Below are 112,533 nucleotides of genomic sequence, written 5' to 3' on the forward strand. Positions count from 1 at the left end.
GTCAGAGCTCTCAGCTATGACCTGTCCGTCTTGGGTGGCCCTGCACGGCATAGCTCATAGCTTCACTGAGCTACGCAAGCCCCCTTGCCACGGAAAGGTAGCGATCCTTGAAGGGGGCCATTTCACTAGGATGTCCTTTTTTTACTCCTGCTCCTCAGTTTCTTGAGGGTTAGGGGCTGGGGAACAGGGTAGGCATTTGCCCATTGTTGGAGGGCAAATTCTGAGCCCACTTCTGTGAAGATGTTTGTGTGCTGGCAAACAGAAAAAGGGGACAGGGTAGATGAGGATGTAGTTGGTTATGCTTAGTGGGAAGAAGCTGAGCCTCCAGAGAGCTGCCAGTGATGCAGGGGCTCTACCTGCTCCTAGATGCAGCATAACTCCAGGACTCAAGTAAAACAAATGGTTCAGAGTTGCTAGCTCACATGAAGTTGCCTGATATTGAATTAGATCATTAAGGTCAGTACCATTTACTCAGAGTAGCAGCAGCTCTCCAGGATTTCTGGTGGAAGTATTTCCCATCATCTATTGCCTGTTCCTTTCAACTGGAGTTGGCAAGGCTTGAACTTGGGACCTTTCCTATACAAAGCAGAGTTTCTACCACTGAGCCATGGCCTCTCCCCAAACCATTCCTATTGCCTTTTCCCATTCTGCTGGTGCAGCAGGGCTGCCAGATCCACAGAACTTTAGCTCAGTCCTGGGTCAGAGAACCAGTTGCAGAAAGTGAGCAAAATAGTTTGGCATGCCACTGTTAGTCACTTGTACTAGGGTTGCGTGCTTCTGAATCAGAGGCCATTTTTGCCAGAGGTCTGAAGAGCAGACTCTAGTCTCTCTCTCTCTCTCTCTCTCTCTCACACACACACACACACACACACACACACACACACACAAACACACACAGAGACATACTTATGCAGAGGACAAAGATGATAGAAACTGGGAACAGAAGGCCATAAAATGCAAAGGGTAGCAATCAGTTGTGAAATTTCAATACAAAGCCCTAGCGTCTACAAGCCAATCTGAGAATGGAACATCAACAACAACAGATGAAAAAGAGAATGTTGATCCATTGTAGTGCAACAAAAATGCATAGTTCCAATTTGCTGGAGAAACAACATAAGAATTTAATGACTCTAAATGCCACTGAACTAGTGGCATTTAGAGTTTAGTTCAGTGGTCCCCAACCTTTTTATCACCGGGGACCACTCAACGATTGACAATTTTACTGAGGTCCGGTGGGGGGGGGGTAGTTTACTCCTCTACTCTCAACCACTGCCCTAACGCTCTCTGATCGCTATGGTAATGTTTAAACATCCCTTCAAAATAAGTTACAGACACGCCACAACAATGAACATAAGGAACATTTTATTTTCATAGAAATTTTAATTCATGACAATGACAAATCAATGGGAACCCTGAGCTTGTTTCTCTGCAATGAGATAGTCCCATCTGGGAGTGATGGGAGACAATGACACCCGAAGTGTGTTGTAAAGGCCCGGGAGGGGGGTGAAGTAATGGGCCGGGGGGGGGAGGCGTCCTTTGCGGCTCACCTCCAATTAGTCAAAGGACCACATGTGGTCCGCGGCCCACAGGTTGGGGATTGCTAGTTTAGTTGACTTGTATCTTATCAGGTGCTGTGGTACATTCTCTAGTATTTGGGGTTTAGTGAATAATTTTCTCTTGCAGTTTGGTCTGCCTCTTGTTTCTCCTTTTGCTATGTATTAGCGTGTGCTAGTGCTTCTGCACTGAAAGCATCTCTGTTGTATTAGTGGCCTGCAGTCAGGCCTTATCTTTTTGCAAAATCCTGTTGCACTATATTAGCCGAAGGCCAATGCCAAAGTGTGGATTGGATCATTTCCTGAACTTGGCCAACACAATTAAGTATAGAATAACATTAAATTATGTATAGAATAGAACATACCTAAATTCTAGTTTAGTGCTGTATCATTCAAGCACATTTGAAGTCTTAATATTGATGACTCTGAGGTCTCCTGCAGACCCAAACATTCTCGTCTTCAGCTCTGAATGCTGACATTTTTCATTGCAGATTTGTTTCAATTTTTCGCTGGCCTAAAAAATGATATACTGGTGCTATAAAAACAACAAAAAGCTATTCTTGCCAAGTGATGGCATGTATCTCACTAGAGGATGAGCAGGTGAATGAGCCCTTGATTGTATGATTGATATTGATAGCTTCTATTCATAGGCCTTGTTTATTAGATCTATTCCAGCAAGGGTAGTCAACCTGCGGTCCTCCAGATGTCCATTGAATACAATTCCCATGAGCTCCTGCCAGCATTTGCTGACAGGGGCTCATAGGAATTGTAGTCCATGGACATCTGGAGGACTGCAGGTTGACTACCCCTGTATTACAGGGCCTAGTACCTTGGTCTCCATTGGATAGCCTGTTACTGCTGGTGGGTTGTCTGTAAGTAGAGACTCTCCACTCAGTGTTGGTAGAGTTTCAATATGCAAAGAGGTGCAAAGCACCATGCTGCTGAGAATAAAATAGTTTTATTATGAAGAGAAACAAGTTTGCGTAGAAAGGAGAGAGAGATTGCCTAACAATTGTCTACAGTCATTCTGTCTGCTCAACTGCAGTTCTAGAGGCAAGTTTGGAAGAAGTATGCGCAAAGGAGCAGGAAGTTCCTAAATAAGCCAGTCATGACATAGGAAGATACTATTTGAAAAAGAGCAGAACATTCTTATTCTAACTATGCCAAATAAACATCTCCTCTGGTTCTTCCTGATGGATGGCCACCCTTACTCTCCCCCAGAAGCATTGGCCAGCTGCCTGGAAGCAGTGATGAGATGGCTCAAGCAGAGCTGTCTGAAGCTCAATCCTTCAAAGATGGAGGTCCTGGATAAGAAGGGCACTTGTGAGAAAGCTCGCCCCCCCCCACCACCACCCTGGGCGTGATCCTGGATGCTTCCCTCACAAGTTGTCCTGTTACCCTGTTATTATCAGTCAGTAATATTAATATTATAGTTATTTATATGTATGGTTTCTTGTATAGTTCTCAGTTCCTTGTAAACCGCCCTGAGCCTTCGGGGAAGGCGATATATATTTTATTTATTTATTATTTATTTGTATTTATTGTATTTATATACCGCCCTCCCCGAAGGCTCAGGGCGGTTTACATGAAACAACAAAATGGTACAGGTGACATCATTCTGGTAACAGTAAGGTGGTAATAACAATAACATTAACATAATAAAAATAACAACATTGAAGGAAGGTGAAACTGCAAAGAGCCTTAGCTCAACACATACTGAGGGGTTGTGTGGATTTGTTAACAGTCATCATAGGAGGGGAGGGCTTGGGGGCCAATTGGAAGCGATGGATAGGTCAACCTCAACCAAATGACTGGTGGAGGAGCTCCCTTTTGCAGGCCCTGTGGAACTGCTTTAGTTCTCTCAGTCTGTTCATATAAATGTGAACGAACGAACAAACGAACGAATGAATAAATGAATGAATAAATAAATAATAAAATGATATTCTTCATATCCTTTGGAATCAACCGAGTTTCCATCATGGCTTTGCCTTTTAAAAACCCCATGGATGACACTGATCAAGATCTTCTGCATCGTTTGTCGTTTGATTTTAAACATGGAACATGGGATAAATGATGAGGCTTTCCCTAGGCTAAGGTGGACACCTCCTTGCCAATTTCTACTTGTGCTTAGCTGCTAAAGGTAGTGGTATCCAATTTACCTGTGCCCTTTCCAAAAGCCAGAAATTCTATTGGCAATTTTTTTCTGTACAGCAGTGTTGTGATGGCAAAATCTTCAGTTTTTAAACCCTTGTCTTCTCAAATGCTTCTTAAAGACAAGACTTCTTCTGCTTATGGAAAATTCCTCCATTAAGAGGATACTTTTGGTTTCAAAGTTGTACTGCAAGAAAACCTAAAATAGCACTCCAGCAATGGTTACATAATAGGAACCAGGAAGACTTACCTCCATCCACTATGCAGAATTAACTGGTTAGGTTTAAAAGCCAGATCTAGCTGCGTCGTCTTCATGCTCAAAACAACAGCTGCCTCTAGTGTTCAATATTTATAACTACAATTTGAAAAATCTCTCTTGCAAAACAGACTGAAAATAAAAAAACGTTTGCTGATGTTTGTGATATAGGAATCACCAAGTATGTTCAAATTTCCGTGCACATCGTATCGATGGTTCCTCTATATGTTTGTGAAACAGCCCTGTGGTAGGACCATGTCCTGGGCGTCTGCAAGGGAATACGGGCCCACCCACCTCCCTCACAGTGTGCCTATTATGGGGAGAGGAAGGGAAATCAATTTTAAACTGCTCAGAGACACCTGAGGCCTGCTGGGTGACTGTGGGCCATTCCCAGGTCTAACAAAGATCTGAGCCTGGCAGCCTCAGCCTCACTTTCCTGGCAGGATGACTGTTATGGGGAGAGGAAGGGAAGGTGATTTTAAACTGCTTAGAGACACCTGAGGCCTGCTGGGTGACTGGGGGCTCTGTAGGTTCAGTTCTCTCAAAGCTCTCAGCCCAGTTCCCTGACAGGGTGACTTATGGGGAGAGATGTAGAGATTGGGTTATGTAAGTGTTGGCAAACCACGCTACGTAGGTGTTGGCAAACCACACCCCCATGATCTACCTCTGCCTCTAGCCCTCCCTAGACTATACCTGTGCACCAAACTTCTTCCAATCACCTCACAGTTTTCCTAGAGTTGCCATATATGGCACGGCAGCTAGAAATTCCAATCCCGTTAGAACGCAAGGGCTTGCAAGTGTTTTTCTTTGTTTGCACTGGCTGACGAGGAGATATAAAATAAAGAAGTGCCTTCTGATCTTCAGGCTTCTTTCACCAGACTCCTGCCTTGTGTCGTTCATCATACCGCCTCCCGAGAAGTGGTGACCCCAACGTGATTCGTTGACCTATTGCTTCCTACGACCAGAGGAAAAAAGGTCATAGTGCACATTCAGCCAAGGCTCCCTAATACGTAAGTATGGGAGATTCACTGTCGACCGAACAGATAAAGCATGCTTATAAATTACAACAGGTGGTAGAGCAATGTGCAAGGGAGGTAGTCTCAGTGAAAGACCTCAAAGAATTATTGAAGGAGATTGATTGTCAATGCCCATGGTATCCCGTAAAGGGAACCATTAAGTTAGAGGATTGGGAAAAAATACGAAAAGAGCTGAGAGCTGAACTTCAAGCTCCAATGTCAGGGCTCTTAGTATCATGGATGGGGGCCGTGATAACTTATTGTTGAAAGAGACAGCACCCCCACCCTATCCAGCCATCCTCCCAGTGGTCGCAGGTTCGGCCGCTCCCCATGCTCCGCGCCCCTTAAGGGACGGGGGCAGATCGCAGGTTGCTACCGCGATCCAAGAGGCTCGTAAAGTGGGTACACTTGACTTTTCAGAGGAATGGGAAGGAGAGCCGCCAGTGTTTTTCCCGATTACAAGGGGGAAACTGCAGGCAGATGGAAACATTCCTATACAGTGGCTCCACTGCCGTACTCAGTGTTATGGGAACTGAATAAGGCAGCTAAAGAGTACGGGCTGCAATCTACATATTTTCAAGGAATGATAGAGGGGATAGCCAATGGCTACAGTATGTTACCTAGAGACTGGAAAGACATGATGAGAATGATATTAAGTCTGGCAGTAGTGGCTCTTTGTATAAAAAGGGCTTTGAAAAGAATGCCAAAAACAGGCACGCCATTAAAATCTTTTGCTGCCACGAAACAGGGAAACTCTGAATCTTACACTGAATTTATAGATCATTTAAAAGGTGCAATCTATAGGCAATTGGACAATCCAGAAGTACAGGTAGAACTGTGGTTAAAATTGGGCTTTGAAAATGTTAACACAGAATGTCAGCAAAGTTTTAGTAAACCTCCATTTGGATGAAAGCAATCCATTTTATTTTGCACCTGAATTTTTTAAATGACTCTTTAATATAGGTATATCTATTTTTGCATTTTAATTTTTAAATTTGGCTGCAATTGATGGAGCTTCCAGCTGCAGCAGCAGGAGTGTTGTTTAACAATTTGGAATCAGACTTTCTCTTTCTGGTTCCTATGCTAGGAACTCAGTTAGAAATCTAAACAGCCTAGTGAGTTATGTTTTGTTTTCTGACCTATCACCCATTAATCTATATAACTAAAAGGATTTTTATAGCACAGGAATGATCCTTTGTTTCCAGCCCAGGAATAGTTTTTTTCTCTAACCCCCACCTCAAGGAGGAGAGGGGGGAGATTTTGTTTTAAAACTTTTTAGTTAGCAGTTTAGCACAGAACCTCTTTGGGAAATGTGTCCATAGTTTTTTTTTCTGTTACATTATCAGTCTTTTAAATGTGTAATTTGCAGTTAGAATATTTTCTTTTTGTCAAATTTTTTTGGTTTGTCTGAGGGAGAACCTGCAATTTTTGTTTTTGACTCAACTCAGCCTGATTTATATCAGCCAGCCCCCACTCCTTCACAGGTCATTATTTTGTTTTATCACTGGAATGCATAGAGACCAGAACAAAGTAAGTATAACGTTTTTTCTAGCTCTCCTGGCTTTTTTTCTCTTGGAGCTTCTGCTCCCCCTCAACAGGAAACTGGGACTGCCAATCTTGGAGTCCCCCTCCTTTTTTTCTTTGAATTTGTTTTGTCAAATGTTTGAGCACTATGAAAGCTCTAAGCCTCCAGGTTTTCTTCCAAATGAGTGTTTGTTCTATCTTGTTTCTAACGTTTTTAGTTGTCATTTTCTTTGAAGAGTGTTATTACTGATGTCCCAGTAGACGGCCTAACTGTGTTTACCAATGGATCTCCCTCACGAGGAGTCTTAACCTGGCAACAAACAGATGGTACATGGAACAGTAAGTTTACAGGTCCGCAAAAATCAGCTCAGCGGTCGGAGTTGGCAGCAGCTGTCTTGGCCCTGGACCTTTTTGAGTCTCACCCATTTAATTTGATTTCTGATAGTTTGTATGTCTGTAATCTTTTATCTGTAATTGAATATTCATATTTGTCTCCAGAATGTGATGAACAACTATTAAGTTTGTTTTTAGCTGTACAAAAATCACTGCAACAGCGAACAGCTCCATTGTATGTAGCTCATGTGAGGAGCCATCAGCCTTTTCCTGGTTTTCTTACTGAAGGAAATGCTTGAGCTGATTCTTTTGTTTCATTTGTTGTTCAGTCTCCAATTGAGAGCCATGCTTTTCATCACCAAAATGCGAAAGCTCTGGCCAAAGAATTTCACCTGCCATTGGCAGATGCTCAAGTGATTGTCAGACAATGTCCACAATGTGCTCATCAAGCCTCCTACCCTGCCACTGGGGTAAATCCCCGTGGTTTTGGAGCCAATCTAATCTGGCAAATGGATGTTACTCACTTTTCACCCTTTTCTCCCTGAAAATATCTTCATGTCACAATTGACACCTATTCTGGATACATTTTTGCCACATTACAGAAAGGGGAAAAAGAAAAACATGTTCGAGCACACCTGTTAAGGTCTTTTTCTGTTATGGGAGTCCCCACCACTTTGAAAACAGACAATGGTCCCGCTTATTGTTCCACAGCATTTGCTCAATTTTGTAGTCAATGGAACATTCGACATGTTTTTGGAATACCTTATAATTCCACTGGACAAGCCATTGTTGAACGTGCAAATGGCACCTTAAATCGAAGGCTTGAAAAATTAAAACAGAAAGGGGGAGTACGTATCTCCCTCTTGGATAAGGAGTCCCTGCTCTCATCTGCTTTATTTATTATTAATCATCTCAATCTTATCTCTTTTAATTCTCAATTTTTAACCAGGTTTCAGTGTCACTTTCAGGTAGTGGCCTTCCTCGGCCGCAAGTCCATTACCGTCGTTTACCTGATCCACAGTGGTATGGGCCAGTCCCGTTGATCACCTGGGGCCGGGGCTACGCTGCTGTTACTCCTCCCTCTGGTGCATTGTGGGTTCCTGCTCGTTGTGTTCGTCCAGTGCTTGATGGCGTGGCACCAGGGCCTCAACAACCCAATCCCAAACTTCAACATTCACCTTCACGAGACCGAGTCAATGGCTCAGTGCAAGAGGGGAAGGAATAAATCTAATCCTCCAGTGACATGGGGGGCACTGAAAGGGCTGTCCAATCAAGCTCAGCAACAGTTGCAGGCTCAAGGCCTACCTGAAACTCCAGAGAATTTTTTAGCTGCTGTAATAACTGCTTTACACTTTAACTATGCCCTTCATTCCAACACCTTTCAATTCCCCAGAGTTAATTTTAGCTGAATTGCAGAATGTAGATAAATCTAAGTTGTTTGCTGGAAATTTTTTACAAGTGCCTAGGTTTCAACTATTTCATTATCACAGATCACTTTCTGGATTGTGCTTTTGCTGCTATGCAAAGAACTCTGCTTTTCACCATTGGACCCCTAAGAATCTAACAGATCAGCAATGGGGAAATAGAGCAAAGAACTATATTGCTTGTTTAGATCATTTTTATTTGTGGGGTTTGTATAATAATACCTTTCAACCCAATGTGTCTTTAATGAATAGTACCTATGATCAGCTGTATCACTATTTTCCCATGTTTGGTCCTAATAGCTCAGCGCTCAATGAAGGAAGTATTTGTGCAAATTGGCTTATTAAGGACCCTAACTTATGGTTTCTTTTTGGTGGTGGATGGGTAACCAATTATCATCCAGCCAAGTATCAGTGTGCACCCATAGGCATGAATCATGGGCCTGAGTGACTAGGAAGGCAGTTAGACAAAGAGAGTCTGTTTTAAGATTTATAAAATAGTGGCTGTTTCAGTGTGACTGCAACTATCAGTGGAGGCTCTACCAATTGCAGCCAAATTTAAAATTTGAAAGTTTAAAAGTAAACATGGAAGCACACATGTTGAACAATTATTTTTCTGTGTAAATCAGCTCAGTGGCCCTGGAACTATTTGTGGAAGTTGAGAAAATAAGCTGATTATATCATTGAATCAGAAATCTGTTAACTTTGCTTGCAACATTAAATGGGAGGAGAGAAGCTAAGAGAAAATTGAAAAAGAATGTTGTCCTTGCAACAAATTCTTCCCTGTTAAAATTATTGTTGTCAACTTGGATTTTGGAACTCTGTACATGTTCAGAGGGAGGGTTTCCTTCCTGACTCTGAGATGGGGGAACTGAGAATATTTCCTTTTCTTTAAAGACAAGAGGTGAAGCTGGGTTACTGGATCTGCTGTATTTTCTTTTCAATTTATTATCTGTGCGGCTTTGGAAATCCAGTACATTTTGCAAATGTGTTTTTACTTTAAAAAGTTTACCCTGGAATTCCTTGTTTTTCTCATTAAGTTCCTTAATTTCTAAATCTTGTTTCTGGGTAAGAGTTTTAAATTTCTCTATTTCCTTCTGCCAGTCCTTAGGCGATTGAGAAGAAATTTCTATGGGGCTATGTATTAATGTATACATTCCACCTAATAGTAGTAAGAGCCAAGGAGACGATCTCTGGGACTCCCTGGCTGATACCATAGAATCCTTGCTCCTTCACTATCCAAACTCCTATATTATAATGGGTGGTGATTTCAATGCAAGAATAGGCTCTGGGGCAGTTGATGTAGGAGGTAATAAGAGTACTCAAATAGCCACCCATGCCTATCTCTCGGATCGTTCCTCAAAGGACAGGATTGTCAACAAATTTGGCCTCAAACTTTTAAAACTGCTCTCTTTGGCCAATCTACACATTTTGCATGGTACCAGCTTGGATATATCAGGAGGTGCTTATACTTACCTATGGGGCTAGTTTTCTGTAGCTCACATCTAAGTATGTCTCTGTTCCTTTTCTCTCTAATGGCCTTTACAAAAGCACACATGAGTACCTATGTGGGTTGGTCATGATACTGGGACATGTCTGCTCCAGCATTTCTAAGTTCCCGCCACAGAAAAATCCGGTCACTAATTTTATTCTGCCGCTGAGGGACAGAATCTCTATTAGGTTTTGGATTGTTCTGGGGGAAGTTATTGGAAGAAAAACCACTCTGTGGCTTATCCCTGTTTTGTACAGGGGAAGGTGGCTGTGGGAACTCTGCCTGGTTGAGGGAGTGTCTCCCATATGCTAGGACCAGCTTGTCCAGAGGCTGCTTATGGAACTGGGCCATGTCTTTGAGCTTGGCCCACAGGTATCTCCGTAAGGAGTTCTCTGGGGTCCAAGGCTGAGTCGGGGCAGATGGCACTGCTGGCTGAGGGTTCATGGGAGGGGGCAGCGGGGCAGCAGTTAGAACGCTTTGGGAAGGTTCTGTTCCCTTAACGAAGGGATCCTTCTCATTGCGGAAACTGTTGCTCCTGCCATTGCTTCTAAGACCCTTTCCTGTGTGAGCCTGTGGTGGGTCCACGTTCCAGTTCCCTCTAGGGTGGGAATGGGGGCCATTGTTGGCATACATGACTGCTTGTACTGGCTCCTGACTACTCTGTCTCTTCCTCCCCGATGGGAGAGGAACTGGACCTATCACTCTCGCTATGTCCGCGATTTGTCGGAGCTTCTGATCAAGCTCGCCCCAGTTCAAAGTGGCTGCATTGGTCGGGCCCATCATAATCCATCTCGGATTATTGATGCCACCCAGGACAACCTCCTTGAACTCGGGAGTGTTGTACTGGGGGACGCCGTTGCCGTCCACCCGGACAAAACCAGATAGCAGACCAAAGAACTGCTTGTGGCAGCAATATACATCTGCGCCCTCGTCCGCTTTCTGCTTGTCCATGTAAAACAAGACAGTGAGTGGCTGAGGTGGCCAGAGCCGCGAAGCGCGGCTGCTGGGGGCTCCCTGCCCGGCGGCTTGACGCGGCGAGAGGCGCAAAGCGCCTCTCGCCGCGTCAAGCTGCCCCTCAAGCCGCCGCCTCCGCCTCCGCCTCCGCTCAAGCCGCCGCCGCCGCCCTCAAGACGCCGCCTCCGCAGCCCTCAAGACGCCGCCTCTGCCGCCGCTTAAGCCGCCGCCTCCGCCCTCAAGCCGCCGCCTCCGCCCTCAAGCCGCCGCCTCCGCCCTCAAGCCGCCGCCTCCACCGCCGCTCAAGCCGCCACCTCCGCCATCAAGCCGCCGCCTCCGACGCGTCAGGCCGCTGCCCAGGGAGCCCCCGGCAGCTGCGCAAAGTGCGGCTGCCAAGGGCTCCCTGCCCGGCCGCGTCTATGCAGGAAATGGCTGCCAGCCAGAAGATGCCGCAACGGGTAAGCCATCTTTTACTCTCCCACTGCCTCCTAGCGCCCATTGTATTTAGGATACAATGGGCTTTTTTACTAGTAATTATTATAAAAAGCTTTTCTTACTTGATTCTTACCTAATGCTTACTTATTTCTTCTAGTTCTCCACCTAAATCTCTCTAAATACTTCCTTCTTGCCTTCTTCTTGCACTTTGGGTGGTTGGGAGCCTTTAAGCCATCAGAGGCTTTAGGTGAGGCAGCGGCTTTTTACAAGCCATTTGGGACCTCCCACCCACCCTGACTGTGCCTGGATGGCTGTACCGTTTTAAGAAGAAGGCATGGCAACCAGAACGGAGGAGAAATTTCTTTCTGAAGAGGATGTCGCAGTACATGTGCTGGAAGGAAATGAGGGACAACTGCGACCGTTTAGCTCCCGGGGCCGGCGGGCGCACCTGGGAAGGCCGTCCCATGTCTGGTCGGATCGGGAAGCCGGACTGCGCTTCAAAGAGCACTAGAAGATCAGCTGCGGCAGAGCGCACCCTCCCAACGTGGCTGGAAATGGCGACGGCCATTTTCCCACTGAAAAAGAAGCACCTCAGCAGGCTTCCCAGGCAGCCAGAACGACCCCTACTGGCTGTGGTGCAGCGGCGCAGGACACAGTAAGGCCCGATGGGCAAAACTTTTTTACTAAATGCCTTGCTAGGGGCCATTAACCAATCCATTTCCAGTCAACTCCGTCCCATATGGAGGGCTCTGGGAAATAGGAGTAAGGGGTATTCAGATTCTTCTCCCTCTCCCCCTCATTCCAGGGGTTATGACTCGGAAAATCTCACCCCAGGCGCTCATGGCCCACTAAGGCAGCAAGGAAGAGGAGCTATCCCCAAGACATGGTCTCACAGCACTCCTCTGATTCAGATTCTAAGGCTAATCCTAGACAGAACACGGACTTTCTTACTGTTGAAGAATGGGAGGTTGATTTTGAACTCCCAGAACCTTCAAAATGTTTCTTTAAGTTGGATTATTATTGGTCCCTGTTAGATAAGACATTAGCTGCCCTTGATTTAAAGCCAAACCCTCTGAAGGTCCCAGAGGAAGGGCCTAGCAGACCAAAAAGACCATTGGGGAATTCAGAGTTTTTTCCACCAGAGGATTAGTCTCTCAGAATATTTCCCTTTCCTAATTATTTTTTGGGAGAAAAAAATTGGGTCAAGCCTATGGCAAATAAACAATTTCCATCTTATGATAAAAAGTTGTATGCACTTCCTGACTATGCTGAATGTTTTTTGCAGGTTCCAGTTGTGGTTGCAGCAGTAGTGGCCTTACAAGCACCTGGTCTGCTCTCAGAAGATGGGGAAGGCTCCGTAAAGGATCCCATGGACAAGAAAGCAGATTTTGCTCTACGCAAGGCCCATGAGACTGCAACAATGGTGCTGAGAGCATCTTCAGTGTCTTCAATTGTGATGAGAGCCACGATAGTGTGGGCTAGGAAGATGGTCCAACTTTTGGGGGAGAAAGATAAGCGCCTTCTTGAGGGAGCCAACAGAATGCTGCAGTGAGTGTCACTTGCCGCTAATGCTACTCTGGACGCAGCAATTTTTAATGCCTGCACCATAGCTTCTACCTCTGCAGCGTGCAGGGTACTTTGGCTTAGGGCCTGACAAGCAGATGTCAGGCCTGAGGCGATTGTCACTGCCTATCAATTTCATGGGGTGAAATTATTTGGAGAATCTCTAGACAGGGTCTTAGCTGACTCAAAGGAGAAGAATGTTCACAGATCTTATTCGAACTATTCCTTTTGGGGCAGTGGATCCTTTCCTAGAAACAGACAGGATAGAAGGCAAGCCTGGTCTCAATCACGTCAACCCTACAGGAGGGCTTTGGCCAGAAGGGTTACAAAGGCCAGCACTTTGATAAGACAGACAGAGATCCTAAACATGCCATGGACTGACTATGCCGACATTCCGGTGGGGGGCAGACTACAATGTTTCGCACAGGTGTGGTCCACTCATGTCCAGGACAACTGGGCCAAGGAAGTAACTTCAAAGGGCTATTCAATAGAGTTCATACGTCCCCCACCAGAACTCTTCCTTCGCTCACCGCTGAGCAGTTGTCCAGAAAAAAGTTTAAGGTCACTAAAAGCCATTTCTCACCTGTTGCAAATAAGGGCAATAGAAAAGGTCCCAAATCACGAGCGAGGAAAAAGCCTCTACTCTATTTTCTTCACGGTTCCAAAAAAGAGCAACAGTTGGAGGGCAATATTAGACTTGAAGCGACTCAATTGAGCGGTGAAAACAAGAAAATTCCGAATGGAGACCCTTCTCTCGATCAAGGAAGCCATCCAACAGGGAGAGTTACTCACTTCGTTAGATCTACAAGAGGTTTATCTCCATGTGCCTATAAATCATTCGCACAAGCAATTTCTCAGGTTTTCTATAGAAGACCAATATTATCAGTTCCTGGCATTACCTTTCGGTCTGTCATCCGCTCCCCGAGTATTCTCAAAGGTCCTCATAAATCCCATAGTCCTCCTGAGGAACCTCAAGGTGCATGTGCTCCCATACCTGGGCGACCTGTTGATAAGATCTCCATCACAGGAGGTGGCAATCACCAATACCAACTTGGTGGTAGAAACCCTCCAGAAGTTTGGGTCTATAGTCAATTTCCAGAAGAGCTCTCTATCACCTTCACAGAGGATGGAGCATTTAGGTGTGCTGATAGACACGCAGGCAGGAGCACTCTTCACTACAGAAAAGAGAATTCAGAAGATACAGGACCTAGCAACACAGGTCATCAACAAAAACTGTTCCCTACTCATGACTTTAGTGAGACTGATGGGCCTATTCATCTCTTGCCTGGACACGGTCCAATGGGCCAGGCTTCATTCAAGGGAGCTACAAGTCTTCTTGTGTCCCCATCACATGAGCATCGTGCACAAGAAGCACATCCTGCTACAGTTGCCCTCTCGGGCTTGGGACAGTCTGCACTGGTGGACCAAAACAGACAAACTTTCCAAAGGAAAGAAGTTTATTCTTCTGAAGGAAGAGGAAATCTTCACGGATGCAAGCCTAACCTCATCGGGTGCCACATCCAGGACCGACCTAATTCAAGGGCGTTGGTCACCCCACGAGAGCCGTCTCCCCATAAATGTTTTGGAGATGAGGGCAGTGTTCTTAACTCTCTTGAAGTTGAAGTTTTCTCTGCTGAACAAGGCTGTATTAATAAGGATGGACAACATAGCCACGCATGCATATATAAACCACCAGGGGGGCTCTCGGTCCTTCCAGATGCACAAAGAGGCACTGAAAGTTCTTCGCTTTGCGGAATGTCATCTGGTATCTCTTCGCTTTGCGGAATGTCATCTGGTATCTCTACGGGTGGAGCACATTCAGGGAGTAGAGAACTGTCAGATTTGCTAAGCAGGTCTACTCTCTGAGACAGAATGGTCACTCAAGAGGTCAGTGTTCCTGAGCATCACGGAAAGATTTGGATTCCCAGTAGTGGATCTTTTTGCATCTCACCTGAACCATAAGGTACCATGATTCTTCTCCCGATATCTACATCATCAAGCGGAGGCAATGGAGGCCTTGGCCGGAGGGGCTTCTACGCGCATTCCCACCTGTCCCAATAATTCTACGGCTTCTACGAAAGATAAGGGCACTCAATGCTGATTTGATACTGGTGGCCCCAGTGTGGCCAAGATTACTGTGGTTTTCCACAATTCTGCAGATGGCGATCACCGATCCCTTTCACCTACCTTCGGTGCCAGATCTATTGCAGCAGGGTCTGATCTGGCATCCGGATCCTGGATAGTACCACTTAGCTGCTTGGAGGCTAAAAGGCAGCACTATGTGAAGAAGGGATATGACACAAAGGTGACCGATACCATGTTGGCAGCGAGGAAGGCATCCATGAACCACATCTATGAGTATACATGGAGGGTCTTCAGGGGCTGGTGCAGAAGGAAGAAAGTTCCCTTATACTCACCAACCATAGGTAATATTTTGGCCTTCCTACAAGATGCAGCTAACCAGGGTCTCAAGGCAGCTACGCTGAGGAGACAGGTGGCAGCAATAGCTACCATCGTCCCAACAATTACAGGGAAGAAGTTATCACATCATCCCCACGTAATCCAGTTTCTGAAGGGAGCCTCAGTACTTGGCCTCCGATACATCATAGATTCCCTACATGAAAACTCTATCTGGTTCTCGAGGGATTCGACTGAAGATGGCACCGTAACAGCTGGGCTTCTGTCCGGCTCTTAAGCCATGCTGTGGGTCAGGAGCAACCGCACCTGGCAGACCTGAGCAGATACGCAAATCTCGCTCGCCGGTCGCCCCAGGAACCGGGAACGGCATCCTGAGGGTCCTACAGATCCGTGGAGAGGGAGGGAGACTAAGCTCTCCGGATCGCCGCAGCATGTGCTCAAGGTCATGATGGCGCCCTTGTCGTAAATAACTTTCTAATCCTGAAACGACCAGCTGACCCTACATTCTTCCCAGATCATCTTTTACCAGACTGACAGGAGCCGAAGTCTACAACAGTAAAGACTGTAAGTTTTCTGGCTTTTCCTTTTCTTTCCCCACAAGCTCTTCCCCCCCCTCCTCAACCAATTTACAAGTGAATTCTTTCGTCGAGTGAGAGGCTCCCAGCTAATTATACCCACTAACCAAACAAAGAGAGAGCTTAAGAAAAGAGAGACTTTAAAGTTTTGTTGGAGAGAGTTCAGTGGGGGAAGCAGACTTGATACGGAGATCGACAAACTGATAATTTTGGATCGCTCGTGCTCCCGCGAGACCTCACGAGACTTTCTGTTTATAGTTTGTGACTGCCTAGAACTATGGAAAAATTAACTAAGGCACAGCTTTTCCATTTGTTATGCGAAGGGAACTCAAAGATACTGAAAGCAGTCAATAAGGTGGAAAAGGAAATCCGAAAGACTAGGAAAGAGCTTTTAGACAGAATCGACGGTCTGGAAAAAATAGCTGATGAAAACACAACTCAGCCAACAATACTTCAAACGAGAATTCAATGTCTGGAAGTTAATCAACAGGAGGGGGAGAGAGCAAGGGACATAAAAATCCAAAGCACCTTGGAAGAACTTGGGAAAACAGATTTAAGGAAGGAAAGCACCGAAAACCTGGAAGTCTATTTAGAGCAGGAAGTGATTTGGATCAACAAAATAAAAAGAGTCTATTCAAAGGCGACAGCACGCAGGAAGCTATCAGGAGATATCTCTGTGCGACCAGAGGAAGAGATCCAGATTGATAAAGTATACAGAGCCTACTTAAAGGCGACTGCAAGCAAGAATCAAGCAAGAGACTTCTTTGGCCCTGACAGAAGGACAACTAGAAATACTCTACTATGGAAAAAAACACAATTTCATTTTCTGCGACCACCTGAAGGATGTGATGAACAGTGGAGCATTCTCCTGGTTTCCTGTGGGGAAGACAGCAGCAGTAATTTTTAGGACAGGACCAATATATGAAGGGAACTGACTTTATATCATCTAAGACAATAATAGAATATATTCTTATAATAGATTATACTCTCATATGTATCAACAATTACTCTGCTAAGAAAGATGGTAATAACTTCTAGATCAGGATCAATATGTGATGGGAACTGAATATGTATGCCAATATGTATGCTAAAAGAGGATGGCAAACTATACTTCATATGTATTAACAAGACAGCAGCAGTAACTCTTAAGTCAGGGCCAATTTATGAAGGGGACTGACCTTATATCACTTAAGATAATAATAGAATATATTCTTATAACAGATCATACTCTCATATGTATTAACAATCATTTTGCTAAGAAAGATGGTAAAAACTTCTAGATTAGGATTAATATGTGATGGGAACTGAATATGTATGTTAAAAGAGGATGGCAAACCATATCAGCTGGTCGCTTTTTTCTCTTTACTTTTCTGTAAATGCTTCATATAATAATAAATAATAAAATTATATTAAAAAAAAACCTCTACCTGGTTCTCAATACGTTGATTAAACATCCCTTTGAACCAATAGCTGAAATAAGCTTGACGTTTCTTAGGATTAAGGTTTTATTCTTGGTTGCAGTTACTTTGGCCAGAAGAGTTGGAGAGTTGGGGGCTCTCTCATCCAATCCAAAACTGTACACGTTCCTTAGGGATAAGGTCACATTTCGACTGGACCCATGCCCAAGATCAACTCTAGCTTTCATATGCTTCGGGAGATTCACTTACCATCCTTTTTTTTTCCTCACCCAAAGCATCCTTATAATAGATTATAAGCAACGGATTTGGCATACTTTGGACATACAGAGGGTTCTGAAGGCATTTCTGATTAGGACAGCCGAGTTTAGAAAGACAAAACTGATCTTCATATCAATCACAAGTAGGGTTGTGCACTGAGGCCCCGATTCGGCAATTTACCTGCTGAAATCATTTTTTCCCTCACGCTTTTGGGAGCCCATAGAAGAAGAGGAAGAAGAAGAGTTGGTTCTTATATGCCGCTTTTCCCTACCCGAAGGAGGCTCAAAGCGGCTTACAGTCGCCTTCACATTCCTCTCCCCACAACAGACACCCTGTGGGGTGGGTGAGGCTGAGAGAGCCCTGATATCACTGCTCGGTCAGAACAATTTTATCAGTGCCGTGGCGAGCCCAAGGTCACCCAGCTGGATGCATGTGGGGGAGCGCAGAATCGAACCCGGCTCGCCAGATTAGAAGTCCGCACTCCTAACCACTACACCAAACTGGCTCATAGGGAGGGACCCGTTGGTCCAATCTTCATGAAACTTGCAGGGGAGCTCTGGGGGGTCTTCCCTCCGTCCCCTGCAAGTTTCAGGAAGATCGCACCAGGGGGTCCCATCCTATGGGCTCCCAAGGAACATTCCCCATAGAAGTCTATGGAGAAACATGTTCAGCCTAAAGAACCTGACACTCCATTGTAACCAATGGAGCGGATAGGGGCACCCTCTTTGGGAGCCCCTAGCATTGGACCCCTTGGTCTAATCTTCTTGAAACTTTCTGGGGACTCAGGGAAGACCCTCCCTGAGATGCCCAAGAAGTTTCAGGGGTGCAACTTGCACCCCCTCCCTCCCAGCCCCCGGGGAAGGCAGGGGAAGGCTTTCCAATGCAAGTCAATGGAGACATTGACTTGCATTGGCTCCAAACAGAGCAGGCCAGGAAGGGACTCTCTCTCCCAGGTGCAGGGGAACCTGTGGCTGGCAGCAGTGAGCAGCCTCCAGGTGAGAACTGCAGAACCAATAAGGTCCACTGAGTTCTCACCTGGGTTCCCCTGCAGAGGAGAGGGGGGCCCTGCACTGGCCTGTGGGGGGGATATCCCTACACCACTAGGAACACTAGTGGCTCAGGGATGTCAACCTCCAGGGGAGACCTGGAGATCCCCCCAGAAACCCCCAGTGAAGCTGTAAAGCTTCACGGCGCCTACGCACTAACCCAGGAGAGCCTCAGAAAGCAAATGGAGGAGCTCAGAGGCGAATCTGGATGCTCCATCCATGCTGTGGACTCATCACTGGCTCTCCCATCCAGCCTCCCCCCTCTAACAAATACAAAGCAAGAGGAAGACTTGCTTTTTACAACCCAAAGGTGTATCAAAGCAGCTTCCAGTCACCTTTCCTTTCCTATGCTTGGGCCACCGCCCTCAAACACCACAAATCCAACTGCTCTACTCAGGCCACATCCTGAGAGAGCCCTGACAGAGCTGTTCTGGGAGAACAGCCCTGGCAGCAGCAAAAAGACAAATCGGCACGCGCACAACAACAAACTCCTCCTGGGCACCCACTGAGAAATGCTCAGTTACTTCTTGGGTTTACCTTGAGCTCTAAGGCTCACTTTGGGACTGGAAAAAGTTTTCCAAATGGGTGGCATGACTGAGGGACCCAGATTTAATCTCTGGCCCACTGGTGATTGCAGAATTTCTGTGTGTGGGGTGGGGGGGGGGCAATTTAGATTGGCCAGGGCACTGGTCCTGTCTGAATTTTTACCTTGGGCGAGCGTTTTTCATCCCCGCCACCCAGAACAGACTCGGAGAGGATGCAGTCACAGCAATTCTGTGCTCACCTCATTCCTCCTCCAAGAATAGTTCTGGATGGCCAAGAGCTGGCAAGTTGACCTTGAGGAAGACCAATTGCTGGACTCTTTCAGGTGCCAGGCGGGAGCGATACTCGCAGACGGTGCTGCTAGCATGAGAAAATGCCCGCTTGCTCTGGACGCTCGTTGGCGGGCACGAAAGGTAGACACGGGCCAGGCGGGAGAGGGCCAGCCAGACCACCTCCATCCTGGCCCAGTATCTCAAGGGACAGGCGTTCTCGGACTCCTGGGGCTCACCGAGGTATGCCCTCACCATCCCAGACACACTGTCCTCCCTCGGGCACCCGCTGCCCTCAAGAGAAGGAGTGGGCTGGAGAAACCCCAGCAAGAAGTTGCCCTGCTCAGCCTTCTCGCTGGGGTGGCCCGCAGTGGCTGATGTGCCAGCAGAGGCTGGGGGGGGGAGGAGCAGCGGACGTGCTGGCTCCTTCCTCCCCTGCCTGGCCTGACACCTCAGCCTCCTTGAACTTCCACCAGGCAAGCCTCTGAATGAGCAGCTCGCGCCATTCAGGAAGGCTCCTCTCCCTCTCTGCTAAGCTGCCCTTGATGCGCGGATCACACATGGCGGCGAGCCTGTATGTCACAGACTTGCAGAGGGGTTCAAAGCGGCTCTCACGCCCTCTCAGAAGCCTCCTCGAAAGCGCGCGCATGGCTGGAACAGCGTCTGCACGTCCTCGAGCCGGGTCCAGGAAGGGGGCCAGCACCACACGGGCCTTGTGGACCATGGGCACAACCAGACCCAAACTCGCCGTGTCAGACGAGAGCATCTCCGTGAAAGTCTTGAAGGGCCCAAGCACTTCCACGGTCTGAGAAATGATCTCCCATTCTCGGTGGGTGAGCCACTCCCCAGGCATAAACATCCTTGTCTCCTGGACAAGGGCGTCTAAGGCTCTCCTCTGCTCCACCAAGCGCTCAAGCATGGCGCGGGTGTAGTTCCAGCGCATGCTGACGTCTCTGATAAGGCAGTGCTGCGGCACGCCCATCAGGACCTGCTTTCTCGCCAGCCTCGAGACGTCGTACGAGCTGTGAGAGAAATGCGCCACGATCTTCCGGCACTTCTCGATAAGATGCCTGAAGTCAATGGCTTCGGCGGATGAACAGGTTCCCTTGGAGCCGATCCCAAGGGCATCCTTAACCACGAGGTGGAGAAGGTGGGCCGCACAGGAGATGTGCTTCAGGCCCATGCCCTTGACCGCCTTGGTCATGTTGAGGGCACCATCTGTCACCAAGAAGCCCTTGATGACCCCCGTCCCACTGCCTACCCACCCATCTACCATTCTACGAATGGTGCCCTCGATGTTGTCTGCCGTGTGCCGCACATCGAAGGGCTCGATGTGCAGTAAGGCATGGTGATAGCCTGCCCGGCAGCCCTCACCCTGCCTAACAGGCTCAACCCCACCCAGCACCTCCCGTACGTCCCACCAATGCGCAGTCAGCGAAATGTACGCATCCTGCGCATGACATGATGTCCATGTGTCTGATGTGAAGTGTACGGTCCCTGAAGCTCGGGACATCTCTACCTCCACACGGCACCTGGCTGCCCTATAAAGAGAGGGCAACACTGTCCTTCTAATCGTGGTACGATTAGGAGGCGTGTACCAGGTGGATATGCGACGGCATAGTCGGTGGAAGTACATGTCGTCGGCCAGACGAAAGGGGTACCCACCCACGGCCATGAGCGCAGCTAAGTCACGGTTCGTGGCCCTACACCCTGCCTCAAATCCCCCTTTTGGCATGCCACTGCCAGCCCGGGCAAGCATTTCCACCATGGTCGCTTGCCTCCCTCTAACTCCACCCGCCCCCTGAGAAGAACTCTTAGGGAGAGCTCTTGAGGTGGAGGTCCCAGGTAGATTCTCCAGCCCCGTGCTGGTAGGTTGTGCCTGCGCACGCACCCCACTGCCAGCCTGTCTCTCCCCCTGAAGCAGGACAGCCTGGTGGTGCCTCTTCAGCTGGTTCATGAGGCCACTAGTCGTGTAGTGGCGCTCCTGCCTTCCACGACTAACCCTCTGCCTATAGAGCTGGCACTCTGCTAGGTGGGTTCCCTCCACTGTCTGGAAGTAATTCCAGACTTTGGAGCCTTTGGACGACGCAGGCTGGCTTGCAGCCTCCGAAGTCCTCTGAGCTGCCTCCTGTGAGGAGCTTGGGCCGGACACACCGTGTCCTGAGGTGGGGACAGAAGGAGGTGAGAGAGGGGGAAGGGGTCGAGATGGCGGGGCAGGGGTGCCACCTCCATCTCTCCCTCTTGCACCACCTCTACCATCTGCTCCTGTCCCCCCCCCATTGAAGCCTGCTGGATCCTGGAGGAGAAAGGGGAGTAGACTGGCGGGCCAGTCCCTCATCCATCTCCTCCAGGGCTCTCTGCACCCCCGAGGTGATGCCTGGGGACATGAAGGACAAGCCACTCATGTCCCCAAGGCTCACCCCGAGGGAGAGATCAGGCAACTCCTCCTGATGCCCCCATGCCTCGCTAGCAAAAGGAGCGGCACGAGGGGCTGCCTGATCAGCAGGCCCCGCAGAAGTGCCAGCAAAGACCCCTGCGTGACGCACCTTAAAAGGGGGCGCCCCGGTAGCTGCCGCAATAAAGAGACCCTTGCGGACACTCTTTATTGCACCACTCCGGCCAGAGGTCGGAGTGGTGGAAGGACGACCGAAGACACGCCTCTTCTCAGGTGGGGGGAAGGATGCTTCCTTCCCCCTCTCACTCCCCTCCACCCCTCTAGTTTTCTGTAGGGCCTTTCCCCCAGGGCCCCTAGCCTGACCTTCCTTCTTCCCACTCATGTTCCCTTGGACAAACTTTTCCTACTAACTGTCTGTAATCTAAGACACAGGGAAATTTGAGGCCCTACCACTAACTGCCCTAACACCTGTTTCTAAGGAAACCTTTAAACTTATAAAACCCTTCCACCAGCTACCTGTTTAGTTTTTTTAGACCCTAAGCTGACCTAACTTCTATGGAGTTTTCCTGTTCATTCTCTCTCTCTCTCTCTCTCTCTCTCTCTCTCTCTCTCTTTTGTTAAACTAAAGGAACCTGTCTGGTCCTAGCTAAGTTTAACTGGCCCTACCTAACCTACAGCAGGGAAAAATTAGAAGAAAAAAACCTTTTTAGACTTTTAAAGTGTTTTAAACTACCTGAGTGTTACTAGTTAGAAGGAAGGCTGGAGCAGATTTGTGCACCAAGCCCCCACCTGATCTGCTAAGAAGAACCCCTAAACCTGTTGGCCTCTAAATCAATTCCTGTCTCTACCAGGAAAGCTGGCCTTCAATAAGGCACAGCCCCTGCTGGTTTAAATTTTTTTTAACTATTAAGAAAATACTATTTTAACCTAAAACCCAAATCACTGTTCTCTTATAAAAATCCTATTTGGCTACTTAGGAAAAAAATTATTCTAAAAAATTATTTGCACTTTATAATTTCTCCTTACACTATGGATTTTACTGCCTAATTAAAGGGTCACTAATTGGACACCCCAAGAAGCATGCAGCAATTCCCCCTAGGAAGGAAACAAACAATCTCCAAAACACCAACCAGCTGCCAGCCACCCAGGGCACTCTCCCAAAGGTGGCAACCAAGCAAAAGTGGCCTTGCAAGGCCCAAACTGCCAAATCAAACCAAGCCTAGCCTAGGCCAACCAAACAGCTTCTGCAAACAACCAGCAGCCACCCAGGGCACTCCCCCAAGGGTGGCTACCAAGAAAAACTTGCCCCGCAGGGCCCTAACCAAACAAGCTAACTCTACCAAAGAAACAGCTCCCAACAAACAAGCAGCAGCCATCCAGGGCACTCCCTCAAAGGTGGCTGGCAAAAACTGGCCCTGCAAGGCCCTAAGCTAAACCAACCTAAGAACAAACACAACCCCCCCTAAACTAAAACTAGCCCCCCACCAAAAAACACCTACACACCTATCAAACAACCAGCTGCCACCCAGGGCACGAAGCCCAAAGGTGGCAACTGAGGAAAACTGTGGAAAAAAACCCAAAACAACCAACCCCCCCCAAAAAAAACAACCAGAAACAATGCAACTTTACAATAAAAGCCCCAACCCCCACCCCAAAATACTTTCACAAAAAACAAAACAGCAAACAGTTAACACAATAAAAACAGCAAATACAATTCCCCAATCCCCCCCAGGCCCCCACCCACAGAAACCCAAAGGCAAAAATCTTTTGAAAAGAGGAGAGAGAGACAGGGAGAAGAGGGAGGGGGAAAAAAGAGAAAAATAGAAAAGGAGAAGAAAAAAAAACCTAAAACAAACTATTGCTGTCTTCTCCAGCGCAGACTCCACACAGGCCAGGTCCAGAGGTCCACCAGTCAGGAGGCAGGCACGCAGGCAGGCTGCTCTTCCAACCAGGAGCTTAGGAGCAGCCCAGCCAGCCAGCCAGCCAGCCAGAGCTCAAAGTGAGCTCCAGCAAGCAGCCCCTTGCTTTAAGTAGCCTCCTCCTAGGCAGGCTACAAAGCAAGGGGATTTAAAAAATAAAAACCTTTCTGTGAGTGGCCAGAATGCCTGAGCTGAAAAGCTACAGGCATTCTGGTTGGCCACTCACTCCCCCCCTCTCCCCCGCCGCCATTTTAGGCGGCAAGAAATAAAGTTTAAAAAAAAAAAAGACAGCCAGAGAAGCTTCAGGCAACGGCTGCCTGAAGCCTCCGACTCAGCCGAATCGATTCGGCCCGAATCGATTCGGCAGCCCGAATCGCCGAATCTCGGCGATTCGGACCGCTAGGGGGAGCCAGAGGGCCGATTCGGACCATTTCTGGCTCGGAAACGCCCGAATCGGCCCCGATTCGGGCGATTCGGGTGTTTCCGAACCCGAATCGCCCATCCCTAATCACAAGCAAGGGTAATAGGATGTTCAAATCCTCAATCAGCAAGTCTCTGAATGACTGCATTGTGGAAGCTTACAAGGCCTCGAGAGTCCAAGTCCCGGAAGGAATAGTGGCGCACTTGGTGCGCTGTGCGGCAACTACGGCAGCATCTCTTAATCATGTGCCAGTGGAAGAAATCTGCAAGGCTGCCACTTGGTCTTCGGTTTCCACTTTTACAAGGCACTACAAGATAGACCGTTTTGTTCCACTAATGCTGTCTTTGGGTAAGTGGTTCTACAGGAGGTCATCTCATCGTGAGCAACTTCCCACCCTGGGGACACTGCTTGGGGAGGTCCCAAGATGTCTTCCGCCTCTGGGGGAGAATGACCTGTGGTCTTACCTGTGAGGGGTCATTCTCCCCAGAGGTATAGGAAGACATCTTTAACCCCCCCTAGAAGTTGCAAATTGTTATTCTTTCTATTACTGTTGGCCTGTTAGCACCTTTTACTGTTTTCTGTTCCCTTTCCTATTTTTCACTCGAGATTAGGGTGATGATCTGAGGGGTGAATACTGTGATCTAGCGGTGGAAGTCACGAACTGGAGCAGAGAGGTATGGCCACTCAGGAAGAAGGAGGGGGGGAGTGAGCCTGCCTCCCTGAACTGGAGAATGGAACAACCCCAAGATGTCTTCCTATACCTCTGGGGAGAATAACCCCTCACAGGTAAGGCCACTGGTTGTTCTCTCAGCGCCACTTCCCTCACAGGGTGTCTGTTATGAGTAGAGGGAGGGAAGGCAATTTTAAACTGCTTAGAGATAACTGAGGCCTGTTGGGTGCTTGAAAGCTCTGGAAAGCTCATCTGTAACCACTATGCCACAATTCACAATGGTCAGTCCTGTCCCACACTCAACTAACATTCCAAACCACAGGATACCTATCTCTTCACACCCATGCCCTCATTTTGTCACCATGCCAACATAACCCCTCCCTCCAACACACATATTCAACCTCATTCCCTTACAGACTGGACAACCCTCCCCTTACTCTTCCCAATGCCAAACTCTCAGTCTTAATCATTTTTCCTTTTTATCTCCCTTTCTCTTTGCTATTTTCCCCCTCTCCCCCTGCTAGCGTCCATTGTATCTGCTACAATGGGCATTAATTCTAGTTTCATTATAGATAATGAAATGACCTATCATGACAATTACAAAAGAAATTAAATATGGTAGGAGCACAAGCAATTATCACTACAAAGGAGAAGTGCACTGTTCTCCAGGTGTGATTTGACCAATGCAGCATACAACGGGAGTATGAGACCGTGTGATTTCGATGTGATGTCTTTGTTGACTGCCAGGATCTAATTGTCTATGTCTTTCCTGGTTTAATGTTGTATCTTAAAATAGAAGATTTTTGCACATTTTGTAATAGTATGTTGAATATTAGTGATGTTTGAATCGGTTACCCAATATTATCCAAATATGTTTTTAATGTTGCTTCTAGTAACCTGTTCTGCATGAATTATCAATAGAAAATATCTATAATGTACATCCTAGTCCAAGTGGTATCCCCGAACAATATTCTTAAGCGCAGTTCATTCCTTTGAATCTCATGTTTGCTGAAACACTAGACAGCTTTTTCTTTTTTTTAAATAACAACCCATCCCTTATGGATTAATTGACACTTAAGAACTTCTTTACCATATGGAGTGTGCAGGCAGATGGGTGGGCATGTGTGTAACCTTTATCAGAGCCTGGTAATTTAAATGTCTTTAAAATCAATTTATCATATATCATGAACTCTCCTCATATCTACATAAACCAATTCAATCTAAAGTGCTTTAAGGTCAGTTTTAAAGGGCTTCCACACAGCTACTAGGATGCAAACTGGTGTATGTTGATAGTCTGCTTGCTTTACATGTGATTCAGGCATCCGCCCCAAAAAATCAAATTCAGGGGCTCCACAGATTGATACTCCTTCAGGAGTGAGGGGCTACAACTGCCAGAATTTGTTTGCCTCTCTTGTCATGCATAGAGTGGGATTTGGATTATCCCATTATGTTTAAAAGCAGAATGAAAAGATTAACAATGCAGTTATATTTAGCAAGCTGTGCTTGATTCTGTATGCAAAACCACAAAGAAACTTCAGAAATGGGGGATTTTCGGGAGGGAGGGGCATGGAAGGTCTTGGTAAACCCTGGTTATGCAAGCAGCAGATATTGTGCTTCTGAACTTATTTTTAACACTAGTGCTTATGAAGTTCTAAATGGTGAGCACCACCTTACAAGAGATGTCCCTTTCTGCATGAAGGCTAAGATGATGCCTGCTGCAACAAATATGCACATCCTCTAAAACCACAGCATATGTTTTTAAAGTTTTTCTTTGGCTAATGGAGTATTTCCACAAAGGGACAGGAACTCACAGAAACCTTTCACAGCAGCCAGAAATCCCCTGATTTTTCAAGGTGTGTGTGTTAGGTTCTTGCAGGAAAGGGGAAGAAAGTTGCATTCTGTGAGTGCATGTCCCCCCACTTGTGGCTATACTTCCAGGGATCTAAGCCCTAGTTCTCATATGCAGATATGGTGGAGGTGGAAAGTGCCTTCAGGTCACAACCACGTCACAGGAACCCTGTAGGTAGGATTTTCAAACCAAGAGGCGTTCAGAGGTGATAGGCCATGGACCGGCTCTGTGTTGTAACTCAGGACTTCTGTGGTGGTGTCCCATCCAAACACTAACAAGATCTGCTGAGATATGTATGTATGTATGTATGTATGTATATATATATATACAATTAAATATAATAAATAAATGATGCCATTATACATGGCACTCAGAGAAAATTCCTTAGACAGCAGGAAGCAGTAGTTGCTTGAGCTTCTGTGATCTGACAACTTAGAAAATCTCATTCAATACTATGACCACTATTTAATCCAACTCTAACAATCTTTTAAGGAATTAAAAGATGTTCACCAGCGACTCTACCTCCGCAGAACAGGGGAAGGTCTTTTTCAGCTCTCTCGCCCCCAGTGCTGTGGTGTATACTGTCCCCAACTCAAGCCAGGCCGTCGGACCAGTCAAGCAGGAAGGGCTGCAACCCAGCCTCGTGTTTTCCCAGATCATGTCCCTCGGTCAAAACGGCCAACTGCACGAGAGCTTGCCTTCGGACAGCCTGCCCAGCGGGGGCCTCCCACCTGAAACCACTTCATTGGTCAACGTAACGCTGTCGCCCAATTTTTCCCTCGCGCCACCCGCTCTCTTAAACGCCGAAGAGCTCGGCTCCGGCGTGTCGGACAGCCTGCCCCTGCCGTCCCCTGTGACATGCGGGGCGACCGTCATCTCTGTCAGCAAGCGCCAACTACGCCACCCTTCAGAATTGCCCCCTCATGGCCAGTCACGACCTGATGTCCATTTCCACGATGCAGCCGTCCCTAGAAGAGGTCGGCACCACCACCGGCAACCATCCCGAAAACAGCTTGGTACAAATCCACCCCAGCTTTGTCAGAGAGCAGTGGCTCCTCCTCCAGTCGATGCCCCACCTCAAGGACAACTTCTTGGCTGAGGCTGACAGCAAATCGGCCAGTGCCTTAATGATGCTGGATTCAAAAACCAAGTACGTGATGAGCAGCATGGTGGACGCCATCTGCGAGGAGCTGGAAACGGACAAGAAGGGGCTCGCCAAACTCCAGACGGTACAGCTGGATGAAGATATGCAAAATTTGTAAATGTGTGTGGTTTGGGGTGTTTTTGGGTTTTGTCCCCCTCCCTCCCTTCCTTCCTCGTTTTCATTTCAGTAGACCTCTTCCTCGCGAGGCCCTAGAAACAGTGTGATTCCTCATCTAGTCAAAAATATGTATATGGGACAACCTGGGAAAGAAAGCACATTTTAAAGTATCCATGTCTTTTTGTGTGTGTCATTAACACAGCAATAGCTATGATTTGGCCTACTCGCAGCCCCTGTAATACATTCCAGAGATGTTCTAGAGATCTGACTACTTTTCAGATACCTATTTGTTCTAATAGCTATAGAGACTGCTGAGGGTTAATTGGATTAAAAATTGACCTTTTGTTTCTTATGGAGTATATATTAGATTTTGTTTTTTCACATATTGATTGGCTTGGCAAAGCAAGTAAAATGACATTTATTGTTGGGATATAATAGCCAAGACAGTCCCTGAAGCTCAATAGTTCAACAGTCACTTGTCTCTGAACTTGGCATGAATTATTAGATTCAGAGTACCTTTATTGGCATAAAACATGAATTATTAGTGATGGCCATGGTACTTCAGAGATTAAAATGACACAATAAAGATCTTACAAGATGGACACACTCTCTAATAACCTAGCAAACCCTGCCTGCATGATGGGTTTCTTGGCCATGAATAAAGCAAGCTCTTCATAAGCGTGTCATTGAACAACTCATATTCATGCTATTTTCTGATAGGAAATGTCAGATCAGAACAACAAGCTTTTTAAATGGACTTTATTCTGGGAGAAAACACACAGCTTATTTTTATATGAAAGTACAAAATACTATGCTGTTACAGAGAATATTGACATTGCAGATTCCAGAATACAAATTGTGTCATTTTAGACAATACTTCAGTTAAAGTAACTTTTGATATGATCTGTAAAAACCAAAGACTAGGGAAATACATCTTATGATTTTCAACAGACATTAATTGAAACCAAGAAAACTGTGCAGGTAAATTGCTTCTCCACTGGGCAACAGCCATTTCTATAGACTGACTCGTTTCTGCTCTCATTTACAATGAATATTTTAATCCTCTGAATAATGACATCAGTTAACGGCATCACACAAATTCAAACACCATCAATATTCTCTCTCTCTCTCTCTCTCTCTCTCTCTTATATATTATAATTTTGTAGTTTGTTAGGAACTCCATATGCCACAACATTTATATCATGCATCTGGTTCTAATAATTTTTAGTTTAAAAAGCTACCAGATATATGCATTAGTCCTGCCTTTGCAACACTGACCAAAGACAGGGTTGGGTCCTATATCTTTTTATGTTGTCGATGAATGTTATTTTCAAAAGAACTGTAGCCTCCCCATGTTCTTATCCTGAAATTATTATTTTATTAAATGAATATAAGATGGCCGATCGGAATTGAGGTGACAAAAATGCCTTGCTGAGTGGCAATGGAGAATGCCATATCTATTTCTAGGGCTTGTGTCTGGCTTCTGTTGTCTCTTTTAAACTCCCTCTTGTCAAAGCATTTCAGGACAAAAAGGCGCATCTGTGTTCCATATAAAAGGAAACACAGAGACATTACAGGTATGAAAAAGAACTTGTAGCACAGCCTTGCAGAGATCCCTCACACCATTCTGACATCACTGGTCCGCTATTAACAATATTATAGAAGAAAACTTGGTGGCTAATTATGTCAGCACGGTATATACAGAACTCCATATTATCCAGATTCATAAATATTAATGCTAAAAGGAGCAATTATAACACTCCAGACTGATTATTTGGCCTAGGAATCCACCTGGCATTCAATCACTGTCATTATTGCCAGTTAGCACACAGAACAGAATTATTCTGAACCAGGCTCTGAATAAAGATACTCAAAACATTCAGTGCAGAAGGATTCATTTGGCGGAATGTATGGTCTATGAAATTCACAGTTGCAAGGGGAACTGTGGGCACTTTAGTGGGAGCCAAAATGTTTAGCCTCTTCCAGAGCAGAACATACTAAGCATAATCTTTTCTTAATACACAAAGCACATGATTAAACAGTCAAGCAGTTAATACAACTAGTAATGGATGCACACAGTGCTCTGTCTACTAGGATTACAGCATTCAGCATAATACATGGCTAATGCCGCATTATCACAGACCAGTGAAAGACTGTCCTGTGCCCTGCCTGCTGTTCAGATGCAGGAAGCTGTTTCTTTCTCACAACATAACATGAGTCAAGCCTCTCCAAACAATACTCTCACATTAATGAAGCCTAGGTAGCAGAGTTAGCTTATGTGAGAGAAATTATGACACATTCTCTATAGTTAAGAGCAGAAGCAGGCAGTGCCACTAAAGCTGTGAGTTGAGAGGTGTAGGGAACAAGGTAGGTGAGCCAACAGGATACATGAGCAACAAAACAGCAGGTCACATTCTCAAGCGCTGGAGCAAGCAAGAATCCTGCCAGAGTTCAAGCAGTACTGGTGTGCAAGAGAATGGGCCACTGGAGCATCGGGCCACAAATCTTTGGTGCATACAGACTCTTCACTGGGAGTTGTAATAGGCAGGGCCGCTAGGTCATCAGCTGGTAACCTTGCTATGTAGAGCGTCTTCATAAGGGCAAAATTTATTTCTTATGATACATAATAATGCATGACAGTTTATTTTCCCTGCCAAGTTGATGCCTGTAGCATCTCTGCTTGGCTTAAGAAATATTTATGTAAACAGATTTGAGATAAATACGGCCAGGTGATTATTATTTGCTCACATTATCTGTGTCACATGTATTGCTGCCAATGATCCCTGTTTCTAAGAAATGTTTGTCACCTACTGCTTTGAACATCTTGTTTCCCTTTAGTGATTGTTGGTTCAAATGGCATTTCAAGAATAAAATGGCAGAGAGTTGTGGGAAATTAAATACTACTCCCATTTTCAACTTGTTAAAATTATATATGGCAATATGTTTCTAGAACTTAAAATAATTAATTTGGGGAACGCAGACACATTTTACATAAAATAAGCCTACATTGAATTTAAAATGCTATCAGTAACACAGTTTCGAGATTTAAAGAGAATGAGAAAGCAACAAATAGGGAAAGCAGAAGTCTACATTGATTTCCATGTCTCAGTGAGTAAAAACCGCAGCTAGTAAGGATGCATTCAAGTGCTAGAAAACTGGACCTAAATAATCCTAACCCTTTGCTTCAGAACACAAAATGAAACATGAGCCATTAAGACGGTCAGGTAAATGGCCAACAATCATATTTCTTCCATTAAGGAAACCTAAAAAATGTGAGTTCATTGTGCCGTCTTCATATTCAGTTTCTTATTTTGCTTTCAGGAATCCCCAATTCAGGCCAAGTCAATGATAAGGGTCACAGACGACAACTCTTGTGCTCTCCATGTTGTCATGGGCCAGTAACAAGCAGTAACAGCTTGACTGAGTCATGGTTTACACACATGTATCTTGATGAGATGACAGAAAGCACCTGCATCTCTTTGGGAATTTCTCCCTATGTCAAAAACCTCTGCAGTCTGAAAAAAGCTACATCCCAAGGGCTTCAGCATGCTTGTTTTGTGCCTAGATGTGTGTGAATGGCTAATGTGGAGGAAATGCTCAGAACTTCTGTTCCCCATTCACATAATCTGAAATGGGACGCCTCTTATCATCTCATTCTGCAGAATGGGCAGCTCCAGTCAAGCAGCAGCATCAGAGTGGTGGGGTAGTCCATTGCACTTTGTGGCATTCAAGAACTTAGCTTGGACGAGACGAACGGTTACCAGTAGACACACAGAAGAACAGCCTTGGATAGAGGGTTTTTTTGGGATTTTTTTACTACTGAAAGTTTATCTGTAAAAGACTTCAGGTATCAGCAAGCAGTGGTGGGGAGGAAAGCACAGCTCAACCCCCACACCCCTTTCCTACTTCAAGTCACCTTTCTTACACAGCTGTGGCAGGACAATTTTGAATGGGAAGCAGCCAAAGTTGTGTGCAGGCACCAAAGGCTGCCTTTAATTTTTTTTGAGATTGGCAGCTGACTGATACACATGACTGGTGTGTAATATCTAGGTGGGCCCTAAAGCTACTCAATGTTTCCTTCTTTTATTAACTTCTTCAGAAAACTGAGGATGGATTTCCCCCTGCCAACGAGATCTTAATGCTTGAATTCAGGAGCTGTTGCCTTCCCCATATTACTCAGATAACTTTGGTATCTCAGCCAGTGAACTGTTTCCAAAAAAATTCAAAGCAAGAAAAAGCTACTTTTGGGTTAAAATGCTTGGCAATCAGCACCACATTTAAATTACTAGCTGCAATGAAATCTTTTGAAGCCAAAATCTGCACTCAGGCTTCCATTCTCTTAGTCTTGCACTGCAGCTGAATGCAACATACACAATCACATAAAACTGACAGATCTGGCAGGTTTTAAAACTATAACCTCTTCTTCTCCCTGTAGCACATATCATGAAATTCAGCCATGCTGAAGTCTCTCATGGGCAGGCGACAACTTGAAATTATTAAAGTCTGGGTATGTTTTGACTATTAAGCTTCTTTGCAACAATGAGAAAAAGAGTTCATAAGAGTTAATATGAACTTCATATTAACTTTTTGTTTGTTTCTTCTGAGATGGAATTTAAGATTATCAGAGATCAAGACAAAGGCTGCATAAAATTCTCCTAGTAATATTTATATTACAGTTCCTGCTAAAGATGATTTAAATGCAGCCTCATAGAACCCGGTTTTTAAATTAGAAGTACACACATATTACAGGAAATGTTTGCTGTTTTGGCACCATCCTTAGGAATTTTAAAAAGGGCCAATTTGTGCATTTGTGACTGTGGCTTTTTCCTGATTTCCCTGTATCCTCAAAGCTCTCAAGCAATCAGATGTGAATTTCATACATCTGCCCTTGCTGTTCTACTTGGATTCAGCACACTCTTCAGAACGAATGGAGGGGACACTGTCATGAGAAACAGTGTCGATGCTTTGTGCTTCAGACTGAAGATGGACAGATACCTCAACAGCTATTTCCTTGCCGTGATCATTTACGGAACCATCATCTGAGTCCCCTGCTGGTGAATTGCTGCGTTTCATTTCTGGATTTAAGGAATAGAGCCCCTCTTGAGCACTAAGGGCCTGGGTCTGTTTGACTACATCTCCTACTTCATCGGGGTCATCAACTCGCACTGCCTCAAAAATTTCTTCCATAAAGGCCCTACAATTGAGGATTAATGGGGGAAGAGGTATACTTCTGGCAAGCTCTTCAATGTATCGAGCAAATTCCATTGTCTTAAACTGGGTAACTTTGGCCAGCTCTAAGGTTTTGGCAGATGTAATGATAGGGATGCGTTTGGCAATTTCAAAGGCCTTCTGCAGTTTCTCAGCTCCCTCCGTCCTGAAGAACTCATTGATGGCCTTCTCTGTCTTGCGGAGGTGGCTGCTCATCATGCACAGACGTGTTATATTTAAGATCAGGGTGATAGTAAAGGCAACCAGGCAGACGATCATGTAGTAGATCCCCATATCCCCAGATGTGGAAACCACCCTGAGGGTGACTGAATAATACGAAGTGCTATTTTCATGAATGGCAACACAAATGTATCGCCCCCGGTCACCAAAGGTTACACTTGTGATATTAAGGACACTGTCCAAGATCAACCATCTTCCATCTAAAGATACAAATAAGAAAATAAATGGTAACGTTATGGTTACAAATTATGCTGTTCCTATACAAATATACAGAGCATCTTGTGGTGCAGGGTGGTAAAGCAGCCAACATGTCTGAAGCTCTGACCATGAGGCTGGGAGTTCAATCCCAGCAGCTGGTTCAGGGTTGACTCAGCCTTCCACCCTTCTGAGGTCGGTAAAATGGGTACCCAGCTTGCTGGGGGGTAAACAGTAATGACTGGGGAAGGCACTGGCAAACCACCCTGTATTGAGTCTGCCATGAAAACGCTGGAGGGCGTCACCCCAAGGGTCAGACATGACTCAGTGCTTGCACAGGGGATACCTTTAGTATTCCCATGATCAGCTCCTTAAGGAGAACACAAATGGCCAGTTAAAAGTATTTGAAAATTGCCAGTTAAAAGTATTTGATGATCTGATGGTGTATTAGTTAATCAGGGCCAAGTGTCTTTATTTACTTCAACAAATAAAGTAACCTATGCTATCACAACACCATCCATTAAAGATAGAAGTCATTGATTCAGCCCTGAAGACTCACCCCCACCCCATCCCAATATTATCCTTCTGATGCTCGTGGTAATCGGCTACACAACAGTAATAATGCACAGCTGGGATCAAGCTGTTCTTAGTCTATTCCTACTCCATATACAAGGATATAAAACATATCCATGCAGAAGCAATGCTTAGGTAGGTATGCATTACCTTAAAATAAAATCCTTCTTGCATCCAAGAATTTGCTTGATAGTATTCTTATCTAAAGATAATTCAACGTTTCCAATCTATGCCTATCCTTGGTTAAGACATCCAGTTTCCTTCCAGTGATATTTATGACCGGAAATAATACTACTTGAACAGGGTTTCCTGTCGTGTTTCTTTGATCACAGAGGCATTTTGCTTTCCCAAACAGGTTACAAAAGAATGAGTTACAAAAAATGTACACAAATGTACAATTTAAAAGTTAGTTCTTGCTGTTCTGATCTCAAGGATGCTTAGAAGGTATGTACATGATTACAGATTATAGGGATATAGAAAATGATACAAAATGGCAAATCCATTCATTTTAAAAAGCATAGCGGTTCAATTTGGAAGGGCCTTCTATTCTCCCAATTAACATTGTAGAAAACTCATGGTACTCCCCTTTCTCCTGCTTCTCAAAATGAAGAAAGTACTTCAGCCAATAGCACTTATTAAATATGGGAAAGCAGCAGGACAACTATCATTCTAATAATCACATGTAGCTTAAAAAACTGCATGGTGGCAAGAGCAGGCAATTGTGTGAGTGTGTTTTAAGTTGAACTGTACAAAAAAAAAGTGGGCATTCAAACAAAAACCTTAAAGACATAATGTGAAATCATTAACTATGCTTAGTTTGTGAAATCAGGATTCTGCCTTAATGCAATCACTCATACCCTGGTTTATTTTTACAAAAGCTGGTTTCATCACCTTCAGTCTTACTAACTACAATTAGTAAAGAAGCCAGGATGTCTGCATTCACACAACACGCAAAATCATTGTTAAGACTATGTGTGCTTAATAAACCAGCTTCAAACCATCTTTTGAGATCCCAGGTTGGAGCCAGTGATCAGTGGACAACAAGGACTGTGAATCTTTCTAGCATTCCCCTCTTTTTAGAGGAAGAAGAAGAGTTGGTTCTTATATGCCGCTTTTCCCTACCCGAAGGAGGCTCAAAGCGGCTTACAGTCGCCTTCCCATTCCTCCCCCCACAACAGACACCCTGTGAGGTGGGTGAGGCTGAGAGAGCACTGATATCACTGCTCGGTCAGAACAGTTTTATCAGTGCCGTGGCGAGCCCAAGGTCACCCAGCTGGTTGCATGTGGGGGAGCGCAGAATCGAACCTGGCATGCCAGATTAGAAGTCCACACTCCTAACCACTACACCAAACTGGCTCTCCTTAGCAATCCTTAGCAAAATTTAGAAATCCTGATGAAAGCAAGAGGGCTCTTCCAGTAGAAGGCGGGTGAAGTATCTAGGAAGCCAGTTGCACAGCACAATGGGCAAATGCCCTCCATAGTCTGGGAGGAAGGCAGGATTTCAAGGAGTGTGGGTCGGTGAGGTGGTCTCTCTTGCTCCGATGGGAGGCAGGCTAGCAGAGAATTCTGGGTGGTCAGGTGGTATATGCATAAGTGGCTTTTCTCACCTTGGTGGGAGCTTGGAGAGGTGGTAGGCACTTAGCCTCTCAGGAGGCAGGAGCACAGGACTGTTTGTGACCTGCCACAGGCCAGCTGGCTGGGAGTGGCGGGAAATAAATCTAATATCCTTATCCATTGTTGTTCCTCTATATATTTGTTAAATAGCCTAGGGGGTTGGACGTGTCTGGGTGTCCAAATTAGAATAGGGCCAATCAGGGTGTGGCCAGCTTTGCCCTGATTGGCCCTGACTCTGCAGCTCCCGCTCTCCGTCCCTGGACTCTAGCCTCTTTGCTCTCAGACGCTTCAGTGCCTGGAGCCAGCAGCAGGTAAGGAGAGAGGGCCCTGAGCAAAGGGTCGTGGTGGAGAGCTTGCTAACGAGGGCCTCTTGGCCTGCTGACTGCCTGCTAAGCTCTCTCCTGGCCCTGCTAACGAGCTGCCCACTTGATTTGGCTGTGAGCTGCCGCCCAAGGCCACCTTAAGCTGCTTGGCAAGGGGCCAGGGGAGGGGACCGTTTCAAGGCCGGTTCTTAGGAACGGGCTTTGAAGCTAGTAATAATGTTATGTGGTATGATGATGATGATGATTAAAACTACAGCTTAAGTTTAAACTTATTTCTGTTCCTGACGGCAGCATACATTTGAGCACAAAGGTTAAAAAATAATTAACACAAATTCTGCTCAGCTACTTTCCCAAAGAGGCATGCATACCTTTGACAACATGTCTGTTTCTTCTTACAAACCTTTTTGGGTGTGTGTTAACTAACATTCCACTGAAATCTACTGCGTTTTCTTTCCAGTACATCTTTGGATAGTGCTGTCAGATACCTTCAGCACTTTTGCATAGCATCACTCTCCCATTCAATACAATCTAATAGTATCAACTCTGAATGACATTGATTGTCTAGTATCCCAGACATAATTTGCATCCCTACCAGAGTGGAAAGTATGTGCTAGATCAAAGAACAACAGACCTTGTCTGAAAGTATTTTAAATTTTTCTTGAAGGCACTTTAGTTTAACAGTACTTGATTTCAGAGCTAACAGCAACACAAATGTACTTATTCATGTACTTATACATGACATAAAGGGCCTATTTGCTAACGTTCTCCAGTTTTAATACTTTTGCCTTTAATTGCTAGAACCAAAATAGTTCTGTAAAATGAAACTGATCTTTGGATAACTGCTCAGTTTCCCCAAAAACAGTGCTGAATGCAGTTAAGAAAGCAAAGCAACCATTATCTTGCACTGTTACAAAGGCAGTAAACAAATAGAAGCACTGTTACCAGCTAGAATTTGGGGGAAGAGATTATTCCTTTCATGACTCCTTTGAAGGTATGCCAACCACCTGACCAGGTAAATTATCCCAACCAATATCTCTTACCTCCTCTATCCTGTTTCAGCAGATATCCTTTTGAGTTGTACCAATGGATGGAATCATACTGACTAACATTCAGCTTACATTCAATGGAAGCACAGTTCCCCTCCTTGACAATGATATCCTGAAGTACAACAGATTTTGCCAAGGCTTCAGAGATGAAAAGAACTGATGCATTGACAGGCAGGGTCTTTGATCCAGATGTAACTGTCAGGTTGGAGGCCACATTTTCTGAAGCAAGAACATGAGTCCCAAGAATCAGGATCCACAAGCAGCAACTGAGCTTCATGGAAGCTTAAAGGAAAGTTTAACTTTTAACATTGACTGTTACAGTTGAGACAAACTATTTGAGTGAAGTCATCTGCATTATGCTGGACACCAGTGAAGATGCTGACGAGTCATCAACAGAGATTTTCAGGGCTTCTTTTTTAATGTTAACCAGTGAAAAAGAAAATTCAACTGAAAATTTAAAAACACAAGTAAAAATTATTAACAAAGCTATATCACCCTTCATAGAATCATAGAATCATAGAGTTGGAAGGGGCCATCTAGTCCAACACCCTGCTCAACGCAGGATCAGCCCAAAGCATCCTAAAGCAGTGGTCCCCAACCTTTTTATCACCGGGGACCACTCAACACCTTTTACTGAGGCCCAGTGGGGGGGGGGGTAGTTTACTCCTCTACTCTCAACCAGTGCCCTAACGCTCTCTGATCGCTATGGTAATGTTTAAACATCCCTTCAAAATAAGATACAGACACGCCACAACAATGAACATAAGGAACATTTTCATGGAAATATTAACTCATGACAATGACAAATCAATGGGAACCCTGAGCTTGTTTCTCTGCAATGAGATAGTCCCATCTGGGAGTGATGGGAGACAATGACACCTGAAGTGTGTTGTAAAGGGCCGGGGGATGAAGTAAAGGGCCGGGGGGGGGGAGGCATCTTTCGGGGCCCACCTCCAATTAGTCAAAGGACCACTGGTGGTCCAGGGCCCACAGGTTGGGGATCGCTATCCTAAAGCATCCAAGAAAAGTGTGTATCCAACCTTTGCTTGAAGACTGCCAGTGGGACTGCCACTCCCTTAAATAACTAGCAATCAAACTATTGTCTTAAAAGTGCAGCTTTCTGACATTGATGTGAGCAGGCGTTAAGTACAATCACCATCTTAAAGGGTGCTTGCACTCCAAAGCTCACACCTTGAATAAATCTTTGTTGGGTCTTTTTTTTTTTTTTTAATCTAACCTGTCTTTTTTGTTTGTTTGTTTCTGAAATTTTATTGTTTGTTATTATGTAAAGCATTTCCAGAAAGGTAAAAGAGAGAAAAAGAAAAACGACCAGCTAATAAATAATTATTAGTACACAGTCTATACATCGTCTATGTGTGTATACCATACATAGTACATTCTGATATTATCTCAAAAAAATATAGTCAGTTCCAATTGCTTGTTAGTCCTAACCTAAGTTACTGCTGTCTTTCTTAAGTTTACAAAAAAATGGAGAGAAAAAAAGGAAACAGCCGACTAGCAGAGTAATCATTAATCTATATAGAAACACAATCCATTCTTATCTTGAAACGTACGTGCTCAATTCCCATCGCTTAAATTATAAAGAAAAAAAGACAATCAACTAACCAAATAATTATTGATACATATGAAAGTATAGTTTGCCATCCTCTTTTAACATACATATTCAGTTCCCATCACATATTAATCCTAATCTAGAAGTTATTACCATCTTTCTTAACAAAGTAATTGTTGATACATGTGAGAGTATAATCTGTTGTAAGAATATATTCTATTATTGTCTTAGGTAGTATAAAGTCAGTTCCCTTCATATATTGGCCCTGACCTAAGAGTTACTGCTGCTGTCTTTCCCACAGGAAGCCAAGTGGATGCTCCACTGTTCATCACATTCTTCAGGTGGTCGCAGAAAATGAAATTGTGTTCTTTTCCATGATGTATCTGCTTGCGGGTCTCGAAGTATTTGTGTTTCTTGATCCACCCCACTCAGCAGTGTCACCTGATGGTTCCTGTATAGAGTATTTCTGGTCGCCTTTCTGTCAGGGCCAAAAAAGTATCTTGCTTGATTCTTGCTTGCAGTCGCCTTTGAGTAGGCTCTGTATACTTTATCAATCTGGATCTCTTCCTCCTGTACGTAGTGTTCCAGGATTTTTGTAATTTCCTTCCTTAGATCTGTTTTCCCAAGTTCTTCTGGGACGTCTTTAATTTTAGTGCTCCTAGCTTGTGGTTCTGCTTCCAATGTTGTCTCCCACTTCTGTTGTCTGGCACCTGGATTTTGGTATGTTGTCAGCTGATCTCCGTGTTCTTTCAGAAACTTCCCCTGCGCTCTCATTAACAAATTCTCAAGCTCTTTCATTGTCCGTTTTAGCGAGTGTATTTAGCTGGCTTGCCTCCCGGCCAAAGAAAGAATTCTCTTGTAAATTAGTTTGGGCGAAAAGCGGGGGGTGGGGGGGAATGAAATTGGAATGCCTATCTTTGAAGGAGCGGAGACCAAGCAAAACACTCACATTTTTTGCGTTCCTCAGACTTCTGCTCTCTTCTAGTTGGAGAAAAAAAAAGATACTCTAGGAAAAATGCAGGCTTTTATCAGCTGGTCGTTCCAAGCTTAGAAAATTAGTCCAAGATAAAATATGGCAGTCGTCCTCTTGACCCGAAATGCTGACAGCCTGTAATCCGGGGAGATAAACTCCCTAAAGGATTGGAAACGGCCCCAAGAGTTCCCTAGGACTTCCTGGGTAGAAAGGTGAGGTGGGGTTTGCGTACCCCTCCTCTTTTCTGCCAATTGCTTCCACAATTGGCCCCTGTCAGGCTTCAGTGATTGCAATGCAATCCTCTCAGGACGACATCTTGGCCACATCCCCCAATCTTTGTTGTGTCTTAACGGTGCTACTGGACTCTGATTTCATCTTAAAGTAAGTCTATGTGCTCTGTATAAGAGGAAAAAACCTCAAGAATTTTGAACTTCTCCCCCTCTATTGTAAAACAGTCTACCTAGCTCATTAGTATCACCAGCAAAGAAGTCTTACCAGTCCTGCTTCCCATGTCGGGCTCACACAGGACAGGGAAGCAGATTTATTCCACAAATTTCTACACAGCAATTTTAGAGAACCTGGTTTATAAACCATAATAATAAAAACATCAAACCATAAATGTTCTTAATTAACATCAGCATTAATAACTCAGCCATGACACACATGACATCAAACACGAAGCAGCTTAACATGAGTTTTCCAGTTTTCATGATCAAAGCAGCCTATAAAATTGCATTAAATATTCCCCCTTTAATTAAAAGCCTGATTAGAAAGAAAAGTTTCAGTGCAGCACCTAAAATACAGCAGACGAAGCACCATGCAAGCTTCAGTGAAAAGGGCATTCTACAGATAGGATGTCACCACTGAAACAGTCCAGACACCTGTGAAGACAGGGACAAAGAGTAAAGAAGGCATTAGATGGCGGGCTGGACAGTATAGGACAGTATATCCTGGCCCCAAGCCATTTAGAGCTTTGAAGATAAAAACCAACACTGGGGACCCAGTACATACTTTTTAGCACATGGTAATAGTATACCTGAAGAGCCTCTTGCGGCGCAGAGTGGTGAGGCAGCAGACATGCAGTCTGAAACTCTGTCCATGAGGTTGGGAGTTCAATTCCAGCAGGTGGCTCAAGGTTGACTCAGCCTTCCATCCTTCCGAGGTCGGTAAAATGAGTACCCAGCTTGCTGAGGGGTAAACGGTAATGACTGGGGAAGGCACTGGCAAACCACCCCGTATTGAGTCTGCCATGAGGGCGTCACCCCAAGGGTCAAACATGACCCAGTGCTTGCACAGGGGATATCTTTACCTTTAATAGTACACCTGCATCCAGCCCCTGACAGTATTGCTGCTGCAGTACTCTGGACCAGCTGAAGCTTCTGACAATTTTCAAAAGAAATCTCATGTAGTTACAGTATTCTAACTCAGAGGTAATCACAGCATGAATCAATATGATTTAACCAACAGCACCTCACTTAAGTTTATTGGTCTTTCATTGTCCTATTACCATTTCCAGGTACCTGTCAAAAGGATTTTCAGAGTTTCAGCTGTTGAGAGAAAACTGAACTGGATGTCATCTACATATTGGAAGAAAGGCATCTCACTTCAGATCATCTAATTATCTCTCCCAGTGGTTTCATAAAAATATTTAACAGCAAAGGAGAGAAGAGGAATCCTTGTGAGGTCCCACAACACAAACAACATGGGAACAAGAAGGAGTCCCCTAGCACCACTTCTGGCAATTGTCCTGCCAAGTAAGACCGGAACTGCTAGACTAAGATGCCTCTTGAGAAGGATACCATGGCTGATGATATAAAAAACTAGAGGTGTGCAATTCCTAACCCCCTTTTTTTTAGTTTGTGTTCCTTGGACCCTGTGAAGAATGTATCTTTTTGACTGCCATTTGGATTTAACATTTATTACTCCAAGTCTTTCCTCTTGTCCTTTAGTATGCAAGGTGTTAGATATGGAGATCAGCTGTAACTGGGGAGTGCTGGGGTTATCTCCAGATGCAGAAGCATCAAAGCCTTAATTCATAAAGCAGCTGGGTTGATTGCCAGTGAAGACAGGAGGGGAGGGGTGCAGAAACACACAAGTGGAGTTCTGGCTTTTTCAATGACAAGGGGATCTCAATTGGTTCAGGATGGTCATCTGGCAGGGGAGTCAAAGGTTAAATGCAGCTGCTGGGAGGTAGTAAGGGAAACACACTTTTGCCTGGATAAGGAGTGCACCAGCATCCTGGGAAGCTGAATTGCAGCAACCATGGGAAGGGGGAGAGCCAGCTAGGTAACATAGAAGGTTGACCAACTGAGCAAACCCAGCTAGCTCGTTTCTTATTTTTTCATGCTGTCTGTTTTAATTTTGTATTGTAACTTTCCTAAAATTCCTTTTCAATACATTCTATCTGCTTATATTAACTGTTTGGGCTATTTGCATGCAAATATTCTGGGAACCTGAAACACAATTCCATAAAAGACCCCCCTCCCCTCAAATTTTGGGATTTCTGAAAAATTCTTGATTCCAGTACCAGCAAAGAATTTGGATCTGGGATTTTTCAGAAATCCTGAATTTTTTCAGGTCCAATAAACAAAGAAAGAACTTTCAAAGCTACACTCTCTACAGAGAGGCATGTATTGCCTCCTGGAGCCATCTAACCAGCCCTACTCAGTTTAACAGTATCAGATATGAAGGGCAGTTTGTCCACTTCAGTAGACCTCAGCAACTGAAAGTCATCCATACAAATAGGATTAGACTGTGCTTCAATGGCATCCTGAGATTGAAATGTCTCAATAATGGAATCTAAGTTATGATGGATGCAAGAAATTTTATCTGCAAAATGCCTTACAAAATAGTCAAAGCAGGGTTGTATATCTTCTAGGTCCATATCCTTAAGGGCCTAGAATAAGAGTCCTCTCACCACCTAGAAAAGTTCTGCTAGATGGTATTGCACACACATACTCAGACAACTAAGTTTGCTTCAGTGCCAGCATCACCATGGAGTGGGCAATGTTAACACACTTTTGTCTGTTTGGTCACACTCATGTCAAGTTTTCCTCTACTTGTAATTGTCTGCCCAACTGCTTCACTGCTCAGCAAAACAGGCTTTGCTGGAGTGAAGAGGATAGTCCAGAGCTATAATGTCAACAGCCTAGGACACCTCCTGTGTCCCGTTCTCCTCCCACCACCAGAACTTATCTTTGCACAAGGATAAAGAGAGGACTAACTGCAAGCGATTCCCTGGACACGACTTCGCACCTAACAACAACAACATGTTCAGGTTTTTGAGAGAGTATGAATTTGGGGTTGCCATTTTGGCTTTTAAATTGAAAAAGAGTTTATCTCTTATTGTAAGCCTCTTTGAACCATCAGAAAATGCAGCATATATATGTTGTTGTCGTTAGGTGTGAAGTCATGTTTGACCCACTGCGACCCCATGGACAATGATCCTCCAGGCCTTCCTGTCCTCTACCATTCCCCAAAGTCTATTTAAGTTTGCACCAACTGCATCAGTGACTCCATCCAGCCACCGCATTCTCTGTCGTCCCCTTCTTCTTTTGCCCTCAATCGCTCCCAGCACTAGGCTCTTCTCCAGGGAGTCCTTCCTTCTCATGAGGTCCCTGAAGCAGAAAGGAAGGAAGATTGCCACCTCTGTATCTTGAGAAGCCTCTAGATTTTCACCATTTGCTTTCCCACTCAAAATAAAGATAAACATATTTCTTTATACCTGCAATCAAACCAGGTTCATGTGTTTAGGGACTACAAAGCCTAACCTGAGCCTTCAAACTTGAAACCGTATATTTAAGGCACACTGTGAAACATTTTAGTTTCTCAATAAAATCAGAGTCCAGTGGCACCTTTAAGACCAACAAAGATTTATTCAGGGTGTGAGCTTTTGAGTGCAAGCACTCTTCATCAGACTATGAACTGACCATCCTGCAAACATCCCAAAAGGTGCCGGCCAGCTTTTTTCTGTTTCGTTCAGTAGACTTTTCTACACATCTGAAAGTAGATATAATTTCTCTCCACCTCAAATTATAGCCTGTATCACATCACCTTAGCTCTGTTTTTTTCTTGTGTGTGTTTAGTTTAAATGGCATGAAAGTGTGTTAAGTTTAAATGTGTTTTCCAGTAAAGATCACCTGATTTTATTTTCAATTTAGTCTCTGCATGAGTTTCTTATAAGGACCCTAGTATATACATGTGGTAAATCCCTCCATCTCACTCTCTCTCCATTTTACACCTAATTCCCATTTCAATCAAGGAGACATTCTCCTTTGGGTAACAGCATACAATCTGCATGACTCATCCAGACCTGGCTGCTTGTTACTGTTCAACAGCAGTCAGCCCATGAAAATCAGTGAAGTAATCAGAGTTCCAGACTGCTATCTGGGAGACCTGAGTATAAACTGCATGGAGCTTTTATTCCAATCCCAGGTCGATTCAGTCCCTGCTGTCTACACAGAATGCGATTTCCATTTTGATTTTGGGCAATTTAAATTTTCCTTCTGCAGCAAGAAGGATTGATCCAGAGTGACCCTATCTTTATTGTGTGATAGCTTAGAGTGCTTTTAATGCTCAATATTTCAAGAAAGCAGGCTCCGTGGTAGAGACAACCTGATTGGCAAAAGGTGGTCATGTGACAAGTTTGCCTTAAAGGAGAAGCCCCTAATTTCTCTTAACTTCAGTCAGTCTTGAATTTTTTCTCCCTTCTCTGCCTTCTTCAATCCTCTTCCCCCCCCCCCTTCAAGAAAAGAAAGAAAGAGGCTTGGCTCCCCCCCCATTCTGAACTACTCTAACCACGTCCAGAACCCTTTCCTGTTTCAATGGAGGGGGGGGGAGAGGAAGACCCAAGTTCAAATCGATCTGAATTCAACAGGATTGACAATGGAATAAACAAAGTAAGTGCAGACTCTGCCCTGGTTTCAAATCACTAGGCTGCCTTAAAAGCTCAACAAATGACTGCAAGACAGTAAGAAATTCTTGGCCTAGCCTACTTACAAGGTTGGTAGGATGATATGGATCAGAGAATGACGTAACCTGCTTTGGTTCCTTGCAGGTTCTCCCAATTATCTTTTGAAACCAAGTCAGATAAGAGACAGCAAGTATCCCTTTGATTCATAGGAGCCAACACAATTATTTTGTTCCTTCCAGCAGAGTACTCCTTCCATCATTTCCTTGAGGATGGCTAGGTTTGTACCAGCTCGAACAAGAGCCTTTTCTGGGGCAACCCTATTCTTGTGTAATTGGCTACCCTGTAGAGCAGGAGCTGTATCATCCTTCCTCATGTTGAATGACATCATCACAAAAAAATAGCTGGCCAGGAGTAGATTTTCTGATGATGTGTATAGTTTCATTTTTGGTCTCTGATCAGTGTTTACGATTATTCTAATTTTTTAATTATTTGATACCAAGATCCATTTTTATTAGAAATAGCTTTGAACTGGCAGAAAAGGCAATATACTATAAGACAGCAAGGTTATCTCAGGAAGGCTCAAGTCACAAAAGTAGCCCAGATGGCTTTTTTTCATCTTCACCAGGCTCGGCTACTAGTGCCCTACCTGACCTTGGAATACGTAGCCACTGTGATCCATGCAACGGTCACTTCCAGACTAGACTACTGTAACTCGCTCTACGCAGGCCTACCCTTGACTCTGATCCAGAAGTTACAGCTGGTACAAAATGCGGCAGCTAGGGTCCTCACTAGGACACCATGGAGGGCCCATATTCAGCCGGTACTCCATCATCTTCATTGGTTACCAGTCTGTTTCCGGGTCAAGTTTAAGGTGTTGGTATTAACCTTTAAGGCCATACGCGGCTTGGGTCCTACTTATCTGCGGGACCGTTTGGTTGCTTATGCCCCCCGCAGGGCTCTCCGCTCTGCGGGTATGAATCTACTGACTGTCCCGGGCCCCCGGGACGTTCGCCTGGCCTCGACCAGGGCCAGGGCCTTTTCGGTCCTGGCCCCAACCTGGTGAAATGAGCTTCCGGAGGAGCTAAGGGCCCTGTCAGAACTACCATCCTTCTGCAGGGCCTGTAAGACAGAGCTCTTCCGCCAGGCATATGGTTGAGGCCAGGGCAGAGCCCAGGTTCCATCCAAGATCCCTAATCCATCAGCCAGTCTTTGTCTCCTCTCTCTCTTACAGAATTAATGTCCGACCTCTCTTTGAACAAGCGGGGAAAGTGGGGAAAGTTATAGAATATAATGCCATCTTTTTATTGTAATAATGGGGTATTTATGTGATTTTATGTGATTTAACTTTGATTTTATATTTTATTGTGAACCGCTGTGAGAACATTTGGCGAACGGTGGTATATAAATCCAATTATAAATAAATAAAATAAAATAATGTCATCTCCTTGTCAGTAATTTAGAAGAATGTTTAGACAACCATTATAAAAGAAAAATGGAAAAATATGCATGCACAATTGGAATTTTCTCTTTTAAAAAGCTCTCAAATAGCATATTCAAACGAATATCTGAACCTAGGGGTGATCCTGCAGAATGGCCTTGTTATAGTTTCTGCTGATTCCTAATCAGGCATGATATCACTTCCATGTTTGCCCAGAAGAGACATCACACTGTTGCTGACAGTTACCCCCACTGTTACTTCCTCAGTTTCCCACTGTTGCTAGAGCTGACCTAGCACCTCTCATGCAAACATACTGAAAGCCTATTATTTGACCCTAAGCAAATATTGTTAAACATGCCATGAAATCAAGAATGCCCATGTATAAGTATCAGATTATTGTTTATTGCATCATGCAGTCAAGACTGAGGACGATCGTATTATATATGTGTATATACACATGTATGTCTATATTTGTACGTGCAAGTTGTATGCTGGGATGTGAAATAGTGTCTCAACATGCTGTTTTGGATGGCTGGAGGAAATGTAACGTGTCTCCCCCCCCCTCCCATCGATATAGATGTCAAACGAGGATTGCATCTCACCCCACAAGAGGTAGAGACACCTACAAAATGGATGCTGAAGATTACTTTTAGTCATACAGGGTAGATCCTTGTGCTGTGATGGCTGCTGTGCGAAAGCAACATAGGTCCAAAGCGCTCTGGTGGAGTTCTGGGAGGAAGGAGGGGGGAGCGGGGGCCCTTCATTCGCTGTTGGTTGTGCCTGGTCTCAACCAAATGCCTGGTGGAGGAGCTCCTTTTTGCAGGCCCTGAGGAACTGTTTAAGCTCCGTCAGCAACTTCTGCATTCTGCTCTGGCCTCCTGAGTTCAGCAAGCACGGATACCCCGAAATTCCCCAAGCATTTATGGAGCCAGCCTGTAGGAAACCCAGAGCTGGAGGGGTTCCTCGAGGGTCATCTAGTCCAGCCCCATGCACAGGATGATCTGAGCCATCTCAGGGAAGAGTGCATCTGATTCCCAGGGGCTGTCATTTCACTCTTTTTTTAAAATTCCAATCCCAAGGCAGTGTGTATGATCCCAGTGACTGCCATTTCTCTCTGAAAGCTGTCATACCAATCTGAGATCCGTTTATTTGGTACCAGGGAATGTCATTTCACTCTGGAAACTATTATTCCAATCCCCAGGACAGGATTATCAAAATTGACATTTGAACCACCAGCATTGAGATTTCATGTATCAGAAGTAACTTAAAATGGAATCTAAATCCCAGATGAGCTACTAGGAGAGATTCCAAGTTATTCATAACGGGAAGTTGATTTTACATAAAACACACCTGCTTCCCTTTGGCTAAGTCTGTCTGGCCAGTTAAAATTTCAACATAAATTTTAGAAGAAGGGTTAGTTTGTGGATGTGCTTATTTTGAGTGGACTATTAAACATATTAGTCTTATTGTACATGCCAACCCCCCTCCAAAGACCCCTCTCCTCAAACTGAATCTTATACCAGAACATTTCTCAAAAACTCTTTATATTCGTTTTTTGTGGCAATCTTATTTTGAAGGGATGTTTAGACATAACCATAGCAACTAGAGTCAGAGAGCGTTAGGGCAGTGGTCACCCCCCTCCCCCCACGGGCCTTAGTAAAATTGTCAAGCATTGACCGGTTCTCGGTGATAAAATGGTTGGGGACCACTGCTATAAAGCATCAGAATGTATCATCAAGAGACCTGTATGTATTATCTCCACATCTTTGTTGTACCAAAGAATGAAGAGGCAGCAAGAATAAGGTGACCAGATTGTCCCACTTTTGGAATGACATCTGGGGGCACCTGGCAAATTGTACTTATGTTGAAATTTTAAAATATACTATATATACTATATATACAATACTATTTTTGTGTTCTATGCATTCTATGAAACTTTCTGTTGCTCCATATAGACCAAATTTTTAATCAAGAACCCCCCCGGTCAATGGTGTCCCGCTTTACCAATGTTGAAATCTGGTCACCTTAAGCAAGAAGAAGCTATATACCCTACTTTGAAATTGCATTTAATGTTTTTTGAGTTATCTGATGGATCATTTAATTACCCCCAACAAGGCTGGATTAAAAAGAGACCAAGTTACACTGTCAAAATATACACAAGTGATAGCTTAGCTGCTTACACCATTTTGTGTGAAAGACAAATGTCAAACTAGCTTTATAAACCAACCACTATCATAGTGGTCTAAAAGACAAAGTCTTAGTCTGGCAAACTGTGTTGAGGTGTTAAAAGTCAGCAAACTTCACAGAAGGCCCCCAAGAGTTACTGCATCCCTCCTGAGGAAACCCATCTGTGCTGCCTGGCCAGCTTTTGTTGAGGGCTGCTTGTGGACACTGCTTCTTTTTTTAGTGTAGGTAAAACAGAACTGCATCTCTCTTTTCAATCATCAGAATAACAACAATGCTTTTAAAACTTTAGCAATTAATTAGAACTAGAAAGACCCAAAGGGAATCAACTAGCCAGGAAGGCCAGTTCAAGAGCAAACTGCAGCGATTCTCTTTCTTCCCTGCCTTACATTTATACCTATACCCGCGTTCATATACTTAGCATCTTGTCAATCATTTAAACTACATTTGAAGAGCAACTCTGCCTGAAAAGCAGATTTGTTCACGAGCTCCACAAGCATGCACACATGGCCGAGCCTGATTCTGCCAGGCTGTGCTCACCCAAGCATAACCCACCAGGTTCTGTCTTGGCCTGCCTGAGGCTGTCCTGGTTGACCCAGCTCACATGTCTTCACTTAAGGAGCAGAAACCTCGCATCACACAATTAGCAGCCCTTGCATCTCACTTGTTTCATCACAGTTAACACAGTCTTGTGCTTAGCTCGGGAAGAAGGGAAAAGTATTATTAGCACTCACATAATAATGACCTCCCTCTTATAATGCAAACCTCACGGCTTTGCACCCGGGTCAATATCCCACTCACTGCGTTACTCGCGCTTTTGACAACTTGTCGTTGCCCACACGCACAAGAAGCTTATTCTGGTCACTTCGCCCAACAATCAGACCCCCGTCCCGTCTTACCGTCGCTTTGTTCGCCCCGCTGAGGTCCCTTCTAGGACCCTTCGGTTTCAATTCACCACGCATGTGCAACTTACCTCACGGGAAGGGAAGAGCGACGCGGCCACTGGCAGCATGGCGTTCTTCCGGCTTGGTTCCTCTCTTTCCGGTTGTCTTTGTGGTGCAGAGGAACCACTTTCACGTGCGGTTGAGACGTGGTCGAGGCTGCCATTGGCGAGAAAGGGCCTGGGCGGGAGCTTGCCTCGCCGGTAAGACTCCGGAGGGGGGCGGGGCGCTGATTGTTGTCCCTATCGTATTATATATGTGTATATACACATGTATGTCTATATTTGTACGTGCAAGTTGTATGCTGGGATGTGAAATAGTGTCTCAACATGCTGTTTTGGATGGCTGGAGGAAATGTAACGTGTCTCTCCCCCCCCCCCATCGATATAGATGTCAAACGAGGATTGCATCTCACCCCACAAGAGGTAGAGACACCTACAAAATGGATGCTGAAGATTACTTTTAGTCATACAGGGTAGATCCTTGTGCTGTGATGGCTGCTGTGCGAAAGCAACATTTTTAGAAATCTGCACTGTTAACCAAATCAGAAGCCATGCTGGGTAAAGCTGCACCTGGCCCACTTACTTTCTAAGAACGCTTGACATGGGTTCCAGGGGAGGTCTTCATGGGCACCATGCTGAAGACCCCTGACCTAGCATATTAATTGTCTGATTGATTTCCACTGTGCTTTAGTGTACATATGCATAGTGTACTGTACAAAAGGTGTATTTATTCGACAGGGCCTTGGCCCCGGAGCGGAGCCCACGGCGCACCTCCCAATTGTGGGAGGAGGGCAGCCTGGCTCGGCGGCTGTTTCTTGGCCAGCCGCGCGTTCCAAACCTGCGTAGCGATCGGCAGCAGGGCCAGGACACAACGCAGGCTCTTCTTTTGGCGGCGGCGGCGGCGGCAGCTCCCGGAGCCCAGGCAAGGCAGATCGCAGGCAGATCGCAGAGAGCAAGAACAGCGCGGGCGAGAGGGGAGCGCAACGAGCCCCCGGGAACTCCTCGCTCACTCACGCCCCCTGCCCTGCCCTGCCCTTCCCGCTCTCCTCCCCTTCCCGAGCACTGCCCTCTCTGATGCTTCCGAGCCGGCTTCTATGCAGTGGGTAACCCCCTCCCCTAAAACCCGAGGGGAAGATAATCTGTGCAAAGTTATACATCGAGCGGGAAGGGAATTCTTTTTAAAGCCCAGCTGAAAAAAGGGCGACTGGAAGAACAGTTGCCTGTTCTTATAGTTTCCTTTCGAGAGCTGCTTCTCATCCTCAGAGAAAACTGCAAGGTTGCAGGGAGATCCACTGGTTGAAGCTTTACTGAATCGCTGCTTCTTAAAGGCCGAATATTATCGTCCTTTGTCTCTCCTGGTTGGTGGCAGAGGGCTGCCCAGCTCCTCCTCACCCCCCACGCCTGTCTGCTCTGCTCCGGAGAGAGGGAGAGCGTGTGGGAAGGTAGGAGCAACGCCCCCCCCCCCATCGGCTGCTTCTCCTGCGCCTCCCTCCTTGCCCAGGCCTGGGGAAGCCACTTATACCGAAGACAGTCACACAGGGGCTGAGCAAGGGGGGAAGGCGAGCCAGGCTTTGAGGGAGAGGCGTCCAGGGACCCCTTCCCAAGATCAGCTTTCCTTTAAATGGAGACAGGCAGGTTTGAACCAGCAACTTCTGCATTCTGCTCTGGCCTCCTGAGTTCAGCAAGCACGGATACCCCCAAATTCCCCAAGCATTTATGGAGCCAGACTGTAGGAAATCCAAAGCTGGAGGGGTTCCTCGAGGGTCATCTAGTCCAGCCCCATGCACAGGATGATCTGAGCCATCTCAGGGAAGAGTGCATCTGAATCCCAGGGGCCGTCATTTCACTCTTGTTTAAAAATTCCAATCCCAAGGCATTGTGTATTTCAATCCCAAGGCAGTGTGTCAGGGCAGGAAGATGGGGTTAAAAATGTTAATAATCATCATCACCATCATAGATGGATGTCTTAAGAACAGAAGCAATGAATCCAGAAGTTCTCAAACTCTTACTTTTTAAACTTTCAGGCAGAACCTTTTCCTTTAGCTTATGCTTTAGATGTGTCCAAAGTGTTTACCTGTCTCCTTCTGCTTTCCACTAGTGGGTGGAAACTTTTCTGTTGCACGTGGCATTTCCTCAAAGATTCTTCCTTCCTGCCTTACTGCTTTTCTGTACTTTATATAGGTATTTTATTTTTATTTTTGTTTTATGATGTGGACTTATAATGCTTATTATAACTAATAGCTGTCTTAGTGGCCCTGAAAGGGCAGGAAAGCATAGTATAAATACTTAAACAAATAATGTAACTAGAATTTAATTTTGTTTTATTTTTTGCCATCAAGTCACATCAAGTAAAATAATGATAATAACTTTATTTTATAGCCAGCCTTTCCCAGTTAGGAAAGTCTGTTTTTTATACCACACTTTTCAGTACTCAAAGAAGTTACAAAGCAGCTTACAAACACCTTTCCTTCCCTCTCCCCACAACAGGCACCCTGTGAGGTAGGTGGGTCTGATAGAGCTCTAAGATAACTGTGAAACAGAACATCTTGAAATTAACTACCAGAAGACCAAGGTCATGGCATTTGGCAAATGGCCAAAATCTACAATGTGGAAGCTAAATGGTCATAAAATTGAACAAGTGACCAAATTTACATACCTAGGTCTATACATTCAAGCCTCTGGATCAAAGAGCACCATTATTCATATACATCAGAATTAGGGCAAAGATTCTGAAAGGTCCCTCCATTAGATGTCAGGAGGGCCTTGTTATATTATTTAGACAGGACAAGTAGCTTTAGGAAGTCACAAGCTTTATTTGTCTGCTATTGGAGACCCAATAAGGGCAATAAGACATCTGCCAATACACTGGCTTGGTGGATGGTCTCTGCCTACTTGGCTGCAAACACCCCTTGCCCTCTTAACATGCGGGCCCACTCCCTGTGGGCCATGGGTTCTTCACCGGAGAGTTCCTATGCTGGACATCTCTCAAGCAGCTACCTGGGCAAGGGAGGAGACATTCATGAAGCATTATGCCATCGACCTCCAAGACAGGAGAGATTCCGATTTTGGCAGAGTGGTCTTGCGCCCCCTACCGGATTAAAGTTTGAAAGACCTGTTCCGAGGCAGGCCTGCGCTTGCGCAGTCCCAATGTGTGTCTGCACACAAGACCTCAATGAACAACGGTTACAGGTAAGTGCAACCCCGTTTTATATTCACCTATTTCAAAAAGGAAAACTTACTACATAAGGTTGTTGTGAGGGAAAGCATGCTAGACTATATGCTACATTGAAGTGTGCTTTTATCAATTGTAATGGTTTTAACTCTAGCATATGCTATAGCCATGTCCCAGGAGGATAACAAATCCTTGGAGGAAGATACATGTGCACTCGATGAAAATGACCAGAAGGCAGACAATGCCGGACCCAGTGAGATTGATAGTGTGGAAGCAGAACCAGCAGCTCTGACACGTAAAAGACCTGAATCCAAAACATCTGAGCCTTCTGCTATGCAAGAGGGATTAGCCCAGAACGTGCAGGTATTTATACTTAACCCACTGTTACTAAACTCTTCTTTATTCTGACTCTTACAATCTTCATATTTTGAAACTTATTCCTTTCATAGCAAGATTTGAGAGTGCTTTGCAACATTACCATTGTGGATCTGTTAAGTCATTCTTTGAATTTTACATTCATTCTGTCCATCCATTGAGTGCACTACTAATATTCACAGTTTTGAGTTTGGGTTACAAGGGAAGCAAGAGTCTGACTGTCAGCTGGGTTTCTTCAAAAAATGTTGATGCCATTGTGGAGAATCATAGAATTGGAAGGGGGCATGCAGGCCATCTAGTCCAACCTCCTGCTCAATGCATGATCAGTTTAAAAAGCATCCATGATAAGTATCAGTCCAGTTGCTGCTTGAAGACCACCAGTGAGGGGGAGTTCACCACCTCCTTAGGCAGCCTATTCCACTGCTGAGCTACTCTGAAATTTTTTTCCTGATACCTAACCGGTACCGTTCCACATCTTTAACACAGCCCCGCGGCGCCGCGGCGCCGCGGACTAAATAAAAGAGTAAGGGCTCCGAAGGCGGGCCCTGTCCGGGATGAGGAAGGGTGCCGATAGGCCCCTTCCCCTGGACTGACCAGCGGAGGGCCCAATCGGGAGGCGCAAAGCGCCTCCCGATTGGCCCCTCCGCTGGTCAGTCCACCCCCAAGCTGCCAATCAGCAGCCGCGCGCAGCGCGGCTGCTGATTGGCTGCTTGCCTGGCCACAAACCAATTGGGAGGCGCGAAGCGCGTCCCAACCCGCCCCCCCCCCCAGAGCTTCCCTTCGCTCTGGCGGCCATTACTTTGCTGGCCACCGAGAGCGAAGGTAGGCTCCCTGGCCCCTGCCCCGAAAACGGCTCGCCTTTAAAACGCTGGCCAAGCCCCGGGAAAGGCGCTCCGTGGCTCCTGGAGCCGCAGAGCGCCTTCCCCGGGGCTTGCCCAGCGTCTTCAAGCCCCGCCGCCACCTTTAAAACGCTGGGCAAGCCCCGGGGAAGGCGCTCCGCGGCTCCTGGAGCAGCGGAGCGCCTTCCCCGGGGCTTGCCCAGCGTCTTGAAGCCCCGCAGCCGCCTTTAAAACGCTGGGCAAGCCCCGGGGAAGGCGCTCCGTGGCTCCTGGAGCCGCGGAGCGCCTTCCCCGGGGCTTGCCCAGCGTCTTGAAGCCCCGCAGCCACCTTTAAAACGCTGGACAAGCCCCGGGGAAGGCGCTCCGCGGCTCCTGGAGCAGCGGAGCGCCTTCCCCGGGGCTTGCCCAGCATCTTGAAGCCCCGCAGCTGCCTTTAAAACGCTGGACAAGCCCTGGGGAAGGCGCTCCGCGGCTCCTGGAGCACCTTCCCCGGTGCTTGGGGAGCTTTTTCCGATATGTGGGGGGGAGGAAAAAAGCTCCCCAAGCACCGGGGAAGGCGATCCGCGGCTCGCAGAGCCGCGGATCGCCTTCCCCGGTGCTTGGGGAGCTTTTTTCCTCCCCCCCACATATCAGAAAATGACCCAAATTTCTTCTTTCCCTTTTCCAGTAGCGCCTTCAGCCTCCCCCTTTTCTTGCTTCCTCCTCTCCATCCACTAATCTACCTATATCTGCTTCCCCCAATTTTCAGTTTTCCTTTCCCCAATGGATCCTTGCCTTTCTTCTACCCAGATAACTTTCTCTATTCTCTCCCCTTCAGTTCTATCTCCTCTTTTCATGGTTCCTTCCCTGTAATATTTTTTTATTTTTTAATCCCATTGCCACCACCTTTGACTGAAGATAATCTAAGCATACAAGCCTCTATAATATTGCTTCTGTAATATGCCTCTTAAGCAATCTCTCAACATTACCATTGATAGCTCTCAGCATAGTATTGTGAAATTTTGGTAGGAATTTATTTCTTGATCCACATTCTGGAGCCATTGTTCTGAATAAGATATATTAATAAGTTTTTTGAAAAATTAATAGCTGTTCTGAAGATATTTGAAATTAGGAATACAATTTATTATGACTAGAGCATAGTACTTTGCCATGGGAAGCAATTTCACAGCTATGTTCCTGTGGCAAGTGTAAAACACCCCTTACAACTAGCCCATTTTATTTTTTTTCCTTTGCATCTCTGCTATCTGGCATGGGCATGACCATTTTATTACCATTATACTTTCTATTCCTTTAATCTGTCATCAGCCCAGCTATTCAGATAAGCACTTACAGGGAGCTGTTCTGAAAGGTATTTGCATGACACAGGAAGAAAATAGAAAAAACAGAAACATTTTAAACTGGTCTGAGAACTTTAAATTTGATTTGGTTCAGATTAGCTATATGGAATTCTAATAGATTTGTTCAGTGGAAACATTCAGGGAACGTGGTTTTGCTAGCGCCCATTGTATTTCGGATACAATGGGCTTTTTTACTAGTGTAGTTTAAAGCCATTACTGTGTTTCCTATCTTCTGCTGCCAACAGGAACTGCTCCCTCCCCTCCCCCAAGTGACAGCCTTTCAAATGCTTAAAGAGAGTAATCATGTCCCCCTCTCAATCTTTTCTCCAAGCTGAACACTCCCAAGTCCCTTAGCCTTTTTTCATAGGACATGGTTGCAGGCTGCTGCTTTTATTGTGCAGAAAACAGAAGTCTATTGCTTGTTTGCTTTTTGGAGAACCATGCATGTTTCTAAACAGTGACATGTTAATGGAGTGCTCTGGGAAATGAATTGAGAGGAAAGACTGATGAAGAATGATGGCAGGTACTGCTGCTACTACTTCCTTCAGGACTTTATTTTGAAAGACAGAATATATCTTAAAACCTCCCTTGGCGCCGCGGGCGGCGCCACGGACTAAATAAAGCGCTAAGCAGTGGTGGGGAGGAGTTAGGGCGGGCTGTGTCTGGGATAAAAACTCGGAGGAGCGAATCAGGAGCCGCGAAGCGGCTCCTGATTCGCTCCTCCGAGTGTCAATCCTGGACCAAGGAGGCAATGGGGAGGCGCGCAAAGCGTGCCTCCCCATTGCCTCCTTGGCCACATCAGGCCGACGTCCTTGGCCGCATCAGGCCGACGTCCAAGGGAGCCCCCGGCAGTCGCGCGAAGTGTGGCTGCTGGGGGCTCCCTGCCCGGCGGCCTGATGCAGTGAGAGGCGCAAAGCGCCTCTCGCCGCATTAGGCCGCCGCCCGAGAGAACCCGCGGATGCCAGGGACTCCTGTGCCTGGCGAACACGGAGCTTGGAGAGACCCGGCCGGAATCGAAGATGGCCGCCGAGGGCCCGCCGAGGAGTCGAGGATGCCCCGCCGCCGCCGCCCGCCCTCGACGACGCCTCCGCTACGCGCAGCTGGCGGGTGCTCTTTGCCCGGCGGCCTGACGCTGCTGGAGGCCCAAAGCGCCTCCCGCCGCGTCAGTCCGCCGCCAAGGGAATCCCTGGCAGTGGTGCGCAGGGCGGCTGGCGGGGGCTCCCTGCCCGGCGGTCTGACACGGCGAGAGGCCCGAAGCGCCTCCCTCCACATCAGATCGCCGGGCAGGGAGCCCCCGCCAGCCGCCCTGCGCGCCGCTGCCAGGGACTCCCGTGCCTGCCGAAAACGGAGCTTGGAGAGACCTGGCCGGAATCGTAGATGGCCACCAAGGGCCCGCCGAGGACGCCCCGCCGCCGCCGCCCGCCCTCGACGACGCCTCCTCTCTAAGGTCAGCTTCCTAGCCGCGCACTGCCCTGTCCCTCTCTATCCCCCACATTCTAGCGCCCATTGTATTTTGTTTACAATGGGCTCTTTTACTAGTGTTTTCCAAATAAATCACTGCTGATGCAGAAGAGATTTTTTCTTCAGTCCTGGAAGAGCATCATTATCCCCGGATCAGTGAATGGGAATCAGGGTCATAATGTGTGCAGTGATCCACCTGCCATTGAGCAGACATTAGCTTGTGTATTGAGATAGAAGTTTGGGGATGGGTCAAAGAGCTGTTACTACTACTACACTTTATTTTAGCCAAAAGGCCGAGAAGCGGCCTTTACTACTACTATCATATACTCCGTATAGGGTTGCCTTAATAACTTCCTGGATAATTGAAATGGCATATATGCGACCCTGTTGGAAATGGAGTTCTGCAATATCAGTGTTTCATGGTTTCGCTTCCGTCATACAAAGCCTTGAACAGCTTGGACTTTGCACAACTTAGATGCCAAAGCACCATTAATTTCTGATTTGTCGATCTAGTCATATAAATTAATGATCTTCAAAAAATAGCAAGTCAGTCAAGTGCCCATAGATATCTGTGTGTCAAGTTTATTGGTATTTAAATATGCTTTATGTTTTTAAATGATGTATGTCACTTGGAGTCCCTGCTGGCAAAAATAATTACATTTACAGTGAATTAATGAATAAGCTGAAATAGTGAGGCTGCGTGGCTCTCTCTAATTCTCTCTTGAGACTCATCAAAGTGTTAGTGTATTTTCCAGGAGAAGTAGAATACTTCGTCGGCAGTTAGGTATGATCTGGAACCAAAATCAAATTATTTTTAGAAGTTTGTTCTTATGTCGTCTCTCCTGCTGATTTATTGAGGTATGAGCCTCTTGTGGCACAGAGTGGTAAGGCAGCTTTCTGAAAGCTTTGCCCATGAGGCTGGGAGTTCAATCCCAACAGCCGGCTCAAGGTTGACTCAGCCTTCCATCCTTCCGAGGTCGGTAAAATGAGTACCCAGCTTGCTGGGGGGTAAACGGTAATGACTGGGGAAGGCACTGGCAAACCACCCCGTATTGAGTCTGCCATGAAAACACTAGAGGGCGTCACCCCAAGGGTCAGACATGACTCAGTGCTTGCACAGGGGATACCTTTACCTTTTTAATCCCTAGTTGCATCATGCCCTGAGGATGGGGTGAGATTGAGACAAGCTTAATTTTTGTTTGCATGTAATCCTAACTGTAAAAATGTGTTTGAGCTTTATAGATATTGTGTTGATAAATCAGGCATCTCCTTTGTTTCTTAAAGGACTCTAGTTCTATCAAGCAATCACAGACAGGATGGGGGAACTGGGGGAACTGGGGAAAGACTTTACTGTCAACTGCTTCTGCTACAGTGACTACTGTAGGTAAGTCCTGCTAAAATGTTGCTAGCCCTGTACCTTATTATCCTAGTCAAATGTTTTTTTTTTCATTTCAAGTCCCCCCTGCTCCATTGGCTTTTAGAAGTCAGCTGTGACAAATGCACAGTGCTGTGTGGGAACTGTAAAAGCAAAATAATTATGGCAGTAGGATCAGTAGAATTATAAAAGATAGTACAAACACAAAAATAAAGGGTTTGATTCTGTGAGCCCAAGAATATGAGGCTCTTCCCCCTCCCCACTGGAGCTCTTTCTGACTATTGTAATCTTTATTCTTGCTTCAAGGATATGCACTAGTAGCCAAATGAACTCATTTGGCAGCTATATTATGGAGGAAGTAGGGGGCAAAATCACTCCTTTCTTTCTCTTCCATGAGCAGAGCTCTGTAGAAAGGGCTCCAGTGGAGCAGAGAATATCAGTACTTTTGGATGGTGGGTCACTGCAGTGATGGCAAGCTTGGGCAGTGCCCTTATAGGTTTCTCTTCCCTTTTTCAACTTCACTATGTTCCCCCGAGCAATTCATCTTTCTCGCCTGGTCACTGTTTACTTGGCAAAGTTCTTTGTTTTCACTTGGGACTAAAATTATATTTCTACTTTCTTTAGGTCATGGAATCTCAAATGTTATTGAAAAAGCAGAGACATCCCTTGGGATCCCCAGCCCTAGTGAATTGTCTTCTAAGGCCAAAGAAGGTCAGTTTTTAGTTTAAAAAACAAAAATACTGCTTGAAGTTTGCTGCTTGTGGTCCTGTGATTGATGGTGTTATTTTAAAACATCTTACTTGTGGGATTCTGTTGAATATTGCCAGAGAAAGATGGTGTTGTCTACTGTGAGTGTTCATTCAATTGCCCCAGTAACAGATTCAAACTGACTAGTATCCAGACTTTTATCCTCAACCCTCCAAATACTGGCATGGAACATTGCAGGATGGCATAGTAAGAGGGGAGTTTTGTTCATTCCTCCAATCCTATGATATAATTCTCCTTCAGGAAACTTGGGTTCTAGGTGAAGTCCATGTACAAGGATATTACAATTTTTGCACCCCAGCTCTGATGTCATAAGGAAGAGGTAGAAACCAAATGGGCCTCTGCTTCCTAGTGAAAACAAATCTTAAAGAAACTATATCATATCTAGGGGATGCCCCCCTATACGCCCAAGCACTCTTAATCCATGCCAACCCAAGTATTAGTTAAGTTTAGGAAGGGATACACTATCTTAGATCATTGCACTGTTTTAGCATTTTTTAAGCCAGAAATATACTAAATTTAAGACGGGCAAATTATTTATTGCCTTTATTGATCTAAAAGCAACCTTTGACTCAGTTTCCAGAGAGAAACTCTGGATAAAATTAGACAATCTATAAATAGATTGGTGTCTACTATTTCTATTAAAACAGCTCTATCATAACAACTACTGCCCAGTCCAATATTCTGCTAAGGGAAATTTAACACCAAAAATCCAAATAAACATAGGAGTTAAACAAGGAGTTAACAAGGAGTTGCTCCTCAGTTATTTAACCTTTTCTTAAATGATTTACCCTTCCATTTTGACAAAGTTAATGGTCATCCCCCCTTTCTTGGCAAAAGACCCAGTCCGCTTCTTTTAGACGCGGATGACACAGTAATCTTATCTTGAGTTGGCCTTATACGCTATCTCCAGTTATTTACAGATTACTGTAGTGACAATCAACTAAAAATAAATTTTGAAAAAATGAAGATCATGGTATTCGCAAAGAATCACTATACGTTTCCCTGGATAATAAATGGTAATCATATAGAACAGGTTAATCACTACAAGTATTTAGGCATACATTTCACTTACAACAGTAGTTCAGGAAATCATAGAGAAAAAATAATCAAAACTGCAAAAGGCCAGTTACCCCTTTTAGCCAAGTTTTACTACCAAAAAGGCCCAAAAACCTTCCAACAGCTATTAAAATCTACAATCTACAATGCTAAAATAATTCCTTAGATTCTTTATGGAATCCCAATATGGATGGATGCATTTAATAATAAATTAGAAAACATCCAATCCTCCTTTTTCAGAAATCTGTTAAGTGTCCCAAACTGTGTGGCAAATCATACACTTGTTGCAGAACTTGGCCAGCAGAGTCTAGAAGTCAGGGCTTGGTTTCAGTCTTTTAAATACTGGATAAAAATTAATTTTCATGCTCAACCAGGTAGTTTGTTAATCAACTTTTTGAGTAACTCTTATTATCTCAAATGATTAAGTCAAATGTCAAAGAAACTTGAAATTATGGGTCTGCACATCTCAACTCTTAGCATACAAGAGGAAAGGGTCATACTAAAATCAATATCACAGAGAATAGAAGATCAGGATACTCAGGTTTTAGGCTCCTCTAATAACAGTGTATGTTCTCCCAGTTTCTGGGATATTCCTTCGACATACAAATCCATGCCCATGTATATCCAAATTTTGGAGACACACCCATTAAGAAGAACATTTCTAGTAGAAGAAGAACATTTCTTACTTTAACATCTTTCCCTCCAATTTCACCTGAGGTAGATTTTTGAAGATCCCTCCTCAGGAGAGATACTGTTTGCATGGGTATAGTGTCCCTGACATGTTGTACCATATATTTTGGTGTGTCCCAAGTTTGATGTATATTGCCACCCTTTAGTTACCTATCTTAAGAAATTGAAATTCAACTGTGTTGATGATAAACATTGGATTAAAATGATACTAAATGTGAGGGACTCAGCAATTATTGTAAAAGTAGCTAGGTTTTTGCTGGCAATTTTAAATGATAATCTTTTTATGATGGACTATTTGAAATTTTCGTTTTACGCTTTGCAATTTTATACCAATAAAGGTATTCTGATTCTGATATCTACATGTTCTCCATAACATTTGCTTTTGCCCCTTGTCCTCTTATATGAGATTAATATGCATATTTCCTCTGGGAGGAATGGCAGCTACAATTATTAACATTAATATTAATATTAATATTATACGATTTCTAACCTGCTGCTCCCCTGAGGCTCGTGGCGGGTAACAACATGTAAAAACCTCATAAAACCCCTAATATATAAAACACCTAAAAACAATCCCCATCCCACCCAACCCACCTGATGGCGGCGGAACTATCCGGGAAACAAGGGGCCACTGCTGATGTAGAGGGGGGGGGCGATCTAAAAAGGGGAGGCGGCAGGCTCAACCATAGGCCTGGCGGAACAGCTCCATTTTGCAGGCCCTGTGGAAGGATGGCAAATCCCAAAGGGACCACAGCTCCTCTGGAAGCTCATTCCACTAGGTGGGGGCCAGGACCCAAAAGGCCCTGGCCCTGGTTGAGGCCAGACACGTCTCCCAGGAGCCAGGAACCACCAATGAAATAGTCTCCGCTGAGCATAACGCCCTGCGGGGGACATAAGGCGCCAGCCAGTCCCTCAAGTATGTGGGTCCCAGATCGCGGAGGGCCTTAAAGGTTAAAACCAAAACCTTGAACCTGATCCGGCTAGCAATCAGTAGCCAATGCAGCTGTCTCAGCACAGGCTGGACATGGGTCCTCCAAGCTCTTCCTGTGAGGACCCTAGCAGCTGCATTTTGTACCAGCTGTAATTTCCGGATCAGGTGCAGGGGTAGGCCCACGTAGAGCGAGTTACAGAAATCTATTCTGGAGGTGCCCGTCACATGGATCACAGTGGCTAGGTGGTCAGGTAGGACTGATCCAAGAATGAGCGTTGTTGTCATTGTTGTTGTTGTTAGGTGCGAAGTTGTGTCCGACCCATCACGACCCCATGGACAATGATCCTCCAGGCCTTCCTGTCCTCTACCATTCCCAGGAGTCCATTTAAGTTTGCACCAACTGCTTCAGTTATTCCATCCAGCCACCTCATTCTCTGTTGTCCCCTTATTCTTTTGCCCTCAATCGCTCCCAGCATTAGGCTCTTCTCCAGGGAGTCCTTCCTTCTCGTGAGATGGCCAAAGTATTTCAGTTTCATCTTCAGGATCTGGCCTTCTAAGGAGCAGTCAGGGCTGATCTCCTCTAGGACTGACCGGTTTGTTCACCTTGCAGTCCAAGGGACTCGCAAGAGTCTTCTCCAGCACCAGAGTTCAAAAGCCTCAATTCTTTGACGCTTGGCCTTCCTCATGGTCCAACTTTCACAACCATACATTGCAACTGGGAAAAACCATAGCCTTGACTAGTCGCACTTTATTTGGCAGAGTGATGTCTCTGCTTTTTAGGATGCTGTCTAGATTTGCCATAGCTTTCCTCCCCAGGAGCAAACGTCTCTTAATTTCTGTGCTGCAGTCCCCATCTGCAGTGATCTTGGAGCCCAGGAAAATAAAATCTGTCACTACCTCCATTTCTTCCCCATTTATTTGCCAGGAATTGAGAGGGCCGGATGCCATGATCTTAGTTTTCTTAGTTTCAAGCCAGCTTTTGCACTCTCCTCCTTCACGGGGCTCTTTAGTTCCTCTTCGCTTTCTGCCATTAGAGTGGTATAATCTGCATATCTGAGTTTGTTGATATTTCTCCCTGCAATCTTGATCCCCGCGTTTCTCATGATGTGCTCCGCATACAAATTCAATCGGCAAGGTGACAATATACAGCCTTGCCAAACTCCTTTCTCAATTTTGAACTAATCAGTGATTCCATGCCTGGCTTGCATGTAAGTAAAATATCTTCGGTGCATTAAAACTCACTCTCAGCATTGTGCCAGGAGGTGGAGCAAGATGTAGTTTATGAGCAGATAAGAGGGAACAGTACAGATTAGGGTGTAGAATGCTGTGTTTATGTTTCATGGGGTACATGACATCTTGTGCTTGATCTGAGGTCCATCAAATTTTTGCACTTGGTACTAATCTTGCAAGATGTCCAGAAAATAAAAACTAGTTCTGTATGTTCAAAAGTTGGTTCTTGGATAGAAGTCTTTTTGTTATCACTACCACCTGGCAAATGTTACTGAAAATGAGAGGACTTGCAAAAGTAAGTTGTCATAATAGTTTGCTTTTTAAAATGTCAGTATTCACAGATCACATTGGATATGACCAGTGTCTAGATGCACCCAACCTCTTGGGCTCCTGGTCTGCATATTTGTTGATTTTAAGCTTTCTTATTTATTTGAAATATGTATATGCATCTTAAGAGTGTTGCTTCACATGGTTTGCAAAATAAAATGAGATAAAATCAAACCATTTTAAAATGCAGCTAATAAAACCCTAAAGCATACAAGAACAAAACCGCAGAAGCTCTAGCAGCCTGAAATGTTCCTCTGAACAGGTTAGAAGCAGATGATCAAATAGAGACTGGGAGCCAGTTGGTACAATAGATAGAAGGCTCGACTAGGGTCTTGGCAAACCCCTGTTCAAGTACTAACCCTGCATTGGAACCCGTTTGAGTGAACTTCGGCTAATCACGCACTCTTAGCTCCAACTGTCTCCCAAGTTTGTAATGTAATCAAATGAAGCTGAGGGGAATGATGTAAGGCTATCTGGGTTTCCCACTGGGGAAAACAGTGGGGTATAAATGGGGTATAAATAAATAAACAAACAGTGGGTGAAGGGAAACTGGCAAAAGTTGTTCTTCTCAAGTGGCAGAAGCGATAGAAACCATATTTGCTACAAATTTTGAACCTCATGTCAGCCAGTCTCTGTTAGCTGTACTTGCTCTCCAATTGAAACCCCAGAATTTCTAACCCTTTAAATATCATGGTTCCATTACAGAATTCCAGAACTCTGCAATAACCAGTGATTGCAAAGGTGACCCTGAAAATCCTTCATCAGTTAGCAGTGGTGCTTTTGGAATGTTTTCTACCATCTCCGCTGCTGTTCAGAACACAGTAAGACAGAATGATGCTTTGTTTTTTCTACTTTTTTGTGCTTTAGAATTAAGATTTTGTTCCACTTTTCAAATTGAAGTCAGTATATCATGTTCAGTTGAATGGTCAGTCAGGATTTATTCATAACTGCTAATTATGCCTTTAATTGATGATTTATTTATGATCATTAAGTCTGTGATGTGTGAGAGCCAGTTTGGTGTAGTGGTTAGGAGTGCGGAGTTCTAATCTGGCGAGCCGGGTTCAATTCTGCACTCCCCCACATGCAACCAGCTGGGTGACCTTGGGCTCGTCACGGCACTGATAAAACTGTTCTGACCGAGCAGTGATATCAGGGCTCTCTCAGCCTCACCCACCCCACAGGGTGTCTGTTGTGGGGAGAGGAATGGGAAGGCGACTTTAAGCCGCTTTGAGCCTCCTTCGGGTAGGGAAAAGCGGCATATAAGAACCAACTCTTCTTCTTCTTCTTCTTCTTCTTCTTCTTCTTCTTCTTCTTCTTCTTCTATGTATGTTAAGAAAAAACTTCTTAGCCGAATAAGTAATGGTGGAAAATCTTAAATGTAGAGTGGAAATTTTAAATGGCTTCTGGCATTTCTTCCTGAAGGTGGATATCCTGCTGCGTTTACAGCCTAAACACCTATCTCTAGCAGCCTTTTGGGATTGATTTAATGCTGGAGTGGAATGGGGTAGCCTGAGAATATGGGCATAAACTATCAGAAGGTGTGTTCCATTTTCCACTCAAATGGTGGAACTTAAAAGATATCAAATGATCTGGGGGAGAAAAAAAAATCTTTGATATAGCTACTTCTGTTGCTGAGAGATTCCCTGGACATCATTTGTTGCCTTTCTTTTCTGAACATTGTATTAAATTAGTTCAGACTCTCAGAGGAAGGGTGGCAGAAGTTGAACTTTGTGCTCAAGTGTGTATTCCTTTTGTTGAAGTAGTTTTTCTTTGGCAAAGAACAAAATGAGAAATGCAGTGCATTCAGGGTTATCCACTTCTTACAGAACATAGTGAAATATTTTCTCATGTTTCCAATTTCTCATTTATAATATGACTAGAAATTAAGCCCGCTGTGGCGTAAAGACAGCGGGCGCTAGGGAGGCGATAGAGTAGGTTGGGGGGGGCTGCGTGACTTGGCGGTGGGTAGGCCGTGCACCAGAAACCTGGGATGGTGCGGCCTGTGTGGCTCCAGTGGCGTTTGCCAGCTCCTGGATGTCTGGGCCTGGCGCAGGACCTACCTGAGGTGTAGAGCGGAGTGTAGAAATGGCAGGCAGCGTGCTCGGCAGCGGGAGACAGTAGAGGTAGTTGTTGTGGTGCCAGGGGTTCCGTGTCCATTGCTGCCCCGGTGTCTGCAGTCACTGTGGCGTCCGTTGGTGTGTGCGCGGGTGGAGGGGGTCCCAGAGGCGTTGTGTGGGCGGGAGCGGGCAGGAGGCGGTCTGTGGGCTGCTGGCTGGCAGCAACATGGTGTATGTTGAGTGAGGGCAGCCGGAGGCATTGGCGACGGCGGTGCGGCTGGCGGCAGGGCCGCAGCCTTGTGGGAAGGGAGAAGTGGCTGGACGGCTGTTGGTGGCTCAGCCGCAGGGCCGGCTGCATCCCCAGGTCCTCGGCAGCGGTTTTGGGCGGTGGGGAGGCAGCGTGTTCGCAGCGGGGGCCGCCGTTGGGGCCTCCTCACAGCGTGGCTCGTCGGCGACCTGCCGTCTCCGTGGGTAGCGAGGAAATGGCAGCCAGCCGCATGCGGGGCGAGTTGGGGGACGGATCGGGAGGCGCAAAGTGCCTCCCGATTGGTCAGTCCGGTGGCAAGGGGCCAATCGGGAGCCACGCGCAGGTCCCTTGCCGCCGGACTGACAATTGGAGGGCCCAATCAGCAGGCGCTTCGCCCTCCAATTGTCAGTCCGGGGGAAGAGGCCTATGGGCACCCTTCCTCATCACGGACAGGGCCCACCCTCGGGGCCCTTAACAGGTTATTTAATCCGCTCCGCGAGGAGCGGTTAAAGATGAAGTAATAGCATGCCATATTAATTATCATGAAACATAATAAAGATCAAGTTTCCAGCTCACTCCCTACCTGATTGGTCTCCTCTGGGGGTGTGACACCAAGAGAGAGAGTACTCTGCCAATGAGGGCCAATCGGTTAAAATTGCACTCTACCAAATGAGTGCAAATCAGCTCAGATTGCACTCTGCCAGTAAGAGTCAATCAGCTCAAATTGCATGCAGGCAACTCACTCCCTACCTGATTGCCCGCACCCCGGAAATATCCCCCCAATAGGAGATAGGAGATGACCCTCATCGAGGAAACTATTTAAAAAGAAATACTGAAACTTTTGCACGAAGGCTTATTTGAAAATTATATTGATAAAATGCCTACAATGTTTTGTTAGAAACAGATGAAAGAATTCCGCAATTCTACTTACTCACCAAAATTGATAAAACGTTCAATTCCAGTACCTGGTAGGCCTGTTGTGTCAGGATGTGGCTCAATCCTGGAAGCCCTAGCCATGTATTTAGGTTGCTTCAGTAAACTACAAGAGAGCTTCTTGTGGCGCAGGGTGGTAAGTCAGCTGACATGCTGTCTGAAGCTCTGACCATGAGGCTGGGAGTTTGATCCCAGCAGCAGGCTTAAGGTAGACTCAGCCTTCCATCCTTCAGAGGTCGGTAAAATGAGTACCCAGCTTGCTGGGGAGTAAACGGTAATGACTGGGGAAGGGAATGGCAAACCACCCTGTATTGAGTCTGCCAAGAAAACGCTAGGGGACGTCACCCCAAGGGTCAGACAGTGAGGATACCTTTACCATTAAACCTGTGTCCCCACTATAAGATTGTACTTGAGGGACACAATGGACTTCCTTAATCATATTAATAATGTAAAAGTTCAGAGTGAGGATCTACTGTTTGTTACATTGGATGTAATATCATTATGTACGGGAATCCCACAAAATGATGCATGAAGTAATATATGGAACTTTACAAAGAAGAGAAAATTTGAACCCACCTACAACATTTTTATGCCACATTGCAGACATTGCTGTGTCTCAAATGTTTTTTTTCAGTTTACCAATGAATATTATTGGCAAACCTCTGGGATATCAGTGGGATGCAAATTTGCTTCTGAAGTTGTCAATATATTTTTGGAATAATTAGAGACTAGCAAAATTCTTCAGAGTGGTGATCCATATGAGAAACATACAGCATTTTGTAAAAGGCTTTTAGATGACATCTTTAAAAATACTCAAAGAATTTGGAGAATACACCCATCTTTAAATAGGACAGGATCCTATTAAATAAAAGAGTAAAGCCACCTGGGGAGGAGTTAGGGCGGGCCCTGTCCAGGATAAAAACTCAGAGGGCCCAATCAGGAGCCGCGAAGCCCAGAGGGCCCAATCAGGAGTGTCCATCCAGGGCCAAGCAGCCAATGGGGAGGCGCGCATAGTGCCTTCCTATTGGCCCCTCACCAGGACAGACCAAAATGCCATTCACCCAGCCCAGTCTGGCTGCCAGTCTGCTCCTGACCACCGCAGGGAGAGGAGGTCAATAGTGCTGCCAAGGGGGATGAGAACAGAGGCTTGGACAGGCTGCACCAGCCCTTTTCCCTCCAAGGCTGACCTAACTGTCATGTCCAACTGCAAATTGCCTCAGAACCTCAGGGAGGCCTTTCCAAGAGCAACGCAGGGGAGACTGAGGGCCCTCCTTTTGAGGGGGGGGGACTTTCCCCTTCTGCCAAACAGTTGCCTGATAAGGAGGCCACAGAAAAGCCCCTTCTCACTTAAAATACAGCTCTGCCCGGAGGCTAGACACAGCCAAGCCATGTGTCTTTCTTCTTTGCAACTCTCTGCAGATTTGAGGCCACTGCACAGCGTTATTCTGCAGAGGAAGCTGGCTCTTTTGTCTCCTGTTTCATCTGCACAACAACCCTGTGCAGTAGGCCTCAAGTCTTTCAATTCAACAACAACCTGTGTGGGAAGCCTTAAATGTTTCTTCTCTACCACAACCCTGTCCAAAGTAGCCCTTTCTGCCTGGGGAGCTGATCTTTATACTCTGCAGGTGAGCTGTAATTCCAGGAGCTCTCCAGGCCACACCTGTAGGTTGGCTACCCCCTAGCCAGAAATATTCCTGGAGGTTTGGAGGTAGGACTTCAAAATCGTACAATGCCTCAGAGTCCAGCCTTCAAATGAGCCATTTTTGGCTGCAGTTGGTAGGGGGTGGTGCAGGGGTGTCCCTCCTGGGCTATGGGCTGTGGCCAGCCCTTATCAGCAACTGTTTGTATTCTGGGGCGCAGACAGGCAGACCAGCATCAGTCCTGTGAGTCTGGAAAGTGCAGGAAGATCTAAATAAATATTTACAGCCTGAAACTAAATAGAGAACAAGTAAATGTCTGGAGACACATCGTAACTGAAATAGTAACTGGCAAATAACCTTGGCCTGGCAAATAAAAAACAGTATTAAAAACCTTACTAAGGTCAAGACTGCTGTGCACAGACACAGTCTTCCTCTTAGGGTTGCCAGCTTCCCTGTGAGGCTCGCTACCCCACCTCCCTCATGGGGAGTCTGCTATGGGGAGAGAAGGGGAAGACGATTGGAAAATGCTTTGAGACACCTGAGGCCTGCTGGATCACTGCGGCCCATTCCCAGTTCTCTCAGATCTCTCACAACCCTACATGCCTCACAGGTTGACTATTGTGGAGAGACAAATGGAAAAAGTGTTTGTAAACCGCTTTGAGACTCCTTTGGGTAGTAAACAACAGGGTACAAAAATCCGTTCTTCTAAGGAGCAACCACGAAAGAAGCATGTGGGCACATAACATTTTACCAACAGTGAAAACATGGGAGACAGAAGGAACTGGGTGGACACCTGTGTACTGTGACTACCCCATGTGTATTAGGGCAGAGGGGCATTTCGGTGAATGTGGCCTAATCCACACAAGAAGGGAAATGACGCAGAACTGGGGGGAATTGGTTGCCATGTAATCTTCCCCTAAGAAGAGTCTCCAGTCTGATTTTCCCTTCACATATGTGAGGACATGGCTCTGGAAAGCTCATCTGTAACCACTATGCCACAATTGCCAAAGATCATTCCTCTCCCACAATCAACGAACATTCCACACCACAGGTTCTTGACATCCATATCTCCACACCCATGGCCTCATTTGCCACCACAACCTCCCACACAACACACATGACAACCCCATGCCCTTACAGACTGGACAACTCCTTCCCTTCCTCTTCCCACTGCCAAGCTCTTGCGCCCGTTGTATTCTTGGAGACAACGGGCTTTGCCCCTAGTTTCCATTCATAAAACTATTAAATTTGAAATGTAATTTCACAAAACCAAAATTATTTGTTTAGATGTTGTAGTAATCAAGAATGAGAGCAGTAAAAAGACTGAAACAGGATTATACAGAAACTCCACTGCTGTAAATTCCTATGTGTCGGCAGACAGTTTCATCCATTCTACCTCAAGAAGACCGGGGCAGACGGGGGGTGTGCTCAGCGAGGTGGCGTTCTCATACAGGGCATGGAGCTACTGGCAGGACTTTCATCCATGGCCACGGGCGGGTACTAACACACCCCCTTCCCAGGTGTGAAGCTGATCTCAGATAAGTCATCCTTAAACTGTCGAGACAAACAATCAGCAATGGCATGAGCAGATCCTGGGCGATGACAGACTGTGAATCTAAAAGGCAACAACGAAACTATCATAGGACCCGCTGATTGTGGTCTTTCATACATTGCAGCCATTGTAGCGGAGCATGATCGATCACCAATTCAAAGGGATTGTTCGACAAATAGTACTTCAAAGCCCCAACAGCCCACTTAATGACCAGGGCTTCCTTTTCAATCGTAGCTTATTTGACTTCTGCAGGCTGAAGTTTCCAACTTAAGAATAAGAAAGGATGTTCCCAGTCAGGGTACACCTGGGCCAACACGATTCCCAGGCCTGTCCCGGAGGCATTAGTCTGTACCACAAATGGATGAGAACAATCCAGATTATAAAGGACTGGTTCGAGAGACAAATGATGTCAAAAAATAAAAGGCTTGTTCCGCAGCTGAACTCCACCGGATCACCGCTGGCCGTTTTTTTCTGAAGGCAATCAGTTAGAGGACTGGCAATCGTCACGAACTGGGGGATAAATTGGTTATAATACCCGAACAGCCCAAGAAATTGTCAAAGCTGCTTCTTAGTATGTGGAAGTGGCTAATTTTGAATGGACACAACTTTCTCGGGCAAAGGACGGATTTCACCATGGCCAACCATATACCCCAGATACCTCAACTCACGGAAGCCCAGGTGGCTCTTTTTCAGATTAGCATGTAGCCCCGCACCTTGTAAAGCCTGCAACACCATCACCACATGACGTACATGGTCTTTCCAAGTTGGACTAAATATGATGATATCATCAATTTAGGCTGTAGCAAAGGCAGTACAATGGGCCAGAACCTGATCCATCAAATGCTGGAATGTTGCGGCCACCCCGTGCAGGCCAAACGGCATGCGTTGAAATTGGAACAGGACTTGGGGTGTTGCAAAGGCTGTTTTCTCGCGATCCGTCTCTGCCACAGGTACCTGCAAGTACCCCTTCATCAAGTCGATAGCTGACAAATATTGAGCGGTCACCAGTTGGTCTGTCAAAATCTGGGAGCGAGGCATTGGATATGCATCAAATTTCGCTATCTTATTGACCTCCCGATAATCTACACAAAAGCGAGTGCTACCGTCAGATTTTGTACCAGCATGAGCGGGATACGCCACTCACTGTGGGAGGGCTCAATAACGTACAGCTGCAGCATATCTCGCACCTCATTTTTGACTACAGTCCATTGCTGCCGGGGCAGGGGCCTCCATGGTAGTCGTGCAATAACTCCAGGTGGAGTCGTAATGTGATGAGTGGATAGATGGGTTCAGCCCAAACGATTGGAAAACACTGTAGCACAAGGCTGAATAGCCTGTTGTAACTCTTCCTTCTGTTCTAACAACAAGGCTTGGTCCATCTGCGGTGGGTCAGGACCATCCTGAGCAGTCCAAGGCAAGATCCCATCTGATAGGTCGTCTGCGGGTGATTCTAAATGACATGTCTCCATGGGACGCTCCCAACACTCTTTCAGCAAGTTGGTGTGAACACTCTTTCACTGCCGGTGCCCCTCTCCACACTGCACCTCAGATGCATTAGGAGCGATCACCTGCCGAACAACATAAGGGGTCCCCATTTGATGTCCCAAAGGCTTCTCGATGCACCCAAACTTGGTTACCTGGCTGGAATGGACATACTCGTGCTCCTTGATCGTAATACGCTTTTTGTACCCATTTGGGTCTACAGCAAATGTCTCCACGCGTCTTCCCTCATTTCATTAAGTCGATCAACTAGTTGTCGTACATAGGCTCCTGCCGGGACCTGCGACAGTCCTGGAGCTTGAGCCCACTGCTGTTGAATCAAATCTAAAACCCCTCAGGACCTCCTCCCACACAACAATTCAAATGGAGTGTCTCTCGCAGCGTGAACAAAATAGGATCCACAAAGAGGTCCCAATCTTGAGGATGTCAATAAGTTGCCCGTAACATCATCTTCAAAGTTTGATTCATACTCTCTACTAGGCCGTCTATCTGAGGGTGGTGTACCAACATAAAAAGTTGTGTGATGTGCAAAACCTGACATACCCGGCAGAGAAAAGCAGCGGTTAACGGAGATGCACGATCTGTAAGGATTTCCTTTGGCAGGCCCACATGCGCGAAAAACCTGATGAGGGCCTGAGCCATGGTCTGGTCATATTGGCAAGGGGAATCGCCTCAGGGTATTGAGTGGTGTAATCCATAATGACCAGGAGGTAACAAGCTGCTCTCCCAGTACGGGTCAAAGGGCCCACAAAGTCCATGGCAATCTGGTCGAATGGGTTTGGTGGTATAGGAAGGGGCTCCAAGGGAACTCTAGGTGCCTTGCTGTTGCTGGTCCTCTGGCACAACTCACATGACCGGTAATACTTGGGCCCTTTTCTGTTGATGTGGGACCCCCCTGCGCTGTCATCCTGGGTCCCGAAGAAAAAGATGAAGAAGAACTGCTCGGTCAGAACAGCTTTATCAGTGCCGTTGCGAGCCCAAGGTCACCCAGCTGGCTGCCTGTGGGGGAGTGCAGAATCTAACCCGGCTTGCCAGATTAGAAGTCTGCACTCCTAGCCATTACACCAAGCTGGGTCTCCAGCCGGAGCATCAAAGACCCTTGGTGCAATTCCCCCACACACACACACACACACACTACAGGCACTCCCTTAGGGGTAGGCTTGGGATGAAAACACTGACCCATGAGTCCCGGGCAAGATCTGCCAACTATCCTTGGATCTAGAATTCATCCTCTTCCATGGCCCCCAGACCCCATGGTGGTGAGCCCCCCCCCCCCCGGCCCATCCTTGGGAACGTCCTTTCCTTCCTTACCATCTTGCTCCTTGGCAGCCAAAAAGCTTTCTATCAACTCCACCGCCTCAGGCAAGCTGGCCAACTTAGAACACACTGCCCAGTGCCGCGCCTTTACCAGGAGGACATGCAAAAGCTGTTCCTTCGTAATTTCTTCCACCATCCTCCACCCTTCTTCCATAGGAGGGACAAGCCACCAGGTAACTGCATCCTTTAATGCTACTGCCAAGGCACGTGGCCATTGTCCAAGTTGGTACTTGATAGTCCACTGTTTCTGGCGATGGGAGTCAGGAGATCTGTCCAAAATCACAGCCTTCAGCTTGTCATAATCTCCTACATTAGCCCAACTCAAGGCTTTCTGTGCTGCTTGCGCCTCTCCTGTCAGATATGGACCCAGCAAATACGCCCAATGTTCACGTGGCCAAAGGGCCACCTCTGCTGCCTGCTCAAAGGTCTCCAAATACGCTTCAATGCCATCCTTGGGAACCAACTTCGTCAAGGGGGCCCAGGAACAACTCAAACCTCCCAGTAGGTTATGAGCCCCAGCTGGCTGCACCCCAACCCACACCACCTCTGCCAGGTGTCGCAATTCTTGGGAAACAGCTGCCTGAGTCTCCCGTTGTTGCTGCCCCAACTCTTGCATCACCTGTGTTTGATGCTCTACCATCCACTGGCCAAAATGGACAAAGTCCATAATGGGCGTTGCTGCAGCCCCCTACTGAGCAGGGTCCATAGGAAATGCTGAAGTCGAAGGAGGTTTGGTCACAGGTTGCTCTCTAATGCCCCACCCAAGTTGGGAGCCTTGTGCCGCCAGCGAACCTGCAGTTGGTGGGATGCGGGGTTGTGCCTTCTTCAGGGTGGTCCTCCCTTTGCCCACATTCTCCACCACAATGTCAGTTCCTTACTGATTGGCAAGACTCTCTGGACCTTCTGGAACACATTATCTCCTCCAGCCCACCCTTTTCTTAGAAGCAGAGGGGAAGTGAAAGTCTTCTAGGACAAATTATATCCTCCGGCCACACCCTTTTTTGTTTAGCGGCAGAGGGGAAGTGAAAGTCATTCAGCCTCGCCTTGTCTCCATCCAGCATCACTAACTCACAGCCAAACCGCTCATGCTGTCTTTCTTTCTCCTTTAATCTCAACATGTTACCAAAAGAAAACCGTTTTCCCTTCTCCCATCACCCCTTTTAACCATTTCCATTCGCCTCTTCTCCTCCTCCTTAACCAACCAGAAGTTACAAATATCCCTCCCTTCCGCATCTTTCACCCAGCGTGCTCCACCCTGTCAGAGCCAAAGACGCTGAAGGTGCCGCAGCTCCAGCTATCATCAAACAAGAGAGGCACTAAATCGTCTCAATCATTCCCTCCCTGCATTGCAATTATTCACCAGGACGCTCCCTCCCAGCCATAAGTAGAGAGTTCATCTTCGGGGCAGACTGGGGGTGTGCTCAGCAACGTGGCGTTCTCATACAGGGCATGGAGCTACTGGCAGGACTCCCACCCATGGCCACGGGTGAGTTCTGACAGGCAGTAATTGAGAAACCCTCTGTAAGTGCTTTGCCAACCAAAGTTTTCATGTTTGATTGTAACATGCAACTGTTTTTGATTTACTTTGATATTGAACGGAAATGAAGAATTTACAGACTGAAAGGTTTTCAGTTCTTCAAGCAAATTTTGTTGCCAATTAAATATTTTCATTGAAGCAAGAAATTCTGACAACTTTATGAATGTTATGTTTATTGTTACAAGCAGTTCCTGAAACACAGCAATTATCTTTGTTTCCCACCTGGAACCTTGAGGGGATCCCTCAATGGGATCCAAAGCCAGAGAGTACCCCCTCCTAAGCCCTTTTCTCCAAGGGGACTGATCTCTGTTGTCTGGAATTGACCTGCATTTCAAGCAAATCCCCAGGTCCCAACTGGAGATTGGCATCCTGCAACTTCTCTGTGGCACAGAGAGTTCTCCCCCCCCCCAAACAAGCCCTTTAATCTCCAGGAGCCTAGACATGAGTTGCCATTGCAGAGTCCCCCCTACAAAACAGGTATTTTCCCCTGGGGGGCTGATCTCTATAGTCCAATTCCAGGAGATTTCCAGGCTGAACCTGAAGGTTGGTGACTCCTAGGTCAGGAATATTTCTTGAAGTTTAGAGGTGGGGCCTCAAGAGTCCAGGATTATTTGCCATGTAGCCAGCCCCCAGCAAGGCCACAGTGCCGGTGTGCTTCCTAGCACCCTTTGTTTCCCTTGGTGCAATGTGCTTTGCCTCTAGTTTCTTATAAATCTGTCTGTGCATCTTATTTCCTGGGGATAGTGAAGAAAGGACATCCTGCAATTGAAGTGCTTGGCCTCCATAGATTCCAGCGTGTGTGGTACTTCTCATACATTAAGAGATGTATTTGTTTTCCCTAGGGGCTAATTCTGAATTACATTTGTCCTCAAATGTGGACTTGTATTTTCTAGGGAAAGACCGTTATTAGTGGGAGTCTGGATGCATTAGAGTTCATTGGTAAGAAGACTATGGATGTGATAGCTGAAAGCGACCCTGGATTTAAGAAGACCAAAGGCCTGATGAACAGGAATTCCACGCTTTCTCAGGTAATAGTTTCCATCAGGCTCCCAAATTCCATCTGAGAATGTCATTGTTCCTGAGCATGTCACTGTTCCATTGTTTCAGAACACCAGACACTCCAGGCAGAAACTTTTCTTTCGGGTATTCACTTTTCATCCAGCACTTGTTAACACTCCAGTTTTTCCATTTGCAGATCTTGAGAGAGGTAAAGGAGAAAGAAGAACAGAGGACAATTGCTGAGGTTTCCATGGCTACAGAGAAGAAAGCTCATTATGGCCTGCTCTTTGATGAGTTTCAGGGTCTTGCTCATTTGGAAGCCTTGGAGATGCTTTCCAGAGAGAGTGAATCAAAGGTAATAGCATTGAGCTTTTTACTTTTCAAAGTCAAATACCTTTATTGGCATAATAACAGAACAGAACATGTATATAAAAAACAAAGCAGTTCAGATCCCAGATCACTTGCAGAAAATCCCATGGAGGAATTTTGCAGTGCCTTCGGTTACTTGAGGATTGTGATTCAGTAAAAGTGCCTTGCTAGCACTGCTGTTGAGGGACCGTGGATCTTGCTCGCCCGCATGAGAGGATATATGTAACATTCTCTAAGATGGTTGTGTTTCTCACAGAGGAGGAGAACGTGCTCCACTGACTCAGGTTTCTTGACGGGACATGACCAGAGTCTGTCAGCATATTGGATTTTAGCATATCGACCTCTTGTCACTGCCATTGGTAGAAGGTTTAGCCTTGCTAGCATAAAAAATTGCTTCAATGTATGTCTGGAAAAAAAGATAGACAACTCCCCAAAGCTGATAGATCACCAAAAAAAGAAATTAAAGGTTGATGTGACAGCCTTCTGGAGATGAAAGAAGGATATGTCAACAGCTGCCAAAGCAAAGAAAATTAAGGAAAAAGAAAAAGAACTAGAAAGATTGAAACGGCAACAAGACCTAGAAGAACTGGAAGAAACCTCAGAAGAAGAAAGCATAGATATGGAAAAAATAGCCCGCCTCCTGAAGAAACAAAGCAAGGAGTTAAAAGCTTACACGGAAGAAGCGCTTAAACAACAATCTAAAGAACTCTCCAAAGAAATACAAGACACTAAGAAAGAACTCTCCGATAGTATAGACGGAATAAAAGCACTTGTAGAAGGAAATATAAAATAACTAAAAGAACACAACGCTAAAATTGAAAAACTGGAAGGCTGGAGAGCAGGAGCAGATGACAAGTTTGAAATTCTGCAGTCAGAAGTGAGAAGTAGGAATGTGAAGATTAGAGGGGCCCCGGAATCTTTTGACAAGGAAGATATAAAGAACGAACTTACTGAGGCGATCGGTGCATACTTGGAGGAAGAAGAGGTGAAAATTGAGAAAGCTTACAGAGTAAATTCTAGAGCAGCCAAGAGAAACAACCAGCCAAGAGACATTCTCGTTGGCTTTGAATCTAAGTCAGTAAAGAACGCACTCCAAGGAAAGTATAGAGAAGATCCATTCACCCTTGAAGACCAAGAAGTTAAGATTTTTCAAGACTTACCATCAGAGATATTACAAAAAAGGGCGCAATTTCACTTCCTACAGCAAATTCTGATGTGACAAAAACATTAGATACTTCTGGAAAATTCCATTCGCATTGGAAGTTATTTTACCAACAGGAAGATCATAAAAACACTACAACAAGCACAAGAATTAGTGGATACCGTAGCCGAAGGCTCTGCGTTGGCAGAAGAACAGAGAAAACAGTCAAGCCAACAAGAACACAAGGAAGTAGCAAGAAAAGGTGCTGGGACCAGAAAGTAAAAATGGAGCTTTTGAAGATAGTTACTGTTAATGTTAATGGATTAAATTCACCGAATAAAAGATCGAAAGTTTTTAATCAATTAAGGAAACTAAAATGTGATATAATATGTCTACAAGAAACCCATATAGAACAAAGACATCAAAACTTATTGAAAAACAAAAGCCTAGGGAAAGAATGGATTGTATCAGCAAAGGAAAAGAAAAGAGGGGTGGTGACGTATATTGTAAACCCCAATATAAATGCGAAGACTATATCCGAGGACCCAGACGGACGCTTTTCTATCTTAAGGATTAAGCTCCCTGATGGCCAAAATTTTGTCTTGGTGAATCTATATGTGCCAAATAATGCCAAAGAGATGTTTTATAGGGATTTTTTCTTGTCCAATTCGGATTTATTGGAAAATGAGGTAATGATAATCGGAGACTTTAACGCAGTCCAAGATCCATATTGGGACAAATCTTCAAGGAAAACAGTCTCAACATTTCCACCCTCTGCAAGATCTAACTTCAAATATCTGGTTCTAGTGGACGTCTGGAGAGAACATCATCCAAAATCGCACCAATATACATTCTATTCAAACAGACATGATGCTTACTCAAGACTGGATCAATGTTGGGTGTCAAAACAAATGCTACACAAACTGAGAATTTCAGAGATACTACCAAACACCTTTGCAGACCACAACCCATTACAAATAGAGCTATGTGTGAAAAGAGTCGGAATAAGAAGGTGGAAAATGAATAATTATCTTCTGGAGGACCCAAAGGTCCAGCAGATTTGTGAAGCAAGTCTACAAGAGTTCTTCCTACTAAATGCCACCCCAGACTCTTCATTGGCCACGGTGTGGGACGCCAGCAAAGCATATATGAGAGGCATACTTTTGCGACTTAACACTACAATAAGAAAAAGAAAGGAAAAGACTCTGAGTGAAATAAAAGTAAAACTGCAACAGGCAGAAAGGCAACACCAAGAACATCAAACTAGAGGATTAGCAAGACAAATAAAATTATTAAGAATACAGAGAGACAACCTAGAGGCGGAGGAAATGAGGAAGAAACTTGACTATCTCAAACAAAAAAACTTTGAATGGGCAGATAAACCGGGGAGATGGCTAGCTCAAAGACTGAGGAAGAGCTATCAGAAGCATAGTATCACAAAGTTATCACATGAAGGCCTGAATTATAATAATGAAGCAGAAATTCATTCATGTCTTACCCAATTTTTTCAGAACATATATACAAAAAAGGAATAAAATATAGACCCTGGAACATTCTGCCAAAAAATATCAATGAGCAAATTCACAGATCATCACAGAAAAATTCTCAATCAAAGAATTACAATGCAAGAAATAAATGATGCAATAATGGCAACAAAAGCTCAAAAAGCCCCAGGGCCGGATGGATTGAGTGCAATATATTACAAGAAGATGAGCTATGTTGTCTCTCTACACTTACTTCAACTATTGAATGAGATTATAGACAATCCTGGAAAATCCCTCCCAAAATCATGGCAACAGGCCTCAATAACACTTATTCATAAAGAAGGAGGAGATATGAACTCACCCAACTCGTATAGACCAATTTCTCTGCTAAACGTGGACTATAAAATTTTGGCAAAAATCTTAGCAGAAAGACTGAAAAAATGTATCGGAGACGTTATACACCAAGATCAAACTGGATTTATGCCAAGAAGACTAATGAGGAACAACATAAGATTCGTTTTGAATGTGGCAGACTATGTGCGTAAAGAAAAGTTGCAGGCTGCTTTCATATTCTTGGATGCGGAGAAAGCTTTTGACAACGTTAGTTGGGACTTCCTGTTTGAAACACTGAAAGCAACCGATTGTGGTGGTACTTTCCTGGAATTTATCAGACAAATATACTCTGAACAAGAAGCTAGAATTTTAATAAATGGAATGCTCACAAAACAATCCATCAAAATAGGTAAAGGCACCAGACAAGGATGCCCTTTGTCTCCACTGTTATTCAATCTGGTACTAGAAATGCTGACAACCAAGATAAGAGCTACAGAGGAGATCATGGGAATCAAAATCGATGATCAGGAATTTAAATTAAAATGCTATGCTGATGATGTAGTTTGTACTGTTATGAACCCAAAAGCGTCAATTCCTCCTCTCCTGGAACTACTGAAAGACTTTGGGCATTATTCAGGGTATAGAATAAATAAGGATAAAACAAAAATTGTTTTACAGGGAACCACAGATCTTGACGTGCAAAATATCAACTTAAAAACCGGATGTGAGACAAATCCCAAATGGGTGAAATATCTGGGAATCTACCTAGACAAAGACTTCCGAGAACTCTTCACTGGTAACTATGAAAGACTATGGAAGACTATACAACTGGATATCAAAAGATGGAACGAGTCAAAACTGTCCTGGTCGGCTCGAATGGCCACGGTCAAGATGAACTTGTTGCCCAAATTTAATTTTTTGTTCCAAATGTTACCAATAGTGATCCAGGAGAAAACGCTAAGAAAATGGCAATCAGTGATCAATAAATTTATCTGGAGTGGGAAAAGGCCAAGAGTTGCTTTTAAAATACTTCAAGATGTGAAGGAGAGAGGAGGCCAAGGTGTTCCTAATCTAAAACTATACAAAGACGCAGCAGCACTTACATACATAGTGGACTGGATTCGGGAACCGCATTCAAGAGAATTGGTATTTGAAAGAAAAACCATGGGTAACAGTTTCCATGAAAGACTATGGCCAGCAGGAAAACAAAAACAAAAAGCAGTAGCAAACACCTGGATTAGTGGGCTCTTGAACGTATGGTCAAGATATAATAAGAGACTATCCCCAGCACCATCAATATTGAAATCGCCAATTGAGGCATATTTTGGGAAAGCTCAACAGAAAAGGCTGACTTGTCTCCAGTACAAAGACTTAATATCAAAGACCGGCAAGTTCAAGGATATACAAACAATAAAGAAAGGTGTAGAAATTCAATGGTTAGAGTACAACCAACTAATATCTAGATTTAAAGCAGAGTTTCAGCAACTGTTAAATCTAGAGGCTCCAATACCAGAGTTTGAAAACTTAGTAATCCAAGACAAACCACATTTACAGGGCCAAATATATAAATTGTTATTAAGGTATGAGACAGAAATGGAACGGGTTAAGCCATGTATGATCAAATGGATGCAAAATATTGAGACTAATGTGACAATGGAACAATGAGAGCTAGTATGGTCTAGAATACCAAAGTATACTAATAGTCAAATACTTAAAGAAAATTGGTATAAAATGTTTTACAGGTGGTAAAAAGGTAAAGGTAAAGGTATCCCCTGTGCAAGCACTGGGTCATGTCTGACCCTTGGGGTGACGCCCTCCAGCGTTTTCATGTCAGACCCAATACGGGGTGGTTTGCCAGTGCCTTCCCCAGTCATTACCGTTTACCCCCCAGCAAGCTGGGTACTCATTTTACCAACCTTGGAAGGATGGAAGTCAACCTTGAGCCGGCTGCTGGGATTGAACTCCCAGCCTCATGGGCAGACAGCTTCAAACAGCATTTCTGGTGCCTTACCACCCTGCGTCACACACCAAAAGTGATCGCTAAAATTGCCAAAAATATAACAACAAATGTTGGAAATGTGATGATAAAATAGGCTCTTTTTTTCATATGTGGTGGAGATGTGAAAAAGTTTATAAGTTCTGGGCAAAAATACATACTATTATGCAGAAAATGTGGGGTCTTAGATTTCCTATGAAAGCTGAAGCTATGTTATTAAGTGTTCCTCCGCAGTGCCTCCCAACCCACACACAAAGTTTATTCTTCTATGCGACGACAGCAGCAAGACTAGAATTGGCCAAGAAATGGAAAACGCAAGAACTACTCTCGATAGAAGACTGGCTGAATAAATTAGCTGATTTTGCCAAGATGGCTAAACTGACACTGATAGTCAACGGAAGAACAGAAGAGGCCTTTCGAGAACAATGGGGCCCTTACCTGAACTATTTAAGAAAATAATACAAAAGGGGATTGAAACGGGGAACTAAATGTATTAAATAAAGAGCATAACCTTTCTTTTTTCTGTACTAACAATGTAGATTGCATGTATTTCATTATCTTTAATCCTGGAAAATAAAAATAAAAATCTTATTTAAAAAAATTGCTTCAGGGAAAATGATTTTAAAGATGTAAAGTACTCCGGGATCCTTCTTGCTGGGGAATAGATAGATGGGAGAGCATGTTCTGCATGCTCCAGCAATAGTGTTCTGATAGTCAATATTCAAGATTCGTTGCCTGATGGTGTTGTAAGCTTGGTTCTCTTCAAGGTTTTCCAAAAGTTCAATAGACAGTCCTAAAGACTGTAGTTTGATGTTAATCTTCACGTACCAGGGTGATAGAAACCTATCAGATAACATAAGATAAACTAAGCTCCCAGCTTGGGTTCTAAAGTTCGGGCAGACCCGGTATTTAAAGATACAGACCCAGGCTGTTGTTGTTATGTGCGAAGTCGTGTCCGACCCAATGCGACCCCATGGACAATGATCCTCCAGGCCTTCCTGTCCTCTACCATTCCCTGGAGTCCATTTAAGTTTGCACCTACTGCTTCAGTGACTCCATCCAGCCACCTCATTCTCTGTCGTCCCCTTCTTCTTTTGCCCTCGATCGCTCCCAGCATTAGGCTCTTCTCCAGGGAGTCCTTCCTTCTCATGAGGTGGCCAAAGTATTTGAGTTTCATCTTCAGGATCCGGCCCTCTAAAGAGCAGTCAGGGCTGATCTCCTCTAGGACTGACCGGTTTGTTCGCCTTGCAGTCTAAGGGACTCGCAAGAGTCTTCTCCAGCACCAGAGTTCAAAAGCCTCAATTCTTTGACGCTCGGCCTTCCTTATGGTCCAACTTTCGCAGCCATACATTGCAACTGGGAATACCATAGCCTTGACTAAACGCACTTTTGTTGGCAGGGTGATGTCTCTGCTTTTTATGATGCTGTCTAGATTTGCCATAGCTTTCCTCCCCATGAGCAAGCGTCTTTTAATTTCTTTGCTGCAGTCCCCATCTGCCGTGATCTTGGAGCCCAGGAAAATAAAATCTGTCACTATCTCCATTTCTTCCCCATCTATTTGCCATGAATTGAGAGGGCCGGATGCCATGATCTTTGTTTTCTTGATGTTGAGTTTCAAGCCAACTTTTGCACTCTCCTCCTTCACCCTCATCAACAGGCTCTTTAGTTCCTCTTCACTTTCTGCCATTAGAGTGGTATCATCTGCATATCTGAGGTTGTTGATATTTCTCCCTGCAATCTTGATCCAAATTTGTGACTCCTCTAATCCCGCATTTCTCATGATGTGCTCTGCATACCAGTTAAATAGGCAAGGCGACAGTATATAGCCTTGCCGAACTCCTTTCTCAATTCTGAACCAGTTAGTGATTCCATGTTCAGTTCTCACTGTTGCTTCTTGACCTGCATATAAATTTCTCAAGAGACAAACAAGATGCTCTGGTATTCCCATCTCTTTAAGAACTTGCCACAATTTGTTGTGCTCCACACAATCAAAGGCTTTAGCATAGTCAATGAAACAGAAGTAGACGTTCTTCTGGTACTCCCTAGCTTTCTCCATGATCCAGCGTATGTTGGCAATTTGATCTCTAGTTCCTCTGCCTCTTCGAAATCCTGCCTGTACTTCTGGAAGTTCTCGGTCCACATATTGCTGGAGCCTAGCTTGTAGGATTTTGAGCATAACTTTGCTAGCATGAGAAATGAGTGCGATGGTGCGGTAGTTTGAACATTCTTTGGCATTGCCCTTCTTTGGGATTGGAATGTAAACTGACCTTTTCCAATCCTGTGGCCATTGTTGAGTTTTCCAGATTTGCTGGCATATTGAGTGTAGCACTTTTACTGCATCGTCCTTTAAGATTTTGAATAGTTGAACTGGAATGCTGTCACCACCACTAGCTTTATTGTTGCTCAGACTTCCTAAGGCCCATTTGACTTCACATTCCAGGATGTCTGGCTCCAGGTCAGTAACTACCCCATTGTGGTCATCAGGGATGTTAAGCTCGCTCTTGTATTGTTCTTCTGTATAATTTTGCCACCTTTGTTTAATCTCTTCTGCTTCTGTGAGGTCCTTACCATTTTGGTCCCTTATCATACCCATCTTTGCATGAAACGTTCTCTTCATATCTCCAATTTTCTTGAAAAGATCTCTGGTCCTCCCCATTCTATTGTTTTCTTCTATTTGTTTGCACTGTTCATTTAAGAAGGCATTCTTATCTCTTCTAGCTTTTCTCTGGAATTCTGCATTCAATTGGGTGTATCTTTCTCTTTCTCCCTTGCCTTTCACTTCCCTTCTCTCCTTAGCTATTTGTAAAGCTTCCTCAGACAGCCATTTTGATTTCTTGTATTTCTTTTTCTTTGGGATGGTTTTAGTTGCTACCTCTTGTACAATGTCGCGAACTTCCGTCCATAGTTCTTCAGGCTCTCTGTCTATCAGATCTAATTCCTTAAATCTATTTGTCACCTCTACTGTGTATTCGTTGGGGATATGATTTAGTTCATACCTGAGTGGCCTAGTGGTTTTCCCTACTTTCTTCAATTTAAGCCTAAATTTTGCAACAAGAAGCTCATGATCTGAACCACAATCAGCTCCTGGTCTTGTTTTTATTGACTGTATAGAACTTCTCCATCTTTGGCTGCAGAGCACATAGTCAATCTGATTTCTGTGTTGACCGTCTGGTGATATCCATGTTTAGAGTCGTCTCTTGGGTTGTTGGAAAAGAGTGTTTGCTATGACCATTGTATTCTCTTGACAAAATTCTACCAGCCTGTGCCCTGCTTCATTTTGTACTCCAAGGCCAAACTTGCCTGTTATCCTGGTTATCTTTTGGCTTCCTACTTTAGCATTCCAATCCCCCATGATGATAAGCACATCATTTTTTGGCGTTGCTTCTAGAAGGTGTTGTAGGGCTTCATAGAACTGATCAACTTCATCCTCTTCTGCAGCAGTGGTTGGGGCATAGACCTGGATCACTGTGATGTTGAATGGTTTGCCTTGGATTCGAACTGAGATCATTCTGTCATTTTGGGGATTGTATCCCAAGACTGCTTTTCCTACTCTCTTATTGATTATGAAGGCTACTCCATTTCTTCTGCGAGATTCTTGTCCACAGTAGTATACCTGATGGACATCTGAATTAAATTCACCCATTCCTGTCCATTTGAGTTCACTGATTCCTAAAATGTCGATGTTCAGTCTTGTCATTTCTTGTTTAACCACGTCCAGCTTGCCTTGATTCATGGATCTGACGTTCCAGGTTCCTATGGAATAAAAATCTTTACAGCATCGGACTGTCTTTTCGCCACCAGTTACTTCCACAACTGAGCGTCCTTTCGGCTTTGGCCCAGTCGCTTCATTCATTCTGGTGCTACTCGTACTAGCCGTCTGCTCATCCCCAGTAGCATAGTGGACACCTTCCGACGTCATATCGTTATGCCTTTTGGAACTGTCCATAGAGTTTTCATGGCAAAGATACTGGAGTGGTTTGCCATTTCGTTCTCCAGTGGATCACCTTTTGTCAGAGCTCTCAGCTATGACCTGTCCGTCTTGGGTGGCCCTGCACGGCATAGCTCATAGCTTCACTGAACTACGCAAGCCCCCTTGCCACAACAAGGCAGCGATCCTTGAAGGGGGTAGACCCAGGCTAGAGAGGCCAATCGGGTGACTCCCTTTTACTTTTTATAGCTGAGGAGGAGGAAAGATATATACTGTTGTAGATGCTCAAGACATAGACCCTTTACATCGATTGCACAAAGCATCGTGCACAGAAAATAATAGTTAGGTAAAGGTCAGAAAAATAGCTTCCTAGCCTCCCATGATTCCTATTCCTTTTGTGTAGTGTGTCCTTAAATTAGAGGTTGCTCTATCTTTGTTGCATTGACTAGCAAAGCTATTGATCCTGTGGTAGTCAATGGAGTTGTAATTTATGGAAAGTTTCATACTCCTATTACCTAAGATGGGGCGGGGGGAGGCAGAGCATGCAAATGCTGTGCTCTTGTTCTCAAAGTGGAAATTGCTTTCATCAGTCAGGCTGAAATTACTACTATGACCTTACTTTTCATGCCCCGTTTGATGCTTTTTTGCTGAAGCCTTTACACTTCTTTCTGTGGCTTTCTTTTCCTCACTCAGGTAAAGTCAGTTATCAGCACACTATCTGGAGCAGAGTTAGATGTGTTAAAGGCAGAGCTGGAACAGCTCAAAGAAGCGTTTTCATTTGCTGAATTTTATGACGACGAAGAAGAAAAGGAAGGTAATTATGTGAATTTTGACTTACAAGAGTTGACAGCACTCTTTTAAACTAACTGAATGATGAGGTAATTTGTTCAGTGGTTAGTAAGTATGCCCCTCTCCTTCCTGCCTCTTCCTGGCCCATCATTGGGAAACCTTTCGAGGGCCGTCAAGAAATACCAGGGTTTCACAAAATGCTGATTCAGAAAGTGGGAGATCATTCTCCCCTTGGTTAAATGTATCGTTGGAAACAAGGGAAAGTCACTGTGCTTTTACAGTCCTCGAAAAGGACTTTGTAGAGGAGTGGTCCGCAAGTAGAATGAGCAGCTGACCAGTCCAGCTCCACAACCTGAACTATGAGCCACATGCTTTCCTCACCCCCAAATGGTCGGTTAGGGATCATTTGTTTTTCTTTTCCTCCATTTGCAATGACTTTGCTGCCCTTAAGGCTTGTCGTTGGGAGCTGCATAACTCTCCAGTTGCACTCCTATAAACCAGACTAGTAAAGAATGACTGCTCAGGGACCATACATACCATACACATAGCATTCTCCCTATTTTATACTCTGGTACAACTAGAAAGCTTTATGCATTTGTTGGATCCTAATTAAAAGGAAAAGTGCTGTCAGGAAAGGAATGAAACATTTCTTTTACACTCTTTTTCAAGATCCACCTCCCCTTCCCCCATGGCCAGTCCTCTCCTGGAGAATCTAACCTATAGGCTGCCACTTTAGCAGTGCATATTGGAAAGTTGTTAGGTATCTGCTCAGCAGAAAAGAACTTGTCTGCCAAAGTTTTCCTTACATCAAAGCTTAAGGAAAATGGACAAATGGTCTAGCAAAGGATTTTCACCTGTACTAAATCTGGATTCTAGCCTTGGTTGTACAAGTGTAGAAATTTATGAGCATCTAGCAGCTTTTTCTGTTGTGTGAGCATATGGTGCTGCATGCATAATGAACAAACAGTTGGCTCTTAGCATCATTTTAAATTCTCTGAGGCTCCACTGCAGGCAGATGTTTATAGCTAGGCGTGAGAACAGCTGTGGCAGTTTTGTTTTGCTTTGGTTGGCCAAGCCTACATGACAGTACATGGACTGAAATTTATAGAATTCATTCCACATAGAGTCCTAGGGGGCTTAGGCTGTGTTTCCTCCCTTCCCCAGAGCTGTTGAATAAACATTCAGTTCTGTAGCATCTTGGCCCATGGAGAGCCTGCAGGATGGAGCCTTTGCTGTTGGGTTGAGTGTGTCCCAGTGAGAGTGCTGACTCTTGCAAAACATTCAAGAGGCTGAAAAGACCCTCCGTAGCCTTCATTTCCTTCTACATAGGAGGAGCCTTTGCTCCATTGTAGCTTTTTCAGCGCTGTGGGTGAGACAGAGACTTGGGATAACAGAGAAGGCTTTCCTGGACCCTCTAGAGAGCGCACACCTTCTGGAGCACAAGGAGGTGCATGAATAGTAACTTTTCATATTGGAGGTGTAACATTCAGCATCTGTTTCCTATTTCAGAAGGTGAAGACTTCACACGGGAAATAACGGGTCTTTTTTCACAACTCCATGTCTCAACAAAGCCACACAAACTGACCCAAGTAAGTTAACCTCAGGAACCAGAAGATGACAAAACAAAGGCTAAAAAGGTAAAGGTATCCCCTGTGCAAGCACCGAGTCATGTCTGACCCTTGGGGTGACGCCCTCTAGCATTTTCATGGCAGACTCAATACAGGGTGGTTTGCCAGTGCCTTCCCCAGTCATTACTGTTTACCCCCCAGCAAGCTGGGTACTCATTTTACTGACCTTGGAAGGATGGAAGGCTGAGTCAACCTTGAGCCGGCTGCTGGGATTGAACTCCTAGCCTCATGGGCAGATCTTTCAGACTGCATGTCTGCTGCCTTACCACTCTGCGCCACAAGAGGCACATATAAAACAAAGGCTATCTAGGGGTTATTGTAGGCCTGAAATTTCTTTGAGACTTAAGGTTAATAGCTTGGGCAATGGCATTTCACAGGCTACTAGAGTTTTATTAAATCAACTAGAAATTAAGCCCACTGTATAAAAAATACAGTGGGCGCTAGCGGGTAGTGGGTAGGTGCGGGAGGTCCCCCCCCCCGGGGATCCTCGCTCTGCTGAGAGGGAGGGAAGGCAGGCAGGTATAGAGAAAAGTAGAAAAAGAGGGAGAGAGAGAAAGTGAGAGAGAGAGAGAGAAGGTGTGAAAGGAGAGTAAGCAATGAGAGAAAGAATGGGAGAAAGAAAGGCAGAAGAGAAATGGATGGATAGGAGCAAGAAAGGAGATTAAGGGGTGGGTGGGTGGGTGGATGGAAGGAAGGAAGGAAGGAAGGAAGAAAGAAAGGAAGAAAGGAAGAAAGGAAGAAAGAAAGGGAGGGAGGGAGGGAGGGAGGGAGGGAGAGAGGGAGAGAGGGAGAGAGAAAGAGAGAAAGAGAGAAATGAAGGAAAGCAGGCAGGCAGGAAGGTAGGTGCAATGAAAGGTCGACGAGGCAGAGGGGGAAGGAAGGGGGGGAAGGGTCCACTGGGCAGATGTGGGGGGGCGAGTTGCAAGGGGGGTGGAGGGGAAGAGTGCGGGGTAGATAATGGTGGGTGGCTGAGTGTTTGGGGGCGGGGAAGCAGCGGTGGAGCGCAGGGGTGGCGCAGGGAGAGAGACGAACAGAAGGGATAGAGAGAGAGGGAGGAAGGTGAGAATAAAGAGGACGGGGCAGGAGGGAAGGAGAGTGGGGGGGGAGGCAAACGGTCTGCTGGGTGCCCCAACGGTCTGCTGGGTGCCCCCCAAGGCCGCATGGCAGTTTGGGCTGGGTGGCTGCCTACCTGCCTTATTGGCAGACAGCCGCATAATGGCGGCTATTGGCCGAAGGTGGCCCAGGTTCGGGGCTGGGAGGGTCAGGAGGTACGAAGTCAGGGGGCAAGGGGTCATCCTGGACCGAGCCCTCCCCCACACCGCTTACTGTTTTATTTATATTGTTCCTGCAGAACGGTGTAAAGATAAGGGGTATTATGCAAGGTAGAACACCAGATATTGTGAACTTTGCAGATTATAATTATCAGTCAGTCAGTCAGTCAGTCACCTTTTATTGGCATAAAAAGTATAAGACATATAAAAATAGGGTTTAAAATTTCAACAAAATAATAAAATGGGATTACATGACCAAACAGATCTTAAAATGATTAAATAAACTATAAGAGATAAAATACAAGGTAGGCAGCATATTATAAAAGCATCTTAGTTAAAACTCTGGCAACTAAAATGGTTATCTCTGGGTCTTTGTCAGAGAGCAGAAATTGCAAGGTCATAGATTTACTTACAGAAGGCTTGTTTCCCAGCAAGGCAACAAAGCTGTCATCCCGACACTGCTCATATAAGGGGCAGTCTAACAAAATGTGTGAGACAGAGTCAGGGCAACCAGAACCACACGGACAGAGTCTCGCATGGTATGGGATATGGTGGAATCTTCCCTCTAAGACCTTTGAGGGGAAAGCATTCATTCGTGCGAGGAGAAAAGCTCTTCTCAGGGGTGGGACATCAAGGAGATACAAATATGAAGGCATAATATTTCTCTGCATAATGATGCCAAAGAATGCTGTTGAGCAGACTCGAGGCTGGGTAGGTATGAGTTCCTGCTGCTCATGGTCTAAAATTCTCTGTTTAATAATCCGGAAGATACATTTTTCTTCCAGAGGTAGTAGGGAGTTCAGATCGATGCCAATGGAGACTAATTTTTGTTCAATAGCCTGGAACCATTGAAATTTAAGAGGGTCACTTTTTAGACAAGTTAAAAGGCTGCCAGTTTCTATTCTAAAAAACAGTCTGACCCAAAATTTAAAAGTAGCTATCCAGGCCCTTGTCTCTACCCTAATTTGGCCAAATTCTGCGCAAATGGCATGGTAGGAGACACAGTTGGGAACCCCTGCAATTTGCCTATAGAAAGCAGATTGAACACCCTCAATAGATTTATTAAAGGCAGGAACCCATAAGGGGCATCCAAACAGGAGCTGGGACATTACTTTGGCATTAAAAATTTTAATTGCTGCAGGGATAAATTGGTTACCTTTCACAGAGAAAAAGAACTGTTTTATCAAAGAAGATGAGGATTTGGCCAGATTGATAGCTCGTTGGCAGTGGGAGCTCCATTTCTGGTTATACTGGAAGGTAACACCTAGATACTTAAATGTTTTGACTTGTTCTATTGAAGTGCCTCCAATAGACCAAGTCATTGCATGCCAGCTCTTAGAGAAAACCAAAACTTTTGTTTTACCATAGTTAATTACTAACTTATTATCTTGGCAATATTGGTAAAAGGTGGATAAGTATCGTTGTAAGCCAACCCTTGTATATGAGAGTATTGTAGTATCGTCGGCATACAACAACAAAGGAATATGCTGGGAACCAAGTTTTGGGGGATGACCATTAATTGGTTCCAGTTTTAACGCTAAATCATTAATGAATAAATTGAACAACAAGGGGGCCAGAATACAGCCTTGCTTAACTCCAATGGTCATTGGAATCTTAGAGGTTAAGTCTCCCTTTGAAGAATACCGGACTTGGCAGGAGGTGGACACATAAAGTTTTTGGATGAGAAACACAAGTCTCGGTTCCATACCCATTGATCGCAATTTATTCCAGAGCATATCCCTATCTATCTTATCAAAGGCACTTTTAAGATCTATAAAAGCTGTGTATAGCCTCTTACCATTTTGGGACGTATATTTCTCGGCCAGGCATGAAAGAGTTAAATGATCTATAGTAGAGTTACCCTGCAAGAAACCAATCTGTTCAGGACCTATAATTCTTTGAGAGCGAGCCCAATCAGTTAGGCGCCGTTCGAGATGTTTTGCATAAATCTTACCTATAATTGATAATAAACTAATAGGTCTAAAATTATTAGGGTCATTATGGTCACCCTTTTTAAACATGGGAATAATGATTGAATTCAACCAAGAACTTGGGACAATCCCATGTAAGTCAATTAAGGTAAATAAGTTGGCCAAGGGAGGAGCCCACCATTTAGGGTTGTTTTTTAGAAGTTCAGCTGAAAGGGCATCCTGGCCTGGGGCTTTGCCTATCTTAAGGCTCAGAATTAGTTCCTCTACTTCGTCAGGCAAAACTGGGGACCATCTAGGGACATTAGTTGGGATGGAGTCATTCAGCAGATTTTCTGGAGCTGCTGGGACATTAAATAGAGCAGAAAAATGATCAACCCAAACTTGGGGGGCAATAATAAGTTCTAAATTATCAGTCTTCCCCCTCAAGGGTCCTCTTACAGCTGACCAGAATGCTTTGGAATTTTTGGATTTAACAATGTCAAATAGGCGGGCCCAATTATCGTAAGAGTAAAGCCGTTTTTTCTCTCGGATAAGACAATTATACTGTTTTTTTTGTTCAAAGTAACTGTGGATAATAGTCTGATCCTCTGACAATTGGGCCTGTCTAAATAGCTCTCTCAGGGTTTTTTTGAGATATGACATTCTTGGTCAAACCAGGAGGAATTGCTGCCTTTGTTACAGACTGGTTGTGCTTTAAGGCCGCAAAGGTCAACTATCTGAGAATACAGCTCTACAGCAGTCATAGGTGAGCTTGAGTTAATTAAAGTCTCCCGAAGTTCTATCATTCTTTCAGATTCCAAAAGAGATGTGATCTCTTTCTCCATCTTAGCGGACCATCTAATCCGTTTCAAACAAGATTCAGTGGGAACTGCTGGTAGAGATACACTGGGACTGCAAACATCTATCCCAGTATGATCCCAGTTTAGAGTCAGTGGAAGGTGGTCACTCTCAGTACGTGACTCTATGGAGAAAGAAGAAATATTTTGGAAGCAGTTAAAAGTGCATAAGCCGTAATCAATCACACTCTGTCCTCGAGGGGACGCGAATGTGAAATCTGCAGATGTGGGAAACTTGCTTTGACCATTTAATATCAGAAAATTGTGCTCTATACAGAATTCAGTTAATTTGATCCCTGCCTCGTTAACGACACTGTCCTTTGAGTTCCTCAAAGGCCAAATGGAGGGTAGTAAGTCCTCATCATCTTCCCCAAACCCCAACCTTGCAAAGATATCATTATTATTAGTGCCAATTTGAGCATTAAAATCTCCTAAAATAATGAATTGTGCTGAGGAGTGGTCCTTATATATTGAAAATATAAAATTAGAAAATTTGGCCCAGTTTTGGTTGAGAGTCAAATAATTCTGGGCAGGAGGGAGGTAAACATTAATTATTATTAGTGAGGAATTATTCCAGTGCAATAGGATGGCCATAGCTAAATTTTGGCAGCAGCCTAAAATAGAAGGGTTAGCAACAGAGTCAATCTTCAGCAAGGTGGAAATGCCCGCTTTGAAACGTCCCTTGGGCTCATTTTTATAGGCTGGTAAGTTAAATGATGTAAATCCCTTGAGATGAATTTTTTCTTGAAACCAAGTTTCCTGGAGGAGAATACAATCAAAGGAGGTTAAGAATTCCGCAAAATCAGAGTCTCCGGATTTGTTTTTCCATCCAGCGATGTTCCAGGATGCTATCCGAAGTCTAGGATGGGAATGGTCTCCAAATAGTCAATCATTTCTTGCCGCTGGTTCTTCAGGTTGCGTCCACTGGGGAGAAGGATCAGAGTTGGTCTGAGTGGGCTCCTCCCCTTCTGGGGTCTTATGATCTTCCTGGAGAGATTTTGCTTGTGGAGATTTTCCTTTCACGTTTGCATTAGTCTTTGGCATATTATGGGATGAGGTGGAAGGTGAAGAATCTAACAACAGCTTCTTTTCTTCAATCATCTTATAAAGTTCCCTGGATGCAACGTGTGGTGTTTTATTTGCTAATTCTGAAAATTCCTGGGCCAGAGATTTAGTATTGGATTGGTTGTTTTGTCTTTGGCTCAGCAAAGTACTAAGAATTATTCATGAGTCCAACTCAAAATCTTCTCTGTGATCTGTTGGCTGTGATGATGCCATGGGTCTTTCTATTCTCTTTCCTTGAGGATTTGCTTCAAGTTCATCTCTTGACCCCCTCGGTTTATTTTTTTCTTCCATTTCCGGGCCTTTAAATGGGTCTGGTTTCCTCACACTCACCTCCATTGCTGAACAGAAGGTGGATTCTAAAGCTGGCATTGAGTCAGGAGTTACTGGTCTCCTTTCACTTGTGTTTAGGGAGAGATCTAAGTCTATTTGGCTTTCTTTGTGGCTGCTATTCTTTGCTCTTAAAGTCTGAATAGTCTGGACAGGTGATAGGCTTAAATTCCTTGAACTTTTACTTAGATTTATTCTTGTACTCTGTTGATTTGTCAGCTTTGACTTCTTTAGATTTCCTTTTTGTAGGGAGGTTATTACTCCTTTCCTCCTACATATAATTATCATATATTTTAAAGCTATTTTTGTGTTACAGCTGTGATCTATTACTGTGATCTGTTACTGGGTTTTTAAGTTATACTCATGGAGAACTGATGCAGATGGGTAGCTGTGTTGGTCTGAAGCAGTAGGACAACGTTGCCAGTTGAAATCTGGGCCCTGACGGAGCTACTAAAGCTCCACAGGTCTTGCAAAATGGCACATTTCCACTAGATTTGTGGTTAAATTCATGGCTGTCTGGAAACCATACAGGCTCCCCTGCTTCTCCTTAGCTCCCCCTTATTTAGACCATTGCCAGTCCGGTTAGCCCAACAGCAGATATTTAAGAGAGTGGAGCCAGGGGTATTGGTTTTAACTATGCTTATGGGAAGAGGCAGTATAGAAATGGAATAAATGAATTTGTTTGAGCCCAGTGGCACCTTTTAAATTTTATTCTGGGTAAAAAAAAATGTGCGTCTAAAAGGTGCACTGGATTTGGATTTCTTCTCATAGGATATTGGTTCATCATTTTATGAAACATCACAAGTATATCCTTACTACCACCACAGTTAATGAAACTGCTAGTCAGAGTCAATTTATCTGCCCTTTCTATAAGAGCCAGAGAATAGCAGCACCCTTTTCATGCTTTCTTGTAGAGTCATAGAGTTGGAAAGGACCTCCTGGGTCATCAAGTCCAACCTCCTGCACTATGCAGGACACTCACAACCCTATCGCTCATCCACTCTAACCTGCCACCCCCTTGAACCTTCACAGAATTAGCTTCTCCATCAGATGGCTATCCAACGTCTGTTTAAAAACTTCCAAAGATAGAGAACCCACCACCTCCCAAGGAAGCCTGTTTCACTGAGAAACCACTCTAACTGTCTGGATGTTTAGACAGAATTTCTTTTGAATTAAATTCATCCCAGTGGATCTGGTCGGTCCCCCCAGCCCAAGAGAGAACAACTCTGCTCCATCCACTATATCATTGGTCCCCAACCCCCAGTCTGGAGACCAGTACCAGTCAATGGATCAATCAGTACCGGGCTGCGGCTCCTCCTTGTCCTCCTCCCCAGCTGCTGCCTCGGGGGCTGCCCTGCCACTCTGCCACCAGCTCACCTTTGGTGCTCTCCAGCGGCCGCCATGGCTCAGGCTCCCCCTCGTTGTGGGACTGCACAGCTGCTGCTGGCAGCACCCCCTAGCGGGTGGCAGGAAGTCAGGGGCACCCGTGGGAAAGCAAGTGGAGCAGGGCCTCAGGCGGCGGCAGCAACATCCCTCGGCAAAAGACTACCCCCCCCCCCCCGGGCCTCAATAAAATTGTCAAGCGTTGACCGGTCCCCAGTAATAAAAACGTTGGGGACCACTGCTGTATATGGCAGCCTTTGAAATACTTGAAGATGGTTATCAGATCCTCTCTTACTCATCTTCTTTCTAGGCTAAACAGACCAAGCTTCCCCAACCTTTTCTCATATGTCTTGGTCTCCAAACTCCTCACCATCTTTGTTGCCCTCCTCTGGACACGCTCCACCTTGTCTACATCCCTCTTTAACTGGGGTGCTCAAAACTGAAGACAGTACTCCAAGTGAGGCCGAACCAGAGCAGAGTAAAGTGCTACCATTACCTCCCGTGATCCGGACATGATACTCCGTTTGATACAGCCCCAAATCCCATTTGCCTTTTTAGCCACCGAGTCATGACTCATGTTCAATGTGCGGTCTATTAAAATTCCTAGATCTTTTTTGCACATACTACTGCCCCATCCTATACTGGTGTCTATGGTTTTTCCTACCTAAATGTAGAACTATACATTTGCCTTGATTTGCTTTCCGCAGGGCCTGTAAGACGGAGCTCTTCTGCCAGGCATATGGTTGAGGCCAGGGCAGCTGTCCCACTAATCCATCAGAGGATCCCCTCCAATATTGAGATCTCTAACATCGAGATCATGGTTAGATCTATTGTATTGGTGCCACCCTCTTCTGAATATTATTCTCTCCACCAGGCTGAACTAAGATCAGAATTGTGACCACCGCCGCTATATGTTATATGTAACTTTTGCTGATGTTAATTGGGGTTTTTATGGGGATTTTATTGTGTTTTAACTATTTTTGTTGTAAACCGCCCTGAGACCTATTGGGAGAAGGGCGGTCTAAAAATTAAATAATAATAATAATAATAATAATAATAATAATAATAATAATAATAATAATAATAATAAATTTCATTTTATTCAGTTTAGCCCAGTTCTCAAGATGATCCTGTATTCTGATTCTGTCTTCTGTTGTGTTTGCTACCCCTCCCAGTTTAGTATCATCTGCAGATTTAATAAGTATCCCCTCTAATCCCTCATCCAAATAATTTATAAATATGTTGAACAGCACAGGCACCAAGACAGATCCCTGGGGCACTCCACTTGTCACTCTTCTCCAAGGGGATGCTGAACCATTTACAAGTACAATTTGGGTACGATCTGTTAACCAGTTACCGATCCACCTGACAGAATTAGGAACCATACCACATTTTACCAGTTCTCAATAAGAATATCATGTGAACCTTATCAAAAGCTATAGATAAACTAGACAGCATTCACCTGATCCAGCAAGGGACAACATTTGCCTGCCTCCAATCATCTGGCACCTCACCTGTTCTCCAAGAAGTGTCAAAAAAATGGACAGAGGTTCATAGATGACATCTTCAAGTTCTTTTAATCCTCTTGGATGCAATTCATCTGGCCCAGAATACTTTGTTTCATTTAAAGAAACTAAGTTTCTATGAACTGCCCCTAGGCCACCATTTCCATCCCCCCTGTTTTGTTACATTTTTGCCACATTGAGCACTTTTTCCCTCACAAAAGAAGACTGAGGAGAAATAGCAGTTCAGCTTCATCATCTTTAACCGCTCTTGTGGTTAAAGAAAGCTCTAAGAGCTATTGGGGAGGAGTTAGGGCAGGCTCTGTCCATGATAAAAACTCGGAGGGGTGAATTGCGGCTCCTGATTCACCCCTCCAAGTGCTACTCAAGGGCCAAGTGGCCAATAGGGAGGCGTGCAAAGTGCCTTCCTATTGGCCCCTCACCAGGACAGACCAAAATTCCACTCACCCAGCCCAGTCTGGCTTCCAGTCTGCTCCTGACCACTGCAGGGAGAGGAGGTCAGCAGGGCTGCCAAGGGGGATGAGAACAGAGGCTGCACCAGCCCTTTTCGCCCCAAGGCTGTCCTAACTGTCATGGCCAACTGCAAATTGCCTCAGAACCCTGACAGAGCTGGCAAGGAAGCTGGTGAGTGCGCTCCCTCCCCCTCCCCCACTTCAGGCATGTTGCGAAGGAGCCTCTGACAGCCCCTGACTGAGGGAAGGAGGCCTTTCCGAGAGCAATGCAGGGGAGCCTGAGGGCCTTCCTTTTTTGGGGGGGGGGGACTTTCCCCTTCTGCCAAACATTTGCCTCACAGGGAGGCCACAGAAAAGCCCCTTCTCACTTAAAATACAGCTCTGCCCGGAGGTTAGACACAGCCAAGCCATGTGTCTTTCTTCTTTGCAACTCTCTGCAGATTTGAGGCCACTGCACAGTGTTATTCTGCAGAAGAAACTGGCTCTTTTGGCTCCTGTTTCATCTGCACAGCCCTGTGCAGTAGGCCTCAAGTCTTTCAATTCAACAACAACCTGTGTGGGAGGCCTTAAATGTTTCTTCTCTACCACAACCCTGTCCAAAGTAGCCCTTTCTTCCTGGGGAGCTGATCTTTATACTCTGCAGGTGAGCTGTAATTCCAGGAGCTCTCCAGGCCCCACCTGTAGGTTGGCTACCCCTGGGTTGGAAATATTCCTGGAGGTTTGGAGGTGGGACTTCAAAATCAAAATTACTAAGGTCAAGACTGCTGTGCACAGAGAGTCTTCCTCTTAGGGTTGCCAGCTTCCCTGTGAGGCTCCCTGCCCCACCTCCCTCATGGAGAGTCTGCTATGGGGAGAGAAAGGGAAGATGATTGGAAAATGCTTTGAGACACCTGAAGCCTGCTGGGTCATTGCGACCCATTCCCAGTTCTCTCAGATCTCTCACAACCCCACATACCTCACAGGTTGACTATTGTGGAGAGACGAATGGAAAAGGTGTTTGTAAACCGCTTTGAGACTCCTTTGGGTAGTAAGCAATAGGGTACAAAAATCCGTTCTTCTAAGGAGCAACCATGAAAGAAGCATTTGGGCACATAACATTTTACCAACAGTGAAAAAATGGAAAAGAAGGAACAGGGTGGACACCTGTGTACTGTGACTACCCCATGTGTATTAGGGCAGAGGGGCATTTCGGTGAATGTGGCCTAATTCACACAAGAAGGGAAATGACGCAGAACTGGGAAGAATTGCTTGCCATGTAATCTTCCCCTAAGAAGAGTCTCCAGTCAGATTTTCCCTTCACATATCTGAGGACATGGTTCTGGAAAGCTCATCTGTAACCACTATGCCACAATTCCCAAAGGTCAGTCCTCTCTCACAATCAACGAACATTCCACACCACAGGTTCTTAACACCCATATCTCCACACCCATACCCTCATTTACCACCACAACCCCCCACACAAGACACACATTCAACCCCATGCCTTTACAGACTGGACAAGCCCTCCCCTTCCTCTTCCCACTGCCAAGCTCTAGTGCCCGTTGTATTCTCGGATACAACGGGCTTTGCCCCTAGTCTGTTATAATTTCACTTTCCTGTCCTTTGCCGTGGTCTTATGGTATCCCTATTCTTTTTCTTACTTGTAATATAACTAAAGAACCCTTTTTTGCCATGTTTAGCATTTCTTGCTAGCCTAAGCTCATATTAACCTTTAGCTTTTCTAACACTCTCCCTACACTTATTGGTTATTTGTTTATACTCATCCTTGGCCTTCCTACCATTTCCTAAATGAAAATGCTCAATGTAAGCAGAAAATATTGGTGAACTTTCTGATTGTAGCTGCCAGGATGTTAATTGCTACTAACCAGAAAAACACAGATAATATCTCATTAGATAATTGGCGAAAGAAAATTAGGCAGTTTATGAAGAAATTATTCTTTTTTATTCCTCATATCATTTGACAACTGCTTATGGAGCCGCCTTGGCTTCCTTAAGCTCCTTCTATCTTTTCTTCTAAAGGGAATTGTTTGTGATTGTGCCTTCAGCATTTCACTTTTAAGAAACTCCCAGCTCTCTTGTACTTCCATCTCTTTAAGTCTTTCTGACCATGGAACTTAACCCAACATGCCTTTAAGTCTGTTAAAATCTGTTTTCCTATAGTCCATTCTATACGTCCGACTACGTAATGGTTTTCTGTTTCCCACAATTGAAAATTCCAAAATCACATGGTTGCTAGTACCCAGTGTGCCCACTACTTCCACCTCATCTATCGGGTTCTTCCGTATTGATGAGAATAAAGTCTAAAATAACAGACTTTCTTGCAAGTTTCTTGTGGTTGGATCAGCTGACCCACCAGTCTTGTTAGTCCTGCAGCTCCAGGAGGAACATCCACTATGGCTCTGCTTAGAAGAAGAAGAAAATAAGGTCTTCAACTACTTACAGTCCTAGAAGAGGAAAGGTCTTTGGGTTTCATGTGAGTAAGAAAGACAGGTTTCTTTCAATTAAAAAGAAGAAAGGTACCATGAAGTTACATCAGTCCCAGCTGAGGTTTTAGGCTCGGGAGCCTTTCTCAGCTGTGGGAGAGTCATTGATCCAAAGCTTTGGGTCTTAACATCGTGCCTGATCCATCAGCAAAAGAAGGCCACAGAAAGAGCCAGAACACTCCAGCCAGCCTGATTCAGGTGTTGTGAGATGAGGCCAGCCATGGAGACCCAGAAATTTTGGGAAGAGCAGTGGCCACACACAACTGATGATGAAAGACCTCTCCCCCCATTCCCTGCAGTTAATAATCAGGTCCGTGGCTGGTCTGGAGATGGAGGAGGAAGAGAGCTTGGGCCCTTTAAGAGATGGGGGCGGGGGGGGGGAGAGCTAGATGTTTCCACAGCCTGCCACATTGGGTCTCTTAATCAAACCCAGCCAACAACAGAAACTAGCGAGAGGAGGGGGGGAAGGAAATAATCCAGATTTAGGAGAGCAGATTATCAATGTAACGTTTAATAGGTTTCCAGCTTTCTTATTCTAATTCTCTTCACTAAACTGTGTGTGGGGGACTGCTTTTTCCACTTGCCTATATGTCAGATCGATCTCTCCCTTGTTAAGTGAAGTGCATATGGGCATCTGTTTCTTCCTGGACAGGCAAGAAGCTCTGCTCGTGAATTAGCCCACAGACCCAACATGCAAAGTGCACAAGAAGAAAGGCCAAAGGAAGAAGACCAGCAAGTGGTCTTGGGGGATGCTGAACAAGAGGAGAAAAAATCAGTAGAGGTAATTCTACTGAAATTAGCTTGCAAATATGCTTCTGTAGTCTGTACTTGGGAGTTCACAGCCTGCAGCTTTCAGGCTATTATTTTTGCAGGAATGCATTGGGGAAGTGCTGGAATGGATTAGGACACAATTTGGTGGCATTTAAAAAAAATAGAATAATTTGATTATTGAATTGCTTTTGCTTTGGCTGTTACTTGGAGCAGATCTCAAGAGGCAAGTTAAATTTTTTCTAGATGAAGAAATAAACATTCAAACTCATAGACTAATGTCATTTTCTCATTTCTGCAGGACATTCATGCATCTGCAATCAGAAGTCTGGCTGAATTGACAGCCTACTCCATTGAAGTATTCCATAAAACTGCCGCATTGGTTCTACGTGGCCAGGAACAAAGAGTGTTAGCCGTAGACCGAGCTAAAGCTTTCTCACAGTAAGAACAGCCAGACGTTGTTTCAGTTTCATTCAAGACCCCTCTCTTAATTTCTTTTTGAAAAAGAACTTTTTGCAAGGAATTCCCCCCCCCCCTTTAATTTTGTGAACAACTATTGAAAAGAACAGTATGAAAGGAGGCAATGTTCCTTACACTTTAATTACGATGCATTTTCCCTAGAATGACCATTGTGCTGTGTAAAGAACTCGTGTCCCTGTCAAAAGGCTTTGCTACATGCTTAACAGCGGCAGGGGTAAGTTTGAAAAGCTGGTTGCGTGAAAACAGGTGAGCAGTGCTGCCACAGTGTTCTGAAGTGACCTTAAATATGTAACTGGCCCATCTTTTATTTGTAAGTGTTCAATCTTTATTCTATGGTCATTCAGTCCAAAATTCAAATATACTGTGAGTTTAAGCAGCCCCTTCAGAAGAGGAGTTGTACCAGTCCTCTAGAATGCTGCCAGTGAACAAGCAGTTCTAATGGAATCACTGCCATAACTCCCCCTATATGAAAGGATGAGGAAGGATACTTCTTTTGCAGGCTAAACAGTCATCAGACATCTTCATGAAGAATTCTGCCTCTTAGGGATTCCTTGTCATTTTATTCTCTGTAAAGCTCAGAATTGCATCTTATGAATCCTCTTCAAAGAGGAATCTAGGAGAAAACATTTGGTTCTCAACCTCCTTCCTACTTACCTACCTACGTACCTACCTAATGTTGTACTTGTAGTTAAGGTTTTACAGCATACTTTAGCTTCCTCTCAAGAGGGGTATACTTTATTTTTTTTAATGCAATAATATAGTCAATCTTTTCAGGTGGAAGAGAAGGGAGATGTCCTTAACCTTTTAATCACCGGAGTGTTTTTAGAGGTCAGTTTCAAATATTAATGTTGGAATGTGGATCTTTGTGCTTGCTCCTGGTCATACATTTATCTGAAGTAATTGGTTGATAAATGCATGTGATAAGAGAATTCTACATAGATGTGCCTAGTGAGATTGGGTATTTCATTTAGTTTCTTGTGTTAATATCCTGCCTTTAGTCTATCATGGAACTCCAGGCAGCATACCCAAGATTCCCAGGAGGTTTTCCATCCAGGCATGACCAAAACTTCCTAGCTTCAGTAAACTTGATGTGCTATGCATCCTCCTCCTGACATTTAATTACAACACAGTCTGTTGGTGGGGTAGTGAAGAGTGGGATGTTAGGGGCCCTTTATAACTGCTTTGTTTAGATCAGAGGTTATCAACCTTGGGTTCAGGGCCCCATTTGGGATCACCTGGCCCTTTCCCGGGCAGGCAGCATGTGGAGGCGGATGGTAGTGGAGGTGGGCGGAGGTGGCAGAGCCATGGTAATGGCTGCCTCCATGCTGCCTTGATTGTTGTGCGCATGTGCATGCATGCCACCCACGCACACACATTTTCAGCGCCCCACTGGCTTCTTCTGCAGCTGCCCAGCCTGCCCAGAGGGTAGTGCCAGCACCAGTGCCTGCTGAGGAATGCGGCGAAATACTTCGCTCAGCTCTTTTGGAATTGGCATGAAAGCGACCCCCACCCCCCCACAGGTCCAAAGTTGTCCCTCCCCCGGGCAGGGCCCTCACCCACCTCCAGTCACCTCCTGCAGAGTCACCCATGGCCACAGCTGGGGGGGGGGGCTGGCAGAAGTGCAGCTCTAGCTGGCAACTCCTCCACCTGGGTCCCCACTGGGCTTGGGCGCCGAAGTTGGGGGTCACGGTGAAGAAAAGGATGAGAACCCCTGGTTTTAGATGGCCTGTGTTGTGCTTTAAAGCTTTAACCTTGGGACCTTGGTAATATTTTCAGATCCCCTTCCAAAGTTAGCAAGATCATAGCTCTTGTGGATTGTAGAAGAAAATTAAGAGCATCTGAACAGGGGTTGGAAAACAGTGCAGCTTTTAATAGATGGGGCTGGGAGCTTCAGCATGCTTTGTAGTGGTTTCTCAATTTTCCTGTATTATGAGTTGCTACATAGTGTTTAGGCTTAAATTTAGGCTTAAATTGAAGAAAGTAGGGGAAAGCACTAGGCCACTCAGGTATGAATTAAATAATATCCCCGACGAATATACAGTAGAGGTGACAAATAGATTTAAGGAATTAGATCTGATAGACAGAGCGATCGAGGGCAAAAGAAGAAGGGGACGACAGAGAATGAGGTGGCTGGATGGAGTCCCTGAAGCAGTAGGTGCAAACTTAAATGGACTCCGGGGAATGGTAGAGGACAGGAAGGCCTGGAGGATCATTGTCCATGGGGTCGTGATGGGTCGGACACGACTTCGCACCTAACAACAACAACAACACAGTGTTCATTCAAATGATGAATAAGGAAAGAGGTGGGGGGGGGATGGAAAGTAAATACTAGCTCTTCTAAAGAGCCAGCTTGGTTTAGTAGTTAAGAGCAGCAGTTTCTAACCTGACAAGCTGGGTTTGATTCCCAGTAGCTCTTTCACTTACAGGCAGCTGAGTAACCCTGGGATAGTCCCCATCCTGATAGAGCAGTTTCTCTGAGAGCTCTCTCAGCCCCACCTACCTCACTGGTGTCTGTTGTGGGGAGAGGGAAGGAAGGTGATTGTAAGCTGCTTTGAGACTCCTTTGGGCAGTGAAAAGCTGGGCATTAAAAACCAACCCTTCTTCTAACTAACAAAAAGTAGTCCATGTGGAAAGGGAGGCTCAATATCCTTGTTCTTTTTGTTTATAGGCTTCCAACAGCGCTTCATACATCCAGGATGCCTTCCAGCTACTCTTGCCAGTTCTGCAGCTCTCTCACATCCAGGTCCAGGCAGAATTAACACAGCAGTAACATGAATCAGACACTATTTGAGCAGAATCCCACTCTACCCACTTGATTCAGCAATGGGATAGGCATGTGCAATAAAAGACAAAAGCTTTGGTGTCTTGTATTTCAGCAGCCATTGATAATGTGCAGGGTGGCCCTGATCAGGGCATGTAAGTTAATGAGAAAGTGTGAGAGACAATTTAGCAAAGTTCAAAGAGTTTTGTCAGTGTTCTGGTTATCTGTTATTCCATTTTTAGTTGTTTGTACTTTGGTGACCAAGTGTTAACCTTCTGATAATGAGATTGTTAAATCTAGAGATTTAACACGTAATGGATGAAATGTGGCTCTTGACAATGGCATGGATGAAAAATGACTCTGAAAGAATTCTTGGAGTAAAATATCAAGCTTTTACATTTTTACATTTGGAGTAGATCCCCAGTGTTAAATGTTAGCCAGTACAATGTGAAGCTATTGCACAAACAGGACTGGATCCAGTGATCTATCAGCAAAAGACGCTAATAGCCATGGATCTTTCCTGTGGTTCTACCTAGCCTGGGAAGTTTGATTCCCTGGACTGTGGAAATTGCATAGGCTAATAACAACCCAGGCAAGTGTGTGTGTGGCAGGTGCAATACAGAGGGGAGAGGAGGGGAACATAGGAAAGATCCATGATCCTTGCACTCATAGATTTTTGGATACATCCAAATCTCCAGGGAGTGATGTAATAGTATGCCCATTCTTCTCTGACTTGGAAAGCTAATGAAACAAATCAACAAGAAAATTGCTAAAGTTGCATTCCTAATGCAGAGTTACATGAGAATGTTGCATTTCCTTGTGCTCCACATCCTATTATTTTTCTTCTGGACGGGGATGTTCGTATTTTATTTATGACCAAGTGATTGTTATGGTCTGTGACCCCTTTCCAATGCATGGTTCTGTTTTGATTTTTAGTGTGTGTGTGCGTGTGTTAATATATTTTTCTGGGGACACGCATTTCTACTTCAAAAGCAGGGTTAAAAGTTTGAATGGAGTCAGATGGCAACTTGCAAGTGCCTGAGAGAATGCCCCACTGTCTTCATCAGGATGAGCTCATCATAATTTTATCAATTGTTCCATCATCCAGAATATTCATTTAAAGTCTCATTGCAAAATATTTTTACTGACTTATTCTGTAATCCCAAAAAAAAAAAAGCCTTGCTAATTCATACAAAATGTGTTCAATTTTATACATCAGGACAAGAAATCCCTCTCTATCTTTAAATAGTTATTTTAAGCAGATTCTTTTTCTAGGAAATTATGTTTTGAATATGTAAGATATTTGTGAAATCTACACCGTATCATAAAATTAGAATAAATATTATTCTATAAATGTGGTATAAATGTGGTGCTTCCAGTTAACTGCTATATTGTCCACCCGCTATCTCTGGGACATCTTTACTGCCCTAATCTCTATACCATGCAGTTTCATAATAGAGGTCTGATACTTACTGTTCTATTTCAGTCCATTTCCAAATGATGCTTAGCATTCAATTTACCTTTTTACTGACAGAATATTGAATAGGTATCTATGTTAAGCTTTATGCTGTGATATCTTTCCAGGCTGCTGGCCTGGAGACAGGGGGCGCGGCAAGGTAGGGCTGGGGGGGGGGAGGAGGAATTGGGAGGACAGGGGAAGAATAAAAAGCAAGAGGACACACAAAGGTGGTGTGGCGGTAATGGGAGAGGAGAGTGGAGTTGGGGGGAGACAGTGGAGTCAGAGGAAGAAGGAGAGTGGTTGAAAATTAAACAAGTTGGAGAAGAACGGAGAAGCAGAGTGCTGGGGAAGCAAGAAGCCCAGGCAAAGAAGGAAGACAGAAGTGAAGAACAACTACTAGGAGGAAGAAGAGGGCAAGTACAGAGGCACTGGGATACCAATATGGCAAATCAAATATACAAAAATCACTTTTATGGAGTCTTCAAATTTCCATTCTTCTTTATTCTTTTATATTATACAAATCCCAACGCGTTTTGCTCTTTGGCATTATCGAGGGACTTCAATTCTTAGAAAGAATAAAGGTACAATAAGTATTGGTTAAAATAATGAATAATAAATGTATAGTAACAGTTGTTGTTGTTGTTAGGTGCGAAGTCGTGTCTGACCCATCGCAACCCCATGGACAATGATCCTCCAGGCCTTCCTGTCTTCTACCATTCCCTGGAGTCCATTTAAGTTTGCACCAACTGCTTCAGTTACTCCATCCAGCCACCTCATTCTCTGTCGTCCCCTTCTTCTTTTGCCCTCGATCGCTCCCAGCATTAGGCTCTTCTCCAGGGAGTCCTTCCTTCTCATGAGGTGGCCTAAGTATTTGAGTTTCATCTTCAGGATCTGGCCTTCTAAGGAGCAGTCAGGGCTGATCTCCTCTAGAACTGACCGGTTTGTTCGCCTTGCAGTCCAAGGGACTCGCAAGAGTCTTCTCCAGCACCAGAGTTCAAAAGACTCAGTTCTTTGACGCTCGGCCTTCCTTATGGCCCAACTTTCTCAGCCATACATTGCAACTGGGAAGACCATAGCTTTGACTAGACGCACTTTCGTTGGCAGGGTGATGTCTCTGCTTTTTGGGATGCTGTCTAGATTTGCCATAGCTTTCCGCCCCAGGAGCACGCATCTTAATTTATTTGCTGCAGTTCCCATCTGCAGTGATCTTGGAGCCCAGGAAAATAAAATCTGTTACTACCTCCATTTCGTCCCAATCTATTTGCCAGGAATTGAGAGGGCCGGATGCCATGATCTTACTTTTCTTGATGTTGGATTTCAAGCCAACTTTTGCACTCTCCTCCTTAACCCGCATCCAAAGGCTCTTTAGTTACTCTTTGCTTTCTGCCATTAGAGTGGTATCCTCTACATATCTGAGGTTGTTGATATTTCTCCCTGCAATATTGATCCCAATTTGTTACTCATCTAACCCCACCTGTCTCATGATTTGCTCTGCATACAAGTTAAATAGGCAAGGCAACAGTATACAGCCTTGCCAAAATCCTTTGTCAATTTTGACAAAATCCTTTGTCAATTTTGTCAATTAAACCAATCAGTGATTCCATGCCCGGTTCTCACTGTTGCTTCTTGACCTGCATATAGGTTTCTCAAGAGACAGATGGTATTCCCATCTCTTTAAGAACTAGCCACAATTTGTTGTGCTCCACACAATCAAAGGCTTTAGCATAGTCAATGAAGCAGAAGTAAATGTTCTTCTGGAACTCCCTAGCTTTCTCCATAATCCAGCATATGTTGGCAATTTGATCTCTAGTTCCTCTGACACTTTGAAATCGTGCCTGTACTTCTGGAAGTTCTCAGTCCACATATTGCTGGAGCCTAGCTTGTAGGATTTTGAGCATAACTTTGCTAGCTTGATAAATTATTTTTATTTTTATTTATTCGATTTGCATGACAGCCGCTCTCGGAAACCGGCTCGCGGCGGTTCACAATATTTCAATTCAAATACAGTACATTAAAACCCATTGAAATTCCCCATTAAAACCCAATTACAATAATGACTAAATCACAATAATGGGGATCAAGAAAAAAACTATTCCCATACAGGTCTACTGGATGAGCAGAAGGGAGCGGAAGGATAATTGGGCATAGGGTGGAACATTCTGGGAACCAGGCCAGTCTAATACTGGCCTCCCCCTTCGGGGAGAGGGGCCCGATCTTAGCCCCCAGGCCACCAACCGGCCTCAGACAAACGCCAGGCGGAAGATCTCCGTTTTGCCGGTCTTGCAGAACTCAGAGCGCTCATACAGGGTCCGCAGCTCTTCAGGGAGCTCATTCCACCAGTTAGGGCCAGGACCAAAAAGGCCCTGGCCCTTGTCGAGACTAGGCATGCCTCCCGGGGTCCTGGGATCATCAACAGGTTCTTACCCACAGAGCGAAGTGCCCTGAGGGGGGCATGAGGAGATAGGCGGTCCCTCAGGTATTCAGGACCCAAGCCGTGTATAGCCTTGAAGGTTAATACCAAAACCTTGAACCTAATCCGGAAACAAACTAGCAACCAGTGCAGCTGCTTCAGCAGAAACTGAACATGGGACCTCTAAGATGATTTAGTGAGGGCCCATGTAGCTGTGTTCTGTACCAGCTGTAACTTCCGAGTTAGGGACAAGGGTAGGCCCGCGTAGAGCAAGTTACAGAAATCTAATCTAGAAGAGACCGTTGCATGAATCACAGTGGCCAGGTGTTCCGGGGGCAGGTAGGGCACTAGTAGCCATGCTTGGCGTAGATGGAGAAATGCTGTCCGGGCTACCTTAGTGACCTGGGCCTCCATAGAAAGTGAGGCATCCTGAATCACTCCCAAATTCCTGGCTTGAAGCACAGATGACAATTGCACCCCGTCCAGGCAGGGAAGACGCGCTTCCTGTTCCTGCTCCGTTCGGCCTAGCCAAAGGACCTCCATCTAGGAGGGGTTAAGTTTCAGGCGGCTTCTCCTGATCCATCCAGCCACTGCGTTCAAACAGCTGGCTAATCTTTCTGGGGGGAGATCCGGCCAGCCACCCATAGAACTGGGTATCATCAGCGTACTGGTGACACCCAAGTCCAGAACTCCGTACCAGCTGGGCTAGAGGACACACTCTCTCCGCCACACTCATGGTAGCCGTTTCGCCTCCCTCTTCCTCTCCCAAAGCTCCTCAGTAAATGACGGGGCATGTTTGATGCGAGGGTGGAGAGGGCGCTCAGGAGTTATCTCGTCAATGCTAGTCAACAGGCAGGACTGCCAGTCCTCCACCAAGGCCTCCAGCGAGACACCGGAGGGCATCAGGTCCCGCAGAGCATTAAGGAATCCTTAGGATTCCTTAGGTCTCTGTGGGTGGACTAAAATGCGTCCGTCACCCAAACAAGGGAGGGATGGCATCGGTAGGAGAACCTTCAGGGTATGGTGGTCAGACCATGGAACAACATTGTTAGCCACCAGATTGATCTCAACACCAGCAACAAAGATCAGATCCGGGGTGTGGCCAGCCTGATGAGTGAGACCAGGAAAAAAATGCGAGAACCCCGGTGTCGCCATGGCTGACAACAGGTCTGGGCCAAGTCCTGGAGCCATTAATAAAATGAGTGTAATGGTGTGGTAGTTTGAACATTCTTTGGCATTGCCCTTCTTTGGGATTAGAATGTAAACTGACCATTTCCAATCCTGCAGCCACTACTGAGTTTTCCAAATTTGCTGGCATATTGAGTGTAGCAATTTTACTGCATCGTCTTTTAAGATTTTGAATAGTTCAACTGGAATGCTGTCACCTCCACTACCTTTATTGTTGCTCAGACTTCCTAAGGCCCATTTGACTTCACATTCCAGGATGTCTGGCTCCAAGTCAGTGACTACCCCCTTGTGTTTATCAGGGATGTTAAGCTCGCTCTTGTATAGTTCTTCTGTATAATTTTGCCACCTTTTTAAAATCTCTTCTGCTTCTGTTAGGTCCCTACCATTTTGGTCCTTTATCATACCCATCTTTGTATGAAATGTTCTCTTCATATCTCCAATTTTTTTGAAGAGATCTCTGGTCCTCCCTATTTTATTGTTTTCTTCTATTTGCTTGCACTGTTCATTTAAGAAGGCATTCTTATCTCTTCTAGCTATTCTCTAGAATTCAGCATTCAGATGGTTGTACCTTTCTCTTTCTCCCTTGCCTTTCACTTCCCTTCTCTCCTCAGCTATTTGTAAAGCTTCCTCAGACAGCCATTTTGCTTTCTTGCATTTCTTTTTCTTTGGGATGGTTTTAGTTGCTACCTATTGTACAATTTTGCGAACCTCCGTCCGTAGTTCTTCAAGCACTCTGTGTATCAGATCTGATTCCTTAAATCTATTTGTCACCTCTACTGTATATTCGTCAGGGATATGATTTAGTTCATACCTGAGTGGCCTAGTGGTTTTCCCTACTTTCTTCAATTTGAGCCTAAATTTTGCAACAAGAAGCTGATGATCTGAACCACAATTGGCTCCTGGTCTTCTTTTTACTGACTGTATAGAACTTCTCCTTCTTTGGCTACAGAGCACATAGTCAATCTGATTTCTGTGTTGACCGTCTGGTGTTGTCCATGTGTAGAGTTGTCTCTTGGGTTGTTGGGAAATTGTGTTTGCTATGACCATTGTATTCTCTTGACAAAATTCTACCAGCCTGTGCCCTGCTTCATTTTGTACTTCAAGGCCAAACTTGCCTGTTATCCTGGCAATCTTTTGGTTTCCTACTTTAGCATTCCAGTCCCCCATGATGATAAGCACATCATTTTTGGTATTGCTTCTAGAAGGTGTTGTACGGCTTCATAGAACTGGTCAACTTCATCCTCTTCAGCAGCAGTGGTTGGGGCATAGACCTGGATTAATGTGATGTTGAATGGTTTGCCTTGGATTCGAACTGAGATCATTCTGTCATTTTGGGGATTGTATCCCAAGACTGCTTTTCCTATTCTCTTATTGATTATGAAGGCTACTCCATTTCTTCTGCGAGATTCTTGTCCACAGTAGTATACCTGATGGACATCTGAATTAAATTCACCCATTCCTGTCCATTTGAGTTCACTAATTCCTAAAATGTCGATGTTTAGTCTTGTCATCTCTTGTTTGACCACATCCAGCTTGCCTTGATTCATGGATCTGACATTCCAAGCTCCTATGGAATAAAAGTCTTTACAGCATTGGACTGTCTTTTCACCTTTTCACCCTCCACAACTGAGCGTCCTTTCGGCTTTGGCCCAGTCGCTTCATTCATTCTGGTGCTACTCTTACTAGCCGTCTGCTCATCCCCAGTAGCATATTGGACACCTTCCGACCTGAGGGGCTCATCTTCCTGCGTCATATCGTTATGCCTATTGGAACTGTCCATAGAGTTTTCATGGCAAAGATACTGGAGTGGTTTGCCAGTTCCTTCTCCAGTGGATCACCTTTTGTCAGAGCTCTCAGCTATGACCTGTCTTGGGTGGGCCTGCATGGCATAGCTCATAGCTTCACTGAGCTATGCCCCTTTGCCATGACAAGACAGCGATCCTTAAAGGGGATAGCAGCAGTATGAATGACTAATGCCATGAATACATACTTCATATTTTGAAAAACAACTTCAGTATAGAGAAGTAATCTAACAGAGTCTAAAACAGAAACAAAAATGTTACAATTATTATGGTAACAAGGATCTATCTAGTATATAAATTAGTCATTGCAAAATTAAACAACTTTTTAAATTCAAGATACAGTCGAGACAAGATAGTTTCAAAAATTGCTATTCATAGCTAAAGGCATTCCAGACGCATCTGAAGCAGTGTGGAAGGAATGTTAAATAACATTTGTAATTACCCACAGCTGTGGGATACAGTGAAACACCGAAGAGTCAGCAATTACAAAAAGCAGCGAAAATCCAACAGGTTGTTCAACCCCTTAGGTTCCAAAGTACCAATTTTAAAAATAGCACAAGCTTCCTCCTGTTATTAAAATAGCACAAGCTTCCTCCTATTCCTCCAATAGCTGATTAATATCTAGTCTTTTAAAGCTTTCTTTTTCAAATCTTTTAAACACATAGCAGCGCAATTGTTCCCATTTATGATTTTTAATTAAACAAAGTTCCACAATGGGAGCAGATAGCATACCATTTTTAATTCGGGATTTATGCTTGCTCAGGCATGTTCTTATAGCACGAGTGCTGTTGCCCATGTAAATCAAAGAACAGGGCATAAAATTAAATATAAGACACAAGAACTGGCAGAATTGGAAAAACTGTTGTGTTTTAAGTTGATATTATAGGTGGAGCGATGAACCTCAGAGTCTTCAATAAAGCTATTGCAAAAGGAGCAAGAACCACATTTAAAGAAGAAGAAGAATGGTTCTTATATGCCGCTTTTCCCTACCCGAAGGAGGCTCAAAGCGGCGTACAGTCGCCTTCCCATTCCTCTCCCCACAACAGACACCCTGTGGGGTGGGTGAGGCTGAGAGAGCCCTGATATCACTGCTCGGTCAGAACAGCTTTATCAGTGCTGTGACCAGCCCAAGGTCACCCAGCTGGCTGCATATGGTGGAGCGCAGAATCGAACCTGGCATGCCAGATTAGAAGTCCGCACTCCTAACCACTACACCAAAAGTGCCCCTTTGGCAAATGGGACTGCCATTTTTTTTAAGGCGTATAAATCATAATTTTGGGGCAATCAGTATGGGCTTCTGATGTTGTATCAGAAACCATATCAGGGATGCTCCCTTGGTCCACCACTGGACAGAAAAACAACACTGTGGATGACTTCAGATTCTTCAGAGTGGAAAGTTTAAAATTGGGCGTGTCTGATACAATTGATACACAAACACGTCTTCAACAAAGAGACTTTTTCATTTTTAGTTTGGATACAATAACCCTGAAAGGTCTGAATTTCAACATGGACTTTACTTGTTTTCTGTAAAAAGAATATATATGTATGAATATGTTTGTCCATTGACTTGCCCTTTAATTTGCACAAATTGGCAACACCTGCACAATTAAGCGTTTGTTTAAATATGGACTGGAGATAACAGTAGCTGGGCACGTAGGAGTAAAATTACCTCAAGATAGAGAGCTTAAAGCCGAGAGATATGTCTTAATTGATATATAACTGTTAAATGGATTACAGGTATGTTGGCAAATGGATCTAGTTTGGTTTGTATTGTACATTTCATGATACCTTGTTAATTATGAAAATATTTATCTGTAGACTCTGGTGGCAACCATTGAAGAAGTATCTGAAAACTGTACCTAGGAGCCCGTACTCATTGCCCAGAAATTATATGATTTATACATCTAAAAAAATAATGGCAGTCCCATTTCAGATTTATTAAATCCTAAATAATTTTGCAACCAAGATCGGGATCCCAGATATTCAATACCGCTTTCTATTGCTCCTTCAGGGGTTGCAATTATAGTCTATAATGAAAGCAACACATTATGTAAAGTAACAAAATCATATTTTCATCTGTAGTCAGTAAAGCACACCCTAACACTTTTAAATAGATAAATAGAGCCTCTTGTGGCACAGAGTGGTAAGGCAGCAGACATGCAGTCTGAAAGCTCTGCCCATGAGGCTGGGAGTTCGATCCCAGCAGCTGGCTCAAGGTTGACTCAGCCTTCCATCCTTCTGATTTCGGTAAAATGAGTACCCAGCTTGCTGGGGGGTAAACGGTAATGACTGGGGAAGGCACTGGCAAACCACCCTGTATTGAGTCTGCCAAGTAAACGCTAGAGGGCGTCACCCCAAGGGTCAGACATGACCCGGTGTTTGCACATGGGATACCTTTACCTTTTACCTTTAACACTTTTAAATAAATTATACACAAAAATCTATCCAGATCCACAGTTAACCTACCTTAATATAACATCATATAACATCACCCGTATTACAGGTACAGGATATCACATAAGCAATAGCTCTTCAGTAAAGGACTCACTTCTTCAATTGTGCCCAACCAATTTGTCACCCACTCCACATTTAAAGCACACGCTAACAACCCAGGTGTTGGTAATATACTGATTTAAAGGGGCAAAGAGCAAAAAGGGTCTACAAGAAGCAAGTAAAATCCATTGTAGAATGGAGTCCCTTGGGGGAAATCATATCCAAACTAGATTTAAAGCCCGTTGTGCTTGTAAATACAATGGGAGCTAGAAAGGGTTGATGGGACAGTGTTTTGTGTGTGGGCTTGTGTGAGGTACAGTGTAGGGTTTTTGGCAGAATGGGTGGGAGAGGGTCAGGTAAGTATAGAGGAAGTAGAGGGGAATGTGGAGTAGTGGTTTGTGATGGACGGAGGAAATAGTTTGTTGTGTAGAAAAGGTAGTGAATGGATGTATGGTCCAGAGCAGTGGTCCCCAACCTGCGGGCCGCGGCCCGGCGCCGGGCCGCGAAGGCCATGGCGCCGGGCCGCAGCTCCCTCTCCCCGCCCCCCCCGCAGTAAAAAACTTCCCAGGCCGCAAGCTTGCGGCCCGGGAAGCTACTTACTGCGGGAGGGCGGGGAGAAGGAATCGGGGCCGGGCTGCGCTGCGGGCGGCTCGATGCGCGGGCGCGGCCAGAAGCGTGGGCGCGGCCCGATGCCCTGCCAGTCCCCAGCCTAATAAAGGTTGGGGACCACTGGTCCAGAGGATGGGTGGGAGGGGGTAAAGTGTACGGAGTTAGGTGGGCTTATTTGAAGGTGGTATGATGATGTGGGGTTTTTTTGTATTGTTTTTCTTTGCAGTGGCATTGTCCAGTCATACTGGAGGGAGTGGTTTGGGTGGGGGTCCTAGAAGAGCAGGGTTGGAGGGTGATACCAGCAAAGTTCTTTGGAGGCATGAGAGTGTAATAAGAAAAAAGAACGAAATAAAGAGAAATGGGTTGAAGTGTGGTTTTTAAGCCAAAGTTCTTTATCGAGACTCATAGGATGTGGGCTGTAGCTGCGGAGTGCCATGGAAGAGTGTCGTGTCAAGAATGGGTAGTGGGTGAGCTGCTTTTGTGGAATGAATTTGTTGTGTGCAGAATGGTATGCTGTTGTTGTTGAGGATTGGGTGTTAGTGAGGGGAGGTGGGATGGCCAGGGGAGAGTTGAAGAGAGCTTAGAAGTGCATGTTGTTGATGTGCCTGGTGTTGTGCTGTTTGTGGTAGGAGTTCTTGGAAGACAATGTTTGTAGTAAAGATTTTTGCACTGAAGGTGGGATCTGGTGTGAAGCAGCAGGATAAAGTTAGATTCCAGGCGCACCTGTGCCCCCCCCCCGCCCCCCAGAAACCCGAAGTCATCTGTATTGTAAAAGGACACATAGGGAGACTTAGACTGGCAAGTGGGATTGATCGTCGTGAGGCTGTCATTGAGCTCCTCAGAAGTAGTATAAGGGAAGCATCCCAACTCCTTGGAATTAGTTGGTGACAAGTAGAAGGATGGAAATTAAAATGCATAGGACTGATGAAAGAGGGAGTTTGCTGTAGAACTGAAGGTGAAATCTGGGAGGGGGACATGATGGCAAAGTGGGGATTTCATCCTGAATAAATGCAACCCATGCAGGTGTGATAGACCAGGACAAATTTAGAGTCCAGTGGCACCGTTAAGATCCCCGCACAAAGAACAATATTCTGAAAGGATACATAGGGATACTTAGATGGCCAAGTGGGTCTGTGACCCATGTTGGTCTGAAGCAGCACAACAAATCTAGAGTCCAGTGGCACCTTAATGCCACCTTCCCCCCTCCGAACACAGAAGCATCTGTATTGTTGAAGGAAACATAGATATACTCAGAGATCAAAGTGGATTTCATCCTGTTGAGGGTGTCATCGAGCTGGCCAGATGAAAAAGAAAGCAAG

The 112,533-nt window shown here is 45.0% G+C and overlaps 2 protein-coding genes and 1 long non-coding RNA gene across 15 annotated transcripts; 2 read left to right on the forward strand and 1 right to left on the reverse strand.

The window, feature by feature from the left end:
• The first annotated feature begins 4,695 nt into the window (after window positions 1-4,695).
• On the forward strand, window positions 4,696-28,490 carry LOC143832286 (uncharacterized). Its single transcript, XR_013229182.1, has 3 exons — window positions 4,696-4,970; window positions 24,572-24,746; window positions 26,972-28,490. It is a non-coding gene; the product is annotated as an uncharacterized LOC143832286 (long non-coding RNA).
• MFAP3 (microfibril associated protein 3) lies at window positions 28,486-49,145 on the reverse strand. 12 transcript variants are annotated; one of them, XM_077326487.1, is made up of 7 exons: window positions 48,575-48,734; window positions 42,988-43,102; window positions 40,795-40,864; window positions 40,522-40,672; window positions 40,279-40,366; window positions 36,934-37,386; window positions 28,486-33,388 (listed from the first exon to the last, which is right to left on the reverse strand). In XM_077326487.1, the coding sequence occupies exons 6-7, from the start codon at window positions 37,214-37,216 to the stop codon at window positions 32,637-32,639; spliced, it is 1,035 nt and encodes a 344-aa protein (XP_077182602.1). In that variant the 5' UTR covers window positions 37,217-37,386; window positions 40,279-40,366; window positions 40,522-40,672; window positions 40,795-40,864; window positions 42,988-43,102; window positions 48,575-48,734; the 3' UTR covers window positions 28,486-32,636. The 12 variants fall into 12 exon arrangements, with proteins under 12 accessions (XP_077182602.1, XP_077182603.1, XP_077182599.1 ...); XM_077326488.1 differs by lacking the exon at window positions 48,575-48,734 and adding an exon at window positions 48,993-49,130 and having other exon boundaries at window positions 40,522-40,864; XM_077326484.1 differs by lacking the exon at window positions 48,575-48,734 and adding an exon at window positions 48,919-48,975 and having other exon boundaries at window positions 40,522-40,864.
• Window positions 49,030-102,618, forward strand: FAM114A2 (family with sequence similarity 114 member A2). Of its 2 annotated transcripts, none has more exons than XM_077326480.1 (14): window positions 49,030-49,163; window positions 52,289-52,497; window positions 57,431-57,530; window positions 58,146-58,232; window positions 63,229-63,344; window positions 74,200-74,334; window positions 74,502-74,660; window positions 84,250-84,370; window positions 85,855-85,934; window positions 97,897-98,025; window positions 98,314-98,453; window positions 98,634-98,706; window positions 99,267-99,320; window positions 101,161-102,618. In XM_077326480.1, exons 2-14 carry the CDS (start codon window positions 52,303-52,305, stop codon window positions 101,260-101,262), a joined length of 1,491 nt encoding a protein of 496 aa, XP_077182595.1. In that variant the 5' UTR covers window positions 49,030-49,163; window positions 52,289-52,302; the 3' UTR covers window positions 101,263-102,618. The 2 variants fall into 2 exon arrangements, with proteins under 2 accessions (XP_077182595.1, XP_077182596.1); XM_077326481.1 differs by having other exon boundaries at window positions 49,031-49,163; window positions 52,301-52,497.
• Window positions 102,619-112,533: the final 9,915 nt, after the last annotated feature.

Source organism: Paroedura picta, chromosome 3, assembly GCF_049243985.1.
Source record: "Paroedura picta isolate Pp20150507F chromosome 3, Ppicta_v3.0, whole genome shotgun sequence".
Lineage (NCBI taxonomy): Eukaryota > Metazoa > Chordata > Lepidosauria > Squamata > Gekkonidae > Paroedura > Paroedura picta.

What these genes read in the sequence shown, in the direction of transcription:
- MFAP3 (XM_077326492.1), bottom strand. Translation starts at nt 37,216, where the DNA reads ATGAAGCTCAGTTGCTGCTTGTGGATCCTGATTCTTGGGACTCATGTT. An exon ending in GCTGAAACAGGATAGAGGAG is followed by an intron (nt 33,389 to 36,933) that starts GTAAGAGATATT and finishes TTGTATCTTTAG; the next exon opens with ATGGAAGATGGTTGATCTTG.
- FAM114A2 (XM_077326480.1), top strand. Translation starts at nt 52,303, where the DNA reads ATGTCCCAGGAGGATAACAAATCCTTGGAGGAAGATACATGTGCACTC. An exon ending in CCGCTGCTGTTCAGAACACA is followed by an intron (nt 63,345 to 74,199) that starts GTAAGACAGAAT and finishes TGTATTTTCTAG; the next exon opens with GGAAAGACCGTTATTAGTGG. An exon ending in CGAGCTAAAGCTTTCTCACA is followed by an intron (nt 98,454 to 98,633) that starts GTAAGAACAGCC and finishes CATTTTCCCTAG; the next exon opens with AATGACCATTGTGCTGTGTA.